Source organism: Emys orbicularis, chromosome 9 (assembly GCF_028017835.1).
Source record: "Emys orbicularis isolate rEmyOrb1 chromosome 9, rEmyOrb1.hap1, whole genome shotgun sequence".
Taxonomy (NCBI): Eukaryota; Metazoa; Chordata; order Testudines; family Emydidae; genus Emys; species Emys orbicularis.
The window spans coordinates 71,563,169-71,701,485 of record NC_088691.1 but is presented as its reverse complement, the minus strand read 5'-3'; the positions used below and the strand labels follow the sequence as shown (position 1 = coordinate 71,701,485).

The 138,317-nt window shown below is 45.5% G+C and overlaps 1 protein-coding gene across 1 annotated transcript; it reads right to left on the bottom strand.

Moving 5' to 3' along the window:
• Positions 1 to 30,025: 30,025 nt before the first annotated feature.
• Positions 30,026 to 138,017, bottom strand: LOC135884121 (collagen alpha-3(IV) chain-like). The gene is made up of 44 exons (XM_065411413.1): positions 137,511 to 138,017; positions 115,216 to 115,305; positions 109,053 to 109,097; positions 108,763 to 108,825; positions 106,505 to 106,531; positions 104,739 to 104,816; positions 101,497 to 101,527; positions 98,233 to 99,904; positions 97,544 to 98,132; positions 96,063 to 96,140; positions 89,765 to 89,827; positions 89,479 to 89,535; positions 87,289 to 87,333; positions 86,457 to 86,510; positions 84,640 to 84,727; positions 77,588 to 77,752; positions 74,720 to 74,805; positions 73,409 to 73,504; positions 67,329 to 67,455; positions 65,753 to 65,902; positions 64,781 to 64,873; positions 63,523 to 63,627; positions 61,349 to 61,446; positions 59,698 to 59,839; positions 57,102 to 57,269; positions 55,781 to 55,861; positions 54,419 to 54,553; positions 53,526 to 53,624; positions 51,797 to 51,868; positions 50,376 to 50,515; positions 48,949 to 49,075; positions 47,217 to 47,315; positions 46,137 to 46,187; positions 44,906 to 45,091; positions 44,153 to 44,283; positions 42,600 to 42,672; positions 41,624 to 41,695; positions 41,400 to 41,519; positions 38,773 to 38,871; positions 37,504 to 37,716; positions 36,711 to 36,888; positions 33,583 to 33,697; positions 31,478 to 31,650; positions 30,026 to 30,116 (listed from the first exon to the last, which is right to left on the bottom strand). The coding sequence occupies exons 1-44, from the start codon at positions 138,015 to 138,017 to the stop codon at positions 30,026 to 30,028; spliced, it is 6,972 nt and encodes a 2,323-aa protein (XP_065267485.1).
• Positions 138,018 to 138,317: the final 300 nt, after the last annotated feature.

The following is a 138,317-nucleotide window of genomic DNA, read 5'->3' as shown; positions in this document are numbered from 1 at the left end:
TAATACTGAGTGAATGCCCCTAATGTCTATCACTAGTTATATTTTACTATCACCAGCAATATGGACCCATTACTAGAGATCATTAATAGAGAGGGATAGCTCAGTGGTCTGAGCATTAGCCTGTTAAACCCAGGGTTGAGAGTTCAATCTTTGAGGGGGCCATTTAGGGATCTGGGGCAAAAATCTGTCTGGGGATTGGTCCTGCTTTGAGCAGGGGGTTGGACTAGATGATCTCCTGAGGTCCCTTCTAACCCTGATATTCTAATAGTACTAACAGCGGTGCTGAGAGCCATTGAACGGAACTACAAACCCCTTCAAGCCAGGGGGTGCTGTGGCCACCCTCCCCCCGCACCCGTAGTTCCAGCACCTATGAGTACCAGAACATTAATTCCATCAGTCTGATACGAGGATAGTGCTTCTCAGCTACTCAGAACAAAGAAGCAGCCATAGGTGCCGACTTCTGCTCCCGCCAGTGGGTGCTTGACCCCACCCTCTGGCCCTGCCCCTATTCCAATTCCTTCCCCAAATCCCTGCCCCAACCTGCCTCTTCCCCTGAGCGCACCACGTTCCTGCTACTTCCCCTCCCTCCCAGCATGCCGCCAAACAGCTGTGTGGCGGCCAGGTGGGAAGCTCTGGGAGGTAGGCAGAGGAGTGGGGATGCAGCACGCTCGGGGTGGGGGCAGCTTGGTTGCAGAGCACCCACTAATTTTTCCCCGTGGATGCTCCAGCCCCGGAGCACCCACGGAGTCAGTGCCTATGGAAGCACCATGGCCTAACGGATAGTCATAGATGCAGGAACCTAAGGTTCTAGTCCTAGCTTTGCCACTCAGCAGTTGTGCAGATCACTACACCTTTCTCTGGGTGTTTCCCTTTCTGTCCTGTCTATTCACATTGTGAGCTCTCTAGGAGAAGGACAGTCTTACTGAGTGTATGTAGAGGGCTTAGAGCAATGGGGGCCTGATCATATTGCCACCATAATATAAATACCTATCAAAAATATCAACATAATATTTATCGGTAATATAACAAAGTTAATAAGACTATATTTATATTAGTTAATATTACTAGTGCTAATATAACAATAATTCGGTATTAATGTTACATAGGTTTTGATCTTGCAATGTAAAATCAGTGGGACACCACACATGTGTAGGGGACCTAGTAGTGTGCATTGCACGATCAGGGCCAAAGTAATGGTGTTGGCTGATAGCAGCCCACTGTTTAGCCAGATTTAGCTACCAACTTTGGCAGCACATTCACATACTTTTGCCAATTTTCTGAGTTAAAATCATAACTTAAAATTATGATCTCAGATGTCTTAATTTTGCCATGTTGCAGACTTCATACCTCCTTATATACCAGAAAGAACCCCTGAAAAGTTGAAATTTGATTAAAAACAACTGAGTGCTCTATGATGACCTCTAATGAAAAGGTCAAATTTCAGACTATATCCAGTATTCCTTAGAAAATGAATTTCAAAATTATAGTGCAATAGGAAGATGGAAATTAATTTTGTCAGTGATCCATATACAAGTATCTGTTTATTATTAGACAATACAATACATACATTAGTATAACATTGACATATCAATATTTTTATTAGTGGTGTCATAGAAATTTCTGTCCATTCCAGCTGAGGAATAAGGAGAGACAGACACAGCTAGCCAAGCAAGGAGCCCCGGGAGAGGCGATCCGTTTATTTCAATTGCAATTGGATTCGAGCTCATAAGTCAGCAAGAACAAAGAAAACACTTACACCAAAGCATTATATGCAGTTGCTTATGATAATCTATCGCTCTATGATTGGCCAAAATTTGCCATCATTACCATACATAATTAGCAAGCTACATGTATCTGCCCCTCTTGTGACCCCTTATTGTTCATTTATTTGCCCCCTCCTCCTTGCTTATTTTGCAAACCAAGCAGTTTATCTACAGGATGCAGGCACAGAAAGGTCCATTGTCTCCAGGTTTGGAGTTTGGCTACATTTCCTCTTGAAGGAACTTCCTGAGGTAAGACAACCTATAGCTGATGTTTTCCCTTCTTCTTTCTCCCATGTGTATGTGACAAATTTGCCCCCTGGCAGTTAAGCAGAATAATTTTATATCAATTTCCCCCCTTTGATCATGACCCATATAATGGGCTCATGATCACACTTTTCACAGCAGTAGGAGTATTACAGCAAATATGTAGGGGTCAGAATATTAGCATTTGGCGTGGTTTCCACCTTTGCCAAAACCCGTCTTTCTTGTAAAGAGAGAAATATCCCCTTCGATTTGCTAGTTGTTCTAGCACATTTAGACATTATTCACATGGACAGTTTAAACATACACAAAAAATAAACACAATCATCAGTAAAATCATAACACCTTCTTTCAGGAGTCCCTTTAACCAGCCTGTCAAGGCTGTATCCCCACTTTGAACTTTAGGGTACAAATGTAGGGGCCTGCATGAGGACTTCTAAGCTTAACTACCAGCTTAGTTCTGGTCCGCTGCCACCATTCCCTACCCTGGGAAGCTTTCAGAAACTCTCTCACCAATTCCCTGGTGAATACAGATCCAAACCCCCTTGGATCTTAAACAAGGAGAAATTGACCCTTCCCCCCTCCTTCCTTTCACCAACTCCTGGTGAATACAGATCCAAACCCCCTTGGATCTTAAACAAGGAGAAATTGACCCTTCCCCCCTCCTTCCTTTCACCAACTCCTGGTGAATACAGATCCAAACCCCCTTGGATCTTAAAACAAGGAGAAATCAATCAGGTTCTTAAAAAGAAGGCTTTTAATTAAAGAAAAAGGTAAAAATCATCTCTGTAAAATCAGTATGGAAAGTAACTTTACAGGGTAATCAAACTTAAAGAGCTCAAAGGACCCCCCTCTGTCTTAGGTTCAAAGTATAGCAAACAAAGATAAACACTCTAGTAAAAGGTACATTTACAAGTTGAGAAAACAAAGTAAATCTAAGACGCCTTGCCTGGCTTTTACTTACAATTTTGAAAATAAGAGAGACTTGTTTAGAAAGATGGGGAGAACCTGGATTGATGTCTGGTCCCTCTCAGTCCCAAGAGCGAACCACCCCTTAAAACAAAGAGCACACACAAAAGCCTTTCCCCCCCCCCCCCAAGATTTGAAAGTATCTTGTCCCCTTATTGGCCCTTTGGGTCAGGTGTCAGCCAGGTTACCCGAGCTTCTTAACCCTTTACAGGTAAAAGGATTTTGGAGTCTCTGGCCAGGAGGGATTTTAGTACTGTACACAGGAGAGCTGTTACCCTTCCCTTTATAGTTATGACACAGCCTGTTAAGGAAGGGAACCAGGAAAATAAACCATTAAACCAATCATGTGTCCAGCTACCTTTATCAGACCTGTCTCAGCCGATGTCTTTTAAGTGGGCTGCTCTGTCAAAGGTATTTTTATAGGTGTCATTTACAAATACACAACACTCTTGGCCTATAAGGGCACAAGTTCCTCCTTGAGCTGCTAAAAGAATATCTAAAGCCATATGATTTTGTAAAGCTAACTGTTTAAGTTGCTTAAGCTCAGTGGCTTGACTTGTAACTATTGTAGCAGTTTCATTAGCCATAATTTATAAAATACCCTGGAGTCTTATAACCCCTCTCCTAAGTCTGCGATTATTAGGGAATGTTGTCCATGCTATTGGTTCAAGGGCTGCATTCTCTTCAGCTTGAGGTTTGCCTTTATGTAATTGCTTTACAATACAAGTGGGGGGTAACAACCAGGCAAGATAACAAGAACCTGAGAAGTGTACTGGAAGGGTATGATAGGTTTTAGTCCCAAACACCCAGTAAGAACCGAACCCTGCTGGAACAGGGCCAGGAGGAGTATTCCATGTCACTTCCAACGCTTTTTGTAACAGGGATGTATAACATCCCATAAACCCAATAGGCCCGTGCTTCGAGGAGATGTCTTCATCTCTACATTTTTGCCTGCATACAGACATTTTCCATTGGAGTTTTTCCATACCGTAGTGCAGCTTTCATAGCAGACACTATTGGCGCAGACACCCTTGTGGTTAATGTCGTCAGTGGTGTCAAAACAATAAACAAGGGGAGTGACCCACTCTCCATCACCATCTGGGCCCACATAGTATTTGCAAGTACTGTTCCCTAAAAACAGGCCTGGCCCATTCCCCAGGAGACACCACTCACCCTGCGCCTTGAAGGTTAACAAATACCCGGAGTTAGGGCTTATATCTTTTTGTTGCTAGGTATGAGTCGTAGCCTGATGGGGAGTAACGTACACCTTTGAATGAGTAATATTTGCAGCCATCAAAGGGATAGGAAGGAAAGAAAGTCCTCATTCCGCATTGGGAGGCACCAAGGTGCACACCCAGCATGAGTCATTCCTCCATTTTGGGATTCTATTCCTTACCACATGGCTAAATTTAATGAAATTATTATGGCCATAAGAAAGGGAAGGGAAAAACAATAAAATCAACAGAGGAAACATTTTCACAATAGGTTAAAATACCAACAAATAAAAGACAAAAGAGCAATAAGCATTAATCCAAATAATACAGTCCAATCTTCTATATCCATTGAAAACTCTGATATCAGTCGTTTAGGGCCTTGGCTGCCCTGTAGTCATCTACTTCGGGTTGGCCTTGCCGGTCGGCCAACAAGCGTTGCTCCCTCGCTGGGGACCTTATTTAGGGGTTCCCTTTCGAGTGAATTTAAGTTTCAGTCCAGGCAAGGTCTACACCATCCACTGATTCTTTAATCAATCTTTCATTAGTGAAAGGTTGGGTATTTCGTTAATTTAGAAGGAGAGTAACTGCACGTGGAACTTTTACCACTAGGTGATGTCTCTGTACCAACTCTTGAGCTTTCTTAACTAACAAAGCTGCAGCAGCCAGAGCTTTAAGACATTCTACTGCTTCTTTTGCAACAGGATTCAGTAGTGCTGAAAAATAGGCCACAGGCCGTTGCTGTGATCCTAACGCTTGCATAAGAACACCAGAGGCCACCCCCGCCCTTTCATGAATGAATAAGGTAAAAGGTTTTCTATAATCCAGGAGTCCCAAGGCAGGTGCCAATGCAAGGGCTGTTTTGATACTTTCAAAAGATTTGGTAGCATCTTTAGTTCATTTCACTGGGTCAGGTGGTCATCTGCACTAGTGGTTTTGACATTTCCCCATACTTAGGAATCCAGGACTTACAGAACTCTGCCATGCCAAGGAACCCCCTTAACTGTCTCTTTGTCTTGGGCTGGGGTACGTTTAAAATGGCACTTATTTTTTCCTGAGCAAGGCTTCTCATTCCTGGTTTTAGTATGTGCCCTAAATATTTCACCTCCTGTGAGCAAGATTGAATCTTGAGGGTGACACCTTGTGTCCTTTCATTGCTAAGGCACATAAAAACTCTATTGAGTCCTGCTTATTAGTCTCTTGTGTTTCTGAGCATAATAAAAGATCATCCACATACAAAAGCAACATGGACTGTCCTGGGAGAATTACATCTTGTAAATCTTTATGCAACACAGCTGAAAATATAGCAGGGGATTCCACATACCCCTGAGGGAGATGCCCCCATGATATCTGGGATGACCCCCTAAAAATGACTCAGTTAAGGAGTCAGTCCCTCTATTGCCTCTTGTGGGAGAGGGTACTGGGGAATGCGAGGGGGGTCTATGTCTGTCCTAACACGTATGCGAACTGGCTCAGCTGACTTTAGTAATTCCACGTTAGTGTTTTTTGTTCCCCATACCCAAGGTGGGACAGCATTTTCCAACTCCCTGGGGAGCATTGCTAAATTTGAAGGAGTTTCGGGATTCATTAGAGCCATCAAGGGAATGACAGAGTCATTTGGCAGGCTCAAAAGAATGCCTTGGTCAGAGCAGTGAATAGTAGCCCGGAGTTTGCACAGCAAATCATGTCCCAATAAACTGGTTGGTCCTTGGGTAAGTAGGAAGGCATGTTCCTCAGACAGGGGCCCTATTTGTATGTTTAAAGGTTTGGAAATTTGACAACGAAAAGGATTTCCTTCAATTCCCATAACACGTTCAATTTTGCCACTCTTAGGAAGATCCAAATCAGTCAGGGTGGAGAGGGTGGCTCCTGTGTCTAATAAGCAATCATACTGTTTTCCTCCAATCATCAAAGGAACTAGGGGATCATTGCGGGATAAGGAAAACACTGGGCAACATAACAACATGGAACCCCCTTCATCCCATCAGTCATAAAGTCCCTCATTCTGCATTACCCCCTGGAAGGGTTGATTAGGCAGTGTCCAAGCTGGACCTTGGCCCTTATTAACACCTTGAGGAGGTTTAAGTTGTCCCTGGGCTCTCACTCTACAATCTTTCTTCATGTGCCCTTCTTGATGACAGTAATAAATTAAAAGTCCTCTGGACCCCCCTTTACTGGGTCCCACTCTACCAACGAACCCTTGTCCTCTTCCTCGGCCAACACCAGGCTCCGCTCCCTTCAGTACAGCCACCAACATTCTTATATTTCCCTTTTTTCTTCCTTCACCCTCTCAGCCTTTCATCGGGCTTCTCACCCTTTAAACACTCTGGTGGCAATAGCCACTATCTGAGAGAGAGAGGCATCCCTGCAAATTTTTCACATTATTTAATTTCCACCTTATATCTTTCGCAGCCTGGTCTTTAAACAATCCAATCCTCTTATCACTGGCATATTTGCCTCTGCTTCAGGATCTAGACCCCCAAACAACCTAGCAGCTTTTATCAGCCTTTCATAATAGTCTGAGGGGTGTTCATTTGGGCCTTGATGGACAGAAGTTACTTTACTCCAATTAGTAGTCCTCTGCCCAGCCTTCTTAATTCCATTTAAAATTACAGTCTTTAAAGAGGTTAATTTATATTGTTCTCCAGCATTGTTGTAATCTCAGTTAGGATCACCCCCGGTTACATCTCCTGCTGTCAGGGCATTCCGTCTTGGTGGCGGTGGGGGTAAATCACCTATAGACTCCTGAGCTCGACTGAGCACTTGTTTCCTTTCTTTCAATGTCCTATGTACAGATTCTGGGTCGTCCCTGACCTTTGGGGTGGTAATCTTTCAATTCAATAGGTCACCGATAGAGAAAGGAGTGTGGACATAGCGGTCAACAACCTGACCCTCTCCGGTAGGAACAGGGTACTGTCTTAAGGGCAATTGGAGTACCGGAGGGTCCTGTCCTTGTTTAATTAACTTGAAATTGACGTCTCCAGGAACACACTCGGGAGACTAACTCCAAGAGCCGGTCGAGGAGTCGGGCAGACTTCGCCTGCGAACATGGCTTCAGGTATTATAGGCCACTGGCAGATCAGGATACAATGTGGCTCGGGGTTGGGATAGGGTTAGAGGCAGATCCTACACCAGTGCAGAGGCGGTCCCTGGGACCACCCGATTTACCTGAACAGGAAGAGGTTGAGGGGACACAGCTGGTGGGGGAACAGGCCTACAATCATCTTCCTCTACTCTACACTGCTGGTAAGGAGGAGGTTTAGTTTGTTGTAACATGAGAGTGCACTCTTTATCTTTGCAAATTGGAGCAGCGCTATAAAACAAATACAAATAATTCATTCGTTCTGGTCTTAAATCTTCCAGGATGGTTCTCAAGGTTTTGAGGCGAAGTCTTCCCCAATTCCTGAGAACACATCCCAGAAGTGTGCCGGCATCGAATTTCCCCTGACAATTTCCCATGTCAGGTCTAACTGACTCCTAAATTCCCTGCTTCAGTTCTCCACCATCCGCAGTGTTACCGAGAACAAAGCCCTGGAGTCAGTGACAGTTTCCTTTATGTCCCGGGGAGACCACCCAGCCTATCCAGTCAGCCTCTGTTCCTGCCTGGGTAATCTCCTGTCATCCAAAGCTTGTTTTTATACTGGGCTGGCACTCTAAAAGTGTTTAACTGCCAGACGGATGTCCCAGTAATTTCACCGAGGCTGTCCCAAGGAAACCGTCGGGTCTAAGACCCCCGTGTACACATAACATAAAACAGAGACAATTTACCCGTCTCCTGATGAGGCCTCTTCCAACGCGATCTGTCTCGTTGCTTGTGGTCCGTCTCTGAGTCCTCCTTATCGTCCCCGCTGGGGGCCAACTCCCAAGACAATACAACCCAAGGTAAACTCACCTCGGCACGCACTGGTCCTTCTCGAGGGAGGGGCCCCGGAGCAGTTCCGAGCTGGAGAAGTCCCTTCGTGGTCACCAAAACTGTCATAGAAATTTCTGTCCGTTCCAGCTGAGGAATAAGGAGAGACGGACACAGCTAGCCAAGCAAGGAGCCCCGGGAGGGGCGATCCATTTATTTCAATTGCAATCGGGTTCGAGCTCAGAAGTCAGCAAGAACAAAGAAAACACTTACACCAAAGCATTATATGCAGTTGCTTATGATAATCTATCACTCTATGATTGGCCAAAATTTGCCATCATTACCATACATAATTAGCAAGCTACATGTATCTGCCCCTCTTGTGACCCCTTATTGTTCATTTATTTGCCCCCTCCTCCTTGCTTATTTTGCAAACCAAGCAGTTTATCTACAGGACGCAGGCACAGAAAGGTCCATTGTCTCCAGGTTTGGAGTTTGGCTACATTTCCTCTTGAAGGAACTTCCTGAGGTAAGACAACCTACAGCTGATGTTTTCCCTTCTTCTTTCTCCCATGTATACGTGACAAATTTGCCCCCTGGCAGTTAAGCAGAATAATTTTATATCAGTTGGGAGCTTTAAATTTGCTCTTATTGTCTTTTTTTCCCCTCAGTAGCATACTGCATATTCAATTCAAATCCCTACCATTTTCCATCACTTGTACATGTCAACCCAGAACCAGCCCCCTCTCAAGACTGATTTGTGTGGGCTGTTGCAATGCAACCTCATGCCTTGCTGATGTTGGGTCTTAATGGTTCTGCAGTACAGTATTATGCCAGTACTTGAGGACACACCACAGCATAAAGGTGTAAACATTACACTGTTACACTATAATGATTTTCTCAAAAGTAGAACACTCATACAGAAACCATTTACCTGTACCCTGCCCTAATTGCTACAACCATTGTCATACTAATGAGTACTGTATAAAAATCCAGTTGAAGCCAATCCTCATGGTACATTTATCAGCAAGAAGGGCTGCTCGTGTACAACATTTTCAGCATCTTCTCATATCTTCATGTTATGATGAATTGATGTAAGGTTGTATTGAGGAGACGTGAAGATCTAACATCATCAACATTGAGATGGGTGGAATCTGGCTCCAGCTGAACATATAGAAGTGATGAGACCGGGACCAGATTCTGGATCTCATCAGAACCCCTGCTATGGCACAGGTCCAGTCACTTAGTTCACACTTTGTGTTTTATCTATTAACTGATACACATTACAAAGGAGTTTCTGTTCAAATTATATTTCTTCCTGTCTTAAGCATTTCTATAGCATTCATGACCATGGTATCAAAGCACAAAATTAAAGATGGCAACCAAATGTGACTACTAGTGCATTTACTCTCTAACCTTAAAACCCAGTTTATTCAGGGGTACACAAAACATTAGAGACACATCATTTTATTATATTGGTTTTAGTATTACCCCTGTAAGGGCCAGATTATGCAACCATTACTGAGGTTAGCAATTACTTATTCACAGCACAGGCTGCAGCTGCTCAAGGCCAGCTGTTTTCTTGTGGTCTGAGTAACTCTAGGTTTGCCTGAAAACCTTGTTGCAGCATGTGACTGTAATAGCTAAAATTCTAAACTAATAGATACAAAAGCATCAACATCTAATTATGAACTAAAATTGTGATTTGGTTAATGGCCACAGCTACAGCTATAGATCTCAGAGTGGGAAGAAATGCCATAAACAAGCACTGACTATTACATTGTTCCAAGATCTGGCACTTGCTGTATTCAGTCCTGCACATGTGCCAAAAGCATTGAGACAGAGGCAGTTACAGGTATAAAATCTGATCTCTCACTAGACATCAGACAGGACTAGAAATAAAGGTTTTATATTATTGAAAAAGCTGGAAATTTCAGCTTTCTAGACATGAAAAGCATTTCTGTCTTACTCTAATAGGACACAGGACATTGGACCTTCAATTTTTACTACCATCTTGATCGTCTTCCTACTTTCATTTCCAACTTGATTTTAGCAGCTGCTATCTAGAGACATGCTACATCTAGAAACCAGTTGCAACTGTTACATTGTATATTGCCTTAGGGCTCCATCCCACTGCCAATGCAATACACCTCTACCCCGATATAACGCGACCCGATATAACACGAATTCGGATATAACACTGTAAAGCAGTGCTCCGGGGGGGGGAGGGGCTGCACACTCCAGTGGATCAAAGCAAGTTCGATATAACGCAGTTTCACCTATAACGCGGTAAGATTTTTTGGCTCCCAAGGACAGCGTTATATCGGGGTAGAAGTGTACTCCCATTGATTTCAATGGAAGCTGGATTGGGCCCTTAATCTTTAACTCTAGCAGTCATGAGGATATTAGGTGTTGAGGCCCAGATCCACAAAGATATTTAGGTTCCTAACTTCCATTGAAGTTTAGGAGCCTAAATACCTTTGTGGATCTGGGCCTGAAAGACTGTTGCAAAAGGGACTTACAGTAGTTTTTGGCCCAGCTCTAATGCTTTCAGAACCAATAAACTTTTCCAACCCCTCGTTCTGGATTAGTTTTGAAAAAACTAAAAATCAGTCCTGTTTAAACTAGTGGGAAAATAGGCACTCTAACTATTGACTGGAAGTTATTTTAAAATTGAAATACTCATTGGTACCACTGCTTAAAGTGTGCAAAATACAGCAATCTTTGAACATTTGGCCCTCTATTTGATTATAAAGTTGTGAACAGTTATGTAATACTGGAGCTAACATTTTAAAACTATAACAGAGTAAAAACAATTCCATTCTGTTCTTCAAACAGACTGTGCAAATTAATGTTGACTTTACAAAAAGCCAGTATTTTTTTAATTAACCAGAAATCAGGAAAGAGAGTAAATATACAAATAACAGAGGGATGATTCTTTAATTCCTGCTTACAGCCAGTAAAAAATATGCAGTTTCTTTTAACAGCTTTCTTTATTTGCAAAATGCATAAAGATTTTCAATCAAAATTGAGAAGGCAACAATCTTTTCAAAAATGAATTTAAAATGAACATACCAGATAGCTTCTGATACCCTAATTTAAAACCTATGTCTACACTGGCAAGTTTCTGCACCACAAGTTATACCACTTTTTTTAAAATGCTGGAATTAAATCGCTGTTGCATGTCCACAATGTGCTCCTTGTGACGCTGGAGCACATCCACATTAGCAGCTCTTGCAACGGCAAAGACAGCAGTGCGTTGTGGTAGCTATCCCACTGTGCAACTGGCCACAGGGTGCTTTGGGAAGGGTTTGCAATGCCTCATGGGGCAGAATTCTGAATGTTCACATGAGGCTCCAGTTAAGTCTTATATTCTGAAAGCTTCTGCTGCAGGATGTACAATTGTTCAATGCAGAGGCCAGATCTTGCACTGACTCAAGCAAATAGGAGTTTTGCCACTGACTTCAAAGGGCCATATTATAACTTTACTCATACTGAATGGGTGGTCCTACTGAAGTCAACAGGACTACTTAAGGAGAAAGGTACTGTGCGTTGTAAGTAAGGGTACCAAGTCAAGTTCAATGAGAGCAGGATGAAGGTGAAGCCCTAAAATAGATATTAGAGCTGGATGGGTAACTAGGAGAGAGAAAAATTGCAAGCATTTTTGCAAACTTTTTTTTACTGCTTTTTGTTGAAATATAACAGACATTTCTACAGACAGCTACTGTAGTTCTTAATGTTGTGCCAAAATCTGCTCTCACTTTTCTGTCTTTAATCCTGTGCAACCTTAATGAAATCAATTACATTGCACAGGGTGTAAGCCATGGCAAATTTGGCCCATTCCCTTAAGTGACACTCAAATATCAGTATACAGCAGTTTTCATTAAGCAAGGGTTACTCTACAAGGGATCTGTGACCCCCAAGAGTAGGTGCTGAGAATGCTGGTGTAGTCAATTAAATAACAAGCCCAAATATTTGTAACTCAGCTTGTTAAAGGTAACATAATATTTTATTGCCTGATATAAGAAGGGTCATGTGTGTGTGTGTAACACCAGGAAAAATATTATCTTCTACATTCACATGAAGAGTTAATCTTGCCCACAAAAAAATCAAGGGGTAATTGTGCAGCGTGAAGAGGCTCATTCAAGACAAATCATTACATGCTTTTTCATTAGTTTTCAGTCAAAAGACACAATCGCTCCAATGTGCAGAATAACTGGAACCTGCTATTCTCAAATCTTCACTGACTGGGAAAGTAACTGACCTCTGGGAGTCACTGATCTAATTTTATAAATCTAGGGTTACCATATTTCAGCAAGCAAAAAAGAGGACGGGAGGAGCCCCGCCCCAGTCCTGCCCTAGCCCCGCCCCTGCCCCTTCCACTCCCTCCCACTTCCCGCCCCCCTCAGGACGCCCAACCCTCCCCCCGCTCCTTGTCCCCTGACTGCCCCCTCCTGGGACCCCTGCCCCTAACTGCCGCCCAGGACTCCACCCCCTATTTATGTACAGGCGTGACTACCTGCCCTTTCCTGGTTATTATACGCGGCCAGTCCGCATCCACATCCAGTAATTAAAAAAAAAAAATAAACTAATAATTTAAATTGGAATTTCATCCATTAATAAGTATTTATTATATAATTAAAACCATTCTATTGAAGGACAGATATTAAATAACACTAAATAAATTAATGTTCAAAAAAATATTAAAAATTTGAAAATTTAGAGCATGGAAACCAAAATAGCTAAAATTTAGTTTTGGCAAGATACACGGAATGGAAACTCCGGGATCTTTACCTGTCACTGAATATAGCCATCATACCAATAGTGGAATATAAAACAAGTCTACATAAACTCTCCTTAAAATTTTTACTTCTGTCCATTCCCAATAATTGTAACAAATCATTATTACCTTCACTCCACTTGCCACGCGCCCCAAGCACAAAACCAAAGAAGTGAATATTTTTACCTCCCGTTAAGTTTTTAATTTCTTCCTCTAACTCAAGATAATAAGCCACCTTCTCACTGTGGGCTTGTTCCAAACTTCCGGCATTATCCTCCCATCGCACTGTAACATCAACCACCACTGCTGTATCTCCTTTTATAAATATAATATCCGGCTTTCTTAACTCACCCTTACTATTTCTCAAATGGGGCTCTATCATTGCCTTCCACCCTAATTTACCAACCTTATCTACAACTGCAGACACTACTCTATTATGCCTTTTTATCCTAGCATTCTTAGTCTTATAACATTGTCCTGAGATATGGGGAACAGTCTCTCGCACTTTACCGCACCATCTACAAAGAGCATTCACACCTCCTCTTCCTCTTGCTAATGTCTCCCTAGTAGGATAAATATTTGCCCTAAGCTGCAATGCTGCGATATACGCTGACGATTTAACTTTACTAGAGTTTCTAAAAATCGAATTACTAATTAAATCATTTTTAAAATATTTTATCCCTATTCCCTGACATCTCAGTTCCGACCATCTTAAAAATTCCTCTTCCCTCCATTTCTTGGGATGAGATGTTACTGCACTAAATGACAATATTTTATCCACAAGATTTTCTCCTGCATATAGATAAGATAGGTCCATCCAATCATCTCTTGAGACAATATGTCTCCTCCATTTACGAATTAACATATTTGGGATTTGCACACTAAACTTAGTGAGAGCTAAACCACCATCCCTACCTCTAGAATAAAATATCCCATCTGTGGTACACTGAGGTAAATGTAAAATCTCTTTAACTATTTTTCTAACTAACACATCAAGATCGTTTAAAAGATTAAAAGGGGGTTCTATTAAAAGAAGATTATAAAATAGCTTCGGTAAAATATATGTCTGTAAAATTAATATTTTTTGGGCCGGTTTTAATGGGGCCTTAATTAAATTCTCACTCCAATCTTTCAATTTTTCTTTAAGTACCGGTCCCCCTACACCTATCCAGGGATCTATTCTAGCTCCTAAATATTTTTCAAAATCCCCTGGTTGAACATATTCAATCTCCTCTGACCCTATCTGCCAATTATCCTTAGGATTAACTACATAGGTTTTATGCTTAGTTAAAATATGAAAGCCTTTCGTTTTCTTCACATTAACAGAGAGATTAGTATTTTTACAAAACTCCTCTAAGATACCCAAATTTTTAATCATTCCTTTATATGAGCTGCTTAAAATTGCCACATCATCGGCAAAAGCCAATGACGTGACACCATTGCCCTTAACATAAAAACCACTTCCTTCTACTTCTAATCTAGTTAAAAGGGGATCCATAGCAATATTAAACAAAATTGGGGACAGCGGGTCACCCTGCTTGACCCCCCTCCTAATTAAAATAGACTCAGTAACTTCATCACCCACCCATACCCTAGTTGTGCAATTATCATAAAGGTCCCTAATAATATCTATAAAATGTTCATCTATACCAAATCTTCTCAACCCGGCTATTATATGTCCGTGTCCCACAGAATCAAAAGCTTTAGCCAGATCTACGAACACTATTGCAATTTCATTCCCATTTCGTTTAGCCCCTTTAATCAAATTATCTAATATAGCAATATTTTCCTCACACCCAGGGGCGGATATAAACCCTTTTTGTCTACTACATATCTTAACTGTTTCCACCAGTCTTTTTGCTAATATTTTGGTATAGATTCTAATCCAAACTGACCCAATTGTCAATGGTCTCCAAGATGTTAACTTCTTCATTTCCTCCTCATCTTGTGTCTTTGGTATTAAAATCGTTCTATTTTTCTTAAATTCATCTGGTACCTGTCTATTTAGAAACCATATATTAAAAATTTTTGTAAGTATTAAGGAGTCTAAATTAAAAATATCCCACAAATTGCTCACTTTTACTTTATCTGGGCCAGGAGCACTATCTTTTCTTATTTCTCTTAAAGCTATTCTAATCTCATCCACAGAGATCGGACTCATTAATATATCATTATCCGCATTCTCTGTGGATGATGGCCACCCTATCATATTACCATGTCCAATTGTTCCCAAAATATTCACATAGTATTCCTCAATTTCTTTCATAGGGATAGCACACTTAGCCTTATCTGGCTCTCCCATTATAATGCGAGTCAATCTTCTTCTATCCTTATCAAATAATTGTTGATAGAATTTATACTTAGCTTTCTTTGTAGCATATCTCCTAATTGCATTAAATTGCTTCCTTCTCCCCTCCTTTCTCATCTTCCCTTTTCCTTTATTCCTCAACTCTATTTGACTTTCATTTCTAGGGTCCTTTCCCTCTACTAATGAATAACATAATTTTTCCAACATTGCCCATCCGAGAGCTTTTGTTAAATCCTCCTTTAATAATCCTTCAATTTCCGCTAAACTATTTATTATTTCTCTTCCCTCCCTACTTTGTTTTCCCCGTTTACATATTTTCTCCACTAAATCCACTTCTGGATGTCCTTTTAGTGGGAAAATCCTCTCTCTTGGGGGCGGAATTTCTAATATATCTACTCTAATGTCCTCTACCTCAGTCACTTCCTCCCTATCTCCTGTTACCACTAACTTCTTCTTTGCTAATTCTCGTCTTTTATCTGATATTTGTTTATTCGTTTTGGTCCTCATCTCGCTCTCAATACATTTATTTATATTCCTTTTCCCAATATATTTCCTTTCCAACTGTATAAGCTGCGCAACCTCATCTTTGGTCCATATACGAGATCTAGTCGATCCCTCTTTGATCTTACTTTTAGCCGCCATATCTTCTTTTCTTTGCTCATTCCTCACAGCAGGGTGTCTATGTCTACAGTGTTGGCTCAATCCAGATCTAGTATGAAAACCAAGCCCACAGACCGAGCACGTATGGCTCTTCATTGGGGTATCCGCCTTCTTGGGTATGCACTTGGGGTAGTGGCAAGCTATATTATGATATTGAGAAGATTTTCCACATTTACTACATACAACTCGTATGGCTTTACTTTTATGAACCACATTAATGTGTTTGGCTCATTTACCAAATGTTGGTAATATCTGGGGACATATTGGACAATTAAAACTATCAACGGGATACTCTAAATAAAAAACCCCATCCTTCCACGAACTACTTTCTAATATATTTATATTACTACCCGTACTGTTAAGATCCTTATTACGATCCCTATTAAAATCAGTACTTGGTCTAAAACTATTTAATAAACTAGACCCATTAACTAAATGAGCATTAAGATATCCCGATTCGCTAACATATGGATCATCAAATGTACTTAAATACTTAAAATCTGGATTAAAACTTTCCATAGTTAAATCATTAAAAGTGTCCCTTGTAAAAACCATCGGTAAGATAGATAAAATCTCCTCACCATGATCATCACAAACAGTCTCCTCTACCTCCTCTCCATGCTCCACTGGGAGGACTTGATTCTCACTCTCATGCTCATGAGACTTCATTATAGTCCACACCATTTTATCCATTGGTCCAGCGACCCTAATCACACCCCTAATATATTTAACACTGTCAGCCGGGGCATCAAAGCCAACAGCGGGGGCGTTATTAACCCGGTCCAGCGCCAATCCGGTATAAAAATATAAATTACTTTTTTCCATAGCTAAAAGATTTACCCTTCTCAGGGGGAAACTAACCCTTTCCAGGGGGAAACTAACCCGTACCTGGGGGAAACTTACCCTTTCCAGGGGGAAACTAACCCGTGCCTGGGGGAGACTACCCTTACCAGGGGGAATCTAACCCTTACCAGGGGGAGTCAACCCGTACCTGGGGGAGGCTACCCTTACCAGGGGGGCATCCATGTGGCACCATATGGGGCTGCCCAACCCCGTCCCACACTCCACTGAATGTGGGATGTGGGTTCGTCCTCCGCAATCCGCCTGGCTATCCAAGCCAGTTACCGACTCTCACCACGAGGAGGTAGCGGTTGGACTTGCAATCCAGAGGCTTTCCTCAAAGAGGGGTCCCAAACAGCATAATGTCGAGCTCTAACGGGCGTGTGAGAAAAGGCTCAGATCTTGGTAGGGGTTGCCCCTATTGACCGGGCTCACGCCCACCCCCACCTCACCGATAACCCATTCTCTCACTACCCTCAGGCAATGTTTCCGTCCAAGCCCGACAGCTGAGAGGGTCCAGAGACGCATGGAGAGCCATTAAGAGAGCCATTAAGCCTCCCTGCTCCTTGTTCCCTGACTGCCCCCTCCTGAAACCCTCCCCCCATCCTAACTGGCCCCCTAGGATCCTACCCCCTACCTGCCCCCTGACTGCCCCAACCCTTATCCACACCCCCACCCCCAGACAGACCCCTGGGACTCCCACGCCCCATCCAACCACTCCCCACCCCCTGACAGCCCCCCCAGAACTCCCGACCCATCTAAACCCCTCTGCTCCCTGTCCCCTGACTGCTCCGATCCCTCTCCCCACCACTGCCCCCTGACAGCCCCCCCCCGCTCCTTGTCCCCTGACTACCCCTCCTGGGACCCCTGCTCCTAACTGCCCTCCAGAACCCCACCCCCTACCTAAGCCTCCCTGTTCCTTGTCCCCTAACTGCCCCCTCCTGAGACCCCCCACCCTAACTGCCCCCCCCAGGATCCTACCCCCTACCTGTACCCTGACTGCCCAAAACCTTATCCACACCCCCACCCCCAGAAAGCCCCCCCGAATGCCCAACCCCCCCGTCTCTTGACTGCCCCCTCCAGAACCTCCCTGCCCTTTCTCCGACTCCCTGACCCCCTTACTCTGCCGCTCAGACCAGCGTGCCGGGGAGGAGGAGCAGGGGGAGGAGCTCCAGACTGCCAGTGCAAACGGCTGGCTGGTGATCTGCGAATGCAGGGAGGGAGGGAGTGCTCTCAGCTGCAGGGGAGAGGAGGGGGAAGTGGAGGAGGGGCTCTCTCTGGCTGTCGGAGCCCCATGTAAGTGGCAGCATCCGTCCGGCTGCCCTGTCAGCAGCACGTGCTCTGCGGGGGGGGGGGGGGGGGAGTCCGGACATTTACAAATTCCCCCCGGACGCTATTTTTAGCTCTAAAAGCTGGACATGTCCGGGGGAATCCGGACAAATGGTAACCCTAATAAATCCTTCAGGGAAATATTTAAAAAGAAACTGGGGGATGGGAACAATTTTAGCTACAGTGATTTCCATGGTCAATGAAAGACTGCATAAATCCAATAGATACAGTGAGGGTTTGGCTTATATATATTGAGATATACCTATCTCATAGAACTGAAAGGGACCTTGAAAGGTCATTGAGTTGAGTTGAGTCCAGTCCCCTGCCTTCACTAGGGAGACCAATTTCTGCCCCAGATCCCTAAATGGCCCCCTTAAGGATTGAACTCACAACCCTGGGTTTAGTGGGCCAATGCTCAAACCACTTAGCTATCCCTCCCCCCCATAAATTGGCATAAATTAAATGACATGAAACTATCAAACACTGTAAAGCACCAAGACATCAAACCAACTATAAAAAACAGCCTCACGTTAAGAAACATTAGGTTGGTTGCATTTCCTGAGGGCATGGAGACAGACAGGGCTTGAAGTATTCTTACTGTAATAGATTATACAGGTGGATGGCAGGCAAGGCTTGTTTATGTTTCTCTGTTGGTGAGATACATAGCAGGCAGACTGTGCATGTACAGTAGTGGAAATGGTTTCAGAGGACTCTGCTTTGTAGGACTTTCTCTCTCTTTTTACTGTGAGCATTGCTTTATTCTCCCTTCCAGATATCTGGCATGAAATAACAAAACTTCCATTGACCTCAATGGAGCCAGGATTTCACCCTGTTCTAAAAGCAACCAGCACTATATTTATTTGAAATATCAGATATCATAGGTGTCACCCTTTTGTGATTTACCCTTTTTATTTTGTTGTCCAAGCTGAAAGTTGTGACGTTAAAAAGGGAGTTCTGCTCAAAAACTGGCAGAATGATATAGCCCCATTTATGGTTTTTAATCAGAAGACAAGTGTGACAAAGTTCCTCCTCTATCTTGGTGGGTCCTGCGCTTATTGGCAGATTTTCTTGCCTCAGAGATTCACCATGTGGATGGGGGAACAGCCCAGAGACCTTCCCCTCTGGGAGAACCCACAGTCCAGGTCAATTGGGAGGTTTGGGGGGAACCCAGGCCCACCCTCTACTCCGGGTTCCAGCCCAGGGCCCTGTGGACTGCAGCTGTCTATAGTGCCTCCTGTAACAGCTGCATGACAGCTACAACTCCCTGGGCTACTTCCCCATGGCCTCCTCCAAGCACCTTCCTTATTCTCACCACAGGACCTTCCTCCTGGTGTCTGATAACACTTGTGCTCCTCAGTCCTCCAGCAGCACACCCTCACCCTCAGCTCCTTGCGCCTCTTGCTCCCAGCTCCTTACACTCCCACCACAAACTGAACTGAGCTCCTTTTTTAAAACCCAGGTGCCCTGATTATCCTGCCTTAATTGATTCTAGCAGCTTCTTCTTAATTGGCTCCAGGTGTCCTAATTAGCCTGCCTGCCTTAACTGGTTCTAGCAGGTTCCTGATTACTCTAGTGCAGCCCCTGCCCTGGTCACTCAGGGAACAGAAACCCTGTCTGACCTGGGACTAATAGCTCACTCTCCTGTAGCCCTCTGGCCTGGAGGAAGGGAGGTAGGGGGCTGCTCCTCCTCTTTCTCTGCTACCTGCTTGCTGGCTGACTGCTAGACCCACCCACACCCTTGGTTGCTGCTGCTCCAGCTACAGCCCCTTGGGGGGGGGGCTGCTGGCCCACTCCCCAGAGAAGAGGAGGGAGAGACCCCAGCCATTGCTCCTGCTGCTGGGGATGCCACCACCACCTCCACCTGAGAAGGGTCCTTCCTGCTGGCCACCAGACTGCTGCCTGGAGCTGCTGCGTTTGCTGCTGGGGAGCTGCTGGAGCCCTGAGGAGAAGGAGAGGACCATCTGCCAGTGGGGGAGCGCGTAGGAATTCTACAGACGACCGTGGAGGGGGCCCTCCCAGACTGAGTAACTTTTGAACTGTGCTCTTGTGGTGGGGATCTAGACTGTGTTTGTGGGGACACAGAGGGTGTGGTGTGGAGCCTGCCCCCTGGTCCATCTGTGTCCCCCCCCCGATCCCCCCCACCACCATCATCGTTGCCCCCTCCACCACCCCCACCGGCTACTCACCATCTGCCTCGAGCTCCTGCCTCTGGGACTCAGCTGCTCACCTAGGCTTGCCACGCCCTGTTGCCACCATTGGGCCTGATACAGCAGCCAGCCTAACCTGCCTTTCCTTTTTGTTACAAGCGCACGTGGGTGCACGTGCCCCCCCTCCTTTGGACTGACCCTCTCCCCCCTGTAGCAAGCCCCCAGCTTTACCCCTGCTACCTACCCATTTGCCCCTTGCAGCCTTTTGCCCCTCTCCCGTGCCCCAGCCCCTCGCTAGCTCCAGTTTGTTTGCCTGCCCCGCCCTTTCCCTGTGCAGCCTTTCTTTGTTTGACCCGCCCCAGCCTCTGAAGCTAGCCCCATGGTTCCCCTGCCCCATTCCCAGCCTGGTTGTTCCCTTCTCCCTGCGTCCCCTTACCCTGATTGTGCCCATGTCCCCTCCCATGCGCTTGTGCCCCTCCCCATTTTAGTTTGACCCTGTTTCACTGCACCCCCCTATGCTGTTATATCCCCCCTTCCTTGGTGCGACTAGAGGAGCCGGAAACCCTCTCCGAATCGGTGACTGACCCCTAGCCCTTGATAGCCCCCCCATCCAGCCCACCCCCTTTTTTTGTGCCCTCCTCCCCTGCCTGCAGCCTAGCGGGGAGGAGTGGTTGACCTGCTTCCCCCTTCCCTACCCCCCCTCCAGTGTTTGTTCTCCCCCGTCCCCATTATGGCAGGGGACGAGGCGAGTGGGACCCCTCAGGCAGACCCTGCTGCCCCTCCTCCACCCGCCCCACCATCGTCCCCCTTAGCCTCTACCCCAACCGCCGCTGCCGAGCCACCTGCTACCACCCCTGCTGGAACACCGGCAGCGGCGGGTAACAAGGTGACCTCCGCTGCTGCCACGGCCCTCGCCCCCTCTGACTCTGGGGGAATGCCCCCAGCCGGCAGGAAGGGCCAGGGCACAAAGAAGGGTAAAGGCCCCGCTAAAAAAGCCAGACCCTCCATGGCAGGGGCTGCCCCCACTGCCACGGCCCCGCCATTGGCCGCGGCATCCCTCCCCGCTGTTCCCTCCACCAGCTCTGTAGGTGTTCCTCCCCCGGCCCCCAGGGCATATGCCCAGGTAGCGGCAGCCCCCCCGCCTGCCGCTGCATCATCACCTCAATCAACCACCGCCTCTGCTACCATCTATAGTGGCCGGGGCCCCTTCCCCACCTTGACTAGGAAGCACGGCATCCGTTGCCTCCTGGTACCCGCCTCGCCCCACGTGGAAACCTACGTGCGGGCGTTGGCGAGGGTGGTGGGGCCCACGGCCATTGTGGCGGCCTCCAAGATGTACGGAAAGGTAGTCTTCTTCCTAGCATCGGAGGCCGCCGCCCAGGAGGCAGTAGAGAAGGGCCTGGCGGTGGGGGGCGTGTTCGTCCCCCTGGAGCCGCTAGAAGACCTGGGCGCCCGACTGGTCCTGACTTCTGTCCCTCCCTTCCTTCCTAATGCCGCCCTGTTACCTGCCCTCTCTACCCTGGGGAGGCCGATCTCCGTGGTCAGCCCTCTCCCGTTGGGCTGCAAAGACCCCGCCCTCCGTCATGTCCTCTCGTTCCGCCGGCAGGTACAGTTACAACTGCCGCCGGCGGCACGTGACGGTGAGGCTCTCGAGGGGTCCTTCTTGGTCCCCTACCAGGGGGCCCGCTACCGGGTGCATTATTCAACGGGGGAGGCCCGGTGCTACCTCTGCTGGGCGATAGGGCACGTCCGGAGGGACTGCCCCTTGGCCCGGCACGGAGGGGCATCCGGGACCCCCGAGCCCCGGCAGGGTGCCGGCCCCGTCATCGCCGGCGCCCCTGGCTGCCCGGCGCCTGAAGCCGCCCCTCCTCCTTTCCGGCCCAACAACGCTCCGGCTCGGGCCCAAGGGGTATCTCCCCTAGTGTGCCCAGACGAGCGGGAGGGCCCCGCCTCTGCCACCTGCGATCTGGCGGGGCCTGTGGAGGAGGGTGAGGTAGGGATACCGCCGGGCATAGAAAAGGGCATGCCCCAGGGAGAATCCTCCCTCCTACATGTTACCCCACCATTACCTCCCCGAATCCCTAAGCTTTCGTCCTTGCTCCCTGACCCAACACCTGTTAGCCAGCCCCCAGATGATGCCATGGAGGGCTGGTCCTTAGTACAGGGGAAGCGGGGCAAGCGGAAGGCTCGAGCTCCGCTCCTCCCATCTGATGCGGTAGCCCCCCGGAAGACCAGGAAAGGGTGCACCGATGCTGAGCCTTCCGCTTTGCCCCCGGGTGGGTTTTGTCCACCGTTGCCGGCTGGGGAAGACGTGGCAGCATCGAAGGATAGCACTGCCCCTCCTCCGGAGTCCCTTCCTATGGAAGCCCCTGATGGAGCCCCTCTCGCCCCTTTACAATCTAAAGCCCCTGCAAGCACCAAGGCGAGCGTCGCTTCGGGTGCAGGCGGGGAGAGCCCTGGGGTGGTGGAAGGTGATCTCCCTTCCATTTATGAGGAGATCGAGGCCCTGGGTCTGACCCCGGTTACCCAGGGGGAGGACGACCCTCTGCCAGCGGGCCTCGATCTGAGCGACCTCACCTCAGCCCCCCTTTCCCCATGTTCCGTCCCTTTACCCACTGCTTCCGCTCCCGCCTCCGAGGAGCCCCTGGACTCTTCCACCAACACGGCCGCAGATGGCACCCCGCTAGCGGTCGCCGAGCCTCTTGAGGCGACGGCCAGTGCCATGCAACCGGGACCCGAGTCACCAGGGGACTCCCTCATGGCTGAGAGGCAGCCGACCTCCTTCCCGGGTGGGGGCCCCATCGTTGCTTCTCCACCTACGGATGCCGTGGCCTTACCATCTGCCTTGGAGCACGAGCCTGGCATCGCGGAGGGCCCACCTCCCTCCCCGCAAATCCCTGAGCCCATTTGCGGGGTGTTACTACCCCCACCCAGTGGCCTGGCTGCTGGGACCCCCGATTCCAATATCACCCCTTCCCCTGTCCCTATTCCTGATTCCAGCCCTACCCTTGAAACCGACCCTGTCCCTGTCCCCTCCACTTCCCGTGATGCTTTTGCCGCCCCTGGGGCTGTCTCCTTCCTTATCTCAGAGGATGACCCCCAAGGAGCGGCCTTTGTTTTTCCCTGTCCCGACCCACCAGGGGCTGCTAGTTTCCCTCCGCCGCCCCCCAGTGAGCCAGGATCTGAGGCAGGCCACGTGGCGTCGGCCCATCGGACGCCACGTCGAGGGTCTGCCCCCTGTTGCCCGTCTCGGTGGGCCACGGGGCTGTGACAGGGGCCCCACTGGGGGAAAGCCATAGATCAGTAACCCCACCCCCCCCATACGCTGAGAGAGGAGCTACGGGAGTTCCTTGAGGACGTCCGTGGCTCCCGCAACAAGGTACAACTTGCACTCCAGCGATGGGGGGATTTTCATCAGATCCTCCGGGCCGCGAGGGCCCTCATGGGGGAGAGTAAGAGGACCGGGAGGCAGGCCGCTGCGGCCTACCAACGGGTCCGCCTCTTCCGTGACTCCTTAATCGCCCACGGGGTAGGTCACGGATTGTTGCGCGGCCCGACGGAGGCCGTGAGCGTCTCTGCCGGCGAGGATCCCCCCCAGCCCTCCTTATGGCACCGATCATCTTTGCAACATTAAACACCCGGGGCTGTAGGATGGGTCTCCGCAGGAGCCAGGTGCTCTCCTTTCTTCGGGAGGGGGGGTACTCTGTGATTTTCCTGCAGGAGACCCATACGGATCCGGCCGCTGAAGCTAGCTGGCGGCTGGAGTGGGGGGACAGGGTCTATTTTAACCACCTCACAGTTCGTATGGCTGGAGTGGCGACCCTGTTCTCCCCCGACCTACGGCCCGAGGTGCTGGGGGTCGCCGAGGCTGTGCCAGGCCGCCTGCTGCACCTCCGGGTCCGCATGGAGGGGCTTGTGGTTAATCTCGTCAACGTTTACGCCCCGACATTGGGCCCGGAGAGGTTGTGTTTTTATCAGCAGGCGTCCGCCTTCCTCGGCACCTTGGATCCTCGCGAGTGCCTGGTCCTGGGCGGGGACTTTAACGCCACCCTTGAGGAACGGGACCGCTCGGGGACCGAGCAGCACCAGGCCGCTGCAGATGTCCTCCGGGAGATCGTCGAACATCACTCCCTGGTGGACGTCTGGCGCGACCACCACCCGGATGACGTTTCTACATTCACTTTTGTCCGGGTGGAGGTCCATCGGTCGTACCACTCCCGGTTGGACCGCATCTATATGTCACGCTTCCATCTTTCCCGGGCCCACTCCTCCAGCGTCCAGCCGGCCCCTTTTTCAGATCACCATCTAGCCACCGTGACAGTCTCTCTCTGCGCGGAGAGGCCAGGGCCGGCCTATTGGCACTTTAATAATAGCTTGTTGGAGGATGTGGGCTTCGTGGCGTCCTTCCGGGAGTTCTGGCTGGCCTGGCGAGGGCAGCGGCGTGCCTTTCCCTCGGCGCGGCGGTGGTGGGACCTGGGAAAGGTGCGCGCCCGGCTCTTCTGCCGTGACTACACCCGGGGCGCCAGCTGACGGAGGGATGCGGCGATAGGGCAGTTGGAACGGGAGGTCTTAGAGCTGGAGAGGCGTCTGGCTGCCAGCCCCGGTGATCCATCCCTCTGCAGAGCGTGCCGGGAGAAGCGGGAAGAGCTCCGGACCCTCGAGGACCATCGGGCCCGAGGCGCCTTTGTTCGATCCCGCATCCGCCTCCTTCGGGAGATGGATCGCGGCTCCCGCTTCTTCTACGCCCTGGAGAAAAAGAGGGGGGCCAAGAAGCACGTCACCTGCCTTCTAGCAGAGGACGGCACCCCCCTCACGGATCCGGCGGAAATGTGCGGGAGGGCCAGGGCCTTCTACACAGGCCTTTTCTCCCCGGATCCGACTGATCCTAACGCTTGCAGAATGCTCTGGGATGAACTCCCGACGGTCAGCGCGGGTGACCGAGACCGGCTGGAGCTGCCTCTCACTCTGGCCGAGTTCTCAGAAGCCCTCCGCCGCATGCCCACCAATAAATCTCCGGGCATGGACGGGCTGACCGTGGAGTTCTACCGTGTGTTTTGGGACGTCCTCGGCCCGGACCTTGTCACCGTCTGGGCCAAGTCCTTGCAGGGCGGGGTCCTCCCTCTTTCGTGCAGGCGAGCCGTGCTCGCCTTATTGCCGAAGAAGGGGGACCTCCGCGATTTACGGAATTGGCGTCCCATCTCGCTCCTCAGCACGGACTATAAAATCGTAGCGAAGGCCATCTCGCTGCGGCTAGGGTCCGTGCTGGCGGACGTGATCCACCCAGACCAGACCTACACCGTCCCGGGCCGCATCATCTTCGACAACTTGTATCTGGTCCGGGACCTCTTGGAACTCGGGTGTAGGGATGGTCTGTCGTTCGCCCTCCTGTCTCTGGATCAGGAGAAGGCGTTCGACAGGGTGGACCACGGGTATCTCCTGGGCACTCTGCGAGCGTTTGGCTTCGGGCCCCAGTTTGTGGGTTTTCTCCAGGTGCTGTACGCCTCCGCAGAGTGTTTGGTCAGGCTCAACTGGACTCTGACCAAACCGGTCAGCTTCGGGCGAGGAGTACGTCAAGGGTGCCCCCTCTCGGGCCAGCTGTATGCTCTGGCGATCGAGCCCTTCCTCTGTCTCCTCCGTAGGAGGTTGGCAGGGTTGGTGCTGCGGGAGCCGGAGCTGCGGCTGGTCCTGTCGGCGTACGCCGACGACGTGCTCCTTGTGGTCCAGGACCCGGGCGACTTGGTGCGGGTGGAGGCTTGCCAGACCATCTATTCGGCGGCCTCCTCCTCCCGGGTCAACTGGGTCAAGAGCTCTGGCCTGGTGGTAGGGGACGGGTGGCAGGCGAGCTCCCTCCCACCTGCACTTCAGGCCATCCGGTGGAGCGCGGGTCCGCTGCTCTATCTCGGCGTTTACCTTTCTGCCACGCATCCGTCTCCGCCGGAGAACTGGCTAGGTTTAGAAGGCAGGGTGTCGGAGCGGCTCCGGAAATGGACAGGACTGCTCCGGTGTCTCTCCCTTCGAGGGAGAGCACTGGTGCTCAATCAACTAGTCCTGTCCATGCTCTGGTACCGGCTCAACACCCTGGTCCTGGCCCCGGGCTTCCTGACCACCCTCCGGACGTTGATTCTGGAGTTCTTTTGGTCAGGACTGCACTGGGTCTCTGCGGGGGTTCTCCATCTACCCCTGGAGGAGGGAGGGCAGGGCCTGAAGTGTCTGCACGCTCAGGTCCACGTCTTCCGCCTCCAGGCCCTGCAGAGGCTCCTTTATGGTGCAGGTAGTCCGGCATGGAGCGTATTGGCGCACGCCTTCCTGCGCCGCTTCCGAGGGCTCCGATATGACCGGCAGCTCCTTTGTCTCCATCCGAGAGGTCTTCCGCGAGGCCTCTCCGAGCTGCCGGTCTTCTACCAGGACCTCCTCCGGACCTGGAAACTGTTTTCAGTGACCAGGTCCGTGGCGGCCACCGTGGGGACAGATCTCCTCGCGGAGCCCCTGCTACACAACCCCCAGCTTCGTGTGCAGGTGGCGGAGTCCCCCATTGTACGCCAGAGGTTGGTCCTGGCAGAAGTCACCAAAGTCAGAGACCTCCTGGACTACGACCGGGGAGACTGGCTGGATCCCCTGACGCTCGCTCAGCGCATGGGGCTCTCCAGACCTCTTACTCCCCAGCGCGTACTTCAGGAGGTGAGGGCCGCTTTGCCGCCCACTGCTCGGGACTATCTCGACCGGGTCCTGCGAGAGGGCATGCCCCGCCCACCCTCCACTCCGAGCCCTCCAGACTTTTTCATGGGGCCCCTGCCCCGTGGACCCAACCAGCCCCCTCCCCGTCCATTCGCCATGAGCCGGCTGCACCATCTGCAGCCGGTTCTGTTCCGGACCCCGCGCCAAGGAAACATCTATACACGCTCATGCTCCATGTTCTTCATGTCCTCACCCTCGCGTCCCGCCCCGATACGAAGTGGCGGGGACCTTCTGCCACCTCTGGAGGGTGAGGAGCCCCGGTGGGCCAGCCTTTATTCTGCTCTGATCCCGAAGCCCACCGGGGACATCAGTTGGCGGCTCCTTCACGGAGCCGTGAGCACGGGCGTGTACTTGGTGCGGTTTACCCCTATCCCAGACACCTGCCCCTTTTGCGGCGTGAGGGAGACCCTGGCGCATGTTTACCTGGAGTGCGCCAGGCTGCAGCCCCTATTCCGGCTCCTCACGGATATTTTGTTAAGATTTTGGTTGCACTTTTCTCCTCACCTTTTTATTTATGCACTCCGTATCCGTCGCCCCACAAAGTCGCGGGACCTCCTGGTCAACCTCCTTCTGGCCCTAGCGAAACTGGCCATCTATAAAACCAGAGTGAGGAGGTTGGCCGATGGAGTTTCCTTTGACTGTGGGGCATATTTCAGGTCCTCCGTTCTTTCACGTATCCGGGCAGAGTTCCTCTGGGCGGCGTCCACTGGCTCCCTTGACACCTTCGAGGAGCAGTGGGCGCTGTCTGGGGTTCTCTGCTCGGTGTCCCCGTCTGGTTCGCTTCGTTTGACCCTTTGACCTCACTCCTGTCCCTGTTCTTTTATTAGTTGTCCCCCGTAATTTTTTGGTCTCCAGGTCCTGTGGACCCCCCCTTAGGCTGGGGGGAATCCTTTAGCAGTGGGCAGGCTTCGCCCGCCCACTTCCTGGATCCCAATAGGTCTGGTCACTCAGGGAACAGAAAACTACTCATCCAGTGACCAGTATATTTGCCCTCTACCAGACTCCTGTACCCCACTGGTCTGGGTCTGTCACACAAGCTATTAAATGTTTGGATATTTTTATGTATACACATTGGCAAGGAGGGAAAGAAATAAGTTTAATGAACTTTTCCCTATACAGTCGAAGTTACTTATTTGGTTGCGTTTAGTGAAAGGATTTCTTTTCCCTAGTCTTTTTGATTATTTGCTCATTATTTCTGATTGCCCATAGTGCCACTTGCATTCTTTTAATACAGTATATTAACACTTCTTTAGCACCTTTTCCCCAAGGCTCTCAAAGCACTTTACAGACATTAGCTAGCTAATATTCACAATGCGGAGTGATAGGAAAGTGAGGCATAAAGATATTTTTAAGGCCAACATTTTCAAAAAATGGCCTTTGATTGTGGGTGCCCAATTTGAAATCTGCTGGGTTTGATTTTCAGAGGTGCTGAACACTTTCATCTCCAGTTGCAGTTAATGGGAGCTGCGAGTGCTCATCACTTATGAAGAGTCTGAAGCTGCCCAAAATATTTTAGCCAACGTGACTTGTCCAGGGCCACACAGTAAGTGAGTGGCAGAGTCCAGACCTGGGAACAAAACCCTCATCACCTGACTTCATCTCATGCTCTAACTGCTAGACTACATTCGCCATCTTTTACTGCTGAGTTTAAAACTTTGTAATAATCCAGGTAATATACATGTTACACTATATTTCATACCCTACTGTGCATCTCCAGTGGACTTAACTCTGATGGACTTAAGGTCTGGATTTTACAAGTATGCTCTCAGAGAGGGACTCAGAAACTGATATAATGCCTTCATGTGCACCTGTTGATGCTGAGTTTATCCTCACCCTAATAGTGAACAGTTTTCAAAAGAAATGGTGGGTATTTTCCTGTATTTACAGCAGAATTTAGGACTCAGGGAAAAAAACATGACATGTGATTGTCACATTTGAAGATATAAGCAGATTTGAAGGAAAGACTTTTACACCTCACAATGCCCTCTTATCAGCAACATGCATCTGCTGAGAGTATTTTATAAAAAGTGTAATATTTTGAACTGTGTTTTGCAAACAGAGATACTGCAATCTATTTAAGGAAACAAAAATCTTTAATATTAATTCCATTAATGTAAATGCTGTGTTTAAATTAGCTTAATCAGATGACCCTGGCATGTTACATATGGGGGAAACTGTTTCTAGTTATATTAACAGAGAAAATTCGAGTATTAAAACAAACATACTGGAAATATTTTAACAAATAAATATAAAATATTTTACTTGCAAAAAATAGGCCTCAATGAGAAATCTCTCTTACTTCAACTGACTTCTAGATCCTTCAGCTGACTTCTAGACCCTACATTTAAAATGATGCATTTATTAAACTTGTCAAATTAATTATGCTTTATCTATAAAATTAAATAATTGAACTGGAATTCTGACTGTTGTGTGCAAGTATTAAAAGTTATTAACTTTTTAAATGTCAACATTAAAATTTTAAATAATGCTGCATGTGCAATATCATAAATACCAAAATATTCAGAGCTTCAGTTTTAGTCATTTAATTTATATAAAGTGCTTATCAAGTATTTAAATCCATTTACAGTTGAATTCACTGGTGTAAATCAGTGCTCAGATAATACCATTTGACTATCACTCATAACAAATGTTTTACTTTAAGATACTTTCACCTGACTAGATGGAATAGGAGGTTTTATTTCTGCAGATGTTCATGACAAATATTTAATGTTTCAAATACTTTATAAAAGGTGTAGATTTTGTGTTTCTTTTTGCAGTGCATTTTTAAAAACAGACTTATAACTGAAGGTTTGCGTTCACTCAGGAATGCCATGGAAGCGCTTAAGTCACAGACTTAACTCTACGGTCCACCTAAATCCCAGACGCTTTTTCTCTCACCCAGAGAAGTTGGTTCAATAAAAGATATTACATCATCCACCTTGCCTCACAGTTCAGAAGATGAAGATCTGTAGTACTGCCATTACAACAGCCTTCTCCAAAAAAGTGCTTTGCAATTTGTTTAGAAAAAAGAAAATCAAAATGCGGCACTATCTCACCATAGTGCTGCACTAGCATTTTAGAGCTCATTGTCCAGAAACAGTTTGGCTTTAATAAATGCACATTCTGGAGAGAGAGGCTATTCTTTGCAATAAAAGCAAAGTTTGATGCTCTGTCAAGAATTTCTGTCTCTCTTCATGCAGACCTGACAGCGGCTGATGATGTTTTCCAATTCCCCTGCTTTTAAAATCTGTGGTAAAGGCTTCCTAAAAGAAAGAGAATAACACATGTACTTTTCTTTTTAAAATAGGAGTGAGGTGATGGGAGTTTTCTATATTTGCACTCTTGTCTCTGTCCCCACCACCCCAGCTCTCACATAGCTCTTAGCCAGCCTCACAAGGGCTCCCTACACTAAGCACTGATTTTGAGCCAGAGTAAGTGAGGTAAAGTACCACAATCCCATCACTGTTATCTAGACTGTTAGGGTCTAATCCAAAGACCAAGTCTTTATATTGGGTTTTGGATCAAAGCTTTAGATTCCCCTATTTTTAAAAATCTGTTCTCATCTCCTTAAGCAAGAGGTGAAAGGTGATGTCAATGTAACCCACACATCTCCTGGGTGTGGTGTTCTGTCCCATCTAGTGGCACCGAGACCACTTAGAGAGAGAGAGAGATAAAATGAGTCTGCTCTACAGCCTTAGCTAACAGCCAGTTGGCTTTTAGCGCATGTGGTAGAGACTCATGCACTAAGCTCCAGAAGACCCAGATTTGATCCCGACCGACGACGACCGGGGTCTGTCAGCGTTACATCAACATTGCAACTGACAAGACTGGGGCATGACCATTAGCTGCCTTGAAGAACGAAATGTGTGTTAGTATACAGTGAGCATATGCTGACAGTGCAGCCCTCAAGAGCATAGGGATATGTACAGCAACACACAATGCATATGCGTAGGGTTGCCCCTGAATGTGTACAAGATGACTACAAGGCATAAAGTACACGCCAAGAAAAGATGGAGGGATTATAAAGGACATATTCTTGAAACATCAGTGCTGTTTATGGTTGTAGGAAGAAATATAAAAAGCTTTCTGGGATATATGAACTTGGAAAATACTCACTTTTCCCCATATCGAAATTTAGCACGAAGGGGCCAAATTCTGCACTAATATACACCTTGGAAATCCCACTGAAATTGCCGGGATTGTATAGGGTGGAAATCAGTATAGAATCAGGATCGAGAAGTTCCAGTGCGCTTTGGCTTACTTGCTGCTCTCTAGAAAATTCACCATTGACATAAACAAAGGAAACTGCTGAAGATAATGGAATTGCACCTGCTTGTATTAGTGGTGAATATTTCCCTGTGTATTTAAAAGAGTTGTTTTGGGAAGGCTGAGATTTAAAGAAATTAAAGCTTTGATCCTCTGTTAGGCCCCTTTGTGCTGTTCCAACACTACAAAATGTCCCTAAAGCCAACTTAGCCACCCTCGCAAGAATGACTCTCAGGATGTTCAGATAATGTACAGCTAACTTAATGGCTCCTATGCTACCCCTGGACCTGCAGCAACGGTGGCTGGTGTGGACCAACGCAACGGGTCATAGCTGAGTCACTGGGAAAGCAAAGCTTACCTGAACATTCTTCTTGGATCTAGTGAAGCCAGCCAGAAGCTGTAGGAATTTGTGTAGTAGTTGCATGTCCCTCTACCATGACATTCTATGAATGGAATGGCACGGAATTCTTCCAAGCAGGATCCAGGTGATGCCAATGCTTGGCCAGAGGCTTCTGAACCGGCACTTGTGTACTGTAACCACAAAACTATCTTTAATGAACATCTGCTAAACACCTTTTACTGAACAGAATGCAAGAAATATCTTTCTAAAAAGCACTGTGTGAAGTACCATTCTAGCAAAGTACTATTGTGCAGCCGAGCTAAAACAACAATCAGCACAGATTAATTTTACTGAATGATGGATTATATTTTGGGATGGTATTATTTTGACATTAATACAATTTACTACCTTGTAATGAAGTCCAGTACAGAAGCTTTAGGACAATTCAAAGGACTTTGTGGTATTTCTCTAATCCCTGCAAAGGTGTTTTTCTCTATCAGGTGAGAGGTCATGAGAACCAGGCCCAGGACAAAGATAGAAATTCCCTGGAAGAGGTTTGGCATCTGCTTAGTTAAGGACCATAGTAACCTGATTTCAAATGAGCCATTTCTCCAATTTTAATCTGTGCATTGTTTTCCCTTGCACTGATTGCTTCTCTCTTCATAGAAAGCGGAGAAGGAACTTTTCTTATCTGCAGTGGGAAATGTGCTGGTAGAAATGCCCATAAAATGACCCTTTACAGTAGAACACTTTGGATGGAAACCTCTTGTAGTTGATAAAAATCTGCATGTTTAAAATCAGCACACGGTCGTAACCACACCCTAGAAACAAGCTATCTTTCTTTCCTTTCTTCTCGGAGCAGCTTTACATTACTTAGGGTACGTCTTCACTTACATCCGGGTCCGGATGTAAGCAATCGGTTTTCTGAGTTCGATTTATCGCGTCTGGTTAAGACGCGATAAATCGATCCCGGATCGATCCCGGAAGTGCCCCGGATCGATCCCGGAAGTGCTCGCCTTCGACGCTGGTACTCCAGCTCGGCGAGCGGAGTACGCAGCATCGACGGGGGAGCCTTCCTGCCGCGTCTGGACCGCGGTAACTTCGGACTAAGGTACTTCGAATTCAGCTACGTTATTAACGTAGCTGAATTTGCGTACCTTAGTCCGAAGTGGGGGGGTTAGTGTAGACCAGCCCTTAGGGACAAATCCTGGGAAGACAGCAAACCCCACTCTCCATGTAAAAGGTTGTTGCTCCACGTGAAAAGGTTGTGGGGCAGGAGGATGGAATTTTTAGTCTCGTTCAGTCATCCACAGTTGCTAATGTAGAGTATAAGGATTCGGAGGAGTAGGAAAGGTTGTATGATGATTCCCCCACCCTCCAATATGGACACACACCTACCCCCTTACCCATCCCTCTCCATGGTAAGTCACAGAGGATCTTCTCCAAATTTCATAAATGGGATGTGCTCTCCCCCTTGACGGGGTCAATGCTGCTGCTGTCCTGCTCTGCAATCAGCACACAATTTTTAACCAGATTATGGATTTTCAGTGGAGTTTGGCCCTTACGTTTGATTTACATTAACACTGCCTGGTATTGTTAAGGCTATAACTCTAGTTTCTAAAATGGTGTTGAATATGTTTTGCCCTCGGCTACACTTGCTCTGCAACTGTATTCAGGAAGAGTTCAGCTGCACCATCGATGACACCTGCTTTTGTTGTAGTCTAGACAGTTATGAAAAAACACAGTTCATTTACTTTTCATCTGTCCACAGTAACCAGAATCCCAAAGTTCTCCTTTCACTACTTCCCCTTTTCTTCTAGAGGTTGGCACCTATTGCTGAGATAGATCTGAGACCCTTTCTGTAGCTGGTTGTTCTGGAGCTTCTGCCATTAGCATGAAAGTCAAAAGGATTAACAAGAGTCTTGCCTGTTTTTAGCCAAGAAAAAAAGAAAAAAAGAACATTATGGCGTTCTTAAAACAAAACAAAAAAATCCATGGGCAAATGCCAAAAATACTGAGGGGACAGAAATAGGGAGAGTTCTTTTCAGGTAGAAGAACGCATTAGCTTTCCAAGCTGCGTTAGCAGCACCCAGTGAGTATTTTTTGTCTATTTTCCCCCTTACCATAACAAAGGAAAAACCCTTCCAGAGAGATATCCAGCCTTGAGGACATAAAGGAACTGCAGTTGTTTGGCTGTGAACTGCTATTACCACTGCTGGTCCTTCACAAACAATACATCTGTAATACGAAACACATAAATATTGGATGAATTATTCCAGACGTTTATATACAATTCCCATCCCATTACAGGCATTGGTCTGAATTTTGGAATTTGCACTCATAACATTGCCCCCATGGAAACAGGTAACCAGCTGTCAGGTACTAGACTATCCAAAATACATGACTTTACAATTTCCATCCACTGCAAGGAATTGGTGAGGCAAGGAGATTAGCCCTAGAACACTTGAATCATCCTAATGCTGCCATTACTGAAATGAAAGGTTAAAACTTGCTGGCTTTAGATGCTCACTGCTTGTGGTGTTATATATTTTTACCCTGGAATACTCGGCAACTTTATTTGCCACGATTAGAAAAATCTGTTTCATCCACTAATGAAGGAATATAGACCAAATCTTGGGGTGTGACTGAACTGCACGGAGTGCATGCAAAGGGGGGTGCCTGTTGATCTAAAGCTTGCTTTTACACCCTCTGGCCTTATGATGCTCTGTGCAGTGCTGCTGATTTTTTAAAGTTGCCTGAGGGCTTCTCTAACTTAGGCTAGGCTGAAAAAGGCCATATGGGACCAAAAATGCAGCTGAGGACTGACACAGTACAGGAGCACCACAGCCATGCCCCATTTCTTCCAGCCACATTCTCTTTTATCTGAAACTCTGATTCTGTTACTCTGACAGAAAGGACAGAGATCTGTTGTCAGCTATACATCTCTCAAGAATCATCTGTGCATACAATAGTGTGATTCTCCCTGGTCCAGTGAAGATGGCTTTAGGGGCAGATTACATGGGTGGTATGGTACAAAGTGGCTGTGGAGAATCTGGCCCTACAGGTGCAGGAGGTCCCCAAATACTATGGTGATAGAGTCTTGAAGATGGGTCTGTAAACAGGATAAAGGATGTAAAATGAGACCCTACACCGCATAACTGCCTTGGGACATTGTGCACAAGAGTTCTCAGCTTTAGGGCTTGTCTATACTACCCACCGGATCGGCGGGCAGTGAGCGATCCAGCAGGGGGCACAATAAATCGACTGCTGAGCACTCTTCTGTCGACTTCGGTACTCCACCAGAACGAGGAGCGCAAGCAGAGTTGACGGCAGAGTGTCAGCTGTCGATTTACTGCAGTGAAGACACCATGGTAAGTAGATCTAAGTATGTCGACTCCAGCTATGCTATTCACATAGCTGAAGTTGCGTATCTTAGATCGACTCTATGCGGTAGTGTAGACAAGCCCTCAGTCTCTAATTTTCCTGCACTGATCACAGTAACTATGGTTTATTCCAGTATATGTTCATTAAAGTAAATTCAACTGTAAGAAGACAACACAATCCTAATGTTGAAATGAAGTGTTTCCTTTTAGCCTGTCCAAATCTAAGAGCTTGTCTACTCTGCCGTGTGGGGTCGATCTAAGGCCTGGTCTACACCGGGGGGAGGGAGGGGAATCAATCTAAGATATGCAACTTCAGCTACGAGAAGAGCGTAGCTGAAGTCGACGTATCTTAGATCGGCTTAGAATCACTTACTTCGTGTCCTCACGGCGCGGGATCGACAGCTGCCTCTCCCCCGTCGACTCCGCTTCCGCCTCTCGCTGTGGTGGAGTTCCGGAGTCGACGGCAGAGCGATCGGGGATCAATTTATCGCGTCTACACTAGACGCGATAAATCGATCCCCGATAGATCGATCACTACCCGCCGATCCGGTGGGTATTGTAGACGTACCCTAAGATACGCAACTTCAGCTATGTGAATAGCGTAGCTGGAATCGACATACTTAGATCTACTTACCGCGGTGTCTTGACTGCAATAAGTCAACAGCTGACGCTCTGCCGTCGACTCCACTTGCGCTCCTCGTTCCGGTGGAGTACCGGAGTTGACAGAAGAGCGCTCAGCAGTCGATTTATCGCGTCTATAATCGACCCCTGCTGGATCGATCACTGCCCGCTGATCTGGGCCCTAATACACCTGCACATGGAGCAGCTGATCATTATGTAACTATTGCTACTTAATATCATCAGGGTCAGTGAGATTTTGGGTTGTCTTTCTTATGCCAGTTACGCAAATTAAACATACCCTAGCTTTAACTAGGATACCTGAATGTTTAAATGAACATTTGCAGTGTTGTTGTAGCCATGTTTGTCCCAGGCTATTAGAGAGACAAGTTGGGTGAGGTAATATCTTGTATTGGACCAACTTCTGTTAGTGTAAGAGACAAGCTTTCGACCTACACAGAGCTCTTCTTCAGGTCAGGGAAAGGTACTCAGGGATGTCAGAGCTAAATACAAGATTGTCTAGTATAATTAGTTAACACATATTCTAAGAGATTATTTAAATTGAAGTGGCCCATTAACACCCCTGCAGTCATAGGACAAAAAAGGGGGGTAAGTGAGTTTCAGATTGTGTAATAAGCCATGGCTTATTACAATTTGTTGGAAGCTAAACCATCTGTTTCACCTTGTATTTAGCTGTGACATCCCGAGTACCTTTCCCAGATCTGAAGAAGAGTCTTGTGTAGTTCGAAAGCTTGTCTCTCTCACCAACAGCAGTTGGTCCAATAAAAGATATTACCCCACCCATCTTATCTCTTTAAATGAACGTCTCAGTTTTGGTTTCGGGGTCTTCTTGATATTTGCTCATTTAGGTTAGATCTAAATTATTCACCATTTTGGACTTTGGTACCACATATCAAACACATATTCAAACATGATCAAATATCCAGGTGGCTGAATTCAGAGCTTGTATTGGCTAAGACAGGCAGGCTGACCGGAAAAAAACAAGATCATATTACAGAACTGTGAATGGAGGAGTTTGAAATATTTCTACTAGAGCCTTGCAAATTCTTCTGTTCACAGAGAGATATTGTTATTGCAAGTCTAGTTAATTTGTTAGCTACTGGCATAGTATTTTTTAATATTTTTTCATTTTGAAAGCTTAACTCATCTGTACTTGGCATTTTGCTGTTCAAAATAAATGAAGTTATCTGTGTAGGTCGGAAGAGGGGCTGAAGTTATTAAACTCATACCTGCTAATATAGGGCTGTAAGGCTCTGCCAGAGATTGGTGCCATGTCTTCTGGCATTGGTGCTGCAGTTGACAGCCAGTATGAATAGTCATTGCGAGAAGCAAAACTGCAAACGTCATTGGTGTTACAGAATAAAAATGGCATGGTGGTAAATCGCTGCAGGCAGCTACCAACTGTCCCTGAAAGACATAGGATGGCAGTCTTGTGAAAGCCATGAGAGATATTTAGCATAACAAATGGAACAGCCACGTGATAAGATCCAAACTACAGCACTAAGAATAAATACAGATAGAGCATGTAAAGAAAAGAAGCCACTTCTCTGTACAGTAGTACCATAAGTAAGGGACTCTGATGATTAAATACAAAGAGGTTACATTAAAATAGCATGGGGGCTAAGAACAAAATCTGTTGAAAGCAAGGAATTATTTCTTTTGATTAATTCTGCAATAATATCCTTCACCTAGTCCCTGATACTGAATGGCCAACGGGAGCAAAGGAGACAGGGATGCTGGGAAGGAACTATCTCCCTGAGCCAGGATTTCTTCCCTGGGTCTCTCTTGAGGTGGTAGAGCTACTTACTTCCCCTTTTATGCGACTGGTTGCATGAGCACTATCTAGCCCTTAGTGTACAGTGGAGATTAGTATCTCTGACTGATATTTTCATTTCAGGTAAATGATGAGATATTTACTGCACATTTGCCTTTCTCGTCACTAGTTTAGGCTCATTGCCCTATTCAGTAAGGTGGCCATGGGTTTTACAGAAAATGGTTTTAAAATTGTTTCTAAGATGGTACCAAGGTCTTGGCCATGTGCTTGCTCATTTCCTTGTACAAAGAGAAGAGAATAACCACTGTAGATCTGAGCTGTCCCAGATGGGCATGAAGGAATCTTTGTTGACTGGCTGTGCCGGGTAAAGATGAAGCCTCTTCTTGTTGGACCAGATATTGAAATACCCGGGGAACCAGGTAGGCCCCGTACTCCTGGAAAGCCAATAAGCCCAGGAGATCCTGTTAAAAAAAAAAAAAAAAAAACACACCAAAACATCCATAATTTTATCCTATTACTCTTTAAACAGTATGTCTCTGATTTGTTTCTGAAGTGACTGAACCCATCCGGAAACAAAATTTTAAATAGTTCAACAACTTAAATATTGTTATTATCTGCCTTCCAGTAGCGTCTAGAGTCCCCAACAGACAAACAACCCCTGTCCCAAAGAGCTTGCACTCTAAAGAGACAAGACAGACAAAAGCTGGGAAAGCAAAGAGATGTGAAATGACCTGTGGAAGGTAACATAGCAGGAGAGTCAGGAATAGAATCTGGAACTCCCACGTGAATGTCTGAGCCACTGGAATACACTGTCTCTCCTGGATCAAGCTATCGTCCCACTTATATCTACATGTATCTTTCTACAAAAACTACATTTTTAAATTCTCACCTAACTTGAGAAATTTGATAATTTCATGTACATTATACAGATAGATATTGTACAAAACCGATACACGTTTTAAATACGTTCAAAAGGTACGTAAATAGCTTTTGTGTGGAACAAATAAAACAATATTAGTTGTAAAATACAATGCAATTTGATTCTATATAGCATTCTTCCCAAATGCACAGTGCTAAAAAACATGGTTTCCTTTGCAGGAGAGTGGTAAATGTAAAAACATTTTATGGTGAATGACTTAAAACAAGCAGGTCCAATTTGTTGTTCTATAATTGACTGTTTATATAAAAAGTAAGGAGCCTTGGTGATTGGTGATGGACATGGACTTCTAAATAAATAAACAAACATGGTCAATCACAGAGGGAGAGAGAAGTTAAGCAGCACAACCAAGGGAGGAAAGGGATGTTTTCAAATGAGATCTGAAAAGAGATGATTTTAGTGGGACTACTCATGTGTTTAAAGTTAAGCATGTGCATAAGTGCTTTGCTGAATCTAGGCCTGAGTGAGGGTGTCATAATGTAATTTGTATCTGAATGGAAGGATCTCCAGAAACTGGAGTCCAACGTATCTGCAGCTTCAGTATGATGGGACACAAAGAGCTATGTCTCCTTCACTGTACCTCTTTGTCCTTGAAATCCTTTGTCTCCTTTTGGACCAACTGGTCCAAGTATGCCTGGATTTCCACAATGGCCTGGTAGGCCTTTTACACCTTGAGGTCCTGTGTTGTATACACAAGAATATATATATGTTAATATAACAATAATTATTCTACATATACACAATTACCAATTACAAAAAACAAACAAAACAAAAACAATCAGCCAGACAAACAACACCTGAGTGCAGCTTCATAACAGCAGATATTGTGGCATAATTTTCTATAGAATCAAATGCTTTGAAGTCAGAATTCTATAATATTTCTGTCACCAGATTTTGCATCAAATAAATTAGGAAGATGATATAAAAATAGTAGCTATATGTAGAAAGTTTTAATTTTCACGATAGAGTGTTACAAAATTAACAATAATATTAACACAGTCAGGCCTCGATCTACACGTTTTTTGTGTGCAAGGTTTCAATTATGCATGGTAAATTAATTGTGGCCCTTTATTTTTGTACACGGTATGGATTCTTTTACACGGTGTGGCGCGGTCACCAAGATGCGCAGATCAGTGGCATAGCCAGGATGGGACACTTGGGTGGGCCCTGACTTTGGGTGGGTGGGCAATGATGGGGGTAGGAGAGGGGAGGCAGGAGGGAGGCTGCCTCCCCTAACCCCCTGAAGCCGGCCTTGCGGGGGGCGATGGACACTCTGCCCCCCCCATGCCCCAGGTGCGCACTGGGGGGGGGCCCTGGCGCCCCACTCCACTCACCTAGCATTCCAGCTGGGGAGCAGGCAAGCCCCTGCACCCCAAACCCGCTCCCCGGCTGGAGCACTGGGCGGAGCGTGGTAAGCCCCTGTGCCCCGACCCCTCTCCCCGGCTGGAGTGCTGGGCAGGCAGAATGGGGCAAGCCCCCACGCCCCGACCCTGGGAGGAGCACCGGGCTGGTGGAGTGGGGTGAGCCCCCGCACCCTGACCCTGCTCCCTGGGTGCACGACTGGGGTGTGGGGGCCCCTGACCAGAGTGTCCATCGACCCCCACAAGGCCAGCTGAGGGGGTCAGGGGAGGAGGCCCCGATCCTTCCTGCCTTCCATCCCCACCCCCATCAATGCTCACCCACCTGAAGTCGGGGCCCACCCAAGTGTCCTGTCCTGGCTACGGCACTGCTTCACACTCCCCGGCCTCCCCAGACACCCCAGATGAACCGTCGGCATTCTGACTTAAACAGCATCAGCATTATCATCATATCAAGTTCATCCTCAACATCAGTAAAAGGTTAGTAGCAAGTTTAAATTTCATTAAAATTTTTTAATAAAACCTGTATTGGATAAATTAGGGAGGTCATCTTGCGAGCCTGGAACCAAAACCCTTATTTCCCATAGACCCTTGGTATCTTTTTAAGCGATTTCTATTTGCACGGTGTTTTTTCAAGATCATAACCATAGTGTAAATCGAGGCCCAACTATATACCTTTTGCAGCATTTGTTGTTTTATTGAAATTTTCCAAAAGTACAATAGCAATCCAAAACGGTATGAGTTGCTGCTCTTAGATGCATAAATAATGTAGATTCCAATATAAGATAAATTTTCTTGTAAGAGACAAAAAATGTTCCTTTATTCTATGCCTTTTGTTAACCCTTAGGGAACCGGCTAAGTCTTGGGAAGCTTACACCTTAAGGATTGGCCAGATTTCAGAGGAGCACCATAGCATAAAACAGAAATTGATTTTGGTTGCTAAGAGGTGCTGGTTCAGGATTCTCAGTAGTTCTAACTGGCCTTATGTGCTTCTGCTAGGAACACCCACTTCTCTGGCATGCCTGATTTGCTCCACTTCCCTGCTGGTTGGTCTCATCCCCTCCTTTAGTCTGAAAGCAGTTGGGAAATGGTGTTCAGTATCAGCTGAGGACACTGGCATGGAGGAATCAGCATGATGCTAGCAAGGTGTCTCAGCGGCAAGATCAGCTAAGCTAAAATGGAAAGAAATCAAAAGGCTCTCCACCCAGTGGGAGGAGGGTCTCCTTTGGAACTTTGTGACTGAGATGGTAAGAATCAGAGGTACGTCGTGGGGAGAGTGAAAACAAAAAAGGGAACAGGAGTAGAGAGGAAGTGGGATGGTGGCTGAGTTTACTTGGCTCTTGTCTTTCATTTAAGAACCTTTGGGATGAGAATACTCATCCTGATGGGGGCCAGGATTCTTCAAAAAGCAATTTTTGAGCTGACGTGAAGTAGATAAAAAAACAAAACAAATGCCCCCACATGACAATCATAGACAAAAATGCTGTGAGGTCAACCCCTGAAAGAGATACACATTTTGTTATGTATTATAACGGGTATTTTTTGTCAAGATGAATCACCTTTTACAAATATAACGGTTATGAATCTACTCAAAAGGAAATTGTGAACAGCATGACAAAAATGTTTGTGAATTGTTTTTTGCACAGATCTATGTTAAGGGAACTGCTCACCAACCCAGTGAACTAGAGGGGTAAAGTTATGAATAGGAGGCTGTCAATATGACACTAAAATATAATAGAAAAGGAAAGCGATATTAAGAGAGATAAACGTGTCTATGCAGAAATTCAGAGTGCCAGCCAACCATGAACAAGTCTCATCAAGTAGCCTAGGCAAATGGTAAAACGTATACCATGTAATCCTGGTGGCCCTCGAGGTCCTGGATCTCCTGGTAGTCCTGGGCTTCCAGGTGATCCAGCAGGTCCTTGGTTTCCTGGGATATATGTTGCTTTCCTAGGTGCTCCAGGCTGACCTAAGAGTGGAAATACAACAAAGAGCTGGATGCTTTATATTAACACCCCACCCCCCAAAACAGTTTTGGGCCGCTAGAATGAGAAGGACTGCAATAATGGTTACCAGGGGGGCCCTTTGGTCCGATAGGTCCTGCTGCACCCATTGGTCCAGGGGGTCCTCGATTACCCTTTTCTCCTAAAAAGGAAGATTAGACACATGCATGATTGTAGAAGCCAAAAGAACTGTCGGTGGTTTCAGAGATTCGTTTCAGAATCCTCTGGGTACATGATCTCACAGAGTCTTAACAAAAAGCTACAGTGTCTGTTTACTTGGTAAAAATGGCACTGTAGGGTTCCATGATTACTGATGCTCAATTATTTACATATAAAATATAGTCAATTTACAATAATACAGATTTTTATTTTTAACAGATGCCAAATATGGGATGGAATCCTGGTCATTTGCCCAGGGCTGTGTTGGCAATAAAATGCATTATCCTGTATTAAAATAGCATACAGAAGGCCCAATCAGGATCAGAGTCCCATTGTGCTAGGTGCTGTGCAAACATAAAAGACAGTCCCTGACTCAAAGAACTGGGGTTGTGGCAAACTAAAAATGTATCCTCATCCCAACCCCCATAACATTTTTATGTAAAATCAATCGGCTTTGGGTGGAATGTATCCCAAAGAATCATTTGGCAAACCTTCCCCCAAATCCTTACGGTGTTCTTGTGCATAGTGATGGATCATGGTGGATAGGAATAGGGTACAACTGGCTGTACTGACTAGAAACCATGGCTGAAAGGTCTTGTAAACCATAGGAGCCACCCTGTTTTGTATTGCGAGTTTATTGATTGAAAAGTTGCATGGAGGGAAGGCAGATGCTTTTTACTGAGTTGGTGTCAGGTTGGACTAAACCAGAATCTCTGCAATAAAACACAACCCAGAGAGGATGAGTTGTGAGCAAACCTGGTCTTCTGGTGAATTTTCCATCCCTGACCCTTCTACAGCCACGTTTTACTAAGAAGGTTCCATGTCTCCAGTTATACAACTGGTACTGTGCTGTCCACAAAAAGTATGTTTAATAAATAGGTGAATACCTGTTACACCTGGAAGTCCTGGAAAGCCAGGTTCACCTCTAGGGCCTGCATTGCCTGGGGTGCCTTCAACTCCCTGCAAGTCAGACAACAAGAATGAAGAAAAATCATAACAGTATTCAGACACTGCAAGATATGCTGTCTGGGTTTTTACTTAGAATTTAATATGTTACCGACTATGCTATTTTTCAGGCAAACAGAATGACACAAAACATTTTCAATAATTTATACAACTTAACTAAAAATTGAGAGAGAATGTCCAAAGGGGAAATATCTGAGCTACTGCAAAATGTGCCTACAAACAGGCACATTTTGTAATCAGACAATATCTGACCCTTCGTGTTTGCAAGCACACTAAAAATATTCTGCCCATTGTTAAGAAGTAAACAAGTAAACAGAATTTCATCCACCAAGAGCTACACTCAGGAATGATAAAACAGCAAAAGCAAGGAAACTACTATAAATTCATGGTGATGTGTTCTATGCTGTCAAGGCTGATTCCCCACTCTGGCACTTCAAGTGCAGAAGGTGGGGGCCTGCAAGGATTCTAACTATTAATACTGGCCACTCCAGGCTTGTATTAAACTTCCAAGGTACAGCTTCTCTCTGACGTTGGATGGGTAGATGATGCCACCACCCAAATGCAAAAAAAACCCTTTGAACACAGGAAGGTGCACTTAGGAATTCCTCCCTGTGGGGTACCCTCAAGCCCTTTCACCCTTCCTCTGGGGAAGAGCTGAGAAAGAAAACAAAGCAAATCACCTGTTGCCGCCAGCTAATTAAACAACATACGCACAAACCTCTTAGAACACAAAAAACCCAATCCTGTTATTAAAAAAAGGTAAATTTTATTAAAAACAAAAAGAAAATACATCTGGAACTTAGGCTATTGCTAGATTTAAAAAGAGGAAATATAATAATTAAGCATCAAGAATGGTTTTCTTGAGGTCCAGCTTAAAGGTTACAAGCAAAACAAAAGCATTTGGGGGTTAGCACAGAGGAGTACATAAGCCTTATAGAAATAAAAGAGATAAACCTAATTGCGTCTTCCTAGACATTTCCTGATCTACTTACATATCTGGGGTTTCAAATGAGTAGTTTCTAGGTATGATTTGATGATTTTTCATACCTCGTGCAAGCTTGTTACAGCATTGCTGCTCTGTGTCTCCTCTCCAGGAGAAGAACAGACAGACAGACAAAGGGAAAGTTTCCCCCCCCCCCCAAGTTTAAAAAGTTCTAGCCCTTCCATTGGCTCTTTTGGTCAGGTACCCACTCCCTTCCTTTTACCTATGGGCTTTTTTAACCCTTTACAGGTAAAGCAAGTAGAGAACAGCTACTAACAGGGATTTTATAGCTAACTGGCTGGCTGGGTGTCCATAAAAGGGAGCTACCTCCCACCCCTTCATTTATCACAGATGCCTCCTGAAGCTTATGCACAACAAGTACTCACCTTCATTTCTTTCTTACATCACAACTTTTTTTGCCTGGGTGTAATTTTCACCAAAACTGTGAAATTAAAAAGTGAGTGAGAAAGGAGGAGTATTCATTTCACTTACTGTTAAACCTTGAGGACCAATATTGCCTACCAATCCTGGTGGTCCTGGTATGCCATCTATACCTCTAACACCTTTGTTTCCTTTTATGCTGTACACAGGGGTTCCAGAAGGTCCTGGACTACCAGGAATACCTACATTAAAAAAAAAGCTGAATCAGTAAAGGCATCCAGTAGGCATATTTCATGGCAGCATTATTTACAGCACAGCTCTGCCATGAAAAGTGACTCTGCAGAAGTGGCATCATGGGGCTCCACGTTCAATGGCCCTCAATGATTCTAAAGCAAGAAGCATAAATGTGTATTTTTTCCAACTGCCAGCCCTGCACACACAACCTGAAATCTGGGTTGAGAGCTGCACCCAGCACCAGTTACCAAATTAGGTTTTAAGTGACACCAGTGCTACCTCCCTGCCTTTAAGTAGGCTCTCGGTAATACCTGTGCAAACCCACTGGCCCAGGCCTGGCGCAGGATCCAAGGGGAAATGGGTTTATGTAGGGGTCAGGGGAGGGATTGGGATTTTAGCAGAAGATGTGGTTCATGGATTGAGAGCCATTATGTTATTTTAATTTTATGTTTCACTGTGTAGACGTCCATCATTTTTTGCAATGGGAAAGATACACCAACTGATAAAGCAATTATCTGTTTAATTATAAAGTGCATAAGCCCCTGTCACCGGTGATTCTAGATTTGCCAAACCATCTCCACTAGATACTAAAACTTCTTTTCGCATCAATAAGAAATAAGAGCAACACACCCAGTCGTCCATCCACTCCGGCAAGACCTCTATTTCCTTTCTGGCCAGGAATCATTATGCCTGGTGCACCTGGGAATCCTGGCTTTCCATTCAATCCAGGAGGTCCAATTGGTCCTGGATCCCCCATTAGACCTTTAATACCTTCTGGTCCTGGACAACCAGGAATCCCCACGTCACCTTTGATTCCTGTGAAACATAAAAAGTTGCATAATAAGTTCTGAGATAATTTTCAGTAGGGCAGCCATTACTTTCAGAATCCCGACAACCAAGAATGCACACATTTATTATATGTTGAAAATGGGACTGTTGTCAGAGTAGGTGCCAAGTGCTGTTTGTTACACAAGACAACTTGTTGTAAGTCAATGTAGCTCAGGGCAGGCAGCACTCACTGTGGGATGGTTAACATGCTGCTGTTCCTCAGACTGCACTGGAGAGCTTGGCTGTGCAAAGGAGTTATTTTGATAAAGGAGTGGAAAGATTTGAGGAAGAAAAAAGCATGGGATTGTTGCTTGCCATGATAAAAAAAAAATGCTATAGTTTTGCAGATGGAACTGGCAAATCCTTTTAAACCAAGCCACAGCTAAAAATATCAGGATCCAGAACTGACTTATTTTGTTCATAGTGCTGTTCTTGAACTCCTTGTTTTACAGGTGAAGGGAAATCTTTTCATTACTGAGGGATGTTATTGGATCCCTCCCAGCATTAGAAAAACAGTGCAAAACATAGAGATTGGGAACTGCTGTTGTCACGCTCAGGAAATCATTTCCCCCTCTTGCAACTCCAACCATGTAGATACAAGAAGAGAGAGCTGAATAAAAGTGAAAGGGAATTTACATGAAAAGAAATGGATGTGGCTTTTTTTTATCCTGGCAGACAATGGTTAGTGCACAGTAGCAACAGCTACCTGTGTTAGAACATATCCTGATAAACAAATTGCAATAAAAAACAAACTAGAGACTCCTGTGCTTGACTACACCTTTATAAAAGCAGAAAACATGTCCTTGATTTCTCTGCATTATATAGACTTAACTGTACAAGTAAGACATCTTGAAACCTAACAAATAGGGCCAGATCACTGATTTTAACTACAGCCTCACTCTCCCTCTTTTTTAAGAGCCTAAGTGACAATTTAAGCATTCAAGTGCAGAATTTGGCTTAAAAAAAGGGGGGGGGGGAAAATCCCCAAACCTGTTTAAAAACCAAACTCATGGTATCTGAAAAGAAAACTCACCTTTAGGACCAGAAATACCTTGTGGACCTTTAATCTGCCATCCTGGTGTACCTGCAAAATAACATTTCACGTGCGACTCAACAGCCCCTAAGCACTGGTGGAAGATACGTTATATTCGTCTAACATTCCATACATTTGTTCAACATATACTGGATCAAACATCACATTTTAATTATCTGAAAAATCTTTATTAGTTTGAATCTGTGCTATGCTGCTACTCGGAAATACGAATGAGGTACCATCTTTTTTTTATCTGGGAGGCACATTTTACAGTCATATTTGAGGTGTATCTTACCAGTGCTAAAGCCTTTTCACACACACACACACACACACACACACACACACACACACACACACACACGCCAGGAAAACCACTGCATTTGTTTTAAATCAGCAACTAAGAAAAATGAGAAAAGAAACTTAAGTATGTGAAAAGTGAAAATAATATGCCAGTCGTTATTAAGAACTTGATATGAAGAAATAATACTAAATATCTGTTTTTGTACTAACACACCAAAAAGCAACTTGAGGCTAAAAATGTGAAAACACTTTTCTTCTGTAAATGAGGAAGAACTGTAACTTTCTGTGGCTGCTGGGGAAAAAGAGGAAGAGCATCTAACTGAAGGATTTGAGAGTTAAAGGGTTGGATCCTGCAAAGATGTTGGCAGGTAAGTAATTTTATTCATATGAGTAAACCCAAGATTGGCTTCTAAGTTCTTATTCTATCTAGAAGTTGAGGCTATTGCTTCATCATAAAGGTGTAAAATCTCTAACTCTTTCTGAGGCCACCTAAGATGTTAGCAGCAATACCCTTATCTTTGTAGAAGTAGACATTAAAATGGACTATGTAATGATCACGATAAACCAGAAATGTCATGCAGGAGCCATGTGTATATACTGTATTTTGATGTCCTATGCAAAATTCATACAGAAAGTTTGTGAAGTGTGAAAGAAACCTTTTAGTTACCAACATAATTTTTGTATTTCAGGGATTCCTCTTTTAGCCCACAGGATTGACAAGAATTGTGAACAGGAAAGGAGATGAGTTTAAAATAACATGAAAATATTATACTGCAGTACCTTGTTCTCCCTTTTCCCCTGGGGAGCCAGGAATACCATCCCGTCCTTGATTCCCCCTTTCCCCAACAGCTCCGTTGGCTCCAGGGGCTCCTATTGCACCTGAGAATTATAAACTGTCATTTTCATTTTTACTTATCTGTTTGAAATGCAAAATGACAAGGAAATGATGCTCATTTACTAAAGTGTTATTAACAGTGGTGCATTAAAAAAACCCACAACTGTACTAGTGTATAAACGGTGGTAAAGTGCAGCATCCTGCTCCCATGGAACTCACTGGCAAAACTCCCATGGACTTCAATGGATTCAGGATTAGACCCACATTATGCTTACAGGCTACTTTCTTCTGTCTTTCAGAGAAATTGCAGGACCCAGTCCATCAATGGGATCACAATAATGGGACCCCATCTGGGCCCAGGGCCGGCTCCAGCATTTCTGCCGTCCCAAGCAAAAAAAAAAAAAAAAGCCGCAATCGCGATCAGCGGCGGCAATTGGAGAAAAAAAAAAAAAGCCGCGATCGGCGGTGGCAGTTCAGCGGAAGGTCCTTGGCTCCTAGAGGGAGTGAGGGACCTGCCGCCCCCAAATTGCCGCAGGTGCCGCCCCTCTCTCTTGGCCGCCCCAAGCACCTGCTTGTTAAGCTGGTACCTGGAGCCGGCCCTGTCTGGGCCACAGGGTCTCAATGCCAAGATCATATGGTGGGTTTGAGGCTTACTGAGTGAGAATGAGAGTCTGACCTCTCTTATACTAGTATAAATCAAAAGTAATTTCATGGAAGTCAACAGCACTACTCCAGATTTACCTTGGTGTAAATGAGACCGGAATCTGGCTATGACAATACTCAATACTAATTTTGTTGATAATGGCTATTTCCCCCATTGTTTTCACTTCAATAAAATGTATAGTACATATTTATAGAACTCCCTGAATGTATCAGTGTTCTGATCTTTATTACTCTAGCAATGGACTGTCATGCTCCGTCTTTTTCGCTCTCTTCTCTGATTGCTTCTTTTCTACTTCTGGCTAAGTCTTTGTTTTTTCATCCACTGTGGAGATCTCAATGATCTTTCATAAGGCAGAGCAGGCCTTTCTCACCACTTGTGAGGCTATTACATGTCCCTGCTATCTTTAGTGTCCTGATATTTAAAAAACCCTTTCTCTGGGTTTAAAACTGTACTAAAACTTTATAACTGTACCTATAGCTTTATGATGGAAATGTTAAAAAACCTTAGAACTCAATTTGAAAAATATATAAAGTAATTTGCAAAAAACTCAGAAGAAACTGAAAATCTCAACTATCTCATGCCAACAGATGAAACAAACAGGAATGCAGAGAGCTGGGAAAGAAATGAGAAAGAGGATAAAAATCCAACCTGGAGGGCCTTCAGTGCCTCTCGGTCCTGCCACCCCCTTGCACCCTTTAGCGCCAGTATCTCCAGCACATTTAGATGGCCCTGTAAATGGGGGTAGAGTTTGGGAGAAAAAGAAGAAAAAGCTGCATCACCCTGAATTCAGGTCAATACTGGATCCAGAGTTAATGGTTTGTTAGATCTACTATTATTTTACTTTGACCAGATTCTCAGCTGATGTAAACTAGCACAGCTCCCTTAATTTCAATGATGCTTTGCCAACTCCCATCAGCTGAGGAACTGGCCTAGTTATTTCTGTTGGAAGATTTGGAGATTCCCTTTTGCTAAAAACATGTAAAATCTCACCATTTTCCAAAACCAAAACTCACCTGGAGCTCCTGGTTTTCCACAATCCCCCCTGTTTCCAGCTAGTCCAGGTTCTCCTACAAGTCCTGGCTGACCTGGTGATCCTCTTTCCCCTTTTCTTCCCATTTCTCCTGGGGGACCTGGATCACCCTAAGAAGCAGCAGCCAAATACATTTTAGATAAGCGTTTCATTAAGTTAAAATGCATATTGAATTAGTAGCATTTAAAAAAAATCATATATATTAAAGGTGATGTGAATATAATCATGGCTATTTGTTGTGAGATGATCTGCAGACAGAAAATAATATCAAAGTAGGCATATGAAATGTTGCTCCTAAAATTTTATAATGCACCACTGACGGTTTCAAAGAGAGATCTTAGTTTCTAAAACACATGTCCAATGTATTTTAAATATCTCACAAAGCAGTTCCCTGAATCTCTGGCCTCTATTTTCCCCCACACTCAGCATCACCACTTTATCTGCATTTACACTAGCTGTTTTAACAGCTCCTGAATATAAAATGGTCACCCTCTGGGGGGCTTGGAATTAATTTCTCCATAATATATAGTTGTACACAAAGGTCCAGATGAGTTTTTTTTTTTTTTTTAATTCCCACCTTCCTCTGAATTATCTGGTTTAGGCCACTGTCAAAAACAAGGCTCTGAAGTAGACGGATAATTGGTCCGACCCAATATAATTTGTATGTTCTTACATATAGGTCCAAGATAATAAGTAATGGTGCCTAGATAGAACAGGCATGGGCATGGTATAAAAATCAAGACACACAGATTGGATGGAATGCCTAAGGTATAATACAACATACAAGCTGATCCACACATTTCAAATTATTTTATGCAGCAAGTAAAACAGATTACAGTTAATTTGCCTTTGAAAAAGTGGGTTTTAGCTGCTCCTGGGCCTGAATATGTGACATTGAATTACAGGCACGTGGCCTACGTTTTCTAGAGAAAGTTGAACTGTTTAAAAAAGTAACAACTCATGTTTCATCATGACATTACTACTCCGTCAAAAACTGATAGCACAACTTTAAAACTGTGTTATTTTCTTTACATGTGAAAAATGGATTTTTTTCTGTACCACTCGATAATAGTCAGCAAATATTTGTAAGCACCAGTTCTTATTCTCAAAAGGACCAGTCTTCAGAAATAAAAATATGAAAATTATTCCAAAAAGTTCCATCTTTACAAATATGAAACTCCTGGACCAAGGGGAAAAAACTCCAACTCATTGATTTCTCCTAAAATGTTGACAGAATAGGATTTCAATATTTCTCATCAACAGCAGATTATTTCCCTACAATGCTGAATGGGTTAGTTTGCTCCATAATAATTTTCTGCCCTTACTTATACTTCAGATTATTTCATCCGCATTCAAAGGTGCTGCCTATTGTGTCATTACCATAGCTTATCCGTTGTCTTCTTGCTGTACCTTTGGTCCTGGTTTTCCTGGAGGCCCAGATGCTGAACTAGCTGGTTCTCCTTTATCACCTGGAAAACCAAGAAGGCCTGGAGGGCCTTGTGCACCGGATGGTCCTGGTAAACCTCGAGATCCTCTCTCCCCTTTAGAACCTGGAGTGATGCAAATATAGGTATCACTCTCAAAAGCATCATCCTTACATATCATACTAGATACTTTCTATGCTTTATGGCCTATCTTTTTAGTTACCAACTCTTCATTAAAGAAAAACAAATAATTGACAGTACACTTTATTTTCTTACATACATATTAAAAGGAGTAAGGGAAAACAGCAGAGCTGAGATAGTATAGGTTATGAGTTACAGAAGGTACATTGCATTTATTAGCTGCTATCACATGCAATCTTAACAAGTTCTGTCTTCGTTTAACTTCAGCAAATCAAGACATTTTCCTAATACTTTAATAATAGAAGTTTGGGGGAAAATATCCCTGAAATAACTCTTGGATCAATTTTCCAGCATCAGACCTGAAGTCTTTGGGATAATCCTAGAAGAGTTTTCCTATATCATGGCATTCCTCCAGCATTTTCCGGTGAATTTTGTGTCATTCGTGTTTTGCAAGATTGGTGTGATGCCCTATATTTTTTTTAATGGCTTTGAATTCTGTGGGTGCTATTTTGTGCCTGCTATTAATTGGAGTTGCAGAAATTATAGCAGTTAGGCACAACATTAATATACAAGGAAAATCAGATAGTCACACTGCTAAATTGTATAATTTATACCTCCAGTTAATTGCAGGCACACCATTTGAAGCTAAAATGAGGTCAGCTTAAAAAATAGTGCATAGAGTAATAAATTTAGCCCAAAGTTTAAAACAAAATTTCTTCTGTAATCTTATATAAATTGGTATAATATCACATATTGTGTCAGTTGACAAAAATACATAGTGATATGAAGAGACCATAAGGCATAAGAACAAGAACAATTAAATTTGAGCTTTCAGCTTCACCTTTTGGAATACAGTAACTCCTCACTTAAAGTCATCCTGGTTAACGTTTTTTCATTGTTACGTTGCTGATCAGAGAACATGCTAGTTTAAAGTTGCGCAATGTTCCTTTATAACGTTGTTTGGCAGCCGCCTGCTTTGTCCACTGCTTGCAGAAAGAGCAGCCCATCGGAGCTAGCTGGTAGGGGCTTGGAACCAGGGTGGACCAGCAGCCCCCCTAGCAGCTCCCCGCTCCTCTAAGTTCCCTGTGTGGCAGCCGCACAGCAGGCGATCAATTGCCGGGCAGTTCAGCTGTCCCTCCCCGCACTGCCGTATGCAGCTCCTGCCCTCTGCCTTGGAGCTGCTCCTGGGAGTGTACAGCTATTTCTATGTAGTATATGAATTTGTAACAAGATTTTATAAAGAATCACCTGGCACTCCCATATCACCTCTGTCTCCTGGAGGTCCTGGTAATCCTTGTCTTCCAGGAATTCCTTGCAGACCTACAAATCCTTTGGGACCTGTCAGATGACAAAGTATCAACATTGTCTCAACATGTGTGCCTCAGATTTAGGCTACCTGGTACATTTATCATGAGCACAAAGTATCCATTCCCATGCTCATTGCTATGGCATCTCAGAAGTGTATAAATCAATTAGTAGTCTAACCATAATTTCTTCCTCTTCCCAGCACATGTACAGATTTTTCATTATTACTACTATTTTTGGAAAGCCATAGCAAAGAGATGGGTCTTGTATTTCAACCTGGAGACTGGCAGGTTAGCAGTCATTCTTAGTTCCTGTGGATGGCAGTTCCATAGCTGTGATATCCCAAGTCTAGTCCATTGGGGACTTCAGAGATAAAGATCAAGATTTTGTTTTTGCTTTGGAGTTTTCTTCCCTTGTAGGTCTGAGACTGGTGACCTTCTGGCACATTGCAAGGGCCTACATTATCTATCCACCAAATGCTTTGCAATAAGATTAGAGAGGAATTGAGAGTTTTTTGTGTGGTTTGTGGAGTTTCTTCATGACCTTATCTTGTGTTAGTGTGGATACATTTTAGTTTGGTGACTTTTTAACTTAATATAATTTAGAAGTGCCACCCATATGCCTAATGTCTCTGATAGACACAATGCATACTTTGGCTGGTTCCGCTGCATATAGAGACAGGTGAGGTTTGGTTCTGCTCTACACGAGACATTAAAAAGAGGGACAGAGCTGGAGCACCAGCATTCTTTCTTGCTAGTTACTGCTTTTTCCTATTACTGGTACTGGCCTCTTCCTGTTGCCTACTTGGTCTATCAATAATGATATCTAACATGGACTATTTCTCGCCTGGTGTGGGCTATTTTTGTGAGCACAAGTCCAGATATATTTTTACTTATTTAATTATTTTATGATTTCTAAAAAGAAATGATCTCAAAGACACAGTTAAAAAGAACACATGGTGATGCAGCATACGGCATCAAACTTTTATCCACATGAACCTGAGAAGACTGCGCTACTCATAAGTAGCACAGCCACAACCGAGTTAATAACTACGTCATCTCAATCCAGGCTAAATAAACCCTTTTCAATACACCAACCCCCAACATCATGTATTGGGAGAGAAGAATTGTAATTAAAATAAGAAACTTCTAAAGTATCTAAAATAGCTTTTCTATCAATCTTAATGCCACAATACTTTTAGAAGTTTCTTACAATTGCTTTATACCACTGGGAAAACAGTGGATTCCAAACTTCTCTCCAATAGTACAAAGCACCCATTTCTAGCACTGCTGGCTCATGAGATATTTGGATCTTAGACTTGTCATTGGTCAGGACTTAATATTGCTTGTCCTGCATATCAAACCCATGTAATCTGGTGGAATTCCACATCTGGGAAGAAAGAAGGGAACATCTAGGGGGCAGATTTTTTTTTTTTAAATTAGCAGCTTTTTGAAGCTGCTCATAATTTTGGAATGCTTGAAATAATCACAGCAGAGGTAGATTAACAGAGTTCAGGTGAAGTAATCAAAGTTTTAAGGTTATAATAAGATAAAATAAAATAAAATTAATAATAATAATATGGTTTTGCACTCTTCTTTGTGCTTACCACCATCTCTACAGTCTATGTAGTACTGTAAACATGCTGCTATAGAAATTTAAGTTTTTAATTTTCATAGCAGATGCTGCATACCTGGCAGACCTGATACTCCTGATGTCCCATCAAGCCCTGCTGATCCTTGTATACCTTTATCTCCTCTTTCTCCTTTCAGACCTATTCTTCCTGGAAATCCTATAGCAGCAATTGTATGGAATAAAATTAAAAACAGTATCTCATAATATCATTAAAACATCTCTTAAAAGCAGCAGAAAAGGAAAAATGGAGCCTGAAGTGATTAATTTGGAGTTATCCTCTTACAAGAAAACACATTACAAAATACAAGGGCCCTCTGTTAAAGTTTCCAGAATTTCTCATATGGAATTAAAAAAAGAGAGTATCTGAACATCTATAACACCACAAGCCTGATTGTAAAGGTTAAGTGTATGCAACTTGTGTGCAGATATGTGCATGGCACCTAGCAAATACCAGTGTACCTCTGCAAAGCAGGTATTTGTGAGCACATTCCATCTGTTTGTTCACAAATACCCAATGGGTGGGCACACATAAGTCTTTGCGTGCATGTGTTATTAAATGTTTACAAATGCATGCATACCAAAAGCGCAGGACTAAACTTCATACAATATTGACATGACAGCATATCACACCTGATATGACATCACACTGATATTACTTTTTAGGAATATGGATTGTAATAAGTAATTTAAAAGAGAAAATAGGTGGGGAAGCCAAAGCTCAAGGGCTTCAGCCTCAGGCAGGGGGCTGTAACCTGAACCCCGCATCCAGGGCTGAAGCCCTCTGGCTCCAATTTTGGCCCTGGGCGGTGGGGCTTGGGCTTTGGCCCTGGGCCCCAGCAAATCTAAGTCAGTCCTGGCAACCCACAAGCTGTGGGTCGCCAGGCTGTTTGAATTGTAATTTGGATGACCTGTCTCTAATTGTTTTCAAATTAAATAGAAAAAGAGATGTACCTTTTGATCCTGGTTCTCCTTTATCCCCAGGATTCCCTCTGGTCTCTGATGGTCCAGGAAATCCTTTATCACCTGGTTCACCCTTTGCCCCTAAAAACCCTTTTCTTCCCTTCAGTCCTGGAAGGCCAGGAGAACCTGCAAAGCAATATAATGAAATATGTGGAGGAAACCTGACTAGCAGATAGTAAATGGAAAAGAAACAAAAATATACTACTGTTTTTAAGAATGATTGTATGTGACTATGCTAAAGAGGTGGAAGAACCAGCTTCTTAAAAGCAGCAGTCTTCAACAAGACTTCTTTTTTCACCCTCAGCTGAGAAGACAATGGCAACTTGGTTTCTTCCATTCCCACTATTACAAGGAAATAACAGGATGCCAGAGGCCTGATCATTCCATCAGCTGCATGCGTGAAATTCCCATTGGTTTTAATTGGAGTTGCCTGTGCACAAGTGCTTGGCTAACTAAATGATGTTATTTAGATCATTATTTAACTAAAGAATGGATTCACGGTGAATTGTTTAACGAGATTGCTGAGGTGAAACTAGCATGCCCACATCAGAAATAATCCACAAATTGTGTAAATTAAAAAACTCTCATATGAAGAGAGATTGAAAAGATTGGGATTGTTTATTTTAGGAAGGAGATGAATAAAAGGGACTTGATAACAGTATTTTAAAAAGTTGATGGTCTAGAGAAGGTAGGTGAGGAACTTCTGTTCTCCTCATCTCATAACACAAAACAAGAGGAAATTCAATGAAATTAAAAGGTTTCAAATTCAAAACTGATAGAAGGAAATACTTTTTCACCCAATTTATAAGTGGACTGTGGAACTCATTAAGGCTAAGAATTTAGCAAGATTCAAAGACTGGATATTTATCTACATAAGAAGGCATAGGTGGGTGCTCGGGGAAGGCAGAGTGCGGGCAGGGCCTGGGGCAGAGTGGGGGCGGGAAGAGGTGGGGGTGGGGGTTTGGAGGAAGGGGTGGAATGGGGGTGGGGCCTAGGGCAGAGCAGGGGTTGAGCACCCCCGGCGCGAGGAGGAAGACGGCGCCTGTGTAACAAGGATATTCAGAGTTATAATAGTTAATGCTAAGAAAAAGCATTCTGGAAGGGATAAAAATATCACGTTTCAAGTTTTAATTAATTAATCTCTAGCTATTATGGATAAGGATTAGACCTTCCTGGGGGGCAGATTATACCACATTTGCCTAGTCTGGGGTTTCTTGCATCTTCTTCTGAAGCATATGATTCAAGCCAGTGTGGGTGACAAGATCCTGGATTAAACAGACCACATGTCTGATCTACTATGGCAATTCCTATGTTCTTAAATAATTAGATACGGTAAATATTATAGCAACTCACCTCTGTTTCCTGGAATGCCTGGGTGTCCAAAGACACCAGGAGGTCCACGAATTCCTAAATTGCCCATTATACCTCGTTCTCCTCTTTGGCCTGGGGAAATGGAGAAATATAAAGCATGTTTCTGAAGTGTTTGATTAATAAAGTGTTCCCAGAACATTAGTTTTGAAAAATAAATGTTTGTAAATATGTATGTATGTATGTTTGTGGCTAATTACTTGTAGTGATATGTGGTATGTAAATGCCTAACTATGTAATCACTTTCTCTTTTATTTTTAATTATTTTCTCATTTACTTAACATTCTTTAGGGCCCAGTCTTGCAACCCTAAGTAATGTGAGTAGTCCCTACATGTATAATATCCCCAAATGTTACTCATGTGAGTAAGGATTGCAGCATCTGACCCTTGGCTTTTAACAGACTATATTTAATGAGATTATCTACAGACACTATATTTCTATAATTAATTTTATGGGTTGTATTTTACAAAAGATATGCATAATATACTGGGCATTGAAAAAATGAAGGATTTAGTCTTTGGCTGTAAATAAGAAGCAGTGCACACTTGACTTCTTCCTTTCTCCTCACAAATCTTAAAACCATTAAGAACATATTCTTTAACAACTATGGGGATGCCCATTCCAAGAAACAGGGGAAGCTCTGGTTAACCCTTGGAGGGAGACAGATTCTAATCTCAGTTATGTATTTATAAATCCATGCATCAGATTCAGTATTTGAACACATTAAAGTAAACAGATGAATAATGGATTTCCTTTCACTGTACTGAAATTAAGATAAAAAAAGGAAGATGGCATTTACAGGAATAAGTTTTATAAGGCAAAGAGGGCCTCTACCACAGCAGAAGTCAGAACATATACTAGGTAAAAAGCTAAACAGATAGGGAGAATTTCTGTAAAACGAAAACTGTTTCTTGTACAGGGGGATGGGCCAGCAGAAAGTTAGGTTTGGCAGCATCAATATTTCAATAATTAGCAGCATACTGAATTTACAGACTGCACGGGAAGTTTTGGATTACTTCCTGGGAAGATGGAGGAACATAGTGAGCAGGAGGATCCTGGAACATCCTCTTGGCCAAGAAGCACTGTATTGGAGCCTCCAGACATTTTGTACCAAGGACTGCTGATCAGTCTGGGCAGAACACACTCATTTGTTTTCTGTATAAATCACAACACCATCCAGAAGCATAGCTGTCAGAGAAGCTCTGTCTGTACTGGGAGGAACCATTCTTCTGTTTCTATGTGAAAGAAAATGAAAGCCAAGTTATAACAAAGGGTGGTATAAACATGTATCTGGAAAATCCTTACCTGGTGCACCTGGTATTCCTGGTCTGCCAGGCTGACCCTTGAGACCAGGCGATCCTTTGTCTCCTTGGCAACCTGGCAATCCAGGCAGCCCAAATTGTCCAGGGAATCCTGGGACACCCAAGCCTGGAATATTGGGGTCTCCTTTTGATCCTAGTACACCTCTTTCTCCTAAGAAAACGAATACATGGCATACAGTAAATATATGTAATCTCCTGTGAAGAAAACCACACCAGACTGGGTCCTGTAGTCATGCCTGTGAAACTCGGCTAGCAGGGCAGTTGGCGGAGAGGCGCGGCAGGTGGCCAGCAGGGCGGCTGGCGCAGAGGCATGGCAAGTGGCCAGCAGAGAAGCTGGTGGAGAGGGCCAGAGCAGAGCCCTGCAAAGGCATGGCAATTGGCTGTTGGGGCAATGAGCGAGTGGAAAAGGACACTGCCCAACTTACTTGGGGGTGGGTCTTTTGTTCATGGTTTGTGTTTATGAACCCTAGTTGTGATGTTTCCCCAAATTAATGCGGAGTTAATTCCCTCCTTTTATTAAAAGTTTTTGCATCATTCAGACTCTGTGCTTGCGAGAGGGGAAGCATTGCCTCTTAGAGGCGCCCAAGGGGTGGTGTGTAATTGTCCCAGGTCACTGGCTTGGGGGCTCGAGTCGGTTTTGTGTTGTATTGTTGAAAAGGAACCCCTAGATACTGAACCCAGCCCTTGTTGCTGCTGTTTGATTCGCACTGTTAAACAATAGTAGAATACCAAGTTAAATTTATTATAAATATTTGTGGATGTTTTTCTACATTTTCAAATATATTGATTTCAATTACAACCCAGAATATAATGTGTAGAGTGCTCACTTTATATTACTATTTTTGATTACAAATATTTGCACTGTAAAAAAGAAACAAAAGAAATAATATTTTTCAATTCACCTCACACAAGTACTGTAGTACAATATCTTTATCGTGGAAGTGCAACTCACAAATGTAGATTTTCCCCCCACATAACTGCACTCAAAAACAAAATAATGTAAAACTTTACAGCCTACAAGTCCATGCAGTCCTACTTCTTTTGTTCAACTAATCACGAAGACAAACAAGTTTGTTAACATTTACAGGAGATAATGCTACTCACTTTTAATTTACAATGTCACTGGAAAGAGAGAACAGGCGTTTGCATGGCACTGTTGTAGCTGGCGTTGCAAGATATTTGCATGCTAGATGTGCTAAACATTCATATGCTCCTTCATGCTTCAACTTGTAGATTTTTTACAGTGCAAATATTTATAATAAAAATAATAATATAAAGTGAGTACTGTACACTTTGTATTCTGTGTTGTAATTAAAATCAATATATTTGAAAATGTTGGAAAACATCAAATATATATAATTTAAATTGGTATTCTCTTGTTGTTTAATATTGGGATTAAAACTGTGATTAATCTGAACTACTTTTTAAAATCTCACAATTAATTGGGATTATTTTTTTAATTGTTTGACAGCCCTAAAAATCTATATATTAAAAATCTTTTGAGATCACCTTTAAAAGGTACAGAAGAGGAGGACACATCTGCATTGCTACTTTGCCACACTGTCTCCTTTAGGAAGGGAGGTATTCTGCAATAAATGTAGATGCTAGGAGCCACAGATGACAAACCCATGGATCTGGTTTCCCCCTAGCAGGACCCTTCTTCTCTGCCACTTCTGTGTCCAGCTCCCACTCTGGACAATGATATTGCCTCATTTTACTTCTAGGGTCAGCCATCCACAAACCTTTCTCCATGGCACAGAGAACTATGGAAAGGGATTTGGCCCAGCAGCAGCAAATTTTATTGCTTAAAGCACTGTAATTCCCAATTAACTTCAATAAGAACATGTTTGCACAGGCTCTGTGACTCCTCACCCTAGGCATATCCCCTTCTGCCATACAAAGTTGAGCTCCATCACATGTGCTGGGGAGGGGGACCATGTGACATTCCTTTCCCCTCTGCATGACACCCCCTCTGATCTCCTATGTAATCTGAGCCAGTCTTCTCTTCTCTGTGTTGTGTAAGCAGCAGGGAGCATATGGCCGTATGTCACTAATATGTTAGGACCCAGCACTGAAATGTGATCCCCTACGTGAAGTCCAATCAGACTCCATGCTGTTGTTAAGGTCTGCCTATGGAGATCATATTGCAGAATTGTGGCCTTTAACTGGTCTAATATTTTCTGCATAGTATTACATCAAATATCCATAAGACCTTTTCATCATAATTTAGGCAACTGTAGGGTAAAAATAAAACCAAACCCCACTCAGTCAACTATATATCAGGCAGATCTGGCAGGTATTCTGTGTATTCCTACCTTGTTGGCCTGTTAATCCATGTGCACCTGGGAGACCTGGTGGACCAATAAGACAATCACCAAGCTTCCCTGGAAGTCCCTTTTCTCCGGGAGCTCCGGGACAGCCAGGTTCTCCTAAGAGAGAGGAAACTTTAAATTAATTACTACTTGAATTTTTGTAGGTGGACAATAAACTTGTCCTTTCCCCCCTTTTCTTAGAGCCTCGCTTAACAAAATGGGTGTAAGGTAAAGAGTTCCTTGGCTGCTTTTTATTAATGATAATACCTCTTGGCCCATCAGCACCGTTATGTCCTGGGAATCCTGGTAGACCTGGAATTCCTCTGTCACCTTTTACCCCTGGAAAGCCGCCTTGTCCTGGGGAACCTAATCCACCCTGTTGGCCAGGAATAATTAATCCAGGGTCTCCCTGAAACAGAGGAAAAACATAAATGCAGAATGTAGATTACATTTTGTAAATCTGAAAATATGACTCTCTCTGTCCTGTCAGTAGTTCATGTCTTCTGTCAAATTATTATCTCCACTCCCAGGGGATCTTTCACATTTATGTCAAAGCACTGAAAATACATTTCTCCCCTCCCCACCAAACACCCCTTTACACCTCTTGCTCTTGTTTTAGTATTATTATTCTACATGAGCAGGGCTTCCCCACACAGCTGGAAGAATCATTGTTGAACAATAGAAGGTAGTCCCGTTCCTGCTCTCTGCCTCTGCAGCTCTCAGATATCCTGCTGCACCTGTACTTCAGACAACTCAAGTATCTCTCATTCAAGTTCTACACTTAACTTCACACTACCCAGCATTCATACTTTTGGTTAAATATATATTTAAATAATGGGCCAGCAAATCAAGCAATCTGATTTAGTACTAGCCCTGCCACTAATAGAGAATGAGAACAAGGTTCAGTACATGGGTCAGCACTCAGATACCATGCCTCAGAAATACCCTGACATATGTTAGGTGAGGCTGTTTTCTTCAAAAGGAAAATTCTATGAAAGAAAAATTCCTGACAGGAAAGTCTGACCTGCTCTTTTTGACAAGCTGACTGAACTGCTTTGGACTGGCTTTCAAATAAGCAGGTAAATTCAACAATTTATTATTATTATTACCACCACCTCAGAGCCTACAAGCCCTAGTCCTAACCCAGGACCCCACTGTGCTAGATGCTGTACAAACACAAAAGAAAAGGGCAGTCCCTGCCCCAGAGAGCTAAATCACATCCAGAGGAACTTAGTTTATATGCAATTACTGATTGTGTATTTAGACCACAAAGGCCTTTCCGAAGGCTGCCATAAACCGAAGTAAGCCCTACGTTACTGGGGCAGGTGGAATCTTGCTGACAAGTTCCATACCTGGACATTTTATGGGCTGTGTGTGTTACCTTTTTAATCTTTTACATTCAGTTTAGGTGACTTTAAGCAACCAAACAAATAATCAGAGTAGATAGCAAAATAGGACCAAGCAGAAAAGACAGAACGCCAGTCTGATGCAAAGAAATGTGTTTTATTTTATTAAAAACAAAACCACTTTTGGGGCTTGATGACACAGCAAACAGCAAAACCCTAACCTCAAAAATGGCGTTAGTAGCTGAGCTCTCATTTATCTGCATTTTTTATTACACCTGTGGCCTCTGACCTTGTTTTTTTTTTTTAAATGTCCTGATTCAGGAGAGCACTTAAGCATATGATTGACATTAAGCACGTGCTTAAGTCCCATTTACTTGAGTGGGATGTAAGCATATGTTTAATTGCTGTTCCTGAACAGTGATGCTTTCAGGAATTGTGGCCTTGTAGATAGTTTTCACAATTAGAAACCAAATCCTGTGCTCCTTAGATCTCTCATTTGCTTAATTTGTTTGGAAACATGCTTGCTGACAAGCAGCCCTGATTAAGCTTGGGTTGTTTTTTCTAAATCAAACCTTTTCTCCTGGGTATCCAGGCTGTCCAGGCGAGCCTGGTTCTCCTGCCTTTCCTGGCAAACCTGGTGATCCTTTAGATCCTCGAAGACCTTTATCCCCTGCAAAGCAAACCAAATGGCAGATGAAAACACCCTGCTTATCCATCTATTTTGCTGAATAAGCACATAGAGATTTTTACTTTCTTGTTCGTAAGGCTCTGATTTTTGTAACTACTAGCGTAAGTTATGTGAATTGCTGGCAGCATTCTGACTCCAGAGTTGAATTAGCACCCACTGTAACCGTTCACCTTGGTATTCATTCAAACATTGATTGTCGCACTGCCTAGTTTTAGGACTCATTTAATTAGCTCTCTTTTAGTTGCCTTTACAAGTTGATTTGATGCCAGGTAGAAAAGGACTAGAGTTATTTTGCTCAATTTCTGTTTGCTCTCATCTAATTTTAAATGGGGCATTACTATGGTCAATTTCTTGGTCACTCACTACAGAAAGTGGCACACTTATGATTTCAGTATCAATGCTCTGGATGGGTTTTCTTTAACTATGAGGGGGGACACAAAGAGCCAAGGGCGTCTACTATTTCTGGAATGGTATCTGGAGACATTTTAGAAGTGGGGCTTACATTTGCATGGAGAAGGACTAAATTCATGGTACTCGAAACACCTTCTATTCCCTTTACCAAGAGAGCTGGTATGGCATGAACACAACTATATACCTTATAACTAAAGCATTGGTACTTACAAAGGCCTTATCACTGTAATATGTAAGTACCTCAGTGATACAATAGTATTAGCCATCATAGAATCATAGAATATTAGGGTTGGAAGAGACCTCAGGAGGTCATCTAGTCCAATCCCCTCTTCAAAGCAGGACCAACACCAACTAAATCGTCTCAGCCAGGGCCTCAAAAACCTCTAAGGATGGAGATTCCACCACCTCCCTAGGTAATCCATTCCAGTGCTTCACCACCCTCCTAGTGAAATAGTGTTTCCTACTATCCAACCTAGACCTCCCCCACTGCAACTTGAAACCATTGCTTCTTGTTCTGTCATTTACCACCCCTGAGAGCAGTCTAGCTCCATCCTCTTTGGAACCCCCTTCAGGTAGTTGAAGGCTGCTATCAAACCCCCTTCACTCATCTCTTCTGCAGACTAAGGGTAGGTCTACACTTACCCCGTAGTTCGGCGGCGAGCGATCGAACTTCTGGGTTTGACTTATCGCGTCTTGTCTGGACACGATAAGTCGAACCAGGAAGTGCTCGCCGTCGACTGCGGTACTCCAGCTAGACAAGAGGAGTACCGCGGAGTCGACGGGGGAGCCTGCCTGCCGCGTGTGGACCGAGGTAAGTTCTAACTAAGGTACTTCGAACTTCAGAAACGTTATTCACGTAGCTGAAGTTGCGTACCTTAGTTCGAATTAGGGGGTTAGTGTAGACCTGGCCTCAATAACCCCAGTTCCCTCAGCCTCTCCTCGTAAGTCATGTGCCCCAGCCCCCTAATCATTTTCGTTGCCCTCCGCTGGACTCTCTCCAATTTGTCCACATCCCTTCTGTAGTGGGGGGACCAAAACTGGATGCAATACTCCAGGTGTGGCCTCACCAGTGCCGAATAGAGGGGAATAATCACTTCCCTCGATCTGCTGGCAATGCTCCTACTAATACAGCCCAATATGCTGTTGGCCTTCTTGGCAACAAGGGCACACTGCTGACTCATATCCAGCTTCTCGTCCACTATAAGCCCCAGGTCCTTTTCTGCAGAGTATCTAAGTGCTGCACAGAGAAATTAGATCTGTGTGGCAAGTGTTTTAGTCTCCCTCTCCTTATAGGAAGTTTTCCTTGAGGTACATTATATGTCTGGTGTGTCTCTATATGCATTTTCAAGATGTTATAGTAAGGCAAATTTTCCAGCTAAATCCTTGTGCACATCTTTCCAAACATACTCCATTTTTTCAGTTCTGATGCCTGACTTTTGGAAAATAGATAAAAATATTTTATATTTGCAATTTACATGCTTTAATGTAGACAACCGTATGAGTACTGTAATACAGACCTTTTCAAGAGTTATTTGCCTGAACTGTGTATGGGTTAAAATAGTTTTTCTATCTGTCAGTCTCTCAAATGATTTTATTGTCCAAAACAACTAAAAAAGAATTATAAAAAATCGTAAAGGAGCATTCTACCTTTTGGACCAGGATCTCCAGGAAATCCAGTCCCTGAAAATCCTGGAGCACCATCACACCCAGGTAATCCCAAATCACCATGTTGTCCTCTAGATCCAACATTACCTACCAGAAGAAAACAAACTCTCAGATATTTTGCCATAGATCTTCTGCATTTAGCAATTTGGTGTTTGCCACCTTATCATGCCCCATAACGATGTAGTCAATTGGTTTATTAGAATTCAGACACCATTTTTACTCCTCACTCTAACACTTTCTTCCAGGTGAGTTTTTTCCAGATAAAATGCTAAACATCAATCACAGGGGCATGAGTCTGCAAGTCAGGCATATGCAATGCCTTCTGTATGTGCACAGGTCTGGGATGCATGTGTGTAGATATGTGCATATACAAATCTTCGACTTGCATGTTCTTATTGACCACATATGAACATGCATTGTGTGTGTCTGGGGGGGGGGGGGGGGGAAGCTGAGGATTCCCCTATGCTGTTTAGGGGCTGCTTTAAGGTCCCTTTGTGCCATGGGAGCAATGCAAAGGAGCTTTAAGATGGACAAGAATCTGGACCCACAGTCTTTGAAATCATTTTGTGTAACCTATAAAGCATAACATTTTATAAAAAAGTAACAGTGGACCAAAAACCCCAGCAACAATATAGAACTATGTTACATAACAAACACTTAAAACAAAAAGAAGCTAGAAGCTTTGTTACAAATCTGTTCTTTCCAGCAAGCTCAGAAACAGTGGGTGAGGTTCTGTGCTAAGCTTCTTTACGGTGTAGCACAGAACTCCCAGTCCAGGGCGTGGAGGCGGGGGGAAAGGAGGATGGCCAAAGGTGGCTCAATTACTGTCTTCAATTACTGCCTTCTCTGGGGGCTGGAGCAGCCTCAGTGTAATTCAGACAGTGTTGGGAACCAATCTAAATTATAGCAGCCTCCCCAGGCTGCCTTATGAATGGCAACACTGCCCAGAATCTCCACAGCACTAAGTGTTCCAGACACCCCCAGAATGTTCTTCTTGCCCCCACCTATGCCCCCTACACCAGGGCTTGCAAGGGAATCCTCGGAAGGCAATCTTATGGCTGTCTCTACAGTGCCAGTGCTGAGGGAATTCACTCAGCTGGACCCAGAACTTTTAGGGTACCTGTACACTCCTTTGGCCCTTTTACCCAGCATAAAGAAGCCAGAGTGGGGGTTAGAATTTCATGCAGAATCTCTCTGATGTGCTTAGTTTTATTGCATTTAACCTAGAAGATGCTCTCACCCATTGCTCCTGGGGGTCCTGGTAAACCCTCTGGCCCCCGAGGTCCTGGTGGTCCAGGTATTGGATTTACTGCACCAAGTTCTCCTTCTGGACCTTCAGAAAGTATATATAACAAAAGGTTAAGGAGGTTTGTGGAGATATAGTGTGTGCTCTTGTGCTTTTTAAAACAATATTAATGGAAAATTCTGTTCAGTTAAAAAATACTGTGTTGCACAGTTTCTACAGCTTAGAAGCTCCAACAAGCCCATAGAAATGGGCTACATAACAATTAAAGAGATAGCATTTTACTGCCACCAAAAAATCCCCTAGACACTTCTTTAAATATATTAGAAAGTATGGAATTGTGCACCAGGGGGACACAGCAAAGGAAGCACGCAGGCAATAGGACAGCTTACAGATACTTAATCCTCAGATCTATTCCAAAAAGATCTAACGTGTCTCTCTGGCTGCATTGATTCTGAAACCTCCAGGAATAATTCCCAGGAGATTTCTTGGAGATTCAAGCCAACGAATGAGAGTTATCATGGATGTTGAAGTCCACCAGGACAATAAACGTTGAAAAGGCCAATGCAAGACCAAAAGAGACTCATTTAGACTGGGTAGGACTCATGATGTGAAAGTCTGTACACTACAAGGATTCCCAAATGTATCTTATCCCCAGGATCAACAACCAGATTGATACAATCAAATAATTTCATTTCTGGGAGGGGAAACCTATGCCTGACAGAGTCAAAGTGTCTTCTGGCCATCAACTAGCACCGATGACTATTAAATCTTTTTACTGCTAGGGTCATGGGAATTTAGTGTCTATTAGCTTATCTCAGAAACTTTGACTATCTTTCTATTGTAAACTACTTTGCATCCTTCCAAATCACATCACTTGCCACCATACAGGTCAGTTCATCAGTGTGTTTAAATGAAAGTCAAACACTTTAAAAAGGGAAGCTAGTGATAAGATATAAAGTTACAAACCAATTGCTCCAGGCAATCCAGGCAATCCAGACATTCCCTTAGTGCCTTTGGGACCTGTCATTCCTTGTGGTCCATATCCTGGTGGTCCAGTGAGCCCCATTTCTCCAGGAAGACCTGGGTTACCAGGCAATCCTGATAATCCTCTGTCCCCTATCGAACCATCCAGTCCCTATTAATAATTAGATACATTTGCATAGTGTGCATTGCTTATTTTTCCGTGTTAGTTCCAGCAGCAACAAGTTTTGATACATTGGACTGATTATGATCTCACACTATTTTAACAAAAGAGTAACTCAATCATCTTAAGCAAAGTACTCCTGACTTACATAGTGTGAGACACAAAATTGTCTGTTTATTGTATCCTTATCTAATCCTGTGCCTTTGTGAGATTCTAAAAGAAAATGCAGTAGTACTGCAAGAATACAGGAGGTATTTGCCCATTCTGGGATACTGCCTTCTGATCCTCCCAGGGAACCTACTTCTTCCAATCCAAATTCTCAGAGACATTCCAGCAGCTAAAACTAATGAATAGGACCTTTCATGTTCCAATTTATGTATATGTAACATAGACCATAAAAATGATTTGATCAATGCTTTGATTTGATGAAATTTGCCCATGTATAATGGAAGCTGCCCACACAATTCCATGCAAATTGCAAATGAGTAAGTGTAATCAAAGCTTTACCACTTTGCCACCATTTTAAGCCTCACAGAAAACATTAGATAAAAATAAAAATTTCTGTCCTATGGGAAATTCTTGTATTTTAATATTTTTGTCCAAATTGGGATGAAAAGTTGAAATATCAACATTTTTTGCAGAACAAAAAGTGCTGAAAAAGTTTGATTCCCCTAACCCTTGTAGCTACAGAGCAATCAGCGTCAATGCCTGGATATCTTTTATGATTATACATTTTAAGACCAGAGGGGACCGTTTGATTATCTCATCTAAACTTCTGCAAAACACACACCATAGAATATTACCCAGTAACTCCTGCATCAAGACTATATGCTGTGGTTGGGTTAGAGCAGGGGTTCTCAAGCTTTTTCTTTCTGAGGCCCACCCAACATGCTATAAAATCTCCATGGCCTACCTGGGCCACAATAATTGGTTTTCTGCATATAAAAGCCAGGGCTGGCATTGGGGGATAGTAAGCAGGGCAATTGCCAAGGGGCCCTGCAAAGCTACACTGCTCAGGCTTTGGCTTCAGCCCTGGGTAGTGGGGCTCAGGGCCCCAGGCGTCAGACCCATGCAGTGGGACTTCGGCTTTCTGCCTTGGGCCCAAGTGAGCCTAATGCTGGCCTTGCTTGGCGGACCCCCTGAAACCTGCTCGCTGCCCCCTAGGGGGCCCTGGACCCCTTGTTGAGAACCACTGGGTTAGAGCATGTTTAAGTTTACTTAGCTATCTTTACAGATGTTACAGTGTTTTAATTCTAATGAATAGGGCTGTGAAATGTATAATTATTTACTTAGCTTTCTATTAATTCTAAAATAATTGAAAATAATGTATACCAACCCTTTCGCCTTTTGAACCTTTTGAGCCTTTTGAACCATGTTTTTTGTGCAATCCATCTGAACCTTTCCTCCCTGGATTTCCTCTGATCCCTGGATCTCCTCTGTTTCCTTTTTGCCCTTCTGGATACACATATCCCGGTTCACCGTTTGGCCCTTTCAGTCCTTGATCTCCTGGAAAACCTGGAAGTCCCTAGGACACAGCAGTTAAGAATTTCCATGTTAGATTTATGTCAAGTAGTTTTTTTTATATCAACACTAAATGACTAATTTTCTTTCTTTCTTAGGCAATTCTTTAGAGGGTCCCAGGATTTTAATTTAATTTTGTCTTCACTAATTTCACTAGTCAAATAAGAATTATTATTTTCATTTGCTTGTTGTCCCTGAGGCTGATAATTTAAGTTAGGGGGTCAGATCCTTGGCCCTGCTCCTTCCCCTTTGCACTGCTTTGGTGGTGGAAAGGAATGACAGAAAGATGGCTTAAACCACTAAGGGTATGTCTTCACTACCCACTGGATCGGCGGGCAGCTATTGATCCAGCGGAGATCAATTTATCGCATCTATATGCGATAAATCGACCCCCGAGCCCTCTCCCGTAGACTCCTGTACTCCAGCGCTGCGAGAGGCGCAGGCAGAGTCGACGGGGGAGTGGCAGCAGTCGATTCACTGCGGTGAAGACACCACAGTAAGTCGATCTAAGTACGTCGACTTCAGCTACATTATTCATGTAGCTGAAGTTGCGTAACTTAAATTGACTCCCCCCCCCCTCCAGTGTAGATCAGGGCTAAGATGGGAATTTCCTGTTGCATGCTAATGCTGACACAGATGGCTCTATGTCACCCACTACAGGTCCCCCAGTGTAAGGGACATTTGGGGTCTGAAGCACACTGTACTCTGGTGATCCTGGGCTGGTGAACTGATGATTGTAAGCTCTTTGGGACAGAGATGATCAATTTGTTCTGTGTTATACTTAGGGCCCTACCAAATTCATGGTCCATTTTGGTTGATTTCATGGTAATAGGATTTTAAAAATCGTCAGTTTCATGATTTCAGCTATTTAAATTTGAAATTTCATGGTGTTGTAATTGTTGGGGTCCTGACCCAAAAAGGAGTTGTGGGGGGGTTGCAAGGTTATTGTAGGGGATGTGTGTGATACTGCTACCCTTACTTCTGTGCTGTCTTCAGAGCTTGGTGGCTGGAGAGTGGTGGCTGCTGGCTGGGAGCCCAGCTATGAAGGCAGAGTTGCCGCCAGCAGCAGCACAGAAGTAAGGATGGCATGATATGGTATTGCCAACCTTACATCTGTACTGCTGCAGGCGGGGCGCTGCCTTCAGAGCTGGGCGCACGGCCAACAGCCACTGCTCTCAGCCACCCAGCTCTGAAGGCAGCACAGAAGTAAGGATGTCAATACCCTTACCCCACTAAAATAACCTTGTGACCCCCTGCAACTCCCTTTTGGGTCAGGGCCCCCAATTTGAGAAATGGTGGTCTCCCCTGTGAAATCTGTATGATATAGGGTAAAAGCACACAAAAGACTGATGTCATCAGAGGAGACCAGATTTCACGACCCGTGACGGCTGTGAATTTGGTAGGGCCCTAGTTATACTGAGTCCAGCACAGGGAGTCCTGGTCTATGACTGGGGCTCCTGGGCACTACTGTAATATGTCTAATAATAAAATAATATTAATTAATTAATTAATTAATTAATAGGGAGCCACTACTGCTGGTGCAAGTTGAAGCAGACACAAGGCAGATCCCTTAAAGATGCTTTGAGGGAATCTTTGTCTCTTGCCCCAGCCAATGGAGCTAGGGTTTTACACCCTCTCAAAGGGCAGCATAAAGCTAGCTTCTCCCGCACTCCCTGGGGCTTGAGGAGCCACTGTGCCTGCTTGAGGGAACAAAGCATCCCAGAATTCCTAAGAATCAGAGCTGCCCTTAGCATTTTGGGGTGAGCCAGTGAAACATTTCCAGTGCTTTGTAGGGGAAATGGAACCCCATAGCTTGCACTGGGGTCTAGGGATAATCACCAGCATTAAGAACAGGTTTATAAAGGACAATTATCTGAATAAATATGCGGTTTGGAGTGTATGTAGTGAATTTTAACATACACACACACTTTAAACACATTAACTAATCAGTCTCCACAACCACCTTTGACTGTGAGATAGGTATCATTGTCATTACCATCTTTATTTCATAGCTGAGGACACTAAGATAGAGAGATTTGACTAAGATGACAGAGGAAGTCTGGGTCAAGCCTAAATTTGAACACAGGAGGCTCTTGCTCTTAGTTCCCTTTAAAATTCAATAGGTTATGCTGCCTCTCACATTACCTAGATAAGTCATTATAGCCTCTGGTAATGGGTTTCAGGAGATGGCCTATAGGTGGCCAGCTAGGAGAGGAGCATATAACAGACATAGTACCATGAGTGACAATGTGGGCAGCATTGCCCCTATAAACATGCACTGATCTGGAGAACTTCTAAAAATCAAAGGACCAGTGAGCATGTATTTCATGAAGCTCAATGGCCACCCCAGGCATTGTGGTATTCATGGTGATGTGTATTTCCTTGTGATATTCAGGAAAAATGTATGTTACACTTTCCACCCTAGTGATTGGTTTACACTGGTTCATATTTTTGAGGATATCTTTACAAGGAAAAAAGCTAAAGTACATTTTTTCCACACCCCTCCCCATTTTTTAATTAAAACTGAAATTAGCCCTAATTCTAGACTCTGAAAGTACCACCTTCCTGGAACCATCAAGCTAAAATAGTAACAGTATATCCTGCATATGGCAATACAACTAGACACCACGATTCTCAGCTCACGAAAATTCAATATTGCAACTGAAAGATCCATTTAACTTAAATCTTACTTGAGGACCTGAAGGCCCTTGTGCCCCTGGAGAACCTCGAGATCCTTTGGGACCACTTATTCCTTGTCTACCTGTGACAGGTGAAAGATATATCAGTTTTTCATTCCTTTGACAAGCTCTGGTACTAACATACAATACAGAGAATTGCTGCCTTTCGGATACAACACACATCAACAAACTGCATTGGAAGAGACATTGGTAAATTGCTGGCTGGTGGGTGTATAAAGAAATCTCTCTGGTATACTTGTTATCTTGGAATTTCTTCCTCCCCATTATTAATTTCCTAGAAAAATTACAATACAGGCTCCCTACTAAAGGTTTCCTAGGTAAATGTTTTCCTTGCCAGAAAAACATTTTCATGTATTGACAACTTCCCTGAGTTTCTCACTCCCTGATACTGAATTAATTCCATATACTTCCCCAGTGTTCTGAAGGAACTGAACTCCTTCAAGATGCAATACTCTTCCTCCTGGGGTAGTTTCCTTCTAATTGTTCCACTGTAGAAATTGTATGTGTGACGGTGGCGGTCAGGGAGTTCACCCTCTGAGAGATTAAAAGGACTGGAGTTTGCCCCCCTAAATCAGCAGGTTATTCTAAGACCGAAAGGCTCCATTTTCAGCTCCAATCTGCAGCGTATTCATAGAATCTAAAGCCAGAAGGAACCACTGTGATCATCTAGTCTGACCTCCTGTATAGTACAGTCCACAGAACTTCCCCAAATTAATTCCTAGAGCAGGTCTTTTAGAAAAACATCCAATCTTGATTTAAAAATTGTCAGTCATAGAGAATCCACCATGACACTTGGTAAATTTATTTACAGCTGCCTTAACTTTACCTTTAAATCAGGTTTATTTTTTAACCAGCCGAGCCTTCTTCCTCAATTGTGGCTTTTTGGGCATCTAGTAAAGCAGGGGTGGGCAAACTTTTTGGCCCTAGGGCCACATCGGGTACAGAAATTGTATGGAGGGCCGGGTAGGGAAGGCTGGGGGAGGCTATGTCTCCCCAAACAGTGAGGTGTGGCCTGGCCCCCACCCCCTATCCAGCCCCCTGGAACCCCCACCCCCATCCAACCCCACCCCTGACTGCCCCCCGGGACTCCCAAATCCTATCAAAACATCCCATCTCTCTGTCCCGACCATCCCCTTGGGACACCCGTCCCCTATCCAATCCCCTCTGCTCCCCACCCTCTGACCACCCCCGGGACACCCACCCCTATCCAATCTCCCCTGCTTCCCACCCCCTGACCTCCCCCTTGGGGCCCCCCCACCCCCTTCCAATCCTCCCTGCTCTCCCCACCCCACGTTACCTGTGGAGTGGGGGAAAGGGCGGCTCCATCCTTTCCTTGTGCATTTCCCCTGCTCATTTGGCTGCTCTCCCTGGCAGTCAGGCAGGGCTCGCTCCCTGTCTGGGCTTGGCTGCTGGGGACAGGAGCCAAGCATGCTGGGGGTAGAGGGGGGCCATGGCTTGCTCTGGCCCTGTCCCCAGCAGCAGGGCTCAGGCCCCTTGACTGCCCCCCTGCAACTCGCCCTGCTCCCCGCCCCCACCCCCCGGACCTCCCCCCGCTCCCCACTCCCTGAAGCACCTGGTCTGGTGGCGCTATAGCTGTGCCGCCCGGCCCGAGCTGCAGCCACACTGCCCAGGTGCTGGGGGAACTGTGACTGCGAGGGAGGGAGGGAGAGGAGCAGAAGGGGAGGAGCCAGGGGCTAGCCTCCACCCCGCTCACCGTGCTGCCGGGGAGTTGGGCTGGCTCTTCGCAAGCCTGTCCTGACCCTGCTCCCTGACAGGAGCTTGAGTCCCATTTTTTTACAGGGGAGCCAAGAAATCTGCGGAAGGTATGATTTCGACACAGAATTCCCCCAGGAGTAATACATAAGCTACCATCAACTTTTAGTTGTGTGATCAGTTCCGCCTTATCTATTAAGACAAGGTCTAATAAGGAAGCCCCCATGTGTTGGCTGCAACGCTTTATTAGGAAATTGTTATCTATAATGTTTAGAAATTCAAAGGATGTTTTAGTACTAGCAGCATAAGACCTCCAGCATATGTCACTCAAATGGAAGTCCCCCATGATCACACAGTTTCCCCCCATAAACATTATAGATGGGTGTGTAAGGAGGCAGTCATCTTGTTCCCTAGCGTGATTTGTTGGTCTGTAGCAGACACCAATAACCCATCTTGTGCTTTATCTCTTAGGACAGTGGTTCTCAACCAGGGGTCGGGGGGAGTTGCAAGCAGGTTTCAGAGGGTCCAAGCAGGACCAGTGTTAGACTTGCTGGGGCCAGGGCAGAAAGCCAAAGCACCACTGCATGGGGCTGAAGCCTAGGGCCCTGAGCCCTGCCATCTGGGGCTGAAGCCAAAGCCTGAGCAACGTAGCTTTGTGGAGGCCCCTGTGGCATGGGGCCCCAGGCAACTGCCCTGCTTACTATCCCCTAACGCTGGCCCTGGCTTTTATATGCAGAAAACCAGTTGTTGTGGCACAGGTGGGCCGTGGAGTTTTTACAGTGGGAGGCGGGGGGGGAGAGGGGGCTCAGAAAGAAAAAGGTTGAGAACCCCTGTGTTAGGACATTGATCCATAAGCATGAAAGTTCATTTTCTTCTGTGTTAAGAGTGACTCAGAAACAGGTAATGACAGAGTGCCACTCCCCTTCCCCTTTTCCCCACGCAATCCTTCCTAAATAGGTTATAACCATTGATGTTAACATTCCAATCGTGCGAATCATCCCACCAGGTTTCAGTGATACCACCTAAATCAAATGTATGCTCATAAATTAACAATTCCAATTCCTCTTGTTTGTTACCAGGCTGCTGGCATTAGTGTACAGTATAGGCAATTGAAGAAGTCTTGTTTTCATGTTCTCTGGTTTCTTGATTAATTTTGTTGTCAACATCTCCGTTTTCTGCTGAGTGCTCATATCCTCTCTCTTTTTTTACCTTCTCCTTTTGCTCTCAGTGTAACCTCTCCTGACTACCTTAGCCAACCTGTCCCCAAGGAGATAGCCTCCATCTCCATAGCAGGGGAACCAATCTAAACTGTACAGCCCCCTCTTCCCATAGAAAGTGGACTAGTGGGCCACAAAATCAAAGCCCTCCATCCTGGATATCCAGTCCCTGGCCCCAAACGTCCAGTTTCAGACAGTTTTGAGTATTGATTAAAAGAAGCATCTCACTGTATTGAGTCAATGATGTTGGATTTGTGCAGCTAAAGATGGTGCATGAAGAAACATTGGCATTTCCCAATAACAATTTAGTAAAGCCAAGATATTTTACCAGTAACTCCTTCTTGACCATCTTGCCCAGGAGCACCAGGAAGTCCAGGTCCTCCTGGTATATAACTGCATTGATTACAAGGACTTGCTTCTTCACCTGGAACAAAATTATACCTTCATTAATTGTTATAGTGGCAAATTACTTCTGTGTTCAATGAATAGCTTGCATAAGGCCCACTCAACTACCTAACATATCTCCTGGGTTAAAGAGGTGTGAAAACTCTGGGAATACAGCTTCATTTTAATCATTAATCATCAATAATCAAGAATTTACAGATCCTTTTAAACACAGCCTGGTTTATCTCTTGGCACCAGAGCCTACAGCATTATCAATTAAAAGACAGGATCACCCAGTTTCAATAGCCTAGTTTTTGTTCACTATTTTAGTATTATGCTGAGAAACACTCATAAGCCAAATCCTGTAAAGCAGGAGGAAAGCGTGCCCAGGCCTTTAACTCCTATGCATGGTGGCTCCACAATAGGCTGGCTGACCCTAGAAGTTGTCATCGTGAGCATGTTGGAAAATACAGAGCTGCAGTAGTCCCTGTGGTGCAATCTGCAGGGGGACACAGAGCGGCCCAGGCATGGGGACCTCATTTCCAGCCTCCTCTCTCACATGGCACTGTGGGCAGGAAGAGGTGAGGATTGTGGGAGTGTGTGACTCTCCCTTCCCCAGACTGTCCTGAGTGGAATTACCCTTTGTCCCACTGGAGCAGTTATCTGGCTCCAGTATCTTGGCAGCGCAAGGGGGAACTTGGCCCTCTTGCTGTTTCCACACACACACAAAAAGACACAGAGAAGTCCTGCTAACACAAATTAATTCATTAATTAATTTCTGATTGGTAATTCCCAAGGAGTAGCCAGAATCAGCATAATAATTTTTAATCCATCTACATATCTCGTTTTTTAGCTGAAAAGAAATGATCAGTTCATGTCAATCACAACACGGCCCAATCCTGATCTCACACGTGTGGGTGTATTGTAGAAACCCTACTGCACTCAGTGGAGTTACACTCACATGAAAATGAGGTACAGCAGAATCGGATCCAATTATTTAGTCTGACAAACAGTAGAATGATCACATTCAGCTCTGTATTGAATCTTGACTGAATCTGATTTTTCAGCTCAGTTGTTGTTTTCTGTAAGTTACAGCAGCTTTCTTGAACATGGAACAGTTTGTTGTTTGATAGAAAGGTTAAATGAAATGTCTGTATCTTGTTTCTCTATCTGAATCAATAGTAAATTAATTCTAGGAACATATTTACACACACACACACACACACACACACACACACGATTGCTGACCTTTCACTCCACTATCTCCTGGAAGTCCTGGAGGTCCCACACATCCGGGGTTTCCTGGAACTCCTGGTGGGTGCGTTTCAAACGTTACTTTACCTGATGATAGCATGAGTATGACAACATTAATTTAGCAGACTGTTCAAAGAGTTTTAGTTTCCTGTAGAGGATATTCAGGCTCAAAGGAAGAACAATCTTACGCTAAACACATCTGAAATTTTGAAGAAAGACCGACAAGGCCTTGTACATGGAAGTACCAGAGGAAAAATCTGGTAAAGCAGCAGTAAATCTCATTTGGTCTGGTGGATATGTTTGTGCTAATGGGGTGATGACTTTTAAAGAACACAGTTCTGTGACTCCAGATAAAGATTTTGTACTTTTATTTTGGATGAGAAGTAAATAAATTAAAGCTCCAGGTATGAAAGGGGAAACTTTGAACCCCAAATTTATGTTGCTCATGTCTCTTCATTAGCGCTGCTTTCGGCATTCTCAGCTACCTCAAAACAACAGAAAAGCCTTTAGAAATAGCACAATGTATTACCACCAGTAACACTTGGTGGTAATATAAACAGCCCTACTGTTTATAATACAAAGTAGTCTTTATTTGGCTTTACCATGAATTGCTACTTTGAATAAAAAATTGGTTCTGTTGCACACCCATTTGAATCCCACTGAGTTTGCATCTTCCTCAAATTTTATAACCTGCACTTAGCTGATCACCCCATTTTTCACTTACCACTTACCAGCATTGCAAGGGGTGTATTCTCACACAGAATTACTGCTTCAAAGCCCACTGTAGTCAGTAAGAGCTTTGCCATTGATTTCAATGGGGTTTGAATTGGGTCCTGTTGAATTTACTGAAATTTTGGAAATGTCAACCACAAAAACAGGCTTTCCTTTAACATCACCAGAGTGTTCTTCATGACTATTCTTTCTTCCTCACTGTGCAGTAGATGTGTACTGTCACCCTTGTCCAACTTCTCTGTAATGGTGGGAAGTCCTTACATTTTTTGTACAGAATCTCAGAATAATGATCATAGAATATTACAGTTGGAAGGGACCTCAGGAGGTCATCTAGTCCAACCCCCTGCTCAAAGCAGGACCAATCCCCAGACAGATTTTTACCCCAGTTCCCTAAATGGCCCCCTCAAGGATTGAACTCACAACCCTGGGTTTAGCAGGCCAATGCTCAAACCACTGAGCTATCCCCCCGGAGGAACCCAGCACCTTGTTACACACACTGTTTCTGTTAATAATGTACATAATGTTTGCTCTTTGGAATTCCCATTCAACCAGGCTATTCAGAGAATTCTCAAGAAGTCATTTCTCATGAAGTGTTAAGACACTGGGCCAGCTTTCTGATCTCAGTGATACCAGCCAATTCCACAGATGTTGAAATTACTCTGGATTTGTGCCAGTGTAATTGAGACCATAATCTGGCCCATTATATACACCAGGGGTCGGCAACCTTTCAGAAGTGGTGTGCCGAGTCTTCATTTATTCACTTTAATTTAAGGTTTCACGTGCCGCTAATACATTTTAACGTTTTTTAGAAGGTCTCCCTCTATATATAATATAACTAAACTACTGTTGTATGTAAAGTAAACAAGGTTTTCAAAATGTTTAAAAAGCTTCATTTAAAATTAAATTAAAATGCTGATCTTAAGCTGCCAGCCTGGGGTTCCGTTCACCTAGGCCGGCAGCGAGCTGAGCGGGGCCTGCAGCCGGAACCCCAGCTGGCAAGGGGCCGGCAGCCAGAACCCCGGGTTGGCAGCGGGCTGAGCGGGGCCAGGGGCTGGGACCCCAGACCGGTGGCGGGCTGAGCGGGGCTGGCACCCCAGACCAGCAGCGGGCCGAGCGGCTCAGCCCGCTGCTGGTCTGGGGTTCCGTCCGCTGGCTCCTGCCAGCCAGGGTCCCGGCTGCCGGCCCTGCTCAACCCACTGCCGGTCTGGGGTTCTGGCTGCCCGCCCCTTGCCCCGGCTGCCGGCCCCGCTTAGCCCGCTGCCAACCTGGTGCTCAGGGTGGGAGGTGGGGATGTGGGGGGTGCAAGAGTCAGGGCATGGGGTGTGGGGGGGCTGGGTATGTGTGGGGACTGCAGGAGTCAGGGATGGGGTCGTGGGGGGGATGCAGGGGGCTGGGGTGCAAGGGGGGTGCAGGGGTCAGGGCAGAGGGCTGGGGGCATGTGAGGGGGTGCAGGAGTCAGGGCATGGGGTGTGAGGGGGCTGGGTATGTGTGGAGGGTGCAGGAATCAGGGATGGGGTCGTGGGGGGATGCAGGGGGCTGGGGTGCAAGGGGGGTGCAGGGGTCAGGGCAGAGGGCTGGGGGGGGCTGCGATCAGGGGGGTGCTCCCAGCCCCCTGCCCTGAGCGGCTCACGGCAGGGGGCTGGAGGGATACGCCCGGCTCCTACCACCCTTCCCCCTGCCTCTTCTCTGCCTCCTTACCGGTCTGAGCAGCGAGGGCGCTGGGGCTGCTCTTCTCCCCTCCCTCGCAAGGGCCATCGGTGGCAGGGAGGGAGAGGAGGCAGGGCTCGATGCAGCACGCTGGGGGAAGAGGCGGGGGAGGGGGAAGCTTGGCTGCCGGCGGAGCCTGCCCTACAGCAGCAGCTGGCAGGACCAAGCTTGCTTCTGCTCCCTGCCCCCACCAGAGAGAGCGGTAGGCGGGGGGCGGAGAAGAGCGGGCTGGGTTGGGCAGGATTTTTAATGGCACGCTGCTGCCTACCGGGATCCGGCTCAGCCCGCTGCCGGGGTTCAGCAGCGGGCTGAGCGGGACCCCGGCAGGCAGCAGTGTGCCATTAAAAATCGGCTCATGTGCCGTCTTTGGCACGCGTGCCATAGGTTGCCGACCCCTGATATACACAGTTACACAAGATCTATGCTGTACCTGGCTGTCCTGGAGGACCTGGTGATCCTACAGAACCAGGTCTGCCTGGAAACCCATGAAGTCCTGGAGATCCCACAGCATTCATGCCAGGCTGTCCTCTCTCTCCCTTATTTCCTTTCAGTCCTGGATATCCTTGTGGACCATTTACGCCAGGTCTCGATACACCTAACAAAAGATAAAACTGTTATTTAATTTCAAGGATCCTAGATGACCTTATAGAGCTAATAAGAGTTTTTAAAAAGTGTGTTCTGTAACAGGGGAAGGTGTAGCATGTTAGAACTTTTGTTTCTATCATTCAAATGTGTGTTGAGTTTTGGCCATTTAGGGTATGTGTACACTGCTGACTTTACATGCTGAGCAAGGATACGCCCAACCCTCCCCCCCACAACCTTGTCCACACTCAAAACACCTGAAACATGATCTCAGGATGGGTAGATCCTGAGCTAGTTAGCTTGTCTGAAGGTGTGGGTTTGTGCTCGGGTCAGCTGTAACCATCCAACTTTGCAGGTTGATGTGGTGAAGGCATGGTAACAAGGTCTCAAATCTCACTAGTTCTCCACTCCCATGCCCACAATTCCCTGTACCTATATCTTTCTAGGACACTAGAATTTTAATAAATATCTGGCAGGAGTACAGCTGGCAGCACAGTTTTACCTGGTGCAGCAAGGACAGCCCCATAAACACTCATGTTTCTAGAAAGCTGGTGGAGTATGGCATTGACCATTCTGCTGCGTAGTGCCGAAAAAGAATGAAGCACTTAAAACAGCAGTACAGGAAGGTCTGGGACTTGAACAAAGGTGAAATTTTACAAATATTTACTATATTATCAAAGGGAAAAAATGAGAAATTTTGTAATTTCTTTATTACACTTCAGGCAAGTCACAAGCAAAATCCAAACAAACAATCATCAATGACCGCAACTGTCCCCAGCACCAACTCCACCCCATATTACAAACACATTTCAGGAAATCTGTCTAGAGAGGATCAATAGTGTGTTAATTGGGGCAAGCACTTACATGGTGACAATCTGAACAATCATGCAATTACTTCAACTGTCCCCATCCCAACCGGTAAACACATTCCAGGAAAACTGTTAAAATGGATTACATACCAGCGTGAACTGTGACAAGCACAAACAGTGACAATCCCAGCAAGTGCAAATCAGATAAAACTAAAATAATAAAAAGCCACTTGTGGCCTATACCAATTTTGGCATGTACCTTCATTTAAGGTTAAAGCAGATTTATGAAAGGCTATCAAAGTGCCCCCCAGTAGCAGCACAAGTCAGACATCATCCTCTTTCTCCCAGCACTGCCAGGATCTATCAACTCTTATTTTCCTTGCCAGTCTGGACCCAGCACCACTCTGGAGCTGGTTGCCTGTACTGGGCTTGCATACAATCAATGTCCTGAGCCTACTCCAGGTGGAAATACTTGCCTTTTGCTTTGCCTTGTGCAGTGTACTGCAGGCCACGATTATATAAATGGCATTGAGCACACTGGCATCCAGACGTGTTTGAAGGCAGCACCATCTAGCCTTGAGTCTACCAATGGCAGATTCCACTACCATCCTGCAGCCGCTGAGCTCAAAATTGAATTCCCTTTTCCCAGGGCCCTGACATCACTATACAGTTTCATGAGTAAGGCTACCTTTTAATCACGGGTATTTTTAGTAAAAGTCATGGAGAGGTCACGACCAATAAACAAAAATTCACGGCCTGTGACCTGTCCATGACTTTTACTAAAAATACCCGGGACTAAATCTTAGGTGCTCTGGGGGGATCTGAGGTGCTGCTGCTGCTCTGGCAGGCTCCAGGGTGCTGCTCCTGCTGGGGGAGGGGAGCCGCTTGGGGTCCCGCAGCTGCTCCGGGGGGTGGCCCGGGGCCACGCCTGGGACCACTGCTGCTTCGGCGGCCCCCAGGGCAAGCTGCCTGAGGCAGCCCTGGGATCAGCCGCACTGCCGCTGCAGAAGTCATGTAGGTCCCGGAAAGTCACGGAAGCCGTGACTTCTGTGACCTCCATGACAGACTTGCAGCCTTATTCATGAGCCATGGCACGAGTGGGTATGTGGAGTTCCCCATAATAACTATTGGCACAGATACACCTTTCATAACAATATTGTTTGTTGGGAATAAAGTATCTGCTTCCCCCTTCCAGTACCAGCCAAATCTCCTCAGCCTCCTGGCATCGTGAACCTTTCCCGTACTTCCAGTGATAGTGCTTAAGAAACTGTCTCTGTGGTCAACCAAGCCTTGAAGAATGATGGAATAGTATTCTTTGTGGTTCACATACTCACTAGCCCCTTTTGTCGGGCAAACTATGGGCATCTGAGTGCCATTGATGGACCTAGTGAAATGTGGGTGCCCCAGCGTAGTTTGGGTCCCCCATCCTCTGAAAGCCAGCTATTATTTCAGGAACATTTCTTATCTCCACCACCATTAATTGCTTCACAAACCTCCATTCTCACAACACCAACAGATGACTTGCCAACACCAAAGCAGTTTACTATGTACCTCTAGCTGTCCATACCACTAAGCTGGGGTTCTCAAACTTCATTGCATCGCGACTCCCTTCTGACAATAAAAATTACTACGTGACCCCAGGAGGAGGGACTGAAGCCTGAGCCTGCCCGAGCCCCAACACCGCAAGTGGGGGGCCAACACCAAAGCCCAAGCCCCACCGCTCAGGGCGGGGAGCCAAAGCAGAAGCCCAAGGGCTTAAGCCCCAGGCGAGTGGTCGGTAACCTGAGCCCCCCAACCCAGGACTTTTCGGCCCCAGGTGGTGGGGCTCGGGCTTCGAGCCCAGGCCCCAGCAAGTCTAATGCCAGTCCTGGTGACCCAATTAAAATGGGGTCACGACCCACTTTGGGATCCTGACCCACAGTTTGAGAACCACCGTGCTAAAACTTTCTTCATCAAGTGGTCAGGCACTGGAGGATTGGTGCTAGTTCCTCACATGGCCCCATGAAGGTCTATTTCCTCATGCGGAAGTTTTGGAGCCACTGCTGGTTTCCCCAAGTCTGCAAGATGATGTGATCACACCACACTGAGCTACTTCTCCTGCACTAGAAGCATTGGTAAACCAAGAGGATTTCATGGCAATAGCAGCATTATTCATGTCTGTCCAGTCTGCCATGAATTAATTGTTCTCATCCTCCCAAGTCCTGCTGTTTTTGACATCTCAGAAAATGCTCCTGAAATGCAATCCAGCATCTCGCTGAGCACCTATTCCACTGCATAAATGTTTCACCCACACAAGGAGCAGGAGCAGCTCCTCCAATGGATCCATGACTTTGACCCTGTTTTGACCAGACAGAAGTGAGAGGTGACATGACCTGGAAGCGCCACTGGTAAATGTAAGAAGGTGGGGAAAAATGTCTTCTGCACAGGGGTTTAGGAAGGAAAGGAACATGGTACCAAGAACACACCACAGATCAGTTTCTGGAGTGGCTCCATCTGATGCAAAGAATACTGGAATACGACCCCTGAAATGGCAGCACTAAACTAAAGCAGCAGCATGGATGTGGTTTTCTACGTGTGACCAGCACAACAAAGGTGCACTCTCAGGGTGGGTTTGCCTGGATTACACCTGCATGCACATGATCTAGTACAATAACTCCTCACTTAAAGTCATCCCGGTTAACGTTGCTTCCTTGTTATGTTGCTGATCAATTAGGGAACATGCTCATTTAAAGTTGTGCAATGCTCCCTTATAACGTTGTTTGGCAGACACCTGCTTTGTCCACTGCTTACAGAAAGAGCAGCCTATTGCAGCTAGCTGGTGGGGGCTTGGAACCAGGGTTGACCGGTAGCCCCCCTATCAGCTCCCCACTCCCCTAAGTTCCCTGTGCGGCAACCGCCCAGCAGGCTACCAATTGCCGGCAGTTCAGCTGTCCCTCCCCCCACTGCCATGTGCTGCTCCTGCCCTCTGCCTTGGAGCTGCTCCTGGGAGCTTTCTGCTTGCTGTTCACAGGGGGGATGAGGGAGGCTAATGTAAGGGTGTCCCCCTCCCCCCTGCTCCTGCCCCCTGCTTACCCCATCTCTATTAGGGTTACCATATCTATTAAATAAAAAAAGAGGACCCTCCACGGGCCCTGGCCCCGCCCATTTCCCCACCCCAACTCCGCCCCTTCCCCGCCCTAACTCCGCCCCCTCCTCCCTCCCACTCCCAGCCACGGGGAAAGGGCTGCCGGAGCGCTACCGGCTTCACGGTTTGCCGGGCAGCCCCCAGACCCTGCGCCCCCGGCCGGCGCTTGCCCAGCGCAGCTGGAGCCCGGGAGGGGAAGCGCCCAGCCGGGGGCGCAGGGTCTGGAGGCTGCCCGGCAAACCGTGAAGCCGGTAGCGCTTGGGCTTCGGGCAGCCCCCATGCCTCCGGATCCTGCGCCCCCAGCCGGGCACTTCCCCTCTCGGGCTCCGGCGGCGCAGGGTCCGGAGGCATGGGGGCTGCCCGAAGCCGGTAGCGCTCGGGCAGCCCGGCTCTGTTTAAGAGCCGGGCTGCCCGAGCGCTACCGGCTTCGGGCAGCCCCCATGCCCGGCTCTTAAACAGAGCTGAAGAGTCAGGGGAGGAGCAGAGCCGTGGAGGCTCTGCTCCTCCGCTGACTCTTCGGCTCTGTTTAAGAGCCGGGCTGCCCGAGCGCTACCGGCTTCGGGCAGCCCCCGTGCCTCCGGACCCTGCGCCGCCGGAGCCCGGGCGGGGAAGTGCCCGCCCGGCGGCGCAGGGTCCGGAGGCATGGGGGCTGCCTGAAGCCCATAGCGCTCGGGCAGCTCGGCTCTTAAACAGAGCCGAAGAGTCGGGGAGGAGCAGAGCAGCCGCGGCTGGAGGCTTTGCTCCTCCGCTGACTCTTTGGTTCTGTTTAAGAGCCGGGCTGCCCGAGCGCTACCGGCTTCGGGCAGCCCCCTTGCCTCCGGACCCTGCGCCCCCAGCCGGGCACTTCCCCTCCCGGGCTCCAGCTGAGCTGCTCCGCTCCTCCCCTCTCAGACTTTAAGAGCCGAGCTGCCCGAGCCAGCGCTACCGGCTTCGGGCCGCCCCCCCTGCCTCCGGACCCCGAGCCGCCGGCCAGGCACTTCTCCTACCCGGCTCCAGCTGCTCTGCTCCGGCGGCCGGGGGTCCGGAGGCAAGGGGGGCTGCCCGAAGCCGATAGCGCTGGCTCGGGCAGCTCGGCTCGGAAAGTCTGAGAGGGGAGGAGCGGAGCAGAGCAGCCGTGGGAGAGGAAGTGCCCGGCCGGCATTTTCCCGGACATGTTTGGCTTTTCGGCAATTCCCCCCGGACGGGGGTTTGATTGCCGAAAAGCCGGACATGTCCGGGAAAAACCGGACGTATGGTAACCCTAATCTCTATAGAGCAGTGGGGGACACAACAGGGAGCTTCCTGGCAGCAGCTGCTGTCTCAACTTGCTGATCTACTTAAAAAGGCAATGTACCTAGAGTGGGGTCAGCGTACTTAAAGGGGCAATGCGCATCTCTCTCTCTCTCTCTCACACACACACACACACACACACACACACACACACACACACACGGTATGTGTGTCTCTGTCTCTGTCTGCCATGCTGTCTCCCCTCCCTCCATTTGTGCTACCTTGTAGAGTGTGAGGCTACATTAACAACAACGTGTTAACCCTTGAGGGCTCAGCTGAATGCTAGTTCATTATTTAGCAGATATTTAGAAATATCCCACCCTCTTCCACGCTCTGACTTCACCACCTCAACCAAGCTTCACAATCATCATTGCAAGGAGTTACTGTACTCAGGTATGCACACCAGTGTAGACATACCCCTAGAGATGTCCATTTTCAAACATGAGAAATGATCACTGCCTTCAAAATACTAAGTAAGTAATACTAAGTAAGTAAAATAAGCAAAACGAATACTGCATTAGGCTTTTTAGTGTGCTGTTGGTTCATGACACATACCTGGTCTTCCTGTCACACCTAGGGGACCTCTTGGCCCTGCAAAAGCAATATATTAAAAATCTGAATTAAACCACTGTATATATTGAATTTTCACTATTCAAATACCTGTGTTGTGTTTTTAACTACAAGCTGGATTGTATAATAAGGCTGAACAGCAATTTTGACTTAAAAACCAAAATGTTACACATATTTTGAACTGTGAGTTTTAATCTGATTTTGCCTAATAGGGATTTGTCATTTATCCAGTCCTGCAATTGTTACACAAAGAACTGCCACTGACATCCAATGAGAGCTTTATGTGCACAACAGTCATGGGATCAAACCATTACAATAGGCCGAGTGTTGAGCACCCCTGCAAGGTATTGGGTGCCCTCAATTCCCACTGACTTCAGTAACATGAGTAACTTTATACAGGTGAGTAGCCCCCATTGAACTCTATGAGACCACTTGTGTATATAAAGGTTTACAGAATTGGGGCTCTAAAGAATAAAGTCAGGGTTGGTGAGGATGTATACGAGGCAAACAAATTGCATCTACTGTGTCAGAGTTTAACACACAAACCCTTCACTACACAGTGATGTGTCCTGGATGACAAACTGATCAGGGTTTGTTTTTGATTTTTGGCAGTATGTTTTCATTTTATAGCATTACCAAATTAAAAAAAACGAACAGTTAAAACCAATGTTGATGCCTTTACCATTTCCGAATGGCATGCATTAAAATCAGGATGAAAGGGGAAAAAGATCCTAGGGACTGATTATGGCCTTCATCTTTCAATTCCTTGCCTGGTGTGTGGCAAAGATGTGTTGATGATGATGTGTTCCAGTGAGAGTGTGAGCAGGGGCACACAAGTAAGGGTGAAAAGAACAGAAGTAAGTGTCAGGGTCCTTGTGTCCCTTCTCCCATAGTCTGAATATGGCCTTCACTGTGATGCTCAGAATACAAGTCAGGCACTTAGCTATGAGCCTCTTCGGTCTCACTTCTACTACTTGATGGCAGGAATTTGATGGCTGCACAGTGGCACTCTCATGAGTGCAGGCTCAGGTTCCATGTGACAACTCTTCCTCCCTGTGCTGTGCATGATCAAGCCCTTGGCATAGATTGCTTTTTCTATTATGTTTATAGTTTTCAGAGCTCTCTCACCAGGTATGCCAGGTTGACCTTTAAGTCCTGGGGGTCCTGGATATCCTTCATCTCCTTTTTCACCAGCCACCTCATCATAATACTTTGTCTTAAAAGAGACAGCAAGAGAGAGAGAGAAAGAATAGTAACAATGACGAGAAAGGCAGTCTCCCATAACGAGTGCTTGACATGAGTAATTTGCTTTCAGATACACCTGATTTCTTCCATTAACTCTCAAACCCCAGGTCATGTAGGCCGAGGAAGGTTCCTGTATTTGTCAGGATCCTTCAGTTTACTTGCAAGACACAGGGTCTGGAGAGGCTGTGTGACGCTAAACAGCAGCTAAACCAATACTGATTATTCCTAGACTGGCTGTTCTGTTGGGAGAAATATTGGGATGTAGGCCATTCTTTTGACCTTATGACATCACAAGACTTTATATTTGCTCATTGCTAATTCCAGAATAATTGTTCACAAGCCACCGTATTTGAAGTTAGGTTCTATATATATGTGTAATGAGCTATGGCCACATACATGCAGACAGTCCTGGGACTTTCAGCACTACTTGCACTGAAGGAGAAATCTCTCACCTGTGAGTATGGTCACTGGGGCAAGCTGGAGACATTCACAAACATTAAGCCAGTGTATTATATGTACATAAAGGATGGAGGTTTCCATAAATGATAATACTACAGTGCTACCAAGTTTGCATGAAACATGTGCATGAGCAAAACTGGAACTTAGAGAGAACAAGAAGTTATTGCTCCTTTGTGGATTATTTTCCTGGTGAATAAACCAAGTTGACCATCAGCCACCTTTCAAACCACTGTATGTATTTCATTCATTTGACAGTGGCCAGATAATAGTGATCACCATTGCCTAACCACACGCAGTATAGTGAGGCACATATAAATCAAACAACATAACATGAATGTTAGCCCTGAAATTAAAGAAATGTCAAAGACTGAGCTTGAAGCTCACAAAAATTTTTCATTTACTAATTTATTTATTTTGTACAAAGCTCTTGCTAAGCCAGATGCTACAAACAGGTTAATGTTTTAAAAAAGGAGTGAGTGTAAGCAACTGGGATCAAAGGCTGCCCTCAGACATGTACATGGGCTTCCAGGAAAGTCAGAAACCGCATGCATGCATCAATGAGATGATTTTGTTTCTAGTTTACAAAGTCTTTTGGTATTTAAAAACTAGCAGCAATTGTTCTAGACCGGATTATGGTTTCACTTCGGAAATTTAACTATTGTGAACTTTCATGACTGTTTCATGACAATTATCTCTCCAGTTGAAATGAATGAGGTGCGTGCTTCTTGGGGCCCATTCTTGCAATGAGCTCTGCACACGGGGGGAGAGCCCCACTGACTCCATATTTTGACACAGCAGTGCTTTACTCATGGCACCATGGGGATTTCACTATGGCATCCTTCAGTCAAAATGGCATTACTTTTATGTGAACATTAAAAAAAAATGACATTACCATATTAATCTAAGCACAATTTGCACTTACGGGGCCAGGAAATCCTGGTGGGCCAATGTCTCCTTTCCTCCCCTGCATGAGAAAACATGGCCATCAGTTAGATACATTAAAATAGGCCATCAGTTAGATACATTAAAAACATACTCAGAAGCCTTCACAGCCTATGTTAATCAGACAGATCTCTTAGCTGAACTTCATATTAAGTAGAGCTGAGTGGATTGCTGTTTATGGTGTTTATTAAATGATTTCATTTATGAGGAACACTGTATGTCTAGTGATATATGAGTCAAAATCCAATAAACAAACCAGAAAACCCAACCCCAAAATAACAAGGATATTACATAATTACCTTAGTGCCTGCTATGCCAGGCGATCCTGGGTAGCCGCGCTCACCCTTCTCTCCCTGTAGATGAGAGCACAGAATTATTATTAGGGGTTAGTCCTCTACCTATTTCATACATAAAATCCAACATTAAAAGCTTAGATCATTCCTACTGATGGAAAAAAGAGTGAGAGTGTCTCAGGGGGAGGAAGTCCCTGTGAGAATTCCTGTACGGAGATCTCCCCACATCATCCTATTGGGTTTACATGCCTATAAGCCCAACCTTCAAATCTGGCAGATCAAGGGACATCTTCAGGAGGACAAGTACATCTGCATGGAGGCCCTCTATCCCATACTGACTATGGCCACCTCAGGGCCTCCCCTCAGTGAACTGTAGCCCATTTGAAGCTTTGCTATTTGGACATCTCTGATTGCGGTTGCCCCCACGACTCCCAAGGGTTTGAAGCGGATAAAATAACACATTATCAGCTATATTTTCTTTTCTGACTCATTTTAACAGAGCTAGATGGGGGACAATGTGAATCTCTCCAGCCCAGCCACTCCTCCCTAGAGACTGCCCAAGCCTGTGTAAGGTCTGGAGGGGAAAGAATGCTACAGAGGCAGCCGGTCCCCCTGTCTGCATGAAAGCAGGGAAGACTGCATGCAAAGCATCCCCTCTGTGCCTGGATCTCTGGCCCAAAGCTTGGTGTATAGGAATACAGTTTCAAAATGTATTCAGATGTATATTTCAAGTGCAAATCGAAGTAGAGAAGAGCTGTATATACACAGAGATACAGTCCTGTCACACTTACACAGCTCTTATTAATATAAAAGAACAATTAAAAGGTGTCTTCATTACCAGAAAGCCATGTGGACCGGGGGTACCATCTTTTCCAGGTTTACCCTACCAAAAAACAAAAACAAAAAACCCACGTGCACAATCACAAAAAGGTAACAAGTGATGCTGCATTCTGGAGAACAAATGGCCAAATTCTCCACTCATGTCTGTGCTTTCTATCCTTACAGCTCTAGGACAGAGATTTAAGTTATTTTAAAATGTACATTATTGTTGCTAATCACTTATAGCTCTGCCAATGCACACAGAGCTTTACAAAACACAGAGTAAGACATTCCTCTGACTAAAGAGCTAATAGTCCTACAAAGGGGTGGTAAATGCAACCTCTTTCACCAGCAGAGTCCCACTGACCTGCAGGATGCTCTTTGAAGTGAGGCAAACAAAAGACAAGACAGTAAACAAGACAACAGCTCTGATAAAAAGAGACAGCTGAGGAAATAAGGTAGAAAAGACTCGTGCAGGAAATGGGTTTAAGGAATGATTTCAAAAGGAGAAAAGTGAGAGCAGCCATTTGGTGAAAAAGAATTGGGAGACTGTTCTGAACGTAGTGCAAGCAGGAAATAAAGTGTAAAAGTAAGAGTGGAAGAAGAAGATGACTAAATTATTTGGGGCAGAGACTGTAATTTTCTGTGTGTATGTACAGAGTTTGGCACAACAAAGCCCTGGCTTGGTTGGTCTCTAGTTTCTACTGCAGTATAAATATCAAAAATATTAACAATAATTAAAAAGAGAGGCCTAGGAAGGAGAGTGTGTGTGCAGAAGGATAATAGGAGGAAACAGGAGGAGAGATGTAGGCAAACGAGAGATTATTTAGCACTTTGAAGATGAGCATGAGGAACTCGAATTTGATGCAAGAAAGATAGGAGTCAGTGAAAGAATACGAGGTGGGTGGAAAGTGAGTCAGTGAAAGAATACGAGGTAGGTGGAAAGTGAGTCAGTCAGAGCAGTGGGGGAGGAAGTTCAGTTTAGCAGCAGCTTTTGGATATACTGAAGAGGGGAAAAGATTACATGGCAAAAGATGGCCAAGGCATGAGCACTTGTACTAGAAAGAAGAGGGGAAAGAATGACAGGACTTAACAAGAGATAGTTCAAGCCTCACTGTGTTGGCCAAGAGGGTGGCCATCACAAATGCACTTGTGAAGAAGAGACAGTGAAGAGAAGAAGCAGTAGAGGCTGAGGAGGAATCATGAGAAGCTCTGACATGTTGGGTTACATAAATATTTACTATTTTGCACTAAGAAGTCAAACAGAAAAGAGATTTTTCATAATTTACCTTTTTATAAAAATAATATTGCAAATTACTGTAAATAGCATCTTTCATCAGAGGATCTCAGAGAACCCCATAATCATCATAAATTCAATATAAGCACATTACAGGCCCAGTCTTGCAGTTATTACTCATATGAATAAAGCTATTGAAGCCCATGAGACTTTGATGTGAGGAAGGGCTCCTGGATCACACCATAAGTAAGTGGTACAAAATTAGCAGGCTCAAAGGCTGAAAACTGATTCTTTGAATACATTTCCTGTTTCTTTCCAAATCTATATGCTTCCTACAAAGATTATAAAAACTACCATTCGCACCTATTAAACTCTTTGCAAAATGTGCAGAGATAAAATTAACCTCTTATACCTTCATTGCTATCAGTCTTATTATTTACATGCAATATTTCAAACACTGGAATCAGTCCTTTGAAACTGCATGAAGTACTGATATGGTAAGAAAACTATCGAAAGATGGCTCCTTTCTCCACAGACCTGTTGGAGTGGAGTGTATTCAGACTCATGTCTTCTGCCTTAATTGACAAAAATATGTCTACTTAAAGTATCTTTACTCCTGCTAGCACTGAACAGCCACTACATCTATTGGAGAGCGAGCAGGATTCCTTTCTGGCTCATGCATCATAACAGAACTGTTGACCAAGTTCCAATCACAGAACCTTTGCCCTATGATATCCAGAAGTGCGCCCTCAACTGAGCTTTAAGTACAGCTCAGGAAGCATGTGCCAGAAAGAACACTCACTTGACTTTCAGATTCCAGGTTGAGTTCACTGGACAAAAATCTCTTTTCACCTGGAAGCCTAATAAATTTGCTCTGGAAGTCATTGAAAGACAAAGCTGGAACTCCACAATAACACAGAAATGTTTTCAGAGAAGAATGGCACTTTAAAGGGTTTAATTTTTCACACGTACCTGCGGGCCAGGCTCTCCTGGGTCACCTTTTTCACTTTGAAAATCTCCAGGAAAACCCTGTAACAAATCCACACATATTTTCAGATTCACATTTTTGCATCTTAATCCATTTTGTATTATTTTATTACCTTGTACAATGAAGTCTGATTACAGCCGCTGTTAATAGATCTTAATGGATGGCTAGACCAAGTAGTATAAATATGGACTCCAAATAGCAACGTTTTCCATGTGAATGTGATGCTGTATGAAGGTCCTGGATTTTGAGAGATTTACTTTGATCACTTACCAATGACCCAACTGGTCCTGGGAGACCCCTTGATCCTTTCTCTCCTTTATCTCCTTTCAAGCCCTGTCACAACAAAATAAAATATTTATTTAGTCTTTCAGATTTTTCAGTGCCCCCCCAAAAAAAACTCTAGGTGTTTTATACATAGGGAAACCCAAATTACAAACAAGTTTGAATAATTAAATAAATTAAAAGCTTGATCTGGATAAGGCAGAGATAACGTTAGTAGCCTGATTAAGCAGGTAGAAAAGTTGGCAATTTTTTAATCACTATCCGTGACTGAGGTGATTTGCCACTTGCAAATCAAGGGACCAATCATTTTCTCAGATGTTTGCCTCTTGGACTGAAATTTTCCAGATTTGTTCTTAACCTGAGTAAAAAATTTTTGGAAAGTTTGAACAAAAACATTTTAATCATTTTCAAGTGAAAAGGGGGAAAATATACTTTTACCTGTATAAAAATATTTTTGTGAGCCTTTTTGGAACAGCTCTAGTGACTCAGGCCTGGTCTACACTAGGAGGTTATGTCAAATTTAGCAGCGTTAACTCGAATTAACCCTGCACCCGTCCACACAACGAAGCTATTTATTTCGACATAGAGGTCTCTTTAAATCGATTTCTGTACTCCTCCCCGATGAGGGGAGTAGCGCTAAATTCGACATGGCCATGTCGAATTAGGGTAGGTGTGGATGGAATTCGACGCTAATAGCTCCGGGAGCTATCCCACAGTGCACCACTCTGTTGATGCTCTGGACAGCAGTCCGAGCTCGGATGCTCTGACCAGCCACCAGCCACACAGGAAAATTTGAATTTGAATTCCTTTTCCTGTCTGGCCAGTTTGAATCTCATTTCCTGTTTGGACATCGTGGCGAGCTCAGCAGCACTGGCAACGATGCAGAGCTCTCCAGCAGAGGTGACCATGCAATTGCAGAATAGAAAGAGGGCCCCAGCATGGACTGATCGGGAAGTCTTGGATCTGATCGCTGTGTGGGGCAATGAGTCCGTGCTTTCGGAGCTGCGATCGAAAAAACGGAATGCGAAGATCTACGAGAAGATCTCAAAAGCCATGACGGAGAGAGGATACAGCCGGGATGCAACGCAGTGCCGCGTGAAAATCAAGGAGCTGAGACAAGGGTACCAGAAGACCAAAGAGTCAAACGGACGCTCCGGATCCCAGCCCCAGACATGCCGTTTCTACGAGGCACTGCATTCCATTCTAGGTGCGGCCGCCACCACTACCCCACCACTGTCCGTGGACTCTGACGATGGGGTATTGTCGACGGCCGCTTCCTCCGAGATGTTCGCGGACGGGGAAGATGAGGAAGGAGATGAGGAGGACGAGGCAGTCGACAGCGCTTTCAACGCTGATTTCCCCGACAGCCAGGATCTCTTCATCACCCTCACGGAGATCCCCTACCAACCCTCCCAAGGCGGTAACCCGGACCGTGAATCAGGGGAAGGATCAGTAGGTAAGTGTTTTAAACATTTATTTTGAACAGAATAGGAATGGTATCTTAACAATGGGTTTTTCATGATTAGTTTGCCCTAGGCGCTTTAGTTTTTAGTCCTTGCCAGAGCAGCTACTGGAAAAGTTTGTCAACATGTCCGGTTTTTTATGATTACTTTGCCCTAGGCGCTTTAGTTTTTAGTCCTTGCCAGTGCAGCTACTGGAAAATTCTGTCAATATGTCCGGGGATAGAGCAGAAATCCTCCTGGGACATCTCCAGGAAGCTCTCCTGGAGGTATTGTGAAAGCCTTTGCATCAGGTTCCTGGGGAGAGCGGCCTTATTGCGTCCTCCATGGTAGGAAACTTTTCCGCGCCAGGCTAGCAGCAAGTACTCCGGGATCATTGCCTCGCAAAGCATGGCGGCATACGGCCCTGGTGTTTGCTGGCATTCACGCAGCATGCAGTCTTTCTGTGTCTCCGAAATCCTCATTAGAGTGATATCACTCATGGTGACCTGCTTTGAATTAGGGGAATGTTAGTATTGGGACTGATTGCCTGTTCCTTTACAGAACTGTAACCGGCGGTTTACAGCCACGCGGTGGAGGTGGGACAGGGGCAGCATGCAGGGATCTTTCCCAGGGACAGCCGCGAGGGGGGTGGGACATGGGCAGAGTTCATGCTGGCCGGATTGCCGGCAGCAGGAACTGGCCAACGCTAGGAGCATTGCTTGGAACGTGTAAGGAGGGCACTGCTATAAATTAAGCTTTAAGCAGCCAAAAGTCTACGGCTTACCATGGGATCTGTACAGCAAGACCCCAGGCACTCAATGGGAAGGCCGAAAATTCGACCTTGTACTGAGTGCGCATGTGATAGGTACTGTGCATGGTCTTGTTCACAGAGAAAGACTATATTCATTGTTCGCAAAACTGTATCTTTGTGAGGAATTCACTCCCTTTTTCCCATCCCACAGCTGCGAGTGTCTCCCGAGCTACCCAGGCATCCCCCTCCCAGAGGCTAGCGCAGATCAGGCGACGAAAGAAAAGGACACAGGACGAGATGTTCTCAGAACTTATGGGCTGCTCCCGAGCCGAGGCGGCACAGCAGACCCAGTGGAGGGAGAACATGTCACAATACCAGCGATCACATAGCGAACGGGAGGACAGGTGGCGGCAGGAAGACCAGCAGGCGACTCAAACGCTGCTTGGACTAATGAGGGAGCAAACGGACACGCTCCGGTGCCTTGTAGATGTTCTGCAGGACCGGAGGCAGGAGGACAGAGCCCCTCTGCATTCTATCTCTAACCGCCCTCCCCCGCCACAAAGTCCCATCCCCCCCTCACCCAAAGTCCCAAGAAGGAGGGGCGGCAGGGGCCGTGAAAACAGTCACTCCACCCCTGCAGACTGCTCAAATTGCAGAAGGCTCTCTTTCCCAAAGATTTGATAAGTCCTTTCCTTCACTCCAAAAGCATCTCACCCAAGCCCCGTCCCAATTTCATCCCCTAACTGTGTAGTTGTTAATAAAAAATACGTTTCTGTTAATTACTGTTTCCGTCATGTTCTTTTAGAGGAGAGTGTGTTTGAAGGGGGGAAAGGGGGTTGGTAATTGGAGAGGACAGTCACCTTTACCAGGGTACAGACACGGGGGCAGGTTCAGCAGAAGGTCACACACACATTGCAGTCACTAGGCACCCTGGTCAGTCTGGGAGGTGGTTTTCATGTTCTGTGTGTGGGGGGCTATGTGAGTTTGTGGCGGGGGAGGGCGAAAAACAGATCTTATGCAGCGGTCCTTAGCCTGGATGACAGAGCCATGCAGCAGGGGATCTGTAACCGCCCTCCCACACCACAAAGTCACATAGCCCCCACACACAGAGTCCCGAAAAGGAGGGGTGGCAGGCTCCGTTGAAACAACCAGTCCACCACTGCGGACTGCTCTAGGAGCAGGAGCCTGTCATTCCTCGAGTTTAGAAGCATCGTTTCCATCACTACACCCGCTCCCCACCACAGTCTGCGTCCCAGTTTCAACACTTTACCATGAAATCCTTAATAAAAAAAACGGTGTTAATGAACAAAGTTTCATTTATTTTATTTTTAAAGGTGTGTTGGAAGGGGGGAAGGGGGTTGGTAACTGGAGAGGATAGTCAACATTAACTGTGTAAAGAAACGGGAGCAGGTTCAGCTTCTGTTTAAACAAACTTAATAGTCACAGGTTACCCTGCTCACTCTGGAAACTAGCTTTCAAAGCTTCCCAGATGCACAGCGTGTCCCGTTGGGCTCTTCTAATCGCCTGGCTGTCTGGCTGGGTGTAATCAGCAGCCAGGCGATTTGCCTCAACCTCCCACCCCGCCATAAACGTCTCCCCCTTGCTCTCACAGAGATTGTGGAGCACACAGCAAGCTGCTATAACAATGGGGATATTGGTTTCGCTGAGATCAGAGCGAGTCAGTAAGCTTCTCCATCTCCCCTTCAGACGTCCAAAAGCACACTCCACCACCATTCTGCACTTGCTCAGCTGGTAGTTGAAGAGTTCTTTTTCACTGTCCAGGGCGCCTGTATAGGGCTTCATGAGCCAGGGCATTAGTGGGTAGGCTGGGTCCCCGAGAATCACTATAGGCATCTCCACATCCCCAAGAGTTATTTTGTGGTCCGGGAAGTAAATACCTTCCTGCAGCCGTCTAAACAGACCAGAGTTCCTGAAAACGTGAGCATCATGAACCTTGCTCGGCCATCCGACGTTGATGTTGGTAAAACGTCCCCTATGGTCCACCAGTGCTTGCAGCACCATTGAAAAGTAGCCCTTTCGGTTAATGTACTGGCTGGCCTGGTGGTCCAGTCCCAGGATAGGGATGTGAGTTCCATCTATAGCCCCACCGCAGTTTGGGAATCCCATCGCAGCGAAGCCATCTATGATCACCTGCACGTTTCCCAGGGTCACTACCTTTGAGAGCAGTAGCTCAACGATTGCGTTGGCTACTTGCATCGCAGCAACCCCCACGGTAGATTTGCCCACTCCAAATTGGTTCGCGACTGACCGGTAGCTGTCTGGCGTTGCAAGCTTCCAGAGGGCTATGGCCACTCGCTTCTGGACAGTCAGGGCTGCTCGCATCCGGGTGTCCTTGCGCTTCAGGGCAGGGGACAGCAACTCACAAAGTTCCAGGAAAGTTCCCTTACACATCCGAAAGTTTCGCAGCCACTGTGATTCATCCCAGACCTGCAGTACTATGCAGTCCCACCAGTCCGTGCTTGTTTCCCGGGCCCAGAATCGCCGTTCCACAGCATCAACATGACCCATTGCCACCATGATGTTCACGGCGCGGGGTCCTGTGCTTTGTGAGAGGTTTGTGCTCCTCTCAGACTTAATGTCCTCACCGCGCTGCCGTAGCCTCCTCGCCCGATTTCTCAGCATCTGCCTCTGAAAAAGGTGGACGATAAGGTGCGAGGTGTTGACAACAGCCATAACTGCAGCGATGATCACAGCGGGCTCCATGCTCACAGTGCTGTGGCGTCCGCGCGGTCAATCACCAGAAAAGTGCGCGAACTGATTGCCCGCCGGCACTTTCACGGAGGGAGGGCGGGAGTGAGGGTTGAATGACGACAGTTACCCAAAACCACCCTCGACACATTTTTTGCCCCAGCAGGCATTGGGGGCTCGACCCAGAATTCCAATGGGCAGCGGGGACTGCGGGAACTGTGGGATAGCTGCCCACAGTGCACCGCTTCCAATGTCGACGCTTGCCCCGTTAGTGTGGACTCACAAAGTCGAATTACTGTCCTTAGTGTGGATACACACGTTCGACTTTGTAATATCGGTTCCACAAATTCGCTTTAAGTAAAATCGAACTACTCTCATAGTGTAGACATACCCTCAGGCACCTAGATATCTTTGAAGATCTGAGCCTAACTCCCATTGATTTCAATGGGATATCAGTGCCTAAATAAATACCTTGGAGGATCTGGGCCTCAGTGATTTGGGATAAAAACTTGAAATTTGTCAGGGACATGGGCTATAGGTCAACATAGCCTTTCGCAGTCTACTGAAAATCCATTTGGTTTGGCCAAGCTGAAAGTGTTCTACTTTGCACATACCCACTGGTTTTTGTTTCCACAACAGGTTTTTTACAAATGATCACTAACATCCCACTGGCACTCTGCACATGTGCATATTGGTATCATTGCCTCATCTATGACAGCTGTATGAACATATAATAAGAGCTTGCTATCTAAATAGAGAAGACAAAGGGTGGGAGAAAGAAATTATTGTTATCCCCATTTTCCAGATATGGAAATGAGGCATTAAAGGCCACTTTTTCAAAGCTATTTAGGCACCTAGTGGGATTTTCAAAAGTGCCTAAGCAAGTTAGGCACCTAACTCTGAACTGAATTCAAGTGACTTGCCCAAGGTCATGCAGGAAGTCTGTGGCAAAACTGGGAACTGAACCTACATCTCCTGAGTTCCAGACCAGTGACTCAGTCACAAGACTGTCCTTTCAATTGCCAAGACAGTCTCATTCAATGCACAGCCTCTCAATGTTCTATTGGTTTGGCACATGCATGTGCCAGAAAGTTGAGTGGAATTTCATTTTTAATGTGTGGGGGTGTGTGGAATATAAGGATGTGGATGGAAACAGACCGTACGTTGAAGCTGCCCTGCATCATTCTATCTGACATATGAAGGTTTGCTTAGGAGGGGGCTGGGCTCTGAAGGAGAAAATAGAATAAATATAAAATACCAAAAGTATAAATACTGAGAAACTTCTGTCTTGTGACCCAGAGCAAAGCAACTGTATATATGACCCACAGCAAATGTGGCCCAAGGTAAAACACACAAGTTAGTTTATAAATGATTATTTTACTACCTTCATATTATCTGGTCCACTTAATGTCACAATAACTGTTCCTGGGAGCCCAGGGGGTCCTGCTGATCCAGGATCACCCTGAAAATAAAAAGAAAGATGATTCAAATAAAGTTAATATTCTGCATTCAAAATCCATGAAATCTGACATTGCCAAATTAAATCAATTTGCATGACAATGGTTATTTATTCACCCACCCCTCCACTTAAAAAGACACACAAAAAGTATATGACTTTGAATGTTATTTCTATCTTTTCTACATGCAGAAGAGATGTGTATGTTTATTTACATCACAGTACCTAGAAATAGCTCACAGATATAAATGTTGTTTCCAATGCAGTTTCTACAAAACTGATATAGCATCACTTTCTCCCTAATCGCTATTTAAAGAATCTCTCCTCATAGCAGTTGGAGTTCTTCTCCCACTCTGATGAAGTTAACCTGTTAGTAAAGTACATCGTCCCTTTGCTAAATTCTTTTCAAGATTGCAGCCTAATATAAGGGTACGTCTATACTTACTTCCTGGTCCGGATGTAAGCAATCGATCTTCTGGGATCGATTTATCGCATCTTGTCTAGACGCGATAAATCGATCCTTGATCGATCCCGGAAGTGCTTGCCGTCGACGCTGGTACTCCAGCTCAGCGAGAGGAGTACGCGGCATCGACGGGGGAGCCTGCCTGCAGCGTCTGGACCCGCGGTAAGTTCGGACTAAGGTACTTCGAATTCAGCTACGTTATTAACGTAGCTGAATTTGCGTACCTTAGTCCGAAGTGGGGGGTTAGTGTGGACCAGGCCTCATACAGATAGATGGTTGTAATAGATTGCTGCCTGACACAATCAGCTTTCACGTTTGAACTAAAATGTTGGAATTTTAGTGCACTCTTTCACTGAGAGCTGCTGAGAAGAGAAAAAAATCCTAAAAACTGTCAGCAGTCATTTTAAACAGCCATTCACATGTTATTTTGTGTATGTTATCAGTATATAACAAATATAGTAATGTCTTCTGTGAGGCTAGCTAGCTAGAATTTGGAAGAGTCAAGGTCACCTGAGGTCATCAGTTCCATTTATAGGAATTTAGCCAGGACAATTTCAATAAATATGTTTACCAGCTAGGTGATTACATAAAAAACGGTTACTCACCTTCTCGTAACTGTTGTTCTTCAAGATGTGTTGTTCATGTCCACTCCAACCAGGTGTGTGCGTGCCAGCCAGAAGACTGTTCCCTTAGCAGCGTCCGTAGGGTTGGCCTGGGCCAATATAGTGCCCTGCCGACCCCTCACCCCCTCAGTTCCTTCTTGCCGGCTACTCCAATAGAGGGGTAGGAGGGTGGGTATTGGAATGGACATGAACAACACATCTCGAAGAACAACAGTTACGAGAAGGTGAGTAACCATTTTTTCTTCTTCGAGTGCTTGTTCATGTCCATTCCAACCAGGTGACTCACAAGCCAAAGTTCAGGAGGTGGGGTTGGAGTCATCCACTGATTGGAGCACAGCTTGTCCAAAGGCCGCATCGTCTCTGGCCTGCTGTGTGATCGCACAGTGCGTCGTAAACGTGGGTATCGAGGACCACGTCGCTGGTCTGCAGATCTTCTGGGTGGGGACCTGCGCCAGGAATGCAGCTGAGGAGGCCTGAGCCCTGGTGGAGTGAGCGGTCATTGGCAGAGCTGGCACCTTTGCCAGGCCGTAACACTCCCGAATGCAAGGTGTGATCCACAACGAGATGCGCTGGGAAGAGACGGGGGGGCCCTTCATCCTGTCTGCCACTGCTATGAATAACTGGACGGACTTTTGGAATGGCTTAGTTCTCTCTATATAGAAGGACAGCGCTCTGCTGATATCCCATGAGTGAAGCCTTCGCTCCCTGTCGCAGGAATGTGGCTTAGGATAAAACACTGGGAGGAAGATGTCCTGGTTCATGTGAAAGTGGAAGACAACTTTAGGGAGAAATGCCGGATGTGGTCTGAGCTGAACCTTGTCCTTATGAAATACTGTGTAAGGGGGCTCAGATGTAAGTGCCCTGAGCTCCAACACTCTCCTAGCTGAGGTTATCGCCACCAGGAATGCCACCCTGTAAGAGAGATAAAGCAGGGAGCACGTCACCATTGGCTCAAATGGGGGGGCCTGTAAGTCTGGCGAGAACTAGGTTAAGGTCCCAGGTTGGGACAGGCTGATGAGTTTGCAGGTAGAGCTGGTCGAGGTCTTTGAGGAAACGGGTAACCATGGGGTTCACGAAGACCGAGAAGCTGTCTGCGCCCGGATGGAAGGCGGAGATGGCAGCCAAGTGGACCCTTATTGATGACAAGGACAGAGCCTGTTTAAGATGGAGGAGGTAGTCCAGTATGAAAGGGACTGGGGCAAGCATCGGTGACTGATGGTGCTGCTCTGACCAGAGAGGGAACCTCTTCCACTTGACAAGGTACGTTGCCCTTGTAGAGGGCTTCCTACTGCCAAGGAGAACTTGTCTGACTTGATCAGAACAGGACAGTTCCATAGCATTTAGCCATGGAGCATCCAAGCTGTGAGGTGGAGCGACTCTAGGTTCGGATGCCGGAGGTGGCCGTGATCCTGCGTCATCAGGTCCGGGACCAACGGTAAGGTGAGCGGGGTCACCACGGACATTTCCAGGAGTGATGTGAACCAGTGCTGGCGTGGCCATGCCAGAGCTATCAATATGACCTGGTCCCTGTCCCTGTGGGCCTTGAGGAGCAGCTTGTGGACCAGCGGTATTGGTGGGAACACGGAGAGCAGACAGTCTCCCCATGGAAGAAGGAAGGCATCTGTGATGGAACCCAGACTGTGATTCATGAAGGAGCAAAATAGTTGACACTTCCTGTTGCTGCGTGTGGCAAACAGGTCTATCGGGGGAAAGCCCCAGAGACGGAAAATTGAGCTCACTACGTCCAACCGGAGGGACCACTTGTGGCCATGAAAAGTTCAGCTGAGGCTGTCCGCCAGCTTGTTCTGCACCTCGGGGAGGTATGAAGCCTGCAGGTGTATTGAGTGCTCTACACAGAAGTCCCAGAGGGCTTCCTGGCACAGGAGAGAGGAGCGTGCACCCCCGTTTGTTGATATAAAACATTGCCGTGGTGTTGTCAGTGAGGACTGATACCCATCTGCCTGATATATGGGTTCTGAAAACCTGGCACGCCCGACCCACCGCTCTCAGCTCTCTGACGTGAATATGCTGAGCAAGGTCCACCTGAGACCAGAGGCCCTGAGTTCTGAGGTCTCCCAAATGTGCCCTCCTGCCCAGATCCAAGGCATCTGTCACTAACGAGAGGGATGGCTGGGGGCTGGTGAAAGGTACTCCCGCACAAACCACCTGTGGGTCAAGCCACCACAGGAGGGAGTCTAGTACAGGGTGAGGCAGGGTTACAATGCTGTCCAGAGTGTCCCAGGCCAGTCGATAAACCGACGCCAGCCATGACTGAAGTGGGCGAAGTCTGAGTCTAGCATGCTGTACTACGTAGGTGCATGCAGCCATGTGCCCCAGCAGTTTCAAGCAGTTCCTTGCTGTAGTCGTAGGGAACTGTCTAAGGCCCCGTATGATGTCCCCTAGAGACTGAAACCTAGTTTCCGGGAGGTACGCCATGGCTTGGGTTGAGTCCAGCACTGCGCCTGTAAACTCTATCCTCTGCACCAGGGACAGAGTGGATTTGGCCTCGTTGAGAAGGAGACCTAGTTTGAGGAAGGTCCTTCTTATGAAGCCGACCTGATCCTCCACTTGGGATCTGGAGTGGCCTTTGATCAGCCAGTTGTTGAGGTATGGGAAAACCTGAATCTGGCGCTTGCGCAGGAACGCAGCGACAACTGCCATGCATTTGGTGAAAACGCGAGGTGCTGCTGGAGAACCCAATTATCCTCCAGAGCCGGGGCCACTGACGCCCCCGTGACTGCTTCATCTGGCGAGGATGATGAGGAGAAAACTGGCAGCAGACCTTGCTCACTGCCTTCAGTGCTCTTTGGGTCTCTCGGCACGCAGTGTTCGATGGGAGGTGGGAGCCTCGGTGCTGCAGTTGGTGCGGGAGCCACTAGATCCGGCGGTGCCGACCTTGTTGACACCAGTGGAGTTGGAGCTGAAGCCGTCGTCGGTGCCATTGAAGGAAGGGTCAGTGCCGGAGTTGTTTGTAACAGCGGGGTCGGCACTTCGGTCAGCGGTGCCGGCGTTGCTGGCGGTGGAACAAAAGACGCCGAAAACACCGATGCCGACCAGGACCTTGGGCCTGACTCTGGCGGTACGCCCAAGGTGTCCAAAAGGGCCATTGGGATGATGGCTGCCACTGCTGTGGCCATGGTGTGCCAAAGCGCTTGCCACAAGAGTGAGCGATGTTCCAGCCACCGTCACCAGCGGTAAGAAGGAACTGAGGGGGTGGGGCGTCGCAGGGCACTATATTGGGCGCCATGAAGGCGTGACTCCAGGGGGTGCTCAGGCCGACCCTACGGACGCTGCTAAGGGAAAAATCTTCCGGCTGGCGTGCACACAGTGTGCACACTCCTGGTTGGAATGGACATGAACAAGCACTCGAAGAAGAATTAACATTAATTTCAGTGTATCCAACTCCTGTAATCAGATCTGCACAGACAAAATATTGCATTCATGAGGACTCCAATGACTAAACTGGGACTCTACACAGATGTATAGATCCACTTGTCTGGATCCAATTGCAAGATTGGGGTCTACGAGACAATACATTTGCTTATGGTCAATTGTAATTTGCATTGAGACACATTTGATCATGGGGTGATATAATAGTGAGAGTGACAAAACATCCTATTTTTATGGTATAACTTTGGAGGTTTTCTTGGAAGATATTCTCGGAGTTTCAGATAGCATCATGAAGATGAACACTTAAAAAGGCAGGATCAGAGCATCTAAGAGTGAAGTCTATGACAGCTATTATTAGTTTATTTATTATTTAACTCCTTGGCTAGCAGAGGAACAGGATTTCCAAACACTGTATACCAATGTAATGTAAGCCACATTACTGCTTTCTATTAGTAAATACTGACGGCTGGCTCCAAGAAGTTAAGCTTCCTCTTAAACCGTTAGCCTACTTCTATCTTTCACTGTTAGGTGAAGACAGTGTCCTTTGATGTCACCTTGTCCCCATACTCTAGTGAAAGTAGTCTGCAAAGATTCTCCATTAATGTATGTAGAGCAAATTATTTTTGCTTCACAGTACTTCCTCTTCAAAAGATTTCACCATAGTAAGAAGAAATCTGAAGCAAAACTTTCTAATGTTATAATTATATTACAGAGTTACCTGTATTCCTTTGGTTCCTATGATCTTCATCCCCATGACACCCTACAAAAGAGTTTTTAAAACATTACTTTTTTCTTGTTTTAAAAAGCACCCACAAATAATGAATGAAAAAATGTTACATGAGATTTAAGAGTTTTAATTTTTATAGCAAATCTCAAGCTACCTTACATCCTGGAAGTCCCATTCTCCCTGAAACACCCTAGAGAAAACAAAATGAAATGAAAAGGGGAAAAAAACAGCACAGTAAAATAGTAAATAGAAGAATTCTCAGTCCTGATATAGGGTCTTATTCAAAGCCCACTGAAGACAATGGGAATATTTCCGTTGACTTCAATGGGTTCTGGATCAAGCTTCTAGTGCCAGATTTTCAGCCAGGTCTTGCCATGGTTTATTTTTTGTGCCTGCAATTCATTGTGGATACAAATCTCTGTAGCATGTCTAAACACCTGATTTGCAAGTGCAAACACTATGTGTATAACTGGAATTTAATGAGAATTTAAAAAATATATGTGCAATTATTTGAAGATGCAAAATTATGCCCACACAAATTGAAGCTACTCTTGAAAATCTAAACTTTAATTAGCAAACAAAAAAAAATAAAAAAAAACAAATCTGTCACACACATGAATTTACAGATTTTACATACTCATGGAATTTTCAAACTATCTATAGAAGTCAGTGGCCCACATTCTTGGGAGATGGGTGCCTAACTCCCTTAGGCTTCTTGGAAACTCCCAGCCTTAAATCATAAAAATATACTGATTTTATACTCACTGAAGATCCCGGAGGGCCTTGTGGTCCAACTAGCCCTTGGAGTCCTTGAGGACCTGGTTCACCCTTTATATTAAACAAGAAACAAAAATAAATTTCCTGATGGTAAGAAAATGCAAGAATATAAATGATCCACTATGCATGGAAATATTTGGGCACTAGAGGGTGAGTTACAGACATAGAAGTAATGTTATCTCTAAATTTCCTTCTTTTCATGTCTCAGTGCAATGTTATTTAATCCAGGCTTTTGTTTTTAATGTCTTTATATTAATGATAAAAATCACCTTTTAAGTATAGGTTTTTATAACTATGGAACCAAAAACCTCAATGGAAAAATTACAGTTTTTCCATGGAAATCATTACTGCTATTTCACAAATATTGGTCAAATTTGCAATAAATTGGGCAGGACCACTTATGAACAAAAGAATTGCCATCCTGGACCAGACCAGTAGTCTTCCTAATAATCCTGAATCCTGTCTGTGAAAACAGCCATATCCACAGGAAAGTGCCATAAGTCCTTTAGGGTATGTCTACGCTGTAATGTCAGCCCAGAGCTAGTAGAACTCGAGTTAGCAGACCTTGGGTTTGTTAGCCTAGGGCTTGAGCATCTACACTCATTTGTAATCCCAGGCTAGGAATTGTTGGACTCTGGGACCCAACCTGGGGCTCCAGGATCTACACAGCATTATGTGGGCCTTAGTCCAACCACCATTATTCCAGACTTCCTAGTGTCCCTCTCAATATGTAGCCACTCTAGCCCTTTGTTTGTGGAGCAGTATGAGAAAAATCTGACTGTCCATCAAACTTGACTGTCCAGACCACAAAGAAAGTCGGCCCATGGGATTGTGGGATACTTTTGGTGGACTCCCAGAACATGAGTCCAGTGGGACTGCATCTACCCTGCAAAGCAATAGGGTTTGAGCCCTGGCTCCTGGCTTGACTGAGGGTCGAACCCTCCACCCCTGGGGGTCTTGGCACCTGGGTCCGTGATCTGGGTTACTGCGATTTGTATGTAGACGGAAGAGAGAACAGGCTTTAGCCTGAGATCGAACCCTGAGTTTACCTTGCAGTTTAGACATATCCTCTGTGGACACTTATGGAATAACCACCCAGATGGAACATTTCTTCCTAACTCCACCAGTTACTGGTTGGCTTGTGCCTTGTAACACGAGGATATACACCTTTGTACACCTTTACCATGTTCTCTCTATTTATTCTTCTCTCTAAACAGTCAGGATCTTTTCAGTCTCTCTTCATATGGAAATTTCTCTAAGCATTATTGTTGCCCATCTCTCTATCTCTAATATATCCCTTCTGAGATTGGGTGACCAGAGCTAAATAAAGTAATCCAGGTTAGAGCATATTTTTGAATCACAGAAAGGCTTGATATTTTCAAATCCATTATTTAAGTACCATAACATTTCGTTTGCTTCTTGACCTCCACTGCAGACTGAATAAAGGTCTTTATTAAGCTGTCCACAATGTTGTCCAGATGTTTTCCCTCAGTGGTTAGTTAATTTAGAAACCATCAATGTTTAGCAGTAGATCAAATTATTCCATCCAAAGTGCATTAATCAACAATGAATTTTATTTATTATAATGCTGCCTATTCAACAACCTTTATTAGATAATTTGGAAGTACCCCACACTCTTCTCCAGCTTCAATTACCCTAATTCAGAGGTTCTCAAACTGTGGACCACCAGTGGTTTGCGAGCTCCATTCAGATGGTCTGCAGATAGTTCCCTCTAAGGTGTGTGCCTGGGTGGCCGCACACAAGAGAATAAAGGGCCACCCACCTAATTAGTGGAGCTGTGCAGGTGTGGCTCTACTAATTAGGTGCCTGGACCCTGGAGAAGACTCACATATAAGGTGAGGTGGTGGCCTTGGGGGGAATAGGCAGTGGGTGGAAGAGGTCAGTGGGGTGAGAAGAGGGAATGGGGGAATTTGGGACGTGCAGGGCTGAAGCGGCCAGAGAAAGAGGCGATTTCCCCCAGCTCCAGGGCTGCGACTGCCAGGGAGAGACAGCCCTCCTTCCCAGCCTCAGCTCTGTGACTGCTGTGCAAGGGGAGAGACACCCGCCCCCTTCCCAGCCCAGCTTGGTGGCTGCCATGGCGGGGGAGAGAGGGCACATCCATTGCATTAGAAAGGTACGACTACTGATATTAATATGAGTTGTGTGTTTTTATTTATAGAACAAAAAAAGTTAATTATTACGTTTTTTTTATATAGCGCTTTTATCCAATAGTTAGCTAATGGTACAAACAACATTTGGAAAGATCATTGAGTGGTCCACCGAGACCCTCAGCAATTTTCAAGTGGTCCGCAAAAAAAAAAGTTTGAGAACCACTGCCCTAATTAATGCTATCTCATCTGCAAATGGTGCCACCTCACTGTTCACCCCCTTTTCCCTATACTTAACAAATATAGTAAACAGCACCAGTCCTAGCAGGCAAAACTGACCCCTACTGGCTTGGGGAAATTTGAATTTTGAAAGGGATAAAAAGAATAACTTTATATCTCTCACCTTTATAATATAAACCCAATATCACATTCAGAACTGAAGTTATTTTCTGATTTAAGAACAATAATACATTACTTTTAAAAAAAAATATACAAAGTGTAAATTCTTTTAATTACCTGGCGTCCAGGTATTCCTGGTAATCCAGGGTCACCTCTTCCATCATATCCTGGGTCATATCCACTTGCAGGGCACCCCTTGACAATAAGTAATTAAAAAAGCCTCATCAACTGTTATAATATGAAACTCGTTTGTATAAAACTCAAGGCAATAAAGCTCACAATAAGATACACAGTAGAGAAATCCAACATCAGAAATCTCCTAATGCTGGCTATTGTCTATTATGGACAATTCTACCAAAAAAAAAAAAATCATTATTCAATACATACTACACGATATGTACATATGATCTGTACTTCTTGGTCCTTATGAACCTCCTTCTTTTTAGACCTACACGTACCTCCTTCACACACATACCTGGTTTTATCTAACATTTTCTTTTAAGGATATGTTTATTGGATTCTATTACAAGAGTTCTATTATTGGCAATTTGCATAATCTCCAACAGAATACAGAGAGCCTCTTTCTACCTGATCTGAGTTACACCTGATTTCACTAGAGTTACTGTGGACTTACACTGGGGTAACGAAGATCAGAATCTGGCCCAAAAGGAATTGCATCATGTAACTGACGGTGTCAAGTTCTCTACATAAGAACAGTTCCTAGAGTAAAACATTCAAGCGGGGGCCAAAATCTCGTTTTATTTCTTTATATCACTTACATCAACGTCATCTTTGCTTTATTGTTTATTTATTTGTGTCTTTGTTCCCACCAGGGTAAGAGTGCTGCTAACAGGATGAAAGCACTTCAGACCACATTATCATGGTCATCTCCAAAGTCTTTGTACAACACTGCTGTATTTTAAAAAAACTGTAAGAACTTCTGAAAGGAAAAGAGTCTGATTCACTGCTGTGTTACTCTGGTTTTCATCCGGTGAAATCAGTATAATGTAGTGAAGAATCAGACCCAAAATATTCAGATTCATGTTGTGTTCAACTGCTTCACAAGTGTACATGAAAGGTGGAGGGCTCAAGGAGCTCCCTTTAATAATCTGTGCAGCAGTCAGGCATATTTGCCTGAACTCCGTGGAGTGTGCAGATTGCTATCTCCAGGCAAGCGGGGCTGAAAGACACCTTCAAGGAGGTGCAGCAGGAAAAAAGGTCACGGCCTTGGTCCCTGTGCACAGAAGAGAGTACTGCATTTTCATAAAGCCATGTAGCAGTACAGGCATTCTGCAGTCTATGTGCTTGGGCATTCTGGGAAGAATTCTGCCTCAAGGAAGAATTCTTCCTGTAGCAACCCCTGGGGTGGGCAACACACAGCTGTGTTTAAATGAAACAGAGCCCATATTAACTAGACTCAGCACTTGACTTTTCACAGTAACTCATCTTCATGCCTCATTTCTTCCTGCCCCTGTGGTTAGAATGGTCTTCCTCTTCAAACACACTCTTCTGAAGCGTTCCAAAAATGATCTTCCTGATCATTTCTGAACTCCTTTGATCTGAACTCTTATCCAGTGTCTGCATGGCACTTATAAGCTCTTTGGGAGAGGGACCTTGTCCTTGGTGTGTTTGTAAAGAATACTCTTACAACACTCAGTAATAGTAATCACAGAAAATAAGAAATATTGAATTGTAACCAAGGATGAATGTGGCAATCATATACTAGGTTCTGGTATTAGCTGCATTGCTCTTCTTCTGGGGAAATAAGCTCTCTAGCTGAAGTGGATGAAGATAGCTATTATAGATCTTTTACCAACAGCTGTACAAATTCAAAGTTTTGCTCTTCAATGAATATTCAATACAACATACTGTGAATAACTTACCTTATCTCCTTTGAGGCCATCAATACCCTAGGGACAGTAAAAATAATAAAAAACATAGTTAAAAAAGGCAACTGGTAACACAGGTGATAAGGGCAGTCAAGATGTTTAGTAGAGGCAAACTTAAGAAAATGACTTATTTTCATGAATGGCATGGGTGAGTAACCTTGGCTGGTTCTGATGCACAAGGATGAATTTCATGCCTTATGCGCCAGACTTCAATCTCAGAAGAATGGACTTGTTGGAAAGTGGCCAACCTACCAGCTGGGATTTCAAAATTATTGTAAATTTGATTTGTGCGGCCTGACTCTTTTTGGGGTGTAGGAGGACTTTTTAAAATAGAAAAAATATATATCTTTCGAGGGATTTTGTGCCAATGACAGTGCTCCATTTTTATTCCTTGTTTATAGTTTACCTTTGATATAATTTCTGTAGAGCAAACCAAGCTCTAGTGGTTAAAGCAAGAATCCTGGGTTCTGCTTCTGTCATTGACTTACCTTAGGTAAGTCACTTAGGTGTACATTTTTAAAGAGTATTTTCTAATGTTGGGTGCCTCCTGTTTTTGGATGCCCAGCTTGAGACACCCAAGGCCTGATATGCAGAAAGTACTGAGCATCCACAACTTCAACCAAAGATAGCAAGAACTGCAGGTGTCCATCACCTGTGAAGCTCCGAGCCAATGTGTTTCAAATTGGGCCCCCAAAATCAGGTCACTTTTGAAAATGTTCTCTTAACCTTTTCACTGTTTTCCAGCCAGTGGGGATACTAATATTATCCCACCTCACAGGTGTATTGTGGGGCTTAATTAATTAATATATTAACCACCATTTTAAGCTTTAAGGAATTAAGGGCTTTATATGGTAGAAATGCACATTCTGTTTAATGTTACCACTTACTGGTTTGCCTGGAGCACCTCCTGGCCCTGGAGGCCCTGGAAATCCTTGTTCACCCTGACAGTAATAAACACTGTAACTGTTACAAAAGCCACTGATGCATTTTCAATATTTATTCATGATTAACTAGTCCTTTCCTGTGCTCCTAGAGTATTACGGAATATTCAGTTTCCTTTACTGTAAGCATAGGTGTAATTTGACTGTTATATTTGGGTGGGCAAAGTGAGCCCAGGCACATGTGCATACTGAAGCCAGTCCCCTGGGTTCACTGGCTGTCTCCCCCCACCTACAGTGGTACCTAGGCTGCCAGTGCTAGGGGGGTGGAGGGGACGCCGTAAAGGGGAAGCCCCAGCTGCTGCTGGCGGCGACTCCAGCACTGGCTGCTGCAGCGATGTCGCTGCTCTGGTGCTGCTGCGATTGCCTCCCTGCTGGGGCTGGGGCTGCCCAGGGGACGCCACATGCCGGGTTCCTGCTTCCTCCCGCTCATTCCCATATCCCCTTCTCTTCCCCATCCCCTCCTCCTTCCTCTCCCCCCGCTTCATTCCACCCCCCCTTTCCCACTGCCTCTTCTCCTCACATCCTCCTCCACCCCCGTGGGCACTCATGGTTGTAGAGGAAAGGGGCAGGCACTAGGACCCAGGAGGCATGCCCATCTGCTGATGGAGGACCTGGAGCACAGGGGGAAAGTGCTGGCAGGAGGGGAGGGGGCAGGAGGGGAAGTGCAGCATGGGAATGACAAAGCCACCTTCTCCCCCTACTCCAGGCCGAATAGAGCAAGCCCTGCAGGGCAGCTCAATGCTTGCAGAAATGGGGGGAGGGGCGCATGACCTCCCCCCCCCCCCATGCCTCCCCTCTGGTTTGGGGGGGCAATGCCCCCTGGCACCACCCAAACTATGCCTATGACTGTAAGGCTAGATGAAAGCCATTTTGGGGTCAAATAAAATGAAAACTTGAAATAAAGTGATTAACTACAGACTTTAACTTTTCCTCAGGCTGCAGTTCAGGACTCATACCCATACCAAGAATAGAGGCTCAAAGCACAATACAGAACATAGAATTTCAAACTGCTGAGTGAAATTGCTTATGATTATTCCACTTCCCATCATCCTGCATCTTCAGGGTAGGTAAAAACAATATAGAAGACAAAGAAAAGATTGTCACACAAGTACTTGCAACACTTTTGCTTTCCATGACTATTTTTGTGAACAGAATTTCTCTCCAATCAATCAGTGAAGTTGCAAGCTGCAACAAAAGAACTCTGCCGTGCATTTGAGAAAATGTTTGAGAATACTTTTGGGCAGTATCCACTGACTTTTAAGCTTAGCTCCTGGCAATCCCCATTGTCATCACGTTCTACTTGATCCCTACCTTTGGGCCATTGCATCCTGGAATTCCTTGACCTCCAGGACCACCAATGTTTCCTGGTTCACCCTAAACAAGTTCAAAATTGACAGTTTTGTTATTGAACATTTATATATTCCTGTAACTACACTGAAATAGTTTACGTGGATACAGTATGGTGAATAAGAACTGCTGATACCAAGATTGTTATCTCTAGGTTAATTGATAGAGACAATGCTGAAATTGACACTGGATTGGGGAATACTGAGATGCTGTATAAGTAGAGGACTTGGTTTATCTTGTTTTATTTTACTTACTGGAAGACCTGGGAGACCTGAAAAACCAGGTAATCCTAGCATTCCCTAATGATACAAAAAGAAACAGAGAAAGAATAATTCAAGTTAATAGGAAAAATGCATGCAATACATTTTTTTACTCCATTTGTAAGAACAATAAGCATTAATAGAAGGTAGTCTATCAGGGGATTTTCATTTGACTACTACACTTTACCTAACCAACTATTCCATGGGCACACCTCATATGACTGTAAACTGTTACATGGAGATTAACAGATTTTAAGGCCAGAAGGGACCATTATGATCTAGTCTGACTCCTACAAAAAACAGGCCAATACTTCATAAACACATGCATGAAATCTCATATATGCAGCACAGCAAATTGAAAAACAGCAGCTACAGTTCTAAAAAAGGAAAAAATGGGAGTTCACTGCCACATCTTAAAAAAAATATAGTAACATAATATAGTGTTTTTATTTGATTTTATAGAAAAGGCAGTCATTAAATCACTTTAATAATAAACAGGATACATAATACATTAAAAGTTTGCTTAAATATATATTTACCCTTTCACCTTTGGGTCCGACTAAACCTATCCGCCCTGGAAAACCCTAAACACCAAACAGAAAAAAAGCATGTATTAAATCTTTGTGCAATGTTTATAATGCCAAGATCAGAACATAAACAAAATAAATGAGTTGTATTTATATTGTTCACATCTTGTGCATTACAGAAATTAACATGAACAAAAATTCACAACAGTCGGCACAAACCCCAGCCTCTACCATACCTGCTGATTATTCAAAAGGTATTCATCCCATTACAGGCCCAACAAAAATCAACAGTGCTATTTGGGGAGGTGGTCACTGAGAGAGTTAAGTCTCAAGTCATTTAGGGTTTTATAGACAATAACCAGCACCTTCCATTGCACCCAAAAGGGAACTGAAAGACTGCAGAGGCTAGAATACTGGAGTATGTGTGTTTATACATTACTTTGAGGCCTTAAAGTATAAGTAAACAGAATGCATTACAACAGTCCACCCAGGGGATAGCAAAGGAATGCATAACTGCGGAGAGGTCCATGTTGGATAGGACCATCCTTATTCACAAACATACCTACTGGAGTTAATATTTGTACTTTTGAGTCACTTCCCCTTTGATAAAAGTATATTTGTTCCACTTAACATTTTTTTAACCAGTTGAACAAAATACCTTTGCAACATTATTGTAAACACAGCATGGATTTATACCAAATATTGAAACAGTATCCAAACAAAAATTACAAGCAGGATTTATTTACACACAAAGTAATTTGTTGTTTGAGGAGGTGATTTCCTGATAACAGAACTCTTTGTCTGAGACAAATTTGAATAAAATAAATTTGTAATAAACGAATAAAATAATTGCAAATGTTTCTTTCCACTCTTCCAGGACACAGTGCAAATCCTTATGCAGCTTGACAGTTCCTACGAATCAATGAGAAGAGATAATTGCAGAGGATTCCTTCTTCTCCTTTTCCCCCTTTTCTTTTGTTTTATTATTTGTCACAGCACCAATTTGGTTTTATCCATTTCTAATGATGATAAACATAGTTCTTGGATAGCAGATTGTTAAGAAATCACTCCACATCACAATCTGTGGCTCAAGGTTATTGTGTTTGTCCTGTATGGATAGTCTTTACACACACATTGTTCTATTGCATTGAAAATAAAATTAAAATATTACGTATTAAAACATTCTGGTTAAATGACAAGCTGCAATAATGCCAACTGTAAATAGAGAGGGCGAAATTTAGAGGTGATGTGTAAGAGGATGACATTAGATACTATTGTGGTATTCGGGGAATGTGTCCATACAACTTATGAATTCTGGTTAATATTGTGAAGTTGTTATGAAAATTATTGTATCATGGAATGAATGCCTCTATGCCTATGTGTATCCACCATGGGCTGACAGGACCTGTAGCAAATACATACCAAACTAAGCACAATGGAGAGTACTTAACTTTAATGACTGCACTCTGACCTATAAGCCACCTCCTCCAGCTTGTCTGTTTCAGGTATTGGTGGTGGGACATACAGAGACTCACAGGCCAAGAAGCTTTGAGGAGGAGGAAGGAAGGGGACGGACCAGCCAAGGTCAGAGAAGCCTAGCTGGGGACAGAAGGCTCCATGTTTCAGAACACAAGCCGTGCACTGCAGCAGAAAGATCCTGGATGCCCCAGATCACTATGACCAGAGCCCAAAGAATGTGCTGTAGTGGTGAGGAAACTGAAGCAGGGAAACTCATGTAAGGTTTATTGTTTTGGTATAGACCTGTGTATTTCTCATGCAGTTAAGTGCAATGGTGTTAGAATCCTGTGCAAAGCTTGTGTGCATTGTACGTGTAACACCTACCATGTATCCCTTGAAGTGGTAAACTGTGGGTTCAGAACTCCACAGGGCTGAATCTCTGGGAAAGGGCGTGTTTAAACTACAAGGGAGTCTGAGTGGTTAGCTCTGATTCGAGGGGCTTAGCAGTGGGCTGTGTGGTTGCATCTCTCAGGATGGGGTGCTAGACAAAGGATCTGTACCCCAAGAGTGTGTCCAGAGGCCTCAAGACCGGAACAGTATATGGGTTCTGTTCAGAATCTGGAGGCTTAAACACACACAGGATCTTGTGGCTGGACCCCTCTCTCAGCAGTCTGGTGAGTGTCCAGCAGCGGAAGCTTGACTGGACCTGTGACAGCCATCATGCTGTTGTACACTCCCTTACACTCAGGACTTCTTTATATCTCTTTAAACCTCTTAATGTTGTGTAAGTTGAACTTACACAATGAGGAGCTGGAAGAAGGTTTAAGTCCCAGCAGGAGATGATCTACTTCAACAGAGACAATATGGCACATTCCTGTTAGTTGTTTTGCTACCCTCCCTCTCTGCTAGCCTCTTGGCATGAATTTTACTTACTTACACCTGACATGATGGAGGAAGTGTATAAAAAAGCCCATGCTGGTATACGGGAGAATCCAGTCCATGAAAAGAAACCCAAGAGAGAAGGAGCCTGATCAATCAATTAATTAAATAAATAATCAATCCCCTCATAGAAAGTTTTGACAAAAAAAACCAAAACCCTTTGATTGACATTTTCCACAGATAGTTGAGTTTTCTGCCAAGAACTCAAAACCCAAAAGTTTTGAGCAGAAAAGCTACAGATTCCATAGAAAGCAGTCACTTCTTGCAAAAAAAATTGTTCAGTATGGAAAACCAAATTTTCTGTCAAAAAACAGCTTTGATGGAAAATTTCAGCCGAGCCATATCCCTCTATTACACCCAGGATATGTCTACACTGAAAAACAAACAAACAAAATCCTGCAGCAGCAAGTCTCAAAATCTGGGTCAACTGACTTGGGGTCTCAGGGCTTGCACCATGGGTCTAAAAATAGCAGTACAGGCATTCCCACTTGGACTGGAGTCCAGGCTCTGAGACCCTCCCCTATTGCAGGGTTTCAGAGCCCAGGCTCCAGTCTGAGTGGGAACAACTACACTGCTATCTTTAGACCCACAAGTGAATCCCATGAGTTGACTGAGCTCAGAGACTTGCTGCTGCGGAGTTTTTTTGCAATGTAGACGTACCCTCAGTATGCGAAATTCAGAGGTGATGTATGCAGTGGGGACATGTAAATGATACAGTGGTGCAGTCAGCGGGTGAGAGTCAAAGGGCTTGTCTATACTTAAAACGATGCAGCTGAGTCACAGGTGGCGGCTTCCTCCAGGCCCCGGGGGTGCTCAACCCCTCTGCTCTTCCCCAGGCCCTGCCCCAACCCGACCCCTTCCCACAAGCCCCCACACTGCCCTGTCTCTTCCCGCTCCCACTCCACCCCTGCTTCTTCCCGTCCAGTTCCAACCCCTCCCCCAAGCATGTTGTAGAGGGGTGGTCACCCCACTACGGCCTCAGCAAGGGTTAAAAGCCAGCCCTTGGAAAGGGCTGGGGCTGAGAGCCAATCAGAAAAGGCTGAGAGGCAGCCCATCAGGGCCAGGTTGGGCCCTATAAAAGGGCTGCAGGGCCAGAAGGCAAAGAGTCTCTCTCTCTCTCTCTGGAGGGAGAAGGGCCTACCTGCTGGGAGCAGGCTACTGAACAGAGCAGTGCTGGGGAAAGGCAAGAGGAGCTGGGGAGCTCCAGCCTGGCAAATCCCCAGGCTGCAGGCCTTGTTAAAGGCCAAAGCAGGTACTGGAGTTGCAGAGGTGCAGCCCGGGTCCACTGGTCCAACCCCCCTTGCCAATGATGAGTGGCAATTACACTGCAGTCTGCTCCAGTGAACGGGAGCTAGATGATGACTGACAGTAGCCACTGAAGCAAGATGGGCTTAAAGGGTTGGGGGTTCCCCTGGGAGGGGAGACCCAGAGTGTGGGGGTACTGCAGGGCAGAACCCCGAGGTAAAGGGCACCCGGGTCCGGGAGGGACACGGGGCCTAAGGCAGGCGAGACACCGGCCAGAAGCAGGTGCTCCATAAGCTGGAGAGCTAATTCCTGAGACGACCAGCAGGAGGCGCCACACCGGTGAGTCTCGACCTTGCTACACATGCCCTGTCACTACTCCTCCCCCTCCCCCGCCCCCCCCCCCAGCGCCTCCTGTACACAACGGAACAGCTGATCGCAGCAGTCAGGAGGAGCTGGGAAGGGGGGGAAGCTAGAGCACCCACGGAGTAGGCACCTATGAGCTGAGCTGTGGTAGCACTTCAGTGTAGACCCTACTAATGTTGATGAGGTTCTCCCGTCAGAGTAGGGAATCCACCTTCCCGAGAGGTGGTAACTAAATTGATGGAAGAATTCTTCCATTGACCTAGTGCTGTCTACACGGGGACTTAAGCTGGCTTAACTACATCGCTTGGCATGTGGATTTTTCATACCTCGGAGCAATGTAGCTGGGCCGATCTAATTTTCGAGTGTCTATGAAACAATTATCTGGGGGTAGCCGTGTTAATCTGTATCCACAAAAACAACTAGGAGTCCAGTGGCACCTTAAAGACTAAGGGCTTGGCTACACTTGCAGATTTAGAGCGCTGGGAGTTAAACCAGCCTTCGGAGACTGCAGCAGGGAAAATGCTGCTGTGTTTTTACACTGTCAGCTGCAAGGGCACTGGCGTGGCCACATTAGCAGCTCTTGCAACAGCACAAAGAGCAGTGCATTGTGGTAGCTATTCCACTGTGCAAGTGGCTGCAACGTGCTTTTCAAATGGGGGGGGTGGAGGTGGAGTGTGACAGGGAGTGTGTTGTGTGTATGTGGGGGGAGAAACAGTGTGTTTTGGGGGGCAGAGAGTGTGTCAACATGCTGTCTTGTAAGTTCAGACAGCAGCAGATCCCTCTTCCCCCTGCCTCTTTCTCTCTCTCTCACACACACACTCACAGCATTCCACAGTAATGGTTTGCTTTGTCCTGGAGCAGATAAGCATGCCGGCAGTCAGAAATGGAGCTTTAAAAGGGGATATCTGCATGCCTGCAGCCGAGTTCAAAACAATGGCAAGAGTGGCCACTTGACTTCAGGGGATTATGGGATGTTTCCAGAGGCCAATCACAGCGCAGTAATGCAACACGTCGTCCACGCTGACACCAGGGCGTTTCAGCTGGGGCACAGCAAGCTTTATACTTCTCGTGGAGGTGTATTACCAGGAGCGCTCCAGCTGCAGAGTCCAGGTGCTCTAAGTGCCTTGCCAGTGTGGACACCTCAGGAGTTAGGGCCCCTGGGGCTGATTTAATGTGCTAGAGCAAGTGTAGCCAAGCCCTAACAGATTTATTTGGGCATAAGCTTTCGTGGGTAAAAAACCCACTTCTTCAGATGCATAGAGTGAAAATTACAGATGCAGGCATAAATATACTGACACATGAAGAGAAGGGAGTTACCTTACAAGCGGAGAACCAGTATTTACAAGCAAGGGGGGGGGGGGAAAGCAGAATAAGACGTAGTTCTGTAGCTATGTGTCATTTGCTCTCATTTGGATTCCCCTCTGAATATGGTCCATAGGCTCTAGTGTTAGTCATCAGGCAGCAGAAGTGTTATGCCTGTGCTCTCATCAATTACTTTCAGTAATTAGCCAAGCAGCAACTCTGTAGATCCTGACTAAGTACATTTTACAACATTTTTGAGCAAAATTGTAAACTCTGAACCCCCCCCCCCCCCCCCCACACACACACACAGGTCAGCAACCTACCGTGGGTCCCTGTGGCCCTGGAGGTCCCTCAGGGCCACAGAAACCTGTCTGGCCAGGTACACCTTGAGCACCAGAAAATCCTTTTTCACCCTGCAAAAAGCATAACAAACAAGCCCTTAGAACCATCCCTGTGTTTCCTTCTGATAATTTATTTCAGAGATACTAATTATTTGGGGCATCACTTGGCTTTTATTTGCCTATCTCTGTGCAAGATTATGATTTACCCTTGCTCACACTGGGCCTACAAGAGCTATTTAATGGGAATATGGGTATCAGAATCTGCACCTCTGTGTTTAATCTTATTGTAAAGCACATAGATTAGCTGGCAGAAGATGTGGTCTTAACAATGCAGCTGACACACATTTCTTGCAAACAACTCTATAATTTGCTTAGCCTCCACAAGCCCCAGAATTCTGATCCTACTGAAAAACTCCAAAGTCCCAGCTGGCAGATCTGACAGCTGCTGCTGTGTAATTGGGTCGGCAAACCATTCCACTCCACTCCACTCCATCCCCATATGCGAACCATGTAAAGAAACAAAGTGATAGTGAAATATAATGTAACTGTTTAGGTACAGTAAAATAGCAGTTTGCTTTAAAAAGTTATGTTTTTATTATGCCAAGTCACATAGATTAAGCTACACAGCCAGTTTAAATGCAAATTTTGACTGAAAACTTTCAGATTAGCCTAAGGCCAAGTTCAGACTACTAACCCATGACCAGGAAACACAGGAGGCTAAAACCATATGAGCAGAACAGTAGGGTTAAGTTACACTCTCTTTCTTTGTTGAATATGCTGGGGTTGTGAGGTGGACCATAAAGAAAGCCACTGGCTGAACACAGCACTCCAAGGAGCACCAGTACTATTCCAGCAGAAGTTTAGAGCCTTTATGCTTGTCCTACACCAGCTTGAGAGGTGGCCATTTCCACCCACTTTTAGGCCCCTTTACTCTGCTAGAGCAGCATGACGTGGCCTCAGGGCAATGGAGAACTAAGCCACGTAGTTTAAAACTATTTGACATTGTCATCTATGGATAACGCAGGCCATTCACTGTCATACAACACAAGACTGCCAGACCATAGGTAAAAGAAAGTCAAAGAAACTTAGACATGCATGTAAAAATACTCCCAGTCAGTTCCTTTTCAATACCACTTTTCATGAGTGCAGGTTGTTTGCAGTGGCTGATATTTTCAGAACCAGATACGGAGTTAAAAGTAGTTATGTGATATTTTTAAAGGGGGCTTGGAGGATTTATTTTGGCTGGGTAAAGCTATTTAATACATTCTTGATCTGAAACATTTGTCTCTTTGGATATGTTTACACAGCGACTGGCAGTGAGTCTCAGAGCCCAGCCCGACAGACTCAGGCTCATGGGGCTCATGCTACAGCACTGGAAGTAGCTGTGTAGACATTGTGGCTCGGGCTGGAGCTTGGGCTTTGGAGCCCAAGCTCCAACCTGAGCAGCAACATCTACACAGCTATTTTTAGTGTGGTAGCACAAGCCCTGTGAGTCCAAGTCTGTTGCCCCAGGCTCGGAGGCTCATGGGATGGGCTGTGTAGACATACCTATGGCCCGAGTTTAGGAAAACACCCTATTCATGACAGCACTTCAGCACAGGCTTAACTTCAAACAGATGGCAACTCAATGGGACTTAAGCACATACTTAAGTGCTGTTTTGAATAGGGATGGAATTAACACAGGCACTGATTCAGGAAGGCACATAAGCATAGGTGAATAACATAAAGTAGCCTAGCATGACATTTTGCCCTCCAAACACACAGAGAGTCTCAGAAAAATTTCCAGACATGCCAATCTTTCTTGGCACTGTTAGTGGAAGGAATTCTTATATTAAAAGTATCAATGTACATAAAAATGTTTGCTAAGACCACAGGCCCATCTAGCCCAGTATCCTATCTTTCGACAGTGGCCAATGCCAGGTGCCCCAGAGGGAATGAACAGAACAGGTAATCATCAAGTGATTTACCACATTTCAACACATTTCAAGGAAGACTGGAGAAAGATATAATAATGCAATACCAAGATCTGCCACTGGATGGGGTACAATACTAACTCATATGGAGAAATTTAAGGACTTGATCTTTCTTCATTAAGCTTGAATATCTTGCCAAAGAAGCAAGTTATAGGAGTGATCCCCTCTATTGTGTCAGGGACCCACAGCTGAATCCAGGTACAGCTTACTGTCCTCTGCTGATTCACCTGATGAACCTGCCCCTCTGACTGGCTGAAGGCTCCCGCAGACACATTCTTAAACCCTGAAGCAGGGTTGGGACTCTAGCTACTCAATAGTGTTCCATGCCTGCATCTGTGCTGCCTGCCTATGGTGACCCTATTTCCCAAAGTGAGAATGGGACAACAGGCAGGGCCGGACCAAGCCCCCTACTCAGGTCTGTAAAGTTATTCATGCTCTGAAATGTTTGCCAGGCTTGGGCCTATCTATGTCATTTCAATATGCCAATCACCACAGTGCGTAGAAGCAGTCTGAACTCTACCCAGGATTTCTTACAACGCTGTACTCATTTGTGATTAGGTTAGGCTAGTTTGAGTCTTTGCTGGAGCCACAGTCTCCTAAGCACAGCCATACTGGGTCAGATCAATGGTCCATCTAGCCCAGTATCTTGTCTTCTGACAGTGGTCATTGCCAGATGCTTCAGAGGGAATGAACAGAACAGGGCAATTGAATGATCCATCCCGTTGTCCAGTCCTAACTTTTAGCACTCAAAGATTTAAGGACATCCAGAGCATGGGATTGCATCCCTGACCATCCTGGCTAATAGCAATTGATTAACCTAACCTCCATGAACTTATTTAATTTTTTTGAACCCAGTTATACTTTTGACTTTCACAACATCCCCTGGAAACAAATTCCACAGGTTGTGTGTTGTGTGAAGAAATACTTTCTTTTGTTTGTTTTAAACCTATTGCCTGTTAATTTCAGTGGTGACCTCTGGACCTTGTGTTATGTGAAGGGATAAGTAAACTTCTTATTCATTTTCTCATCATTCATGATTTTATAGACCTCTACCTTATCCCCCCTTAGTCATCTCTTTTCTAAGATGAACCATCTCAGTCTTTTTAATCTCTCCTTATATAGAAACTGTTCCATATGCCTGTTCATTTTTGTTGCTCTTCTCTGTAGCTTTTCTAGTTGTAATATATCTTTTTGACCATAATGTCCTTTGGCAACCAGAACTGCACACAGTATTCCAGGTGTGGGAGTACCATGGATTTATATAGTGGCCATTATGATATTTTCTGTCTTATTATCTATCCATTTCCTAATGGTTCCTAACATTGTTATTTTTTGACTGCGGTGGTACAGTGAGCCGAGGTTTTCAGCGAACTACCACAATAACTCCCAGATATCTCTTTTGAGTGGCAACAGCTAATTTAGACCCCATCATTTTGTATGTATACACCTCTACCCTGATATAATGTTGTCCTCAGAAGCCAAAAAATCTTACCGCGTTATAGGTAAAACCGCGTTATAGCGAACTTGCTTTGATCCGCCGGAGTGCGCAGCCCCGCCCCTCCCCCCCCCCCCCCGGAGCACTGCTTTACCGCATTATATCCAAATTAGTGTTATATCGGGTCGCGTTATATCGGGGTAGAGATGTAGTTAGGATTATGTTTTCCAATGTGCATTACTTTGCATTTATCAACATTGAATTTCGTTGGCCATTTTGTTGTCCAGTCACCAAGTTTTGTGAGATTGCTTTGTAAACTTTTTGCAGTCAGCTTTGGACATAAGTATCTTGAGTAATTTTGTATCACATACTGTACAAATGTCACCACCTCACTGCTTACCTCTTTTTCCATCACTGGTACAGCAGTTTCCAGTACAGATCCTTGGGGGGTTTCTCTCCACTCTCCACTGTGAAACCTGACCATTTATTCCTACCCTTTCCCCCCCTATCTTTTAACCAGTTACGGATCCATAAGACCTTCCCTCCTATTCCATGACTGCTTACTTTACTTAGGAAGTGAAGGGACTAAGTACACATTCTGACAGTCCTAGTACACCATATCCACATATTAGCTGACCCCTTCAAAGAATTCTAATAGATTGAAGAGACATGATTTCCCTTTGCAAAAGCCATGTTCACTCTTCCCCAGCATACCATGTTCATCTGATAATTCCATTCTTTATTATAGCTTCCACCAATCTGCCTTGTACAGTAACTCCTAGAGCCCCGACCCGGGGTATTCTCCCTGCTACCCAAAATCCATAAACCTGGGAATCCTGGATGCCCCATCATCTCAGGCATTGGCACCCTGACAGCAGGATTGTCTGGCTATGTAGACTCTCTCCTCAGGCCCTACGCTACCAGCACTCCCAGCTATCTTAGAGACACCACTGACTTCCTGAGGAAACTACAATCCCTTGATCTTCCAGAAAACACCATGCTAGCCACTATGGATGTAGAAGCCTTCTACACCAACATTCCACACAAAGATGGACCACAAGCCATCAGGAATAGCATCCCCGATACCATCACGGCAAACCTGGTGGCTGAACTTTGTGACTTTGTCCTCACCCACAACTATTTCAGATTCGGGAACAATTTATACCTTCAAGTCAGTGGGACTGCTATGGGTACTCGCATGGCCCCTCAGTATGCCAACATTTTTATGGCTGACTTAGAACAACGCTTCCTCAGCTCTCGTCCCCTTACGCCCCTACTCTATTTGCGCTACACTGATGACATCTTCATCACCTGGACCCATGGGAAGGAGGCCCTTGAGGAATTCCACCAAGATTTCAACGATTTCCACCCTACCATCAACCTCAGCCTGGACCAGTCCACACAAGAGGTCCACTTCCTAGACACTACGGGGCTAATAAGCAATGGTCACATAAACACCACCCTATACCAGAAACCTACTGACTGCTATACTTACCTACATGCCTCCAGCTTTCATCCAGACCACATCACACGATCCATTGTCTACAGCCAACTCTAAGATACAACCGCATTTGCTCTGATCCTTCAGACAGAGGCAAACACCTACAGAATCTCTATCAAGCGTTCTTAAAACTGCAATACCCACCTGGTGAAGTGAAGAAACAGATTGACAAAGCCAGAAGTGTACCGAGAAGTCACCTACTACAAGACTGGCCCAACAAAGAAAGTAACAACGTCACTAGCCGTCACCTACAGCCCCCAACTAAAACGTCTCCAGCACATCATCAAGGATCTACAACCTATCCTGAAGGACGATCCCTCACTCTCACGGACCTTGGGAGACAGGCCAGTCCTTGACTACAGACAGCCCCCCAACCTGAAGCAAATACTCACCAGCAACTACACACCACACAACAAAAACACCAACCCCCAGGAACCAAACCCTGCTACAAATCCCGGTGCCAACTCTCTCCACATATCTATTCAAGGGACACCATCATAGACCTAACTACATCAGCCACACCATCCGGGGCTCGTTCACCTGCACATCTACCAATGTGATATATGCCATCATGTGCCAGCAATGCCCCTCTGCCATGTACATTGGCCAAACCAGACAGTCTCTACACAAAAGAATAAATGGACACAAAGCTGACATCAGGAATCATAACATTAAAAAACCAGTAGGAGAACACTTCAATCTCTCTGGTCACTCAATAACAGACCTAAAAGTGGCAATTCTTCAACAACAAAACTTCAAAAACCAGACTCCAACGTGAAGCTGCAGAACTGGAATTAATTTGCAAACTGGATACCATCAGATTAGGCCTGAATAAAGACTGGGAGTGGTTGGGTCATTACAAAACCTAAACTTAATTTCCCCAATACTAATTTCTCCCTACTGTTACTCACACCTTCTTGTCAACTGTCTGTAATGGGCCACTCTCTTACCACTTCAAAAGCTATTTTTCCTCCCTTGGTATCCTGCTGTTAATTGATTTATCTCATTAGATTGACCTCACACTTGGTAAAGCAACCCCCATCCTTTCATGTATTTATACCTGCTCCTGTATTTTTCACTTCATACATCTGATGAAGTGGATTCTAACCCATGAAAGCTTATGCCCAAATAAATTTGTTAGTCTCTAAGGTGCCACAAGGACTCCTCATTTTTGCTGATACAGACTAACATGGCTACCACTCTGAAACTCCACTTAACTGTGTTCCCTCCCTCCATTCATGCTGCCTTGTAGAGCATGAGGCTCCATTAACAACAATGTGTTAACCCTTGAGAGCTCAGCCGAGTGCTAGTTCATCAGTAAGATGTTCCCTGGGAAATATCCCACCCTCTTCCACCCTCTGACTCCACCACCTCAACCAAGCTTCACAATCATCATTGCTGTGCACAGTATTAAATTGTTTGTTTAAAATGTATACTGTGTATATGTGTGGCGAAAAAAATTTCCCTGGAACATAACTCCCCCTATTTACATTAATTCTTATGGGGAAATTGGATTCGCTTAACATCATTTTGCTTAAAGTACCATTTTTCAGGAACATAACTACAGTGTTAAGCAAGGAGTTACTGTACTGAAGTTAGTCTTAACAGCCTGTAATTGCAGGGATCGCCTCTGGAGCCTTTTTAAAAAAAAATCAGCATTACATTAGCTATTCACCAGTCATGTGGTAGAGAGGCTGATTTAAGCAATAGGTTACATAAACCACTTTTAGTCGTTCTGCAGTTTCATATTTGAGTTCTTTCAGAACTCTTGTGTGAATATCATCTGGTCCTGGTGACTTATTACTGTTTAATTTATCAATTTGTTCCAAAACCACCTCTACTAACACCTCAGTCTGGGACAGTTCCCTCACATTTTTCACCTAAAAATAATGGCTCAGACATAATCTTCCTCACATCCTCTGCAATGAAGACCAATGTAAAGAATTCATTTAGCTTCTTCTCAATGGCCGTATCTTCCTTGAGTGCTCCTTTAGCACCTTAATCATCTAGTGACACCACTGACTGTTTGGCAGGTTTCCTGCTTCTGATGTACTCAAAAAACCCAAACAAACAACCTTTTGTTGTTCATTTTTGTGTCTTTTGCCAATTGCTTTTCAATTGTTTTTGGTTAGCCTACCTAATTATACTTTTACATTTGACTTGCAAGAGTTTGTTCCTTTCCATTTTCCTCAGTGGGATTTGACTTCAAATTTTTAAAAGATGTCTTTTTGCCTCTAATTGCCTCTTTTACTCTGTGTAGCCCTGGTGGGGTGTTTTTGTTCCTCCTACTGTTTTGTCTTGTTTTCACTTGGGTTATCCATACAATTTGAGCCTCTGTTATGGTGTTTTTAAATAGTTTCCATGCAGCTTGCAGGCATTTCACTCGTGAGTATTCTTTTTTAATTTCCATTTAAGTAGCCTCCTCATTTTTATGTAGATCCCCTTTCTAGAGTGAATTGTTACTGTGGTGGGTTTCTTTGGTATCCCCCCACCCCGCACAAGGATGTTAAATTTAATTACAGTATGGTCACTATTACTGAGCGGTTCAGCTATATTCACCTCTTAGTTGGAACAGATCCTGTGCTCCACTTAGGACTAAATCAGAATATGCCTCTTTCCTTGTGGGTTCCAGGACCAGCTGTTCCACAAAGCAGTCATTAATGGTATCTAGAAATTTTAACTTTTCATCCTGTCCTGAGGTGACATGTACCCAGTCAATATGGGGATAGTGGAAATCCCCATTATTATTGGATTTTCTGTTTTTTATGGTAGCCTCTCTAATCCCTTGAGCATTTCACAAATCACTATCACCATCCTGGTCGGGTGGTCGGTAGTACATTCCTACTGCTATACACTTAGTACTCTAGCATGGAATCTATGACTTTTCTAGTAAATAAACTCTTTGTTTATTTTTATCTAAAGTAGGTCTCTGTTGTGCAAACTGTGAGGAGTTAAACTCCAGTGCATGCTGCAAGGCCCATCTTTCTTCCTTGGGCTGCAGGGAGCTGGACAAGCTGGGGACTGGAGACAGGGAGGCTCTGGAGGTGATTTTGTTAGTATGTGATCTGATTTGCACCCCACACCAGCCCTGAGAGGGTTAATGAGGGTCTGAGACACAAATTAGAATACCTGGCATCACCCCTGAGAGGGAGGGCCAGGGTTAAATAAGAGTGAAGCCCAGCGGCAGAAGGGCTGCAACAGTACTATAAAGCCAGGAGGCTGAAAGCAGAAGGGGGAATTGTAGGGGAAGGAAGCTGCCGTCACTTCCTGGGATAAGGGAGGTTGTCAGAGACGAGAAGGAAGTCCAGGGAGAGAGTAAGTCCGGTGATCCTGCCCTGGAGTAAGGAGTCTAGCAAGAAGCTAGGAGACAGTAAGTAGCCACAGGGAGTAGAGAAGGCTCCATGGTAAACCCATAAACAGTCAAGGGACGAGAAGGAGCTCAGGGAAACAGCAATGGGGATGGGGACTGAGCAGACCTGGACTGCTAGTTATAGGATCCCCGAGCCGGAACCTGGTGTAGCGGGTGGGCCCAGATTCACCTGCCAGTCACTGGTATAGAGGCATGAGCCCCAAACTGGGGCTAAACACCACCCAGAAGAGGCATTTGGATAGTGGTCCTGTTGGACTTCCTAAACCCAGAAGGGCTGGACTAACTGGGGACTTGGCTGGAGGGCCAAGTTACAAGACAAGAGACTATTGCAGAGTGAGCAGAGAACAGAAGGGGGCACCTGATGCCACGAGAGTTACTTTCCCAGATCTAGATATGGGAAGGTGCACTAACAGTGAGTGGGAACCCTGTTGCATGACATTATTAAATCTTTATTATATTTATGTTCTTGTCAGGATAGTGTTATTAGTGGGTACTTGAAGAGTTCTGTGTAGCTCAAAAGCTTGTACCTTCCACCAACAGAAGTTGTTCCAATAAAAGATGTTACCTCACCCACCTTGTTCTCTCATATCCTGAGACCAAAACAGCTCCAACACCACCACAAATAACTTTGGAAGATATTGAATTTTGCTACTTAAAATGGAAACTTCACAACATGATGTTATGTAAAGCCTCTGCTCAAATGCAATTGTAAGATCTGTAACTTGTATCATTAAGTTCTGCAACCTTTTTGCAGACTTTGTAACTTCAGTTATTGGTAGCATAGCCTTTTAAGTTTTGTAACCTTTGAAAGCTCTGTAACCTTTTCAAGTTACCACTTGTATGAACTTCCAAGCTTTGTAATATCCCATACCTCAGAGAGAGTGTGAACGAGGGAGTGTGAACAAGGGAGTGCATGTGGGACTGGGCGGAGAGGAGCTGCAAGGAGAAAGGAGTCCAGAGACAGGAGACAGGTGTGTCTGATATAATCTGCCCTGAGAAGGCAATCACGAAGTGCTGTAAAGAGAAGAAGAACCTGGTATGCATGAAAGGAACTGGTCTGGGAATGCTTCTCGGTGATGGACACAGAAGGAAAACTCAGTGTACGTGACAGGAGCTGCCCAGTTCCAGAAAAAGGAAGCAGCCCCCATGCACACAAGCAGCTGCTGCTCCTTGACCGGCTCAGCAGCCTGGATTCGTGACCGCAGGCGGACACACCAGATCTACCACGCTTCGGCTTCTCCGTCTCCATGCTGTCTCCGGTAACTCTCCGCCTGTGTAAGTGTGTGGGTGCATGAGTGAATGTGTGCGTGTGTGCATGAATAAGCTCCATCAATGCAGTGAATGTGTGCGTGTATGAATAAGCTCCATCTCTTTTCTATCTGACCCAACAGCGGCATCGTAATAAAACTAATACAAGTGTGACCCTGGGTTGGTTTTTAGGGGAACAGAGGTAATACATGAAGAAACCCAAACCTAAAGAAGAGCTCTGTGTATGTAGCTTAGGGAAGCCACTTATCTGGTTTTATACTGGGGGGTCAGCTTTTTGGCTGATTTGTCCCGTCTGGTACTGGAACAAAACTGGATATGGTTTTGTCCGGTACCTGACGGGGATCCCATTTTGAAGAGCATGCTGCTCTGTCCCTGCTGGTGGACAGGGCATGTGAGGTCACGCTGGCGGGGATGGAGTCAAGCAGGCAGGGGTAGGCTCATGCCTTTCCCAGAACTGCTGAAAAGTCCAGTATTCCAGGAATACACAAGTAGCCACCTTGGTGTAGCTTGAAAGCTCATGCCTTCCACCAACAGAAGTTGGTCCAATAAAAGATATTACCTCACCCACCTCGTTTCTCTCGTATTGTGATAATCAGGGTCCAGACTGCCCAAGGGGAGAAGAGGGGGTCTGAACTCCAAAGAATAAACAACGGAATCAGCTGGTTTGTATACAGTGTTATTGTCTCTAAATGCGTCAAGTAAGGCCTTTCATGAAACCTGGTAATGTTCTGAACTTGATGGCCATTAACAGATATGTATACAGGTTATGGTTATGATTATAGATAGGTGTGTGTGTGTGTGTGTGTGTAGAACATTGTAATTGTAACTAGGATGCAACTGCAGCATTGCCTTGCTGAAGTGTGGGGAAGCTATAAGGGAGGGAGGCTACCCAGGCTAGTTGTTTACATGAAACTAACTCCAAGCACCTACCATTGTACAACCTACACTGCCACTTACAGTGCTGAAACTTTCTTCGCTCAGGGGTGTGAAAATACACCCCCCCCCCCCCGAGCGATGCAAGTTTCAGCACTGTAAAGTGGCAGTGTAGACAGTGCACCAGCACTGGCTGTAGCTCCTCCCCTCGTGGAGGTGGTTTTATTACAGCCCTGAGAGAGCTCTCTCCCAGCACTGGAGCTGCGACTACACCGCCACGTTAAAGATCCCCTGCAGCAGCGCTTTAACATCGGCTGTGTAGACATTTCCATTTAGTTAGGGTCAGTTTTTAAAACTTTTACATTCTTCCTAGTTAAACAGCGTGTACAGAGTTATTCTGAGAGGTGAACGTGAGGTAGTGAATCCATCTGAGGGTTGTCTTTACCAGAAATATCTGTTTGTACCACCACCCAGTAAATTCATTCTGTCTATCATTCATATGTTATTAATTTGCACCAATGATTTATTGGGGGAGGTGGGGGGAGAAATAGGAACAGGGTAACATATTTAGTCTCTTACCTTATTACCTTTCATTCCATCACAGTAGCAGTGGCTTTTACCTTTGCAGACACAACTCTGAAAAGAAAAGATAGGAACTTTACAATAAAGGGAATTAATTATTTCAATGTGCTGTCTGATGAAGGACAATTGCCTTGAAAATATTAGATCTATGTGGTATTTAAATGAAGTAAAACAATTTCTAGGCAACATATCGATATCTATACATTGCACTATGTACAACAGTCATCCTTAGCACTTGAACATTAGCTAGTTACTCATCACAACAGATCCATGAGGCAGGTAAAGGATGCTATCCCCATTTTTATAGTTGGGAAAATTGGGGCTAAGAGCACATCACTTTCCCATGGCACAAAGGCAGTAAGTATCATGGCTGGGACTGAAATTCAAGAGTTTCTGGCTCACAGTCATGGGCTGTGACCATTCCTGGTAGATCCTTTAGAAACTGAACATAGAACCAGAGCACAAGCACCGACATTCCAAAGTGCTGGGGGGTGCTCGACCCCTGGCTCTGTCCCAGGCCCCGCCCCCACTTCACCCCTCCCTCAAGGCCCCTCCCCACCTCTTCCCGCCCTTGCTCCACCCCTGCCCCACCTCTTCCTGTCCCCACCCTGCCTCTTCCCGCCCAGTTTGGGCCCCTTCCCCGGAGTGCGCTATGTCCTCGCTCCTCCCCCTCCCCCCCAGCCTTCTGCACGCCAGGAAACAGCTGTTCGCGGCTGGTGGGAGGTGCAGGGAGGGAGGAGGAGGCACTGACCTGTGGGGCCCACCGGCAGGTGGGAGGCGATGGGGGATAGAGGAGAGCTGATAGGGGGGCTGCCGGTGGGTGCTCAGCATCCACCATTTTTCCCTGTGCGTGCTCCAGCCCCAGAGCACCCACAGAGTCGGTGCCTATGAACCAGAGGAAGAGTAAGCCCCAGTCTACACTACAGAGTTAGGTCAACATAAGGCAGCTTACACTGACCTAACTCTGTAAGCATCTGCACTAAAATGCAGCTCCCACCAATGCAACTCGCACACTACACCGACTTAACTTCACCTCCACAAGAGGCATAGCTCTTAAGTCAATGTAATTAGGCTGATGCAGTGTCAGTGTAGACATTGAGTTGCTTACATTGATTGCTGCACCTTTTCAGAAGCTATCCCACAGTGCCCCACTCTGGCAGTTAAATCGGTTCAAGAGCTCCTGGTGAGGACACACATCACTGGACAAGGGGCGTAGTGTGGACATGCAAAAGCAGTTTAATTACTGTGGTGGCTGTACATCTACGTAACTTAGGTCGACTTAATTTCGTAGTGTAGACTTGCCCTGAGAGAGGGAGAGAGAGTGTGTGTGTGTGTGTGAGAGAGAGAGAGATGGGGGAAGGTGAAATATGGTTCTAGGTTACAATGGTATTTTTTCCCCCTTTTGGCTCAATCTAGTTACAAATACTTTCTTCTGACTTCCTCATGTTGCACCTACCTACCCTCAGACCTCTGTACATCATGATAACTAAGGGCCTGATCAGTAAGTGCCGAAGCCAATTGAAAGATTTCCACTGACTTCAATGAGTGTTGAATCAGATCCAAAGTGCCCAATCACTTCTGTTGGAGAGAATATATCCAGTACCGATATAATGAATACACAGTACACATTCTGCTGCTTATAAAACACAAAATACACCTATAATTTCAGCCTTTGGTCTTCTTTAATCAGCTAGGCTCTAAATACAATACACTCTACAAAAAATAGTTTTCAACCATGAATTATGGCTAGAAATTAAAACCAAAATTTATTTTTTTTAAAAGGACTGTGTTTTAAACTGGCCTAGAATAACTTGAAAACTTTAAATTCTTGTTGAGATTAGCAGGTGTGTAATAAATTATGATTGCAATCCATGGAAGCACATTTAGTCTTGGTTACGGATTGCTATTTCTGTTCATTTTAAACTCAGTTTTATAGCTATTTTTAATCTATACAAAATTGTTTTTCTACTAGAAATCACTATGAAGATCATCTCACTTTTGACAGGCACAATAAACAATATCTGCTAGATAACTGCAAAAGTAGTTTTTTATATAAGTATAATCAAAAGCAAAGGGAAGACCAGCTTATTTTTTTTGTCTTATAAATTTTTATGTGGACAGCAAGTATTTGGAAAGCTATAGAGTTATTATTGTTATGAGATAGTTACAGTGGAGCAAAAGGGAACAAACAGAGAAGCAGCATATCAGAACATTTTAATGGAGAGCTTCACACTGGAGACAGGGGTGTCATAAACATACAGCTAAGGGTAGCATAAAATCCCTCCTTTACCTGTAAAAGGTTAAGAAGCTCATATAACCTGGTTGGCACCTAACCAAAAGGACCAATGAGGGGAGAAGATACTTTCAAATCTGTGGGGGCAGGTTTTTGTTTTGTCTCTCTTTGTGTTGTTCTCTCCAGGTCAGCGAGGAATCAGGGCAGGGAAAATACATCTCCCAAAGCCATATCTAAACTAAGCATCAGAGGCCTTGGCTACACTTGCGAGTTGCAGCGCTGTAAAGCCGCCCCCAGCGCTGTAACTCACTCCCCGTCCACACTGGCAAGGCATTTGCAGCGCTGTATCTCCGTGGTTGCAGCGCTGCATGTACTCCACCTCTCCGAGAGGAATAGCGAGTGCAGCGCTGCCGCTGCAGCGCTGCGGCGCCAGTGTGGCCGCCCAATGCGCTGTGAATGGCCTCCAGAATTATTCGGCAGTATCCCACAATGCCTGTTCTAGCCACTCTGGTCATCAGTTCAAACTCTACTGCCCTGGCCTCAGGTAACCAACCATGTGACCGACCCTTTACATGCCCCGGGAATTTTAAAAATCCCCTTCCTGTTTGCTCAGCCCGGCGTGGCGTGGAGTGCTATCAGCGAATCTTTCCAGGTAACCATGCCTCCATGCGCCAAGCGAGCCCCAGCATGGAGCAATGGCGAGTTGCTGGACCTCATCAGTGTTTGGGGGGAGGAAGCTGTACAGTCCCAGCTGCGCTCCAGCCGTAGGAATTACGATACCTTCGGGGAGGTATCAAAGGACATGATGGAAAGGGGCCATGACCGGGACCCCCTGCAGTGCAGGATTAAAGTGAAGGAGCTGCGGAGTGCCTACCGCAAAGCCCGCGATGCAAACGGCCGCTCGGGTGCTCCCCCCACTACCTGCCGATTCTACAAAGAGCTGGATACGATACTTGGGGTTAACCCCACCTCCACTCCGAGCACCACCATGGACACTTCAGAGCCGGTGTTGGGGGGGGGGGAGGAGGAGGAGGAAAACGGGAGGGATGGTGGTGGGCCTGATGGAGACACCCCAGAATCCCTGGAGCCATGCAGCCAGGAGCTCTTCTCGAGCCAGGAGGAAGGTAGCCAGTCGCAGCGGCCGGTACTTGGTGGAGGACAAACAGAAGAGCAGGTTCCCGGTAAGCAGGTTTTTTTTTCGGGAAGGAATTTTTTCGGTGCGGGCTCTTTGGGAGAGGAGGGTTAGGCATGCATGCCTAGATGCGGAATAGTGCATTGATGTGGTTTATCACATCGCGGTAATCGGCCTCGGTAATCTCCTCGAATGTCTCATCCAGAACGTGTGCAATGCGTTTGCGCAGGTTTATCGGGAGAGCCGCCGTGGTCCTTGTCCCAGCCAGGCTAACGTGTCCGCGCCACTGTGCCGCGAGGGGAGGGGGGACCATTGCTGCACACAGGCAAGCTGCATATGGGCCAGGGCGGAAGCCGCATTGCAGTAGAATACCCTCCCTTGCTTCCCAGGTCACCCTCAGCAGCGAGATATCATCCAGGACGAACTCCTGTGGAAAATGTTGGGACAGTGTTCAGTGTAGGTGCCCCCTGAAGCTGTTGGCTCTCCCCAAGGCACAGAAACCCAGAGGACAGTGCAGCCCTGAAACAATCAGTCCCCCTTATTCACCATTGTGAGGCTCCCGTGGGATATGTGTGCTCTGTTTCGGACGGGAAAATTATGCTATTGTGTAGACCCTGTGTGTTTTCTACTCCTTAAGTGCGGGGGGGATCATTACTTTGTCTGGTATGAACAATGCTGCCTCTGTTAAATGTTGCATTTTGCCTATACAGCTGCATCAACCTTGAGACCTCAGCCGTCCCTCTTATCGCCTGCTCAGAGACTGCAAAGACTCAGGAAGAGACCGCGAAAAAGCAAAGAAGACATGCTGCAAGAAGTGATGCGGCAATCTATTAAAGAGAATGAGAAAGCACAGGACTGGAGGGAGAGAGAAAGCAGGATCCGCCAGGAAAATGCAGCGCACTGGTGGCAAAGCACCACGCACCGGCAGCAAAGCACTGATAGGCTCATAAGCATCCTGGAGCGCCAAGCAGATGCTATCCAGGAGCTGGTAGCCATGCAGAAAGAGGAGCAGTACCGCAAACGAAAACGCCACCCCCCCCTACACCCCTTGTCCCAAAACTCTTTCCGTTGTGCCCCACTGTCACCTCCAACCCACTTTCCCCAACTTCCGTGTTCTTCACGCCACCCGCTGCCTCCAACACCAGTATCTTCACCACCCAGCCCTGAAAACCACGACCCTTACCCTCTGCACTCAACCCCCATCACCATGCAGTATAGCATCCGAAGAAGTGGGTTGTAGCCCACGAAAGCTTATGCTCTAATAAATTTGTTAGTCTCTAAGGTGCCACAAGTACTCCTGTTCTTTTTGCGGATACAGACTAACACCGCTGCTACTCTGAAAGCTATCCTGAAGTGCAGCACTCACTGCACAGTACACCAGACAGGACATATGCGAATCTGTGATTGTACCCTTCCCCACTCCACCCCCTTGTTTCTTTTCAATAAATAATTTTTTTTTCTTTTCAATAAATGGATTCTTTGGCTTTGAAAACATTCTTTATTATTGCATAAAGTAAAAGACTCCTTAGCCCAGGAACTAAACAGGCACTGCAAGTCTGCTTGTCTGCTAAGCAGACACTGATTCCTAAAGATTGGAACTACTGCACTTCACTCTCCTGCAGGGCACCAGATATCACTGCTGGTTTTCAGCCTCAAATTGCTCCCTCAAGGCATCCCTAATCCTTGCAGCCCCGCGCTGGGCCCCTGTAATAACCCTGCTCTCTGGCTGTGCAAATTCAGCCTCCAGGTGTTGAACCTCGGAGGTCCATGCCTGAGTGAAGCTTTCACCCTTCCCTTCACAAATATTATGGAGGGCACAGCACGCAGATATAACCACGGGGATGCTGTTTTCAGCCAAGTCCATCTTCTCATACAGAGATCGCCAGCGGCCCTTTAAACGGCCAAAGGCACACTCCACAGTCATTCGGCACCGGCTCAGCCTGTAGTTGAACCGTTCCTTGCTGCTGTCAAGTCTCCCTGTGTAGGGTTTCATGAGCCACGGCATTAACGGGTAAGCGGGATCTCCAAGGATCACAATGGGCATTTCAACTTCCCCTACCATGATCTTCCGCTCTGGGAAAAAAGTCCCAGCCTGCATCTTCCTGAACAGCCAAGTGTTCCGAAAGATGCGTGCATCATGCACCTTTCCGGGCCAGCCTGTGTTAATGTCAATGAAACGCCCACGGTGATCCACAAGCGCCTGGAGAACCATAGAGAAATACCCCTTCCGATTAACGTACTCGGATCCTAGGTGGGGTGGTGCCAGAATAGGAATGTGCGTCCCATCTATCGCCTCTCCACAGTTAGGGAACCCCATTTGTGCAAAGCCAGCCACTATTTCCTCCACGTTACCCAGAGTCACGGTTCTTCTGAGTAGGATGCGATTAATGGCCTTGCAAACTTGCATCAACACGATTCCAACGGTCGACTTTCCCACTCCAAACTGGTTTGCGACCGACCGGTAGCTGTCTGGAGTTGCCAGCTTCCAGATTGCAATAGCCACCTGCTTCTCCACTGGCAGGGCAGCTCTCAATCTCGTGTCCTTGCGCCGCAGGGTGGGGGCGAGCTCCTCACACAGTCCCATGAAAGTGGCTTTTCTCATCCGAAAGTTCTGCAGCCACTGTTCGTCATCCCAGACTTCCATGACGATGTGATCCCACCACTCAGTGCTTGTTTCCCAAGCCCAAAAGCGGCGTTCCACGGTGCTGAGCATGTCCATGAATGCCACAAGCAATTTCGTATCGTATGCGTTACGCGGCTCGATAGCATCGTCGGACTCCTCACCCTCACTCTCACTGTCACTTTGGATCTTAAGGAATAGTTCGACAGCCAAACGTGACGTGCTGGTGAGACTCGTCAGCATACGCCTCAGCAGTTCGGACTCCATTTCCCGCAGACAGATCGCGCTGCACTCTGAAACCGTTGAAAGATGGCGCCAAAGGTGGACGGAAACAAAGGGATTTCTGGGATGCGAAGCGATGCATCACGGGGCATTGGGACAGGACCCAGAATCCCCCGCACCCAGGCCCCCTTCCCACAACCCACGGCGCCAGAATGGGAAAAGGTGCTCTGTGGGATAGCTGCCCATAATGCACCGCTCCCAACAGCGCTGCAATTGCGGCCACGACAGTGCGCTGGGCAGCTGTCAGTGTGGACAGAGTGCAGCGCTTTCCCTACTCAGCTGTACGAAGTCAGGTTTAACTCACAACGCTGTACATCGGCAAGTGTAGCCAAGGCCTAAGACTACAAATTGTAAGTAATAGGAAAAAAATGTGTTAGATTATCTTTTGTTGTAGCTTGTAAATTTTCCCTATGCTAAGAGGGAGGTTTATTCCTGGTTTTTTGTAACTTTAAAGTTTTGCCTAGAGGGGAATCCTCTGTGTTATAAATCTTATTACCCTGTAAAATTACCTTCCATCCTGATTTTACAGAGGTGCTTCTTTTACTTTTTTCTTTATAATAAAGTTCTGCTTTTAAGAACCTGATTGGTTTTTAGTGTCCTAAAAACCCAAGGGCTGGTCTGTGCCCACTTTGTTAACCTATTTGGTTGGTATATTATTCTCAAGCCTCCCCAGAAAAGGGGATGAAGGAGCTTGGGGGGATTTGGGGGGGAACAGGAACTCCAAGTGGTTATTTTCCTTAAATCTTTGTTTAACTCACTTGGTGGTGGCAGCAGTACTCATCCAAGGACAAGGAAGGATTTGTGCCGTGGGGAAGTTTTAACCTAAGCTGGTAAAAATAAGCTTAGGGGGTCTTTCATGCGGGTCCCCACATCTGTATCCCAGAGTTCAGAGTGGGGAGGGAACCCTAACAGGGGGTAATTAATATTAGCAAGCACAGCATTCCAATATCATGATGATGAGTGCAAGCTGGATAGACAGATGCCTTTATTCTCCATTTGACAGCTGCTCTCTCTTCCTATGACTTTTTATTTTCTTTTTCAATTATGTTTAAATTCCATCCAGTCAGATTTTCTTATAATTTATACTGCCTAGAATTTTAATCAATTAGGATTCATGAATTTGAGAATATCCAGGTCTAAGATTTCCACCCACGATATTAGAACTGTTCCTGAATTCCATACCACCTCAACTAACTTTAAACTACAAAAATTAAACATAAAAGTGTTTCTCATACTGCACTTCAGTCATGTTCCAAACAGGCATTACATTAAAATTACTACAGTCGGGCCTCGATTTACACAGTGGTTATGTTCTTGAAGAAACACCGTGCAAATAGAAATCGCGTAAAAAGATACCAAGGGTCTATGGGAAATAAGGGTTTAGGTTCCAGGCTCACAAGATGACCTCCCTAATATATCCAATACAGGTTTTCTTAAAAAAAATGTAATGAAATTTAAACTTGCAACTGACCTTTCCTGATGTTGAGGATGAACTTGATAGGATAATAATGCTGATGTTGTTGAAGTCAGAACTCCAAGGGTTCATCTGGGGAGGCCAGGGAGTGTGGTGCAATGGCATAGACAGGATGGGACACTTGGGTGGGCCCCCACTTTGGGTGGGTGGGCAGGATTGGATTTGTACTGCCTCCCCTCACCCTCTCCAGCTGGCCATGTGGGGGGCGATGAACACTCTGGGCGTGCACCCAGGGAGCGGGGTCGGGGCACGGGGGCTTGCCCGCTCCTCGGCTGGAATGCTGGGCAGGCGGAGTGGGGTAAGCACCCGTGCCCTGACTCCACTCCCCGGCTGGAATGCCGGGCGGGCAGGGCAGGGTACGCCACAAATTCCCTCCCAGGCAGGGGCGCCAGGTGGAGCAGGGTAAGCCCCCATCCCCCAACCCCATTCCTCGTCTGGAACACTGGGCAGGCAGAGTGGGGCAAGCCCTTGACCCCACTGCCTGGCTGGAGCATGGGGCGAGCGGGCGGAGCAGGGCAAGCACTAGGGCTGGAGCAGAGCTGGGGCTGGATGGGCCTGGATGCTAAGGGCCAGTCCCACCCGTGGCTACGGAGTGGAGTTGGTGGCAGAAGACGTGTGGAAAAAAACTGGTGATGGCCAATTGTTTGGCTTTCTTCTGCATGTCTTTGTAAATTTCCCTGTAAGGAGCCAACGCACCCTCAAGCTCTCTCTTGAATTTCAAGCTACGTTCCATGAATGGATCCTCAGCGCACACGCACACACACACACACACACACACACACACACACACACACACACACACACAAAAGGGTCTCCGAGTTCCTTGTCCAATCAAAAAGTGACTGTCCTTGTCATTGGTGCTTGACTGAATCAGCTCCTCCAGCTCTTCCTCATTGAGCTCGGTAGTGTGGGACTCCAGTAGCTCCTCTATCTCCATTGCCTGGAGATTGTCAAATCCCTGCCCTCTCACACGACAACCCAGCTCTGTAATTTCTTCCACCTCACGTCACATTTCAGGGAAGCCACGAAAATCATTCACTGCCTTTCGCCACAAGTTTTTCCAACTATTTTTCTACTGAAGAACAGCTAGCCAAAAACTCCAAAGGTAATAACAAAATGTTTTTTAAGTATATCAGAAGCAGGAAGCCTGCTAAACAACCAGTGGGGCCCCTGGATGATCGAGATACAAAAGGAGCACTTAAAGATGATAAAGTCATTGCGGAGAAACTAAATGAACTCTTTGCTTCAGTCTTCAAGGCTGAGGATGTTAGGGAGATTCCCAAACCTGAGCTGGCTTTTGTAGGTGACAAATCTGAGGAATTGTTACAGATTGAGGTGTCACTAGAGGAGGTTTTGGAATTAATTGATAAACTTAACAGCAACAAGTCACCGAGACCAGATGGCATTCACCCAAGAGTTCTGAAAGAACTCAAATGTGAAATTGCGGAACTACTAACTATGGTTTGTAACCTGTCCTTTAAATCGGCTTCTGTACCCAATGACTGGAAGATAATGTAATGCCAATATTTAAAAAGGGCTCTAGAGGTGATCCCGGCAATTACAGTCCGGTAAGTCTAACGTCAGTACCGGGCAAATTAGTTGAAACAATTGTAAAGAATAAAATTGTCAGACATAGAAGAACATAAACTATTGGGCAAAAGTCAACATGGTTTCTGTAAAGGGAAATCATGTCTTACTAATCTATTAGAGTTCTCTGAAGGGGTCAAACAAACATGTGGACAAGGGGGACCCAGTGGACATAGTGTACTTAGATTTCCAGAAAGACTTTGACAAGGTCCCTCACCAAAGGCTCTTACGTAAATTAAGTTGTCATGGGATAAGAGGGAAGATTCTTTCATGGATTGAGAACTGGTTAAAAGACAGGGAACAAAGGGTAGGAATAAATGGTACATTTTCAGAATGGAGAGGGGTAACTAGTGGTGTTCCCCAAGGGTCAGTCCTAGGACCAATACTATTCAACTTATTCATAAATGATCTGGAGAAAGAAGTAAAAGTGAGGTGGCAAAGTCTGCAGATGATACTAAACTGCTCAAGATAGTTAAGACCAAAGCAGACTGTGAAGAACTTCAAAAAGATCTCACAAAACTAAGTGATTGGGCAACAAAATGGCAAATGAAATTTAATGTGGATAAATGTAAAGTAATGCACATTGGGAAAAATAACCCCAACTATACATACAATATGATGGGGGCTAATTTATCTACAACTAATCAGGAAAAAGATCTTGGAGTCATCGTGGATAGTTCTCTGAAGATGTCCATGCAGTGTGCAGCGGCAGTCCAAAAAGCAAACAGGATGTTAGTAATCATTAAAAAGGGGATAGAGAATAAGACGGAGAATATCTTATTGCCCTTATATAAATCCGTGGTACGCCCACATCTTGAATACTGCGCCCAGATGTTGTCTCCTCATCTCAAAAAAGATATACTGGCATTAGAAAAGGTTCAGAGAAGGGCAACTAAATGATTAGGGGTTGGAACGGGTCCCATATGAGGAGAGATTAAAGAGGCTAGGACTTTTCAGCTTGGAAAAGAGGAGACTAAGGGGGGATATGATAGAGGTATATAAAATCATGAGTGATGTGGAGAAAGTGAATAAGGAAAAATTATTTACCTGTTCCCATAATATAAGAACTAGGAGCCACCAAATGAAATTAATGGGCAGCAGGTTTAAAACAAATAAAAGGAAGTTCTTCTTCACACAGCGCACAACTTGTGGAACTCCTTGCCTGAGGAGGTTGTGAAGGCTAGGACTATAACAGGGTTTAAAGATAACCTCCATGAATTTATCCAGTTAAGTCCATTAATGGCTATTAGCCAGGATGGGTAAGGAATGGTGTCCCTAGCCTCTGTTTGTCAGAGGGTGGAGATGGACGGCAGGAGAGAGATCACTTGATCATTACCTGTTAGGTTCACTCCCTCTGGGGCACCTGGCATTGGCCACTGTCGGTAGACAGGATACTGGGCTGGATGGACCTTTGGTCTGACCAAGTATGGCCATTCTTATGTTCTTAACATGCATTGATTGATGATGAAGGCTTTATTTCATCCAGAGACTCTTTTATATTTTTAAACACACACTGCTATGGTGTAATCCTTCCAGCACTGTGTCACTGTTAAGCTTGGATCACTGTCCATAGCATCTAGGATGCGGCGAAAGGTGCGGCGAGAGTAATAAACTTTAAAAGTTGCGATGATACCTTGGTTAAGGGGCTGGAGGAGTGATGTGGTGTTTGGAGGCAGAAAATCCACCTCCAATTTGGGCTGCGCAGCCTGAAGGCTTGCAGGGTGGCCTGGAGCATTATCAAGGATCCGTAGGACCTTAAATGCCAGCTTCTTTGATGCCAGGTAGTGTTCTACTTCATGCACAAAACAATTCTGAAACTAGTCCATAAAAAGCACTGAAGTGACCCACACATGCCGATTAGACCTTCAAAACACTGGTAGCTGATATTTATCTTTGGCCTTGAGCGTACGGGGGTTCTGGGCTCAGTAAAGGAGCATTGGCTTTACCATAAAATCCTCCATTGCATTTCCACAGATGAGAAGGGTAAGTCGGTCTTTCGCAGCCTTGTAACCCGGAGCAGATTTCTCATCTTTTGAAAGAAAGGTTCTCTTTGGCATCTGTTTCCAAAATAAGCCAGTCTCATCTGCGTTAATAACTTGCCCTGGCTTGTAACCTTTCTCCTCAATGAGTTCGGCCAGCTTGGGTGGAAACCTTGCTGTAGTTTCATGTTCTGCAAATGCACCTTCACTGACCAATTTAACATTATGCAGCCCATACCTCCTTTTGAACTTCTCAAACCATCTCTTGTTGGCTATAAAAGTAGATTCCTTGGCTACACTGCTCTCCCCCAAAGTTGACACAGCATCCTGTGTTAAGTGATCATACAATCTCTTAGCTTTTTCTCTAATCACTGGCCCGTCCAATGGAACTCTTTTCTGTGTTTGGTCCCCAAACCACATGTTCATTGCTTTCTCCATCTTTTGTATGGTAATATCACAAGTATAGAACGACATTTTAGCACCTTTAGGTGCATTTGCAGCAACACTTGCTCTAATTTTTGCCTCATTTCTCTTCACTATACACACAGTCGACTCATTAAGGCCAAAAGCCCTAGTTATGGATGATGAACCTTCACCCTTAGCGAGCTTATCCAACATTTCCATTTCTGTACTAAAGTCAACCCTTTTTTCTGCTTCTTCACATGTGATGCATCACTTTTTGAGCTACTTTCTCTCAATTTCCTCTTTGAGCTTATGGTAAACACTTATTAAGGTTGATAAATAGCAGGTAAAGGCAAGTGGACAATGTGATGT

Coding starts and splice junctions, on each gene's coding strand:
- LOC135884121 (XM_065411413.1), bottom strand. CDS start 138,017: ATGTCGTTCTATACTTGTGATATTACCATACAAAAGATGGAGAAAGCA. Junction 61,447..63,522: donor TGGAGATCCTGGTCCAAAAG/GTAGAATGCTCC, acceptor TTTGCTTTGCAG/GGGATAAAGGTCTTCGAGGA. Junction 47,316..48,948: donor TGGAAAACCAGGAGCTCCAG/GTGAGTTTTGGT, acceptor TATAATTCTCAG/GTGCAATAGGAGCCCCTGGA.